Source organism: Urtica dioica, chromosome 5, assembly GCF_054948205.1.
Source record: "Urtica dioica subsp. dioica isolate 48M chromosome 5, U.dioica_male_clone48M_v1_H2, whole genome shotgun sequence".
Lineage (NCBI taxonomy): Eukaryota > Viridiplantae > Streptophyta > Magnoliopsida > Rosales > Urticaceae > Urtica > Urtica dioica.
This window is the reverse complement of record NC_142760.1, coordinates 27,726,940-27,871,118: the sequence shown is the minus strand read 5'-3', so window position 1 is coordinate 27,871,118 and position 144,179 is coordinate 27,726,940. Positions and strand designations below refer to the sequence as shown.

The following is a 144,179-nucleotide window of genomic DNA, read 5'->3' as shown; positions in this document are numbered from 1 at the left end:
CGGACATGATATACGTACTCGGCAAGGCGACACGCCACGAGACGGACATGATAGACGTACTCGGTGACATGTCACGAGACGGATAGGATAGACGTACTCGGCGAGACGACACGCCACGAGACGGCGTCCCCTACGGACCGCTCGGTGAGACGGATAAGCCCAACACATAAAATATAAACAGGAGAGACGGAATCGGCGAGGCGACGAGCCACGAGACGAGCGAGTCTCCGACGGACTACTCGACGAAGCGACGATGAGTCATTGTCCAGCTAGCTACTCGACCAAGCAGGACGTGTCACATCTCGTCACCCCTGGCGGGACGGGACGAGCCTCCTGACACCATCGCAGGACGAGTCAAGCCACCCGACCAAGCAAAACGCGTCACGTTACCCCCTGGCGGGACGGGACGAGCCTTCTGACCCCCTGGCAGGACGAGTCAGGCTTCCCGACCGCCAAGTAGGACCCCCCTGGCAGGACGAGGCAAGCTCTCCCGGCGGGACGAGACAAGCCTCATGACCCCCTGACAGGACAAGTCAAGCCTCTATACCGCCTAGCAGGACGTGCCACGTCTCGTCACCCCCTGGCAGGATGAGACGAGCTTCCAGACCCCCTGACAGGACGTGTGGCGGCTCCTGACCCTTCAATACGTCTCGTCCGCTCCCCTCCAAATAGGACTGTCCCTCTAATAACTGTCAAATGATGATACTACCCCGACCCTAACTCTCACCATCTCACTATAAATACCTGAGACAAACACTAGTCAAGGGTTGGCTTTTTCTCTCTCTAACTAGATTATACCAAATTCTCTACTCAGCTATTTCTCTCTCTAAAAACACCTTTGAGACCGAAATCAAGAACAAAGAGGATCAAAGCCACTTCATACATTCTTTTTCACACAAAATAGAGGAACAATCTACTTCCATTCTCTGAGTGGGAGAAGAGAAGCTTACTCTCTCTCTAAACCCAAGGCTCCAAGCCAAATTATATTCCCTCTACAAGAGTGTCCAAGACCTTGAGAAATCAATTCTCAAGTTCTTCACTTGATAAGAGGAATATTCCATAACTAATCTCACAGATTCGAAGACACGTGGCCAAGTCCGCTCACGTCACGAGTCCGTAAGTGTTAATCCAAAAAACGGCTTAACATTTTGGCGCTAGAAGGAGGGGATCCCGAGAACAACCACGGGCTCTCCACCAGCAACCATTTTTTCCTCCATGAGAAAAACTTCAACAAAAAACTAAAAAATTCCACTTAGCGCAATGAGGTCTCCTTCAGGTGTCAAACCGCTTAGTTGGGTGTCCGAAGGTGCCATCGCGAAGCAGGTGACCGGCGAGCCACGACCAGGTCTTAGAGGCACCACGAATTTGGGCGTCACCACAAAGCGAGCCTTTTGCTGGAAAGCCATGACGAGTACTTTGTCGGCTTGAGCACCGCGAAACACCATGCCACGATGAGCGCTTGGCAACGAGCCACGAGCGCAAGGTATATCGCCTAAATGCTCGACCACCTCTTGGCGACACGAGAGATCTCGCGAAGTGATGGCGAAGCTCTCGACAAGACGAGGAACCCCCACCCAAAAGCTCTAAGACGTCCACGTGACACAATAAGGGGCCTTTAGCGACGAAATCCTTACCAAGACAAAAGACTAAAAGAAGAGCTAAAGGGATAACAGTGACACTAAATAAAAAAAAACCATACTCGCCAAATGAGCATCGACACAATGCAAGCGAGACATAAGAAACAACATTCATACCAACTCAAACTCCGGCGAAAGTCGAAGGACATCTCACAAGGCGGGAGAGGCGAAGGCCCAAAAGAACGCGAAAGAGATAGTCAAACTCCGGCGAAAGCTGAAGGACATCTCACAAGGCGGGAGAGGCGAAGGCCCGAAAGAACGCCAGAGAGACAGTCAAAACTCGGCGAAATCCGAAGGACATATCACGACGCGGGAAAGGCTAAGGCCCAAAAGAACGCGAAAGAGATAGTCAAACTCCGGCGAAAGCCGAAGGACATCTCACAAGGCGGGAGAGGCGAAGACCCGAAAGAACGCCAGAGAGACCGTCAAAATCCGGCGAAAGCCGAATGACATCTCACGACGCGGGAGAGGCTAAGGCCCAAAAGAACGCGAAAGAGATAGTCAAACTCTGGCGAAAGCCGAAGGACATCTCATAAGGCGGGAGAGGCGAAGGCCCGAAAGAACGCCAGAGAGACAGTCAAAATCCGGCGAAATCCGAAGGACATCTCACGACGCGGGAGAGGCTAAGGCCCAAAAGAACGTGAAAGAGATAGTCAAACTCCGGCGAAAGCCGAAGAACATCTCACAAGGCGGGAGAGGCGAAGGCCCGAAAGAACGCCAGAGAGACAGTCAAAATCCGGCGAAAGCCGAAGGACATCTCACGACGCGGGAGAGGCTAATGCCCAAAAGAACGCGAGAGAGACAGTCAATGTCTGGCGAGAGCCGAATGACATCTCACAATGCGAGGATGTTAAAGCTCAACAGGACGCGAGAGGAACAGTCAAGGCCGGCGAGATCCAAAAGACATCTCGCGATGCACAATGAAGCATCGAGATAGGTGAAGCCCGGACTCTCAAAGGGAAATAGGAAGCTTAGCTCTCACTACTTGATCCCCAACTTCAAGTGACTTGGGTGAAATCATCACCAAGTAGCGTGACATCCCGTACCCAAAGTTGCGCGGGATAGTCCAAAGAAAGGCGAAACCCCATCCCAAGAGGTATGAGCGTGCTTAGCCTAAAGAGACATTATTCGTAGCCATAAACGGTTTAGGCTGTTGCGCTACTTGGAGTAAATTTCACCTAAACCTGAAGAAAATTGAGTAGGACTTGGTCTCGAAAAAAAAAAGTCATAAAGTTACAATGAGAAGTGAAGTAACCTAAAATCCCGAGAAGCTCGAGTTAGTCACAAAACAGGCAAAGCCCCAATCCCAAGAGGTACCAGCGAGCTTAGCCGAAAGGGTGACTAACTTGAGCTAAAAGAGGTTTAGGTTGCTGAACTACTCAAAGTATACTTCATCGGACATCAGAAAAATTGGGTCAAAGTCGAGTTCGATATCCCTCTCAAACCACATGCGTCTCATATCGTATCAGCTCCAACGATCGGAGACAACTCAACAAAAAAAAAACTTGAAGTTAGATCCTTCACGATCCAATGAGCGTTGCTTCAAGAAGCTCAAAGTTAGATCCCTCGCGATCCAGATGAGCACGGCCACGAAAAGCTCAAAGTCAGACCCCTCATGATCCGAACGACCACACACCAAGACCATTAACGAAAAAGTCAAAGAAAAGACTACTCCCAAAGCAATTTAATTTCTCGCACGACAAGTCGCACGAGAAACAGGGGGGGTTAATGTTATGTGTAATTTTGACAAGCCCAAAATCAGCGCATGGGCCATAAAAAGATAATATAAAACAAAAGCAAAAACTCTAGCTGGGGGGGGGGGGGAGGGATTCACACGGCAGCCACAGAAAAAAAAAAGAAAAAAAAGAAAAGAAGACCAGGTCACACAGGAAAGAAAAAAAAGAAAAGAAAAGAGAAGAGAAAAAGGAAAGAAGAAGAAGAAGAAGAAGAAGAAGGGAACGCGGAGAGAGAGAGAGAGATAGAGCGAGACTGAGAAGGAGAGCAACGTCGTCGAGCACCGCGAACCTCCGGTGAGCCCCACGAAGCCCTCGTGCCCACGAGCCACGACGAGGCCTCGGGCCAGCGAGCACCGTGAAGCCTCGGACCGGCAAGCCATGCGAAGTCTCGCGCCGGCGAACCACCATAGAGCCCCGTGCCGGTGAACCGCCATGAAGACCGGCGCCACGTCGACTCCCGCTTGGCGAACCACTGCGATGCGAAGCCTCTTATCGGAGAGCCAGAACGAAGCCCGCGCTGGAGATTGATGGCAAGCCTCCATGAAGCCCGTGACCGGTGTGTCACCGCCAGTGCAACGCCACCGAGACTCCATGAAGTGCGTGGCCGGCGAACCGACGCGAGTCCGAGATCGGTGAGCCTCCACGAGTCCGTGGTCGGAGAGCACCGCGGAGACGTGGTCGGAGACCACCATGAAGACGTGGTCGGCGAGCACTGCGAAGGTGTGGTCGGAGACCATTGCGATTCTGTGGCCGGCGAACCGGCGCGAGTCCGACGTGGTCGAAGAGCCGGGCAAAGACCCGTGCCGACGAGCACCGCAAAGACGTGGTCGGAGACAACCGCGAAGACCGGTCCGGAGAGCCGAGCAAAGACCCATGTCGGTGAGCACCGCAAAGACGTGGTCGGAGACCACCGCGAAGGCTGGTCCCGAGAACCGAGCGAAGACCCGTGCCGGTGAGCGCCGCAAAGACGCGATCGGAGACCACCGCGAAGACGTGGTCGGCGAGCATTGCGAAGATGTGGTCGGCGAGCACCGCGAAGACGTGGTCAGCGAGCACGACCACCGCGAAGACCTGTGTCGGTCGCGAGTTCAAAGTCAATGAGCCTCCTCGAAGCACAAAACCGGGAGTTCGAAGTCGACGAGCCCCGAGCAACGAGTTACGAGATGGCGCCCCCGACGAACCACTCGACGAGGCGAAGAGCCACGAGATGGCGTACCCGACGGACCACTCGACGAAGAGCCACGAGATAGCGTCCCCGACGGACCACTCGGCGAGGCGAAGAGCCACGAGATAGCGACCCCGACGGACCACTTGGCAAGACGACGTGCCACGAGACGGGCAAGTCTCCGATGGACTACGCGGCGAGGCGATGAGCTACGAGACGGACATGATAGACGTACTCGGCGAGGCGACGCGCCACGAGACGGACAAGATAGACATGCTCGGCGACACGTTACGAGACGGACAGGATAGACGTGCTCGGCGACACGCCACGAGACGGACAGGATAGACGTACTCGGCGAGGCGCCACGAGACGGACATGATAGACATACTCGGCGAGGCGCCATGAGACGGACAGGATAGACGTACCCGGCGAGGCGCCACGAGACGGACATGATAGACATACTCGGCGAGGCGCCACGAGATGGACAGGATGGACGTACTCGGCGACACGCCACGATACGGACAGGATGGACGTACTCGGCGACACGCCACGAGACGGTCAGGATAGACGTACTCGGCGAGGCGACACGTCACGAGACGACATGACATACGTACTCGACGGGGCGGCACGCCACAAGACGGACATGATATACGTACTCGGCGAGGCGACATGCCACGAGACGGACATGATAGACGTACTCGGTGACATGTCACGAGACGGATAGGATAGACGTACTCGGCGAGACGACACGCCACGAGACGGCGTCCCCTACGGACCGCTCGGTGAGACGGATAAGCCCAACACATAAAGTATAAACAGGAGAGACGGAATCGGCGAGGCGACGAGCCACGAGACGAGCGAGTCTCCGACGGACTACTCGACGAAGCGACGATGAGTCATTATCCAGCTAGCTACTCGACCAAGCAGGACGCGTCACATCTCGTCACCCCTGGCGGGACGGGACGAGCCTCCTGACACCATCGCAGGACGAGTCAAGCCACCCGACCAAGCAAAACGCGTCACGTTACCCCCTGGCGGGACGGGACAAGCCGTCTGACCCCCTGGCAGGACGAGTCAGGCTTCCCGACCGCCAAGTAGGACCCCCCTGGCAGGACGAGGCAAGCTCTCCCGGCGGGACGAGACAAGCCTCCTGACCCCTTGACAGGACAAGTCAAGCCTCTATACCGCCTAGCAGGACGCGCCACGTCTCGTCACCCTCTGGCAGGATGAGACGAACTTCCAGACCCCCTGGCAGGACGTGTGGCGGCTCCTGACCCTTCAATAGGTCTCGTCCGCTCCCCTCCAAACAGGACTGTCCCTCCAATAACTGTCAAATGATGATACTACCCCGACCCTAACTTTCACCATCTCACTATAAATACCTGAGACAAACACTAGTCAATGGCTCGCTTTTTCTCTCTCTAACTAGATTATACCAAATTCTCTACTCAGCTATTTCTCTCTCTAAAAACACCTTTGAGACCGAAATCAAGAACAAAGAGGATCAAAGCCACTTCATACATTCTTTTTCACACAAAATAGAGGAACAATCTACTTCCATTCTCTGAGTGGGAGAAGAGAAGTTTACTCTCTCTCTAAACCCAAGGCTCCAAGCCAAATTATATTCCCTCTACAAGAGTGTCCAAGACCTTGAGAAATCAATTCTCAAGTTCTTCACTTGATAAGAGGAATATTCCATAACTAATCTCACAGATTCGAAGACATGTGGCCAAGTCCGCTCACGTCACGTGTCCGTAAGTGTTAATCCAAAAAACGGCTTAACAATCGCCATCAGTCTAGAAAAGCACAGCGATCTTTGTCGACTCTATCTACTTGAATCTCTTTCCTCTTTGCTTCCAAATCCTCGAATTATTGTCCATGAATCTCGAGATCCCATTTTGCAGTGAAGAGAACAAAAATTGGTTGTGGATTTTAATTTAGAGCACCTCGTACGTTTTTAGGTTTTAAAATTTTGGACGAAGATAACTTAAGGGTATTAAGATAATTTAATCGAAAACGAACGAGAAAATTATCGGTTTAAATCATATAATTATAATTTGTTCGGTTATGAATTTAATTAATTAATTATATGATTGAGAACTTAGATGTAACAGGACCCATCTGAAATAAATTTTGCAGCTGGGGTTAGTAAGAGGCGGTGAGAAAAAATAAATAAATATGAGATTTTGGTTTTATATAAAATCGAAATCCCATTGTCTTTCTCCTCATCTCTTCTTCTTCAACCTTCTTCTTCTTCTTCTTCTTCCTTCGTCTTCATCTTCTTCGACCGCCATCAGCAAAAATAAAGAACACAAAGAAAAAAAAAATAAAGAAAATAAAACCATACTTCATCTTCTTCATCTCCAAGCTTCGCCGAACCTCCACGAACACAAACCTCCGCATCCTTTCCATCGCGAGCGGACCAGACCTCGCGCACGCTCCAACTGAGAAGAAAATCCGTCGTGAGCAAGCCAAGCACGTCGAACCGAGAAAAATCGCCGGAAAAAGAGAGAGAGAACACTAGAGAAACTCTGTTTCACGAAATCAGGTGAGAAATTGGTTTTTCCCCTAAATTTGAATCCGATATTAGGGTTTCGAATTTCTGAAAATTGGGGCTTTCTTCTCTGGTTGAATCCGTGTGGATATGGACTTGGATTTGTGTTGGTTTCGGTTGAAATTATGTTATAGAGACTGATTTGGTTTTTCTAGGTTTTTCAACCCGAAAATCAAATTTGTGGCTTAGTTGAGCTCGGTTTTGGTGGCTTATTTTTGTATGCTCGTGGCTAAATTTTTTAATTATTGTTGGTGATTATGCACTCAAATAACCATGCGGAAATAATTAACTACGCTACTTAGATAATTAATTAATGTTATATTACAAGATCTAGATTTACTTTAATTAATATAAGCATGAGAGCAATATCAAGCAACCGGATTAAACATAAGAGTCATTAGAAAAACTGACGGATTTCTCCTTAGCTTCATACACTTTTATCAAGTTCTTCAAGATCTCGTTATGAGCTCCAATAACTCGATCTTCTAGTTTTAGCTCCCACGATCAGATCTCCGGGAATTGCTTTAGTACTCTCATTGTATGGAACTCAGAAGATGACGCCGAAGTCTTCCGAAACGTAATCTCTGGACGAATAAGAAAAAAGTGTGGGCACACTCCGAATCTCAGTACGGCTCTGATTTATGATTTCAGATCGTACTGTGTTTATGAGAATGGAATCACGAAATTTCGAGAGAGAGGGAGAGAGAGAATTTCGTCCACACAGGTATGATGGACAAAAATTTTGTCTCTGCAATTGTGTGTATTGTGTTCTCCTTAACTCCTATTTATAGTGGTAGAAATGAGATATACTAGGAAGCTCCTAGAGATATTTAATTCTCCTCTATTCTTTCCATCGATTCGTTTAATCTTGGTCAAATACTCCACTATGTAAGCCAAGACTGAACTCTCTTTTATACTAGAATTATATTTACTCATCGTGATGAGTGTCCACTGATATAGTCAGTTCGTGATCAAGATCCTCCAGGTTCAACCCGTATCGAGAAATGTCAATTATTTCGTTATACATTTCTTGATACTTATATTCCCTAAGCACCGTTGCTTCTCCAGCGAAAGATTCTTCCGAACGTTACTTACTTCAGAAGTGCGCACAATCTATCGGTTCTGGAATCAACCCTTATTTGAGTGAGCATTTACCTTATTTTAGGAAGGCTGGATTCCATATCTATGAATCATTTTCCGCTCAGATAATTCCCGATTCCCCAGACATAAGTTTAATCAGCATCTCAGTAGCCTTTAACGAAATTGTCAAAGAACCCGACGATATGACCTAGAAGTCCACGATCACTTCAGGATTTAGATCAAGTCCCACTGTGACCATCATAGCGATCCTGGTGAGTGTGTCATAACAGTCCTTAAACAAAACATCAACAACCAAAGTCTGTCCGGGTCATACATTTACCACAAGTGCAGAGTGCTTTCACTAAGTGATCAACCTTCACTCATGGTTCGCATATATGATTTTAGATTAAACTATTCATACATGAACCAATCATCAACCATGTTTTAGTTCAGCGCCCGAACTCGGATGCCCAGCAGACGATTTAGTTTAATACGGAGACTACAGATTGATGAATGTTTGATAAATATTTTATAAGAAATAACCGCTTTCAATTCAAATAGTTAATGAATGTCGAACTTTATTTTATTAATAATTTAAACGAATTACAAATAAAATCTTCTCGTGGGCAAGAAGTCCTAACAGTTATGCAGCATGTTCTTGCTTTGTGATGATTTGAGTTGTAACATCGTTGTGGTTGTTTTTCTGTTTTCTGTCTTGGCCGAGCGTGACTGTTTGTCTCGTGCCATGATTGATGATGTAAACCGAATCTGAGAATGAAAGTTGCTATGTGTTTTGGTGTGTTTATTTCTGATTGTGGGTTATGTGGAATTGAATTCGAAATTGGATTTAAGTTTGGTATGGACGTGGTTTATTTCAATGATGATTCGAAGTTTTAACCCGTTTTGCTCCTAGTTTGGTTTGGCCGGGACTCTGATGGCGTTTTTAGGCTGAGAATTGACATGTGGATTTTTTTCTTGGCTGGATATTTGTTCGGTTTGAATTTGGCTGATTGTGTGTTTATGTTTAAACTGAGTATCGTGTGTCTCGGGTTGTCCAAAAGCTCAGTCAAACCATAAGGACTTTAGTCAAATGTGAGATCTGAATGTGTGTCGCATTACTATGTTCTATTTCGATACGGTGTTCGTGGATTTTTTTTCTTGGCCGGTTACTTGTGATGAAATATCGAGGTGTTTGTTGAGTCTCGAAAACTCTCGAGTCTCGACATGCGACCGAGTGATTGGATTTTAGGTTCCAGACTGAGTTGATATTTTGAGTTTGACTCGATATTTGTGTTTGAAATTCTCAGCGTGTTTGTGAACCGAGTCGGGATGAGAAGAAAGACGGCGTGATCGAGAGTATTGAGGCTGATGATAGAGAAGAATAGACCACGATTTAACTCCTGAGTATCGTCATTAGCTTATTAACGTGTAATACTCTCAAATTAGGTTGTAGGTCTAACTATTGAATTTTCTTTTAAGTAATTGTGGTTTATTTTCATAGACGTTCGGGAATTTAATTTCAGTCAATAATATGAAAATCTTGGGTTGTGAGATTTCAGATTATTTATTTAAGACTCGTTAAAAGTAAAATAATGAGATTTTGTTCCGTACTGGTTTTCGGTACGAAAGCTTACGCGTCTTAAATAAGGATTTATTTTCGAAAGATCGGAAATTAATAAATTAAATTCTCAATCCTCGAATCGACTTGTGACAAATCCCGACAATGAACCTCAAACTCTTCAACGTTCCCGAATAGAATAACTAACGGAATCTCAATTACGAATCCTAACTCTCTCGACATACTCCAGGACGTGTCAAGTAGTCTCGAGAAGTGTGCAAAGTGAAGCGACCACTCAAAACAAGCAAGTGTTGTTGCGAGACTATTTCGGGTAAGTGCGGAGACCTAAGTCAACTAGTTACTAAGGGAATAACCATGTTTACATGCATTTATGTGATAGTAAACAAGAGTAGGTAAAAGCCTTAAAAATGAATAAACTCAAATATTAAGGCTTCGGCCACTTTTCTTGAAAACTTAGTTTCGGGTTTTCAAGATAGGTTCAAATGTAGATAACTTGGAACCCAACCTCTGCTATGTGACATAATTATCCCTTAAGTTCTGCGTTTGACCCGTTAAAGTAGGGGAGACATGAGAGCATAAATCGACTTTCGGATTCGAATCGATAGTAGAAGTACCGGGAGTCGTATCCCCAGTCTTCAACTTAAAACACGTACACTAGTACAAAATTGTGAGACCCGACTTTTGTACACGTCAGCATCTGTAAAAAAATTTCTCTCATTAATAAATAAAGGAAATTTTCTTCTCTCTATATGTGAATGAATTATAAGAATTCACAATCTCTCGTTTCAGAATAACCAGAAATATTCTCCATATCTTTTTCTCGTTCCACGTTTTAGAGAGATTTTGGAATCTCAGAGGAAGTTTATAATGACATTTGGAAATCAAAATGGAAATTATGAACTTCGATAATCCGGATACAAGGGAATAGATTTGAATGGTGTTTTGTTGCACGAGACTCAATGAATTTAATTTTGAAACTCAATCCTGGACAATTAGATATCTTGACAAGGACGAGTCGAGAAATAAATGTAATCCTTTAAGTGAGAATATATCGATGGATTCGTATTTGAATTTTATTCAAATAAAGGATTGAAATTATTTTAGTCGAATGAGTTTTCGAAAATCATAATTCGTCAGGTTTAGCGTATTTATTTGGAAAATAAATACATGAGTACAAAGAGATGGGATTTATTGGATCAAATTGAGTTAGTAACCCAATATTGAGCTTTGTTGGATTTGTGGATCCGAGGCCCACCTCCGATCCTTCCTCATTAAGTAAAAGAAAGAAAAAACCCGACCACCCAAGTCTTTCTCTCGGCCGCTCAACCCCATCACCACCCTCACTCATCTTCGTTCTTCTTCTCCTTCCTTCGTCCTCTCCTCTTCCTCGCGCGCGCCATCAAGCCCAAGACCGAGCGCCGCCGCGCGCGACCGCCGCGAGCCGCTGAGCGCGCCGCCGACGAAGAGACACCGGAGAACAAGTGGAAGAGCACCGGAGAGTTCAATTCCTCCAGAAACGAGGTGAAATTCCTTTTACCCAAATTGAATTCAAGTTAGGGTTTATAAGGATTGATTTGGGGATTTCGAGTTGATGATGATTTTTGAGGAATTGAGGGTGATAAGTTGTTGTTTGAACTTGATTCTTGATGTTGAAACTTTGAATTGGAGGTTTGAGTTTGAAATCGTTTGGTTTGGTTGATTTTTGACCGTGTGGTTGTTATAGCCGTGAGCTTGGTTTTTGCTGTGTGTTTGTTGTGGCAGTGGGCTTGGTTTTGGCTGTGTGTGTCGGTCTGACTATGTTGTCATGATTTCTGAGCCTCAGATTGGTAATTGTGTGTGAACGTTTTCGTGGGTTAGCGTTTAGTTACTCGGTTTCGGGTCACGTTTACTTGAATTGATTCGGGTTTGGGATGTCGGGTTTTGGATTTTGGTATTGATAAGAATTGGAATTATGAATGTTGACTCGTTATCGGATTCGATGACTTGATTACAGATTTAGACAGACGAGCGGGAACCGGCAAAGTCAAAGGCAACGAAGCCGGAATTTGAAGTTTCGAGAAAAAGAGTTATCGATATTAAAGCTCGATTAACTCGTGAGTCTTTTAATCGCGTATAGCGTTTAAATACTCTTGGATTTGATTATGTGATGTATTTAAATAAATAATTTATGATTATTTATTTAACAACGTTTAAGAATTTGATTTGATTCGCTTTGGAATTCTTGGTTACTTTTTATTCCGATCAATTTATTTGAGACTCATAAGCATGTTATTGGATTTTATTTCGTATTATTCTTGATACGAAAATACGCGAGTCTTGAATAAGTTTGACTTCCGAAAAACCGGAGAATAATGAATTAAATTCTCGAATTCCGAACCGACTCGAATCTAATCCCGACAACAACCATTATCTTTTCAAGTAGTTCGATAACTAACGAAGTTTCAACTTCGGATTCTAGTTCTCTTGACGCTCCAGGACGTGCTAAAGGTCTCGGGAAGCGTGTAAAGCAAAGTGTCCTCTGGAATTCATCGAGTTCTCTGACGAACTATTCCGGGTAAGTGGGATTTAAGTTTGAGGCGCCAAAAGGGGAATGGTGCCTAGTAGAATAATTGTTTATGTTTATTTGTTTAATCCTAAAACAAAGAGAAACCCTCAGTTAGACAAGATGACCGAATAAGGCTTCGGCCACTAACTAATAAGATAATAAAATGGTAGGGTTAAACGATTAGCGGGTTAGGAACCTTGAAGCCTTTTAAACTATGTTAAGCTTCTGTTATAGGTTTTACCCCTTCGTCCTGATGAAAGGACAATAGGAGGAGGAAAGACAGTGTCCTTCGGATTCAATCCCGAGAGGAACTGTTCTAGGAGAAGGTCCAGCCTCACAGCTGTCGACAACTCCTTCTAAAATACTTAAAGAGCCATACAGTGAAATTAATAATGTTAATGACGGGCTTTATCCCGATAAGATCTCCTCATGTAATAAGATAGACAGGTAGGCTGTAGACAGCTCCTGTAAAACATAACGAACTCTTGTCGGCAATGTAGCGAGTGGCATTCCCGAAGGCCCTTTAATGGGAAGTCGATAGGTGGCTTCAGGTAAGTCGATGGGTGGCTTACCTGTCCTGAAGGAAATATGAACCCTGGATCGACCAGGGATTGGTGAGGGTTTGATTCCCTCTACCAAACGCGCGCTAAGGCCCTCCTACATGTGCTAGTGGATCCCAGACGTTAAAACTTCGGCCTTCTGAGGGCTAGGCTCAAGTTCTCAGAATGGTTTACTCATCTCTCATGAACGGCTGCGGACTGAAGTGTTGATTGGCCAGACCACTGATGTAAGGCGCCGATATGAGTGAGATGGATGAGTTTCTAGGAAGATGGTTGTTAGCCGGATTCCTATATGATTATGTGTTTGATTGTTTTAGAATGGGGTTTAAAACTGAATATGTCTCTGTTGATTGAATGAGATTTTTGTTATCCTGATTGAATAATGGAACTTCTTTATTCTTCTGAATCTATTATCTGCTGTCATCTGCATTTTATCATCTGCAACCATGCATCTCATGCAATGCTAGGTTAGATATCCTGCTTACTGAGTCGGTGTGACTCACCCCTTAAATCCCTCTCCTTGTAGATAAAGGAAAAGCTCAGGCGAAGCAGGAGTGCTAGTCAAGGTAGATCTCATGACGACCTGTGGCATAGGAAATGTTTTTTTGGGAAATGGGTATCAGGTTTTTGAAAACCGAGCTTATATGCTCGTGAAAGTTTTATATAGCTTTTGGAAGAACTTTTATTATATCATAACGTTTAGATAATCGGCCCGAACCTCTTTTTACGTTTTAAAACTCGGTTAGCACGATTATGGGCCTGTGCTTATGGATAGCAAGCTAGGGTAGTCCGCATTTTTGTAACCCTTTTAAAAGCGAAAAATTTTACCGGTTTTTAGCGGACTAGCTCTAGAAACCTTTGTTATTCCTTATATGTAAATTAAATTTATTTCCGCTATTGTTCAATAAACGTTTTGTAAATGACGTTTGAAAATGTTTTATGTTCATTTCGTTTGAAAATATAAATGGTTATGAAAATGTTACGAGAAAGGTCGCGATCCGAGGGCGGCGGGTGTCCTGCGGGTCGTGACAGAGTTTTTGGTATCAGAGCCACAGGTTTAGTCATTTCTGTAGACTGTGAGATCTATTAGTTCACTGAGCATCTTGTTTACGGTCTGAGTGTCTACATGTGTGACTTTTTTTTTATGGTTACTAGGAGTATGAGGGTATCAATGTGTCGGTGTGTTGTGTTTCCTATTTGGATTCGTTGAAGAATATGTATGATATCTTGAGCGTTCTGGCGTCGTTCAGTTTCTGACCTGGCTATTGTCATGTGATTCCTTTAGAATCTGGAAGTAATGGCGAAAGAAGGGGAAAGTCTTGACGCTCGTATCGCAAGGATAGAGCAATCGTTGGAACGACATGCTAGAGAAGCGCAGCAAAGGAATGAGCAAACGGAGAGACAGAATCGTTTGATGGCATTGCTGCTTGAGCGAATGGATCAGTAGGTTCAACCGGATCCTCCTCTAGCTGCCAAGAACCAACCTCAAGAACCTCTTCCAGCCTTACCGGTAGTGAGAGCGGAGGAGCTGAACTACCGTATTCCTGATGTAGCCCCTGTTATAGGAGAGCCAGTGTACGAACGATTCCGGAAGCAGAAGCCACCAGTGTTCGAAGGAGGTCCAGACCCTGTAACGGCTGAGAATTGGATCAAGAGGATCCAACAGATCGTGACAAAAATATAGCATCAGGTGCGACTTTTTTCGCACCTGAAAGTGCAAAAGTCGCACCTGATGACCTTTTCCGGTGCGACTTTAGATGTGACAAAATCGCATCTGAAAGTCCGCACCTGATGATTTTAGGTGCGACTTTCCGCACCTGAAAGTCATCACTATCAGGTGCGACATTTTAGGTGCGACTTCTCGCACCGAAAGTCGCACCTAAATTTACTCCAAAATAATATATTAAGGCGGGATACAATACAATCAGATGCGACTAGTCGCATCCAAAACCTTTGCGCGAAAAGTATCAGATGCGACTAGTCGCATCTGATTACCTTTAGTTTTTTTTAAAATGCTGATTTGAATAGAATCAGCATATAAAAAGATTCTATTATAATCAATTTTTTTGTAAAATTAATTAAATAATTTTAATAATAATTATTATATAATATTAATTAGAATAATAATTATATATATGTTGATTCATATAATAATTATATAAATCATTTAATAGAAATTCTAATATTAACAACATAAAATTTGATAATTTACGTTCAATAAATTAAAAAAATTACAACCTATTCCTTTCGCCAGATCTTCCTCGTGCGCCTTGGCGTCCTGGTGCGCTGCCGCTCGGACGATGCCGCTGAAACTCTACCGAATCTGGCTTATGAGCATTCGGCATTGAAGCTGGTGGCGGCGTCTGATTATTCGGCATTGAAGCAGATGGCGGCGTCTGAACATTCTGTTGGAATTGATCTAGGGTTAAGAAAAAGTTTAACGCTTCGAGCAAGCGGCGGAAATTAAAAATTTTCTTTAAAACGAGTTTACGAACCTAGACAAAGAGCAAGTACATGTAAATAAAAACTATTATGAGCATTAAAAATTTACTAACCTTTTTAGAAGCTTGAACATTGATGAGCCTTCGGAAGGTTGAAACGTTCGTCTCCCCTCGCAGCACGACTCTCTTCTTTCGTAGGCAACTCGAGCAACCACGAAAGTTTCTATCACTAAAATCACTCGAGAGAAAAGGAATTAGTGAGTGGGCACTTTTAAACACGACGACTCGAGAACAAGTCTCAAAGTCGAAGAGCTAAAATTACTAGGTCAAATGAGGACCTAGGTGCCAAAATAAAAACGAAAGAAAACTTAGAGGGAGAGAGAGAGAGAGAGAGAGCATGGGCGGCCACAATGTCTAGAGAGAGAAGCTCTCAATCTCTAACTTATGTGGAATGAATAAAATGAAGGGAATGAGGGTCTTATTTATAGGAGAAGGGTTGGCCTTGGAAAGAAGTAATTTCCTCTTATTTTCCAAGCCTTCATGAGCAATCTTTATTGCCCATTCCTTCCTCATTCACACAGCCAAGAGAGGGCTTCTAGAAGCCTTGGATTTGTTTCCTCTTTTGTTCTCTCTTGCTTGGTGGCTGAAATTCCTTTCCTCATGGAGGAAATTTGTTTCTTTTTTTTTCTTTTGGCATGTATCTTGATACATCAATGCACAAAATAAATCCCTCTTTCTCTCTATGGTATGCACGAAATTGGCCTTCTAGAACATGCTTCTAGATGTTTCTTTATTTGTTCATGACAATATAAGAAAAACCCATTAAGAATTTTCAAGTAAAATTTTATGAAATGAAATTAATCCTCAAGGCCCAATTACACTAATATGGCCGAGTAAAATTTATTTCATTTCTCATCATATAACAATGTCAAAATATTTATTGACATTCATTTCGTCCTATGTCCAAAAAGACAAAAATACCCTTTTGACAATTTTCGTAAAGCTTGTCTCGTTCTTGTTTTGACTTAGGTTCTAGTTTAACTATTCCTACTCGATATGATTTGTGACAGTGACCTTATGGATCCAAATGAACAAAGCTTGAGCTAAATACTTGGACTCAAAAGTTCACAAACCTTTTCCAAGTTTAGTTTAATGTCAACTAACTCCACTAAAGAGTTGACACTGAAAATCTCTCGGTTCAAATGAATTTATTTTCTACTCAAGAATTCAACCTAATTGTAATGAGTGGATCCATTGAATATTATCTATGTTTACCCTTCATGAATATCATCAGCTAGTCGGGATTTACGAAATTACCAGTTTACCCTTCTAGCTGTTATTTCCTCAACTCTTTTGTCGCTTGTGAATAAGTTAGAAACAATGTATTGACGAGGAGCTAACAAGTCACATTGTTTCATCCAAAAGAGTCAAGACTCAATTTGGACACTGGCCAGTTCATTTATTCACATTCCAAGGAACAAATCATGAGAAGATATACATTGCATTTCAGCAATCTTCTACATGAATTCCATATCTATCAGAACTTCACAAAGTTACTCATGACATCTTCACAACTTAGTACTTCACCAATAGGTCCTGTTCAGAATCATATAGTGAGTCCGAACCAGACATCATAGATTCTCTTAACAATCGTACTGAGGTCCATAGTCCTTTGACCCTTAGATGGCGAATATATCGTTTAAAGCAAACTACGAAGAGTTTGTTCATGCAAATCTACATTTGTTTCTTCGTAAGTTGTTAAGTTTGTTTATGGACTAAAGACTAAGGTTTTATCATAAAGCTTCAAACAAACAAGGAAGAATGAATGAACGTTTCAACTTTTTATTAATGAATAAGCAATTACAAGCAAGAGTCTTCGTGAGACTTTATTTCATCAAATGTACATAAACAGATACTACTACTCTTCTTGTGGGCACCATTGACAACACATTCGGCATTGAAGCTGATGGCGGCGTCATCCCAGGGTGCAACATCGCGGGGGGTGTCTGTATGGGAGACGGATGCTGCTGTGTGTAGGCAAAGAACTGTCGCTGAAAGGCCTCTTCCAATGCGACCTGTTGTGCGGCCAACGCTGCTTGTAGCTTGCTAACCACTGGATCTTGAACGCGCCTCGATGACGAACCTGATGGCGGGGTCTCGTCCTGAGCCTGAGCCAAGAGATGCGAGGATCTCGGGATCGAGGGATCTTTCGTGCCACTGCATCAGAAGCGACGTGTGTCGAGACGCGTACAACCGCTTCAATCGATCTTTTGCGGTATCATTTTCCCAGTTGGCTTCCATTTGCTCTCGTTGCATACTGGGCACATGTCGGCTTCCGCGAGATCTTTTCGACATAGGACACAGTCGTTAATGCACGCATCGATCATCTCGTATCCCATGCCAAAACGCTTCAGCTTCGCCTTTGCCTCGTAATGCTTCTCCGGAATTCGATTACCAGCTGGTTGAGACTTCCTCAAGAGCTGCAAGAGTTCTGTGAACGACTTGTTCGTCCAATGGTTCATGACTTTGAGGTGCATCAACGAAACCAAGAAGGACAAAGAAGAAAACTATTTGCATCCAGGGTACAATTCCGCTTCCAACTCGGCGAAGAGGTCTTCCACTTGCTCATCTGCATGCACCTCGCTCTGAGTCGGCTTCGTAGCATCGTCAAAATCCTCGTGATCCCTGATATCCTCCACAGCACCGTGCAATCCTCCTATTCCTCTCTGATCTGATTCTCCGATGGAATCTTCTTCATGAGGAAGGACGACACGCTCGAGCTCGCCGTGATGATACCATTTTGTGTAGCCTGGGGTAAACCCCTTGTTCATCAGATGATTCCTGACAACCCCAATGTCGTGCCATCTCACGTTGTTGCAAGGCTTGCAAGGACACCGATATTTATCATTTTGGTTAGGGAATCTTCTTGCAGCGCGAATAAACTCGTTAACCCCGGTTTTGTACTGCAATGTCACCCGATTATTCTCCGTGATCCAATCTCTACTTGGATTGGACATTTCGCTGAATGAGAGCGAAAAATGAAAGTTGTGAAGAGTTATTGATAAAGGACGGAGAACAAAATGAAAGAGAGATTATGAATTGTATGTTATTTTGAAGTCAGATTGAATAAGTTGGGAGTTTTTAGACTAATTGATTCGAAACTCTACCGAAATTTTGGCAGAGTTTCCCCTATTATACTGACAAACCAAAAACCTGCAAAATTATTTTAAAACATATACAAACCATCCAGAACTATCCTACAAATTAGCTCAGCCCTAAACCGAACCTCCGTGGTTCGGTCACAACATTTTATAAATGAAAAACCGAAATAAGCAAAATATCACAAACTATCAAAACATGTCACAAACTATTTTTCTTATTTAAAGTTACAATTTCATTTCATGTTAAATCAACTAAGCAAAACTAATCACAAATTCATTAACTTAATTTTAACCTAAACTTAATTTTATACTAAACATATCACAAATTATCAAAACATGTCACAAAACACAATTAAAACTTAGTTTTAATCTAAACTAATCAAATTATTAAACTTGTGATATTATCAATTATAATTACTAATCAATTTCAAAGTAGCATATTACAATTACAATTTTAATTTCATTAACTAATTTTAAACTAAACAACCTATTCATGTAATTATTAGACTAATTACAATTCCTAATTGATAAATTACAATAAATAAAAAATAATTAAAACAAAACAAATTTAAACTAAACACTAACCTATACTATATCACAAACTAGATCAAAACATGTAAAAAAAACAATGAAAACTTAATTTTTACCTAAACTAATCACATTATTAAACAATTGAAGATATCATATTAATACTAATTAAGTTACAATCAATTTAAACTTTTAACCTAAACTAATGGAATTATTAAACTTAACAAAATTACTAAACATGTAAAATTATCAAATTAATACTAATTAAGTTACACATATACAAATTAATTCCTAACACATATGAACTTAATCTAATTAAAATTACTTAACACCATATACAAATTAATTCCTAACACATAAAAACTAAACATACAATATACAACTAATTACACATATATACAATATACAATAAAATCTATACAATATATATATATATAGATACAATATATAAATACTTAAACAGAAAAGAAAAAAAAAAGTACTAACCTGGGACTCGAAGCGGAGACAGGGACTCGGGATAGCGGCCTGCGTTGGAGAGGAAGTACCCGAACGGAGCTCGGCCGAACAGGGCAGCGGGCTCCGGCTATTGGAAGGCCGCGGGAACGGGGCTCGGCCGAACAGGGCAGCGCCAGAGCTGTGGTCGGAGTCAAGAAAGTCGTCGTCTTCTACAAGGGCAAGCCTCCAAAGGGCCTCAAGGCCAAGGGGCTGAGCGCACGGCGATGTTCGGAGGGGCTCGGGACGTGGCTGTGAGGCAGAGAGAGAGAGAGAGAGACATTTGGAGTTTAAGCAACAACAATTTTAGTGAGTGAGAGAGAGAGAGAGAGAGAAATACAGGTGGAGGTCGCAGTAGGGCCGACGGAGGAGAAAATCCGGTGAAGAGGTCGCGCGGAGGTCGTGGTCTCAGTGAGGCAGAGAGAGAGAGAGAGAGAGAGAGAGAGAGAGAGAGAGAGAGAGAGAGAGAGAGAGAGAGAGAGAGAGCTGTAGGAGAGGTTGTGGGGTGGCCTTAATGGTTGTGGAGGTCGTCTGTGGTGGTGGAGAGGCCGGAGAATAGTAGAATCGCGAGAGAATTTAAAAAAAAAAAAAAACCGGCCGAACAACTGGAGAAGACGAAGTGCATAAGATTTGATTTTATACAAAAACCTAAATTACATGTGCGACTTTGTCGCATCCGATGGATCTTTCCGGTGCGAGTAGTCGCACCCGATGGATCTTTCTGGTGCGACTAGTCGCATCGGATGATATAAAAAAATTAATTAAGAAAGCCACGTCATAACTGAATGAAAAAGAAGGGGGAGAATTGGCCCGCTTAAAATTTTAAACAATCAGAGTCGCACCTAAAAGTATTTTTAACTGTCTGGTGCGACAAGTCGCAACTGATACTCAAAAGAAAAAACAATTTTAGCGAAATTTTTTGGACTTCTGGGTGACAGTCGCACCCGAAAATCATTTAGATGCGATATTTAGGTGCGACTAGTCGCATCTGATAGTCATGCGCATCAGAAAATCAAATTTGTAGTAGTGGTAACGAGCATAAAAGAGAAACGATAATTCTTCCGGGGTTTACCCCGAGTTGCTCTCCTGTAAGTAGTATATGTGTGTACTCTGAGTGCTGCAGTGTAACACCTACTCCAATTATTGATATTATTTATGTGCAATTACCTTTTTTTTTTATCTCTTTTCTTTTCTTTTTGTTCATGCATATTCATTATTATTAATATTAAGTTCACATACATGAATGAAACAACTTTTTCAACTGACAACATGTAACGACTTTTCTAGTGTTATAGGTCAACATTATCAAGCTATTTGTTTTCACATAGAATTATCATGTACAAACTCAATAACTTACTACTATAAATACATGCACACTCTTTTACAGTTTGTGCTATCTCCAATCTTCAAATATTTAACCTCATGATCATATCTAATCTTACACTTCCAATTACAAATACATTCTCCAGGTAAAACTCTTACCTTATTTTATTTGTTGTTTTCTTTTATATATATATATATATATATATATATATATATATATATATATATATATATATATATATATATACTGCTATCGATCACCGCTAGAAAACTAAGTAGTTCATCACTTTATCTGGTTCTCAATTTTTTTATGTTGATAACTATTTTTACGATCTATTGTATAGGGGTATATTTATCTACTTTCTCATCTCCTTAAGCTCACTCACACATGTATGTATTTTTATATATACAGTAAGATTTTTTTTTTTTTTCTATTCAATATTATCCTTTGTCTTTTTAACATATACCTATATAAACTCTAGTTATGACACTTTATAAGACATAAATATTATAAGTTCTCTAGTTCCATGTTTATATACATATACAAAAGTGAAATTCCTTCTATTCGTTTTTGCTACTCCTAATAGATGTTTGAAAATACACTGATTATAAATATATGGGGAATTGACACTAATAATAGTATCTCAATGTGACTTACCAAATGTAGCCAAAAACTCAAAAATTGACAAAAGTAGTATCACAAGTAGGTGAGAGAATTTATTTTTCCTGAACTACCTTCATGATCCATTAATGTGAAGACCTACTCATTTTGCTCTTTTTTTCTTCATAACTCAATCAGCTTTCAGTTCCTCAAACAAACCGTGTGAAAATAAAAACACGAACTCCTTCTCCGGTTGTGGGTCGTCGGAGGTTTCTTCACGAGGGTCGCCGGAGTGCTGGTCGCCGGAATCTTGCTCGCCGAAATCCAAAGGATGGTTTTTTTTTTTTCTTGCAAATCTAAGGTTTGAATCCTATACCCATTTCAAACCCATTTTTCAATAATCCTAAACCCATTTTTTCCTTCCTTCAAATCCAAAGACGGTTTGTTTCCTGCAAATCCAAGGTTATTCTTCTTCTTCTTCTTCTTCTTCTTGTGCTGAGGAGGTTTCCTGCAAATCCTAGATCCAAAACTTCTTCAAACATATTTTGGTAAGTTCTTCCTATTTTTAACATATAAGAACATGTTTAATTGTTTTGATTCATGTTGAAATAGGTTCCATTGTATTTGAGTGTGATTTGTTTGTCAAAAATGACGTTTTTTGTTGATTTTCCGATTTTTCCAGGGTGTCACGAAGTGAATCCAGTTCGTGACACTGGATTCACTTCGTGACACTAGTGCCACGAATTGGAAATGAGGAGTTTTGAGCTTTGAGATGATGAGGAATGAGGAATTTGTTTGAGTTTTGATTTGATGTATCTTGTGTTGAATTTTTTTGGGTGCTTCCTGGAAAAAGTATGTAAAGTTGGCATACATGATTTTGATTCGCTAGGAATGTTGGAGTTTCAACTTTTTTTCTTCTTCTTCTTCTTGATTCAGTGGATTTATTGTCTTCTAATATATATAACGTTTGTTCCCTTTTCACTCTGTAAGTTTTGCACTTTGAAAGAGGTTCATCAACATTCACGTTTCAAAGTAAGTGTGTGTGTGTGTGTGTGTGTGTGTGTGTGTGTGTGTGTGTGTGTGTGTGTGTGTGTGTGTGTGTGTGTGTGTGTGTGTGTGTGTGTGTGTGTATGTGTGTGTGTGTTACTGAGATTGTATGATGCTAGAAGCTTAAAAAGAGTTAGTGTTGTAAAGCTTGTTTGGAAATACAAATATGTCACAGAGTGAATTCACTTCGTGAAAGATGTGTCACAAAGTGTGCTTATTTAACTTGAATGCTTATTTTATGTTTTTGGCTCGTAATTTTTCTCTTATGGTAACACTGTTGGTGAATGGGTATTCCTTCTAATATTTCTCTTATGGTAACAGTGTTTCTGACTTGATTTGTTTTAGGTTTTATCTTTAATAATGAAGTCGAAAGAAGCCAAGGTAGAGGAGGTCTCAAAAAGTGTCCGACGAAGCCTTAGGATGGCTTCGAAAACGAAAATTATTTCGCCGTCCAAGAGTTCCGACGATGACGATGCGTTCATGGTCGCACCACCAAAGATAAAGAAGGTATAGAATAAAAACTAAGTGGTTTATTTAGAGTAATTTAAGGTGACGCCTTGGTTTGTTTTGTGCTTGATATAGACTAAAACCAAGGCCGAGTCCTCGGGCGTTACGGCGACCTCGGAGAGTCCTACCACTTTTATTTTCCGAAAGGTGAGTGTCACAAACCCATTTGGATCCTGGTTCATCACATATTGGTAGCAAACTGATTGAGTTCGTGACCGATGTGTCACGAACTCGCTGACTTCGTTAGAGATGTGTCACAGACTGACCCACTTCGTGACATATCTGTCACGGAGTGGGTGAGTCCGTGACACATCGGTCACGGAGTGGGCGAGTTCGTGACACATCGGTCGCGAACTCAACCAGTTCGGGCCACATAGTAGATGTAATTGAGTTTATGTAATGGTTTCACTAATTATGTCATTGACTCATATGTGTATGAGTGGAAACGGTGTATACCCGAGGCCAACATTGAAGGTTTTTCGTTTAACTTCCACGGGGGATTGGAAAATTTCCTCACTCTCTTACTCGGCTGCAGCGCTGAAACTCAAGCTGGCTTCGCCCAATCATGTTTTGGGCAGTTTGTGGGGCAACCAAAAATAGTGTAAGAAGGTGAAATATTTGTTGTTTTATGAACCTACAAACTTAACTATTTCAATGTGTAAAAATGCTGTGTAACTAAATTATATCTCCAAGCTTAGTTTATGTCAAACATGTTTTGGTACTTTATGATAATGCAGTTATATTATGAATATTCTTATATTATTGGCTTTCCTTAGTCTATTAGGTTTTGGTATTGAAGATTCATTAGCTTTATATTCTTCTTATTATTATGCCATATGAACAATTAATTCAATATCAAAATTCACATTACACAGGCGAGTCCAACAAAAGTCAAACCAAATCAAATGTAATTTCGTTTTTTTTAATCATTCAATACATCTTCGACTCATTTAAATAACAACACAATACCTATAAACGAAACAACAACCAGCATTTTAATCTTGAATAATTCAGATACAATCAGTTGTTCCAATTCATTGGCTTCAGTTGGTTCTTCGTGTTTGAAGTCTTCATCGATAAAAGATAGTATCTGGTTTTCCAATGAATTTATCTTCCTTAGCAGCCCTGTAATGATTTGAATTGATCTTGGGCACATAGGTGGGTCAATCCGTTCCAAAAACCCGCATCCACTGAATTTCTTTATCTGTTACAAGCATAAAACAAAGAATATTTATTTACAAAATCTTAAAAAGAATAGAAACATATGCGAACCTTATACTCGGGGCATCTCGATCGATCGGCCGTCACAACTGAATCCGTAATGATTTTCCTTATTCATAAGATTTCTAGACGGTTTTTAGGATAACAAGAAACATATGCAAACCTTATACTCGGTGCATCCATAGAATCGTCTTCCATGGTTATCCGCAGTCCAGAAGTTCATTCAACTCCATTTAGATCACACGAACATGAAGGAGGAGGTCGTCAACGCTCGATACCACCTCCTGTATTTCCAGAAACGCGCGGCTTCCGATGTGTTGATGAACTGCAATCATTCGACTCCGTCGTGATATTTAAAATCGACCGAAGAAATTGGGAAGAAAAGGAATCCTAACTCAACTATTTGGGGGCTTCCGATTTGAATCTGATAAATGAAAGACTTTTATAAGACAATAAACATTTAACTCTGAATTCATTACGAATTCTATTAAAAACGGTTATTAACATCGAAAAACATCCAGTTCGTGACACATGTGTCACAAAGTGAATCCAGTTCGTGACACATGTGTCACGAAGTGAATCCAGTTCGTCACACTTCTATCACGATGTGAATTAAGTTCGTGACACATGTGTCACGAAGTGAATCAAGTTCGTGACACATGTGTCACGAAGTGAATCCAGTTTGTAACACTTCTGTCACGAAGTGAATCCAGTTCGTGACACCCTGGAAAAATCGGAAAATCAAGAAAAAAAACGTCATTTTTGACAAACAAATCACACCTAAACACAATGGAACCTATTTCAACATGAATCAAAGAAATTAAACATGTTCTTATATGTTAAAAATAGGAAGAACTTACCAAAATATGTTTGAAGAAGTTTTGGATGTAGGATTTGTAGGAAACCTCCTTAGCACAAGAAGAAGAAGAAGAAGAAGAAGAACCTTGGATTTGCAGGAAACAAACTGTCATTTGGATTTGAATGAAAAAATGGGTTTAGGATTATTGAAAAATGAGTTTAAAATGGGTTTAGGATTCAAACCTTGGATTTGCAGGAAAAAACCATCCTCTAAATTTCTACGAGCAAGATTTCGGCAACCCGGACTCCGGCGACCCTCGTGAAGAAACCTCCGGCGACCCACAAGCGGAGAATGAATAGGAGAATGAATGAGTGTTTTTTTTCACACGGTCTAAGTGAGGAACTAAAGATGCTGGGTTCTGAAGAAAAAATAAACGCAAAATGGAGTTGGTTTATTCATTAATGGTCTTGAGGGTAGTTGAGGAAAAAATAAATTCTCTCACCTACTTGTAGTATTACTTTTGTCAATTTTTTAGTTTTAGGCTACATTTGGTAAGTGACATTGAAATGGTATTATTAGTGTCAATTCCGTTATACATACATATATATATATATATATACATATATATATATATATATATATATGTGGAAATTTCTTCTACTTATGAACTAGGATATGTAATGAATGAATATTACTACGATATGTAATATTTTGGAAGCTAATCTATATATGAATAAATATTCAGGTTCTTACTTTATTATTATTATTATTATTATTATTATTATTATTATTCTCTCATATGTTTACAATATATCTTTACAGCTAAATAAATAAGTAATGAATAATAACAATAGTATTCTCATATAGTGTGACAATTATAGGTTATTAGACACTTACGTTGTGAGCGGATAGAGGACTTTTCTTTGTCATAAATTTTTTCTTTACATTTGAAGTTCAGGTAAGTAAAACCTTATTTACTTGCATTAGTTAATAGGTTTAATTAATTTATGGTTGTGTTTGTGTAATTTATCTATTACATGCTTGATTGGTTGCTATATGTGTCATGTTAGATTACACATGAATTTATATTTCATGCATAACATGTCATGATAAAACGCTCAAGATATTTAAAACTCATGAATCCAAAGTTTTTAAGGAATAAAGTAATAAAACACTCGTAATGATATGCAAATGGTTCACACCGTAAATGGTGTGTGTTTATGTCTGGAGGGCGCAATGGCAAGGAGCGCGGAGGACCGGCGTACCCACCAACTGAAAATATTTTTAATTAAATGAATGACTATGCTGGGGAAGGTCCCTTATTTTCCTTTCGCGATGGGGACAATGAGCCCATTTCGGCGGGAGTATTAAGTGGTGTACGATTTCATGGTTTAATTCGTACTCTGCTACCTCTAGCGTAGAACAATGGATCCAATAAAGGTTTAAAAGGTTCTTTAACCACGGTCCATTGGTACCAAGAGCGTAGGCACACACTGACCGCTCGAATCAAAGAGAAAGATTTAAATAAAAGTAAATAACAACAAACATAAAACGAAACGAGTAAAAAAACAAAACTAGCAAGACAATATAACTAGTCACAAAATTACTCGAAATTCCTCAAACTTTAAAAACACGTTTTTCATTATAAAAAATTAAAAACGTTTAAAACTGATTCTAATGTGTTTTAATAACATCCCAAAGTCATAGAAAATAACCATGATTTTTAATTTAAAGGCAAGAACAATAATTCCATAGAGAACATAATTCCAAATCTATGAGATCTTCACAAAGTTACTCATGACATCTTCATAACTTAGTACTTCACCAATAGGTCCTATTCAGAACCACATAGTGAATCCGAACTCTAACTTTCTCAAATGAGCATACGTAAGATATGAAATGACATGTCTCATTTTAGGATTGAGGTAAGCATGATGCAATTCATACGTAGTGACTTCGAAACATAAGAGGTTAAATGAGTTGTTCTTATTCTGTCTCTAGAAGTGCACTGATCAATTCAGTATCTTCAGAAGATACCTAGAAGAACTATAGAGTCTCCAACTCTCTATGCACCATGACCAGACATCATACATGTTGGAATTGATCTAGGGTTAAGAAAAGATTTAACGCTTTGAGCAAGCGGCGGAATTTAAAAAATTTCTTTAAAACAAGTAAAACGTTTTTACTAACCTAGATAAAGAGCAAGTACATATAAATTAAAACTATTAATGAGCATTAAATGTTTACTAACCTTTGAGAAGCTTGATCGTTGAGAAGCCTTCGGAAGGTTGAAATGTTTGTCTCCCCTCGCAGCACGTCTATCTTCTTTCATCGGGAACTCGAGCAACCACGAAAGTTTCTATCACAATAATCACTCGAGAAAGAAAGGAATTAGTGTGTGGGCACTTTTAAACACGACGACTCGAGAACAAGTCTCAAAGTCGAAGAGCTAAAACACTAGGTCAAACGTGGACCTAGGTGCCAAAACAAAAACAAAAGAAAAACTTAGAGAGAGAGAGAGAGAGAGGAGATGGGCGACCAAGTCTTGAGAGAGAAGCTCTCAATCTCTATAACTTTGGAATGAATAAAATGTGAGAATGAGGCCTCTATTTATAGGAGAGGGATTACCTTCAACAAGGTAGTTTCCTCTTCTATAGAGCAAAATTTGCTCTTCCCCTAATATAGTCACACGGCCAAACCAATCCAAGCAAGTCCTTGAATTTGTTTCCTCTTTTATTTTGCTTCTCCTTAACTTGTGTATACCGCCCACTTCATTTCCCCTTAGAGGAAATTTGTTTCCTCTTTTTCTTTTGGCAAGTATCTTGATATATTAATGCACAAAATTGGTCTCGCTTTTCCTCTTATTTGGACGTCCACCTATCCTAGAAGGAGCTTCTAGAAGCTTCTTCATTTGTTCATGACAACATAAGAAAGATCCATTAAGAATTTTCAAGTAAAATTCTACAAAATGAAACTAATCCACAAGGCCCAATGAACTCATCATGGCCGAGTGATTTAAGTCATCATATGACCATGTCAAAAAAATTATTGACATTCATTTCATCCTATGTCCAAAAAAGACAAAAATAAACTTTTGACAATTTTCGTAAAACTTGTCTCGTTCTTGTTTTGACTTAACTTCTAGTTTAACTATTCCTACTCGATATGATTTGTGACAGTGACCTCATGGATCCAAATGAACAACGCTTGACCTAAAATACTTGGACTCAAAAGTTCACAAACATTTTCCAAGTTTAGCTTAATGTCAACTGACTCCACTAAAGAGTTGACACTAAGAATCTCGCGGTTCAAATGTATTTATTTTCTACTCAAGAATTCAACTAATTGTGATGAGTGGATCCACTAAATATTATCTATGTTTACCCTTCATGAATATCATCAGCTAGTCGGGATTTACAAAATTACCATTTTACCCTTCTAGCTGTTATTTCATCAACTCCTTTGTCGCTTGTGAATAAGTTATAAGCAATGTATTGACGAGGAGCTAACAAGTCACATTGTTTCATCCAAAAGAGTCAAGACTCAATTTGGACACTGGCCAGTTCATTTATTCAGATTCCAAGGAACAAAGCATGAAGTGATATACATTGCATTTCAGCAATCTTGTACATGAATTCTATATCTATGAGATCTTCACAAAGTTACTCATGACATCTTCATAACTTAGTACTTCACCAATAGGTCTTGTTAAGAATCACATAGTGAATCTGAACTCTGACTTTCTCAAATGAGAATACGTAAGCTATGAAGTGGCATGTCTCATTTCAGGATTGAGGTAAGCATGATGCAATTCATACGTAGTGACCTCGAGACATAAGAGGTTAAATGGTTTGTTCTTATCTTGTCTCTAGCAGTGCACTGGTCAATTCAGTACCTTCGGAAGATACCTAGAAGAACTATAGAGTCTCCAACTCTCAATGTCCCATAACCAGACATCATAGGTTCTCCGAACAATCGTACTAAGATAAATAGTCATTTGATCCTTAGATTGCGAATATATTGTTTTAAGCAAACCATGAAGAGTTTGTTCATGCAAATCTACATTTGTCTCTTCATATGTTGTTAGGTTTGTTTATGGACTAAAGACTAAGGTTTTATCAGAAAACTTTACACAAGGAATAATGAATGAACGTTTCAACTTTTTATTAATAAATAAGCAATCACAAGCAAGAGTCTTCGTGAGACTTTATTACATCAAATGTACAATATAAAGACTACAACTCTTCTTGTGGGCACCATTGACAACAAACTCCCACTTGACTCAAAGAAGATGTCTGTAGTCCTTCATGCCTAATCCCTCTCGATGTTGGTCGAAGACCTTGTTCGCTAGGGCCTTGGTGAATGGATCTGCTAGGTTGTCCACCGTTGAGATCTTCTTCACTTCCACGTCTCCGCGCTGCACGATCTCTCGAATCAAATGGTATTTCCTCTCAATATGTTTAGAGCGCTTATGGCTTCGAGGTTCCTTTGAATTACCGACAGCCCCACTATTATCACAATAAAGGGTCATGGGCTCGTCGACGTTTGGAACAACTTCCAAATACTTAAGGAATTTTCTAAGCCATACAGCCTCTTTGGATGCTTCACAAGTAGCTTCACAATCCTTCAACCGAAGGAGTACCACTGGAGCTTTCTAAAAATTAAGTTTTAGTTATCAAAATTAAAAAAAAAAAATTGCCTCCCTCTGCAATTCAACATAATCAGATTTTAGAGACATCTTTGAGTTCAAAAACGTGGGAATCAGAAACCCACCAGGTGTTCGACAAAACACCCCATAGAAAAAGAAAGAATGGGGAACTTCAGAGAAAGAATGGAAATCGAAACATGGACCAGATCTAATTTTTATTTTATTTTATTTCTTAAATTAAGAATATTGAGGAAAACCCAGCCTTCAAAACCCTAAGAAAGGAAAGGACGAGCAAGTGCTTCGTCTACGTCTTCTCTTTCCTAGTCCTCTATCTCACGGTCGTCCTTATCTTCTCCCTCGTCGCGCTCCGAGCGAAGCCGCCAGCTTTCAAGCTCAGAGCCGTCCACGTCACCCGGCTCCGCTACACCGCGAACTTCTTCAACCTCACTCTCATCGCCGAGGTCTCGATCCGAAACCCTAACTTCGGTCGGTTCCGGTACGAGGCGAACAACTCGGCGGCGGTGTTTTACGGCGGCGGAAAGGTCGGCGAGAGGAGACTCTCCGGCGGGAACGTGAAGGTGAGAGCGACGAAGACGGTGAACGTGACGATGGATCTCCGGTCGAGTCTGTTGCCGGAGGGGAAGAATTATCTGGAGAGGGATTTGGGGTCGGGGATGTTGAATCTCACGAGCTTTTCGAGGTTCAGTGGTAGGGTTCATATGATCGGGGCTTTCAAGACCCGGAAGACGACGGAGATGAGTTGTCAAATGACTTTGGTGCTCAAGACTAGGCAAATCAAGAATCTCAGATTTGCAATTAATAATTTATCTAAATATTAAACAATTTATTATTATTATTACTATTATTATTTTGATATTTGGTCTTAGATGTGTTAGTTTACCATATTACCCTCTATTTATGTCGCACATGTTTATCACATGACTTATAAATAGACAGAATGGTGAAAAGTTTGACGGAATGGGCATTTATGTAACAAAAGGAGAGTTCAGATACTGATTTTGTGGAAAATGAGAATTTAGGTGGTGAATTGTGATTCGACCAAGAGTTCAGGGGGAATTAATGTAAATTATCCTTTTATTAATAAATAAGCAATCACAAGCAAGAGTCTTCGTGAGACATTAGTACATCAAATGTACAAAAGTAAAGACTACAACTCTTCTTGTGGGCACCATTGACAACAATGCATTCTCCTAAGAATTGTACTGAGATCAATAGTCATTTGATCCTTAGATTGCAAATATATTCTTTTAAGCAAACCATGAAGAGTTTGTTCATGCAAATCGACATTTGTCTCTTCATACGTTGTTAGGTTTGTTTAAGGACTAAAGACTATAGATTATCATAAAGCTTCAAATAGACAAGGAAGAATGAATGAACGTTTCAACTTTTATTAATGATTCAGCAGTTACAAGCAAGAGTCTTCGTGAGACTTTATTACTTCAAAAGTACATAAATAAAGACTACTACTCTTCTTGTGGACACCATTGACAACATACAAGTTAATTATAAGATAATAAACATAATGTGAAAGATTAAAATATTTTAATTTTTGATAGTTTAATTGAAATTAAATTTTTACAAAACTAGTTTGAATTTTGAAAAACCGTTTTCGCTTGTCACCCAAACCAAATAAGTTTTCAAAATGTTTTCAAAACTATTTCTATATCACATATGTTCAAAATTTATATGCTCTTGAAAATTTGAGTGGGAGGTCTTTTCATAGACGAGCCGAAAAATAAAAGATGTATAATCTCAAACTTTCAAGTGTTCGAGTAAGTTGAAGTTCACACTTCTCTCATGCACTTTCCCGAATAGAAAATAGGAAAATGTCCGAGTATGTACCTTGTGCCTTTATGAACTAACACTGCTCTTCCTTGAACATGAAGATTTAGGATTCCTCTCTAGAAGTCCACTCTATCGCTCTATAACTAGGAAATTTGTTTCCGAACTTATAAGAGACGATGTGCCAACTCTAAAAACTAAGTGGGAGGGTTATACTTGTTGTTTGTAACCCACGATCCCCAACACTAATGAAAGAATCAATTAAACGTGAGACTAAGAGTCACTCTTGTGGCCATCTCTTCAATGAGAGTACTCTATGGCATTTTTGCTTCGATCATTGCTCAATGAGCTATGTCCGAGAATGAGACGATGAAGACAAGGCCTCCTCTTGGGGGATTATTTTTTCAAAGTTGATCTTTTGGACTAAGTGGTTGGTTGCACACTTAGACTCAATCCCTAGTAATCCTCTCTTGAGGCTCTGCAAAAAGATGTGAGTATCAAACCAATTTAAAAGGTGGCTAGTCAAAATTGGTGTATTGACATCTTGGCTAAGTATTAATGATGTGTCATTTACATATAAAAGGAGATTTTTTACGGCCTTCTCTTGAGGGAGTAGATTATCATTTCGTTTATAACACATTTGGATTTTATCAAATCTTAAAAAACTTAAATCATAAACCAAAGACTAATCATAAACTTGTTTCAACTCTTATAGGAAAAATGTCTCTCAACCATCTCTCAACCATTCTTTTCTTGAATAAACTCGAAGGCAAAAATTACGTCGACTGAAAACGTAACCTCGACATAGTCCTTATGGTCGACAAGCACAAATGGGTACTCACCACCCCCTGTCCTCAAACGAATGATGATTCGACACAAGAGGAAAAAGACGCCCTGACGGCCTGGCTCCGATCCGATGAGATTGCGAGATGCTATATTTTGGCATCTATGAACAATGTGTAGCAACAACAACATCGTGACATCGAGACTACCGATGATATGCTCTACAATCTCCATGAGATGTTTGGAGGGCAAGGACGTCAAGCAAGGCAACAAGCGGTCCGACAATTTATGAACTGTCGCATGAAGGTTGGAACTCCCGTTAGAGATCATATGATGTTGATCATTAGCTATCTAAACGAAATGGAGATCCTTGGATCTGAGATTGATGGGGAGACTAAAATAGACATGATCTTGGAAACTCTCCCCGAGTCTTTTGATACCTTCAAGCTGAACTACTTTATGAACGAGCTAGAGTACACTGTTACCGAGCTTATGAAAGAGCTTCACACCGTTGAGGGACTCACTAAGAAAAAGAGGACTCAATGAGAGGTACATGTTAATGCCTCCACCTCTGGATCTAAGAAGAGACCTCGCAAGGCCTAGAAGAAGAACCAACCTAAGGTTCAAAAGAAGAAGAAGACGCACTACAACAAATCTCACCATTACCGACGATTTTTTTCGTCGCTAATAACCCCATAATCGTCGCTAAATCTATTTAGCGACGATTTTTATCGTCGCTAAATGTCCGTGCCTAAATATATTTAGCGACGAATTAATCGTCGCTAAACATTTACCGACGATATTAGCGACGATTTTGTCGTCCCTAAATGTTTAAACGAGATTTTTTTTTTAATTCTTTAGCGACGACTTAATCGTCGCTAATTCCCGCGGGTGAATTTCGCGCGCGAATTAGCGACGATTAAGTCGTCGCTAATACGTTAATTTTTTAATAATTAGCGACGACTTTGTCGTCGCTAATTACAAACTTTTTTTTCGATTTTTAAAATTATTAATTTTTATCGTCGTTAATTATTTATTTTTTATTTTGTTTTTCGTTTATGAAATTCTAACATTAAAAATCAAATAAAAATCAAATTATATTATCGAAATGAACTTATATATAAAATACGGTTACGATTTCGATTATCGACAAATATGCAAATAAAAATCTACTATATACAAAATATGTAATAAAACACTAGTCGCGACCTTTGCTTCGTCGTCCCGCCACTCGTTTTCCCCCGCCTCGACGTGAAACGCTCTTCTGCTGGCACTGAAACTCTGCATGGTACGGCACAAAATCCTTGTCAAGACAAGTCACACAACCAAACACAAATCAAACTATAACTTGTCACAAAATCCTTAGACTTGTCATAAAAATTTCTAGACTTGTCATTAAAATTTTCTAACTCGTCATAAAATTTAAATTTCAACTTCAAGATTAACTAGCAAAAATCCGAGCCCGAACAAAAAAAAAATCAATCTCAAATCATTATTCATTGATTTCAAAACTCAACTGTCAAATCCATTTTCAAATTAATTCCTAATCCAATCACAACTTCAAAAATCGAACGCGAAACGGAATAATCACATTTCATCAATCTCATCAAAATCACAAACAAGCGAATCCTCATCAAAATCACCAAAATAAATAACCCGAGGCTCAGAATCACAAAACGCAATCGGTCAAGACAAGTCCTCGGCCAAAAATAACAACACGGCTAACTCAAATCCTCGGCCAAGATAACACATGGCAAAAACGAGCACTCGGCCAAGACAACAAACAAGTCTCAATAATTCGAAATTCACAACAATCATCACAGCCTCATAATCAACAGAATTTTAAATAGCATTCCAAACAAAACCTCAAAATTCACACGTCCAACACAATTCCAAACCAAAATTCGTCAAAAAAAATTCAACAAAAATTAAAACATGCCCTACAATCATCACCCAACCATTAAACACTCTCATAAACGTCTCATGATCACAAACAAGCCTTAAGAAATCAAAAAGCCCCAAAAATTAACAAATATTTATAAAACTAATTTCAATATTTATAAAATTTATAACAAATATATAATTCATTTATAACTAATTACTTCATTTATAATTTATAAAATTTATAACAAATATATAATTCTAAAAATATAAATTATGTAAATATAACTAATCAAAATAAATTTATAACTAATATATAACTAAAGTTATATATATAAATAACTAATATATATAACTACTATATTAATTCTATAACTAACTAATATATATATATATATATATATATATATATATATATAAAGTTTTTTAAAAAAAAAAACTTACCGATCCACGGTCAGAGGGAGAGCGCGCGGCCAGAGAGAAGGGGAAGCGGCCAAGGACGGCGTCGGCGGGGAAGCGGCTACGGCGTCGGCGGCGGAGCGGCGGAGTAGTGGCGGAGCACGGCGGAGGAGCTGCAATCGGAGAGAGAGAGGTAAGGAGAGAGCTGTGAGGAGAGAGAGAGAACTGAGGAGAGAGAGAGACATACCGGAGAGGATGACTTCGGCGTCGACGACGTCGGCGGCACACGGCGGAGGAGGGCGCACGGCGGACGAACGGCGGGAGTGGCGAAACTGAGAGAAAACTCGATTTAGGTCAAGGAAAAACGAAATGGGGAAACTGATTCGCGATCTGGTATTTAAAGACATTTAGCGACGATTAACTCGTCGCTAAATGATTAATATTCGTCGCTAAATCATTTCGTTGTAATTAAATGTGAGGAATTTTTCCCTCTTTAAAATTCGTCAAAATTCAAAAACATTTAGCAACGATTAAATCGTCGCTAAATGATTAAAATTCGTCGCTAAATCATTTCGTTGTAATTTAATGTGAGGGATTTTTCCCTCTTTAAAATTCATCAAAATTCAAAAACATTTAGCGACGATATTATCGTCGCTAATTGTATAGCGACGACAAAAAAACATTTAGCGACGATATTATCGTCGCTAATTATTTTCCCGGGAACTTAGCGACGACAAAAAAGAATTAGCGACGATAAATTCGTCACTAATTATCTTTGCCGCCAAACTTTAACATTTTTCGCACCAAAATATTAGCGACGATAAAATCGTCGCTAAAAGGGTGATTAGCGACGATTTATTAGCGACGATTAAGTCGTCGCTAATAGTTTCGTCGCTAAATGTGGTATTTCTTGTAGTGACGCCAAAGGTTCCGAAGGTGGACAAGTCTAATGACAAGTGCCACCACTGCAACGAGCCTGGTCACTGGCGTAGGAACTGTCCTGCCTACCTCAAAACTAAGCAAAAATGTATTGTACTTGTTACCGAAGTTTGCCTAGTAGCTGATAATGTATCATCGTGGATTATTGACTCCGCTACTACTAACCATATTAGCTGCTCCTTGACTGGTTTTAGGAAAAGCAAAAGCTTAGAGGAAGACGACTTCTACTTCAAGTGGGGTGATGGGAGCTTCGTGTCTACGAGGGCTGTGGGATCCGTGACGCTGTCTTTTGAAGACCGCACTTTAAATTTGAATAATGTTTAATATGTTCCTTCCTTTGGGAAACACTTAATATATGTTGCTCGTCTTTTAGAGCAAGATTATTGTTTAAAGTTTATAAAGAATGGAATTCGTATTTCTTTTTCAAATTCGTTTTTTCACTGATGCATGTATGAAGAATGCTCTTTTCTACATCTATCCCACTCAACCTTCTCTATTAGACACTTAAATAGATAAAGATCTAGTTAGAGAGCAAAAAAGGATCAAACTTTCTGTATCCTCCGATCTAATTAAATCAACATATCTCTGGCACTTAAGACTTGGTTGTTGGAATTGATCTAGGGTTTAAGAAAAAGTTTAACGCTTCGGTAAGCGGCGGAATTTTAAAAATTTTCTTTTTCAAGTAAAACGTTTTTACTAACCTAGACAAAGAGCAAGCACATGTAAATAAAAACTAATATGAGCATTAAAGATTACTAACCTTCTTAGAAGCTTGAACGTTGAAAAGCTTTTGGAAAATGTTGCAACGTTCATCTCCCCTCGCAGCACGTCTCTCTTCCTTCCTCGGCAACTCGAGCAACCACGAAAGTTTCTATCACTAAATCACTCGAGAGAAAAAGGAATTAGTGTGTGGACACTTTTAAACACGACAACGTAAGAACAAGTCTTGAAGTCGAAGAGCTAAAACACTAGGTCAAATGAGGACCTAGGTGCCAAAACCAAAAACAAAATTGACTAGAGAGAGAGAGAGAGGGGAGTCGGCCAAGTCTAGAGAGAGAAGCTCTCAATCTCTAAAACTTTTGATGAATGAAATGAGAAGAATAAGGCCTCTATTTATAGGGGAGGGATTACCTTCAATAAGGTAGTTTCCTCTTCTATAGAATATCACATATTCATGAGCCAAATTTGCCAATTAGCCCATAGAGTCACATGTCCAAGGAGCTTCTAGAAAGCCCTTGGATTTATTTCCTTTTATGTTTTCTTCTCCTTTGACTTGTCTTGGCCGAATTCCCCTTATGTCATGCATAGGAAATTTGTTTCCTCTTCTTCTTTTGGCAAGTATCTTGATACATTTATGCACAAAATATTCTCTCTTTCTCTTGGGTAGTGGGCGCCTAAACCATCTAGAAAAGGCTTCTAGAAGCTTTTCCATTTGTTCATGACAACATGAAAAAGGCCCATTAAGAATTTTCAATAAAATTCTTATGAAATGAAATTAATCCACAAGGCCCAATAAATCTAATTTTGGCCGAGTGATACATGTCATCAAATGACCATGTCAAAAAATTTATTGACATTCATTTCATACTATGTCTCAAAAGACAAAAATACCCTTTTGACAATTTTCGTAAAACTTGTCTCGTTCTTGTTTTGACTTAGCTTCTAGTTTAACTATTCCTACTCGATCTGATTCGTGACAGTGACCTCATGGATCCAAATGAACAAAGCTTCAGCTAAATACTTGGACTCAAAAGTTCACAAACCTTTTCCAAGTTTAGCTTAATGTCAATTGACTCCACTAAAGAGTTGACACTGAAAATCTCTCGGTTCAAATGAATTTATTTTCTACTCAACAATTCAACCAAATTATGATGAGCGGATCCACTGAATATTATCTATGTTTACCCTTCATGAATATCATCAGCTAGTCGGGATTTACGAAATTACCAGTTTACCCTTCTAGCTGTTATTTCCTCAACTCTTTTGTCGCTTGTGAATAAGTTAGAAACAATGTATTGACGAGGAGCTAACAAGTCACATTGTTTCATCCAAAAGAGTCGGGACTCAATTTGGACACTGGTCAGTTCATTTATTCACACTCCAAGGAACAAAGCATGAGGTGATATACATTGCATTTCAGCAATTTTGTACATGAATTCCATACCTATGAGTACTTCACAAAGTTACTCATGACATTCTCACAACTTAGTACTTCACCAATAGGCCCTGTTCGGAATCACATAGTGAGTCCGAACTCTGACTTTCTCAAATGAGAATACGTAAGCTGTGAAATGGCATGTTTCATTTCAGGATTAAGGTAAGCATGATGCAATTCATACGTAGTGACTTCGAGACATAAGAGGTTAAATGGTTTGTTCTTATCTTGTCTCTAGAAGTGCACTGGTCAATTCAGTACCTTCTGAAGATACCTAGAAGAACTATAGAGTCTCCAACTCTCAATGCCTCATAACCAGACATCATAGATTCTTCTAACAATCATACTGAGGTCAATAGTCCTTTGACCCTTAGATTGCGAATGTATCGTTTTAAGCAAACTACGAAGAGTTTGTTCATGCAAATCTACATTTGTCTCTTCGTAAGTTGTTAGGTTTGTTTATGGACTAAAGACTAATGTTTTATCATAAAGCTTCAAACACACAAGGAGGAATGAATGAACGTTTCAACTTTTTATTAATGAATAAGCAATTACAAGCAAGAGTCTTCATGAGACTTTATTACATCAAATGTACAATATAAAGACTACAACTCTTCTTATGGGCACCATTGACAACATTGGTCATATCAGTTTAGACATGATTAAGAGACTTGTGATGGATGGTTCACTCCAAGCCTCTGGAATAGGTTCACTACCTACTTGTGTCTATTCGTTGGATTTCCAAAGGAAACCAAAGGTTTCACATTCTATAGTCCCGAGGACGACAAAAATTTCGTTAGCACGAATGCTCGTTTCCTTGAGGAGGACTTTATGAAAGATGTAAAACCTAGAAGCAAAATTGTGCTTGAAGAAAAGTTGGGTGAGGAAGCGTCTACCTCATCTGTAAGAACTATTCTTACCCCAACTAAAACACAACCTAACTCATTAGAATCTCGTCAAGTAGTACTTTGATGTAATGGGAGGGCTTCTCAAAAGCCTGACAGGTACATGTCTTATGGAGAGACTCTCGTAGCCGTCTCTAACATGGATGATCATGTTTCCTGTAGCCAAGCGATGGCTTGTTCTGAATCAAACTTTTGGCTTGACACCATGAAAGTTGAAATGCACTCGATGTATCTCAAAAAAGTCTTGAAACTTGTAGACCTTCCCAAATGGATTTAACCCGTAGGATGTAAGTGGATATACAAGAAGAAAAGGGGTTCGGATGGGAACGTCGAGACGTTCAAAGCACGACTAGTGGCTAAGGGTTATACCCAAAAAGAAGAGATTGACTATGAAGAAACCTTCTCGCTAGTCGCGATGCTTAAATCCATCCGCATACTTCTATCCATAACTGCAGATCTCGATTATGAGATCTAGCAATGGATGTCAAGACTGCCTTCTTGAATGGCAATCTTGACGAGCGCATTTATATGGCTCAACCAGACGGTTTCGTGGAAGAAGGTCAAGAGACCAAGGTTTGTGAGTTGCTTAAGTCCATTTATGGATTAAAGCAAGCATCTAGGTCATGGAATATTAGATTCGATGAAACTGTGAAGATCTTCGACTTTGAGCAGTCAATAGATGAGCCATGTGTTTACAAGTTAATACACGAAGGCAAAGTTGTGTTTCTGGTACTGTATGTCGATGATATATTACTCATAGGTAATCATGTGGGTAAGTTATCTTAGGTTAAGGTCTGGCTAGCAAAGCAATTCGACATGAAGGATCTAGGAGAAGCCGCGTACATTCTAGGGATCCAAATCTTTCAAGATCGGAAGAACCGGACTCTTTCGCTCTCTCAAGCATCTTATATTGATAAGGTGATGGATCACTTTTCGATGCAAGACTCCAAGAAAGGCCAAACACCCTTTAGGCACGGAGTCTCACTCTCTAAGGATCAGTCTCCCAAGACTGCACAAGAGATTGAGGACATGAGAAAAATTCCTTATGCCTCAGCCGTAGGAAGTCTCATGTGTGCTATGCTTTGCACTAGGCCAAATATCTGCTTCGCAGTTGGCGTACTTAGCCGTTTTCAATCCAACCCTGGACCGAGCACTGGATTGTTGTTCAGCATGTTCTTAGGTATCTTCGAAGAACTAGGAACTTGATGCTTACATGTTCAAGTACTGACCTGACTATGACGGGATATACTGTCTTCGTGAGACTATATTACATCAAATGTACATAAGTAATGACTACTACTCTTCTAGAGGGCACCGTTGACAATAAACTCCCACTTGACTCTTGCTTATAAATGCTAAATCATTAATTAAAGTTGAAACGTTCGTTCATTCTTCCTTTTCAGTTTGAAGCTTTATGATAATCTATAGTCATTAGTCCTTAAACAAACCTCACAACATATGAAGAGACAAATGTAGATTTGCATGAACAAACTCTTTATGGTTTGCTTAAAACAATATATTCGCAATCTAAGGATCAAAAGACTATTGATCTCAGTACGATTATTAGGAGAATGTATGATGTCTGGTTATGGGGCATAGAGAGTTGGAGACTCTATAGTTCTTCTATGTATCTTCTGAAGGTACTGAATTGACCAGTGCACTTCTAGAGACAGAATAAGAACAAACCATTTAACCTCTTATGTCTCGAAGCCACTACATATGAATTGCATCATGCTTACCTCAATTCTGAAATGAGACATGTCATTTCATATCGTACGTATTCTCATTTGAGAAAGTCAGAGGGCCTATTTGTGAAGTACTAAGTTGTGAGAATGTCATGAGTAACTTTTTGAAGTTCTCATAGATATGGAACTCATGTATAAGATTGCTGAAATGCAATGTATATCACCTCATGCTTTGTTCCTTGGAGTCTGAATAAATGAACTGGCCAGTGTTCAAATTGAGTCTTGACTCTTTTAGATGAATCAATGTGACTTGTTAGCTCCTCGTCAATACATTATTTTTAACTTATTCACAAGCGAAAAAGGAGTTGAGGAAATAACAACTAGAAGGGTAAAATGGTAATTTTGTAAATCCTATCTAGTTGATGATATTCATGAAGGGTAAACATAGATAATAGTCAATGGATCCACTCATTTACAATTAAGTAGAAATCTTGACTAGAAAATATATTCATTTGAACCGAGAGATTCTCAGTGTCAACTATTTAGTGGAGTCAGTTGACATTAAGCTAAACTTGGAAAAGGTTTGTGAACTTTTGAGTCCAAGAATGTTAGCTCAAGCTTTGTTCATTTGGATTCATGAGGTCACTATCACAAGTCATTTCGAGTAGGATTAGTTAAACTAGAAGCTAAGTCAAAACAAGAACTAGACAAGTTTTACGAAAATTGTCTAAAAGGTATTTTTGTCTTTTTGGACATGGGATGAAATGAATGTCAATAAATAAGTTTTTTGACATTGTCATATGATGACAATGAATTGATCCGCACGGCCAACTTAAAGAATTTGGGCCTTGAGGATTAATTTCATTTCATGGAATTTTACTTGAAAATTTTTAATGGGCTTTTCTTATGTTGTCATGAACAAATGAAGAAAAATCTAGAAGCCCCTTCTAGAAGGTGTTGTACGTCCAAACCCAAGGAAAGAGAAACCAAATTTGTGCATTGATTTATGAAGATACTTGCCAAAAGAAAAAGAGGAAACAAATTTCCTCTATGAGGAAATGAAGTGGGCGGCCAAGGTAAGAGAGGAAGCAAAAGAGGAAACAAATCCAAGGCCTTCTAGAAGCCTCTTGGCCGTGTGACATAAGGAATGGAGAGCAAAATATTTGCTCATGAATATGTGATATTCTATAGATAAAAGGAAACTACCTTTTGAAGGTAATCCTTCTCCTATAAATAGAGCCATCATTCTCATTGTTTCTCATCCCAAAATTTTAGAGATTGAGAGCTTCTCTCTCTAGAGTTGGCCGCCCACTTCTCTCTCTCTCTCTCTCTCTCTCTCTCTCTCTCTCTCTCTCTCTCTCTCTCTCTCTCTCTCTCTCTCTTCCCTTTTCGTTTTTGTTTTGGCACCTAGGTCCACATTTGACCTAGCGTTTGTTTTAGCTCTTTGACTCTAAGACTTGTTCTTGAGTCGTTGTGTTTAAAAGTGCCCACACACTAATTCATTCTTACCTCGAGTGATTTATGTGATAGAAACTTCTGTGGTTACTCGAATTTCCGAAGAACGAAGACGAGCTGTGTGGGGAGACAAGCGATTCAACCTCTACAAGCTTCTCAACGATCAAGCTTCATAAAGGTTAGTAAATGTGTAATCGCTCTTAGATAGTTCTAATTTAAAAATAACATGTGCTTGCTCTTTGTCTAAGTTAGTAAAAATCGTTTTACTTGGTTAAATTATTTTTTTCCGCCGCTTGCTAGAAGCGTTAAATCTTTTCTTAATCCTAGATCTATTCCAACATTGTATCGAGGTCCATGCTGGTCCGAATGGCGCTGAGTACTCAAGTGGAGCTGTCATGAGTAGCCCGTTCCGCAATGGGAGTGCATCGCAAAACGCGAGCTCATTGTCGGGCTGGAAACTCAAACAGAGGCTACCTCGAGTGCCCCGTGCTGCAATGGGTGAAGATCACGAATCGTGAGCTCATTTCCGCAAGAGACCATCACGCGCCGACATCGCGATGAAGACGGTACCACTAGTGGATCCCAAACAAGTGATGAAACTCTTAGGCCGTTGGACGACTACTTCTCAAAGTCTAAGGCTGGTCTCTTGTCGTTCCGAAGGTTTTAGCAGGGGATGTGTGCAACCTTGCGGACGACAAGTACTAGTTAGAGTGTGCACACATTAGTCATGCTCTAAAACTAATTAGATCTGCATCACGGCAAGGGACGGTGTCATTTGCTCGCTATCGATGGATGAACGTAAGTTTTAATTACAATATAACTTATTCAACTTATTTAACAAGTATACTAATTCGTTATCTACATTTGCAGAGGCAGACGAAGGGTTTGATGCTCGGACCGCTCAGTGCGTGAGAGAAACTCCATTAATAAAAAAAATTCCGACATAGCTTTGATTTATCGGAAGATGAGCCCGAGTTCCGTAGTTGGAACAGGATCACTAGAACACGGTGTAACCACCTCCAAGACAGTATTGTTGAATTAGAGTAATTGAATTACGTCATTCATATCACAAGATCTATTCTATATATATATATATATATATATATATATATATATATATATATATATATATATATATATATATATATATATATATATATATATCCAAAACCACACAAAAAAAAAAGTCCAAAACCACCTAAATTTCACTTGATAAAAAAACAAGATTAGTTATACACATGGTCGTTGTCCCAGTATATTGAAAAGGGACTATACATAGAATTCCTTTACATAATGCTTTTCTTTTTCCTTTCAAAATAGCACAATCATCTAAAGCTATTGGTTTCAGACAATTCAACTAATAAAAGTGTAAATTATTGTAAAGACGTTTTACTTTTTCCTTTCTAAATAGCACAATCATCTAACGCTATTGGGTTCGGACAATTATTCAACTAATACGAGTGTAAATTGTTGTAATGACGTTTGTGTGTAAAAAAGTTCCCCTCACTAAACTAAACTAAAGTTGTGATTAAGATAATTACTTTTACTTTTCTTTTTATTTCTTTAAAAGAAAAATTGTACAAAATAACCATTTAAAATTTATTGATTAACATTATTTTTTCTATAGAATTGAAGAAGAATTATTTTTTTTTTCTCTCTCGTATTTCTTTTCACGAATAAAGTCTGAAATTATGCCACATTACATGTACTCTTAAAAAGTATCCAAAAACTTGAGAAATCAAATTCTCATGTTCTTCACTTAGTAAGAGGAGCATTCCATTATATATCACCCTTTCTGTCTTCTATTTCAGCTAAGGTAAAAGAAGATCACGGCAAACCACACCACCCACGTCGAGTTTCTGAAGGTTTCCACCACAGTCGTAACGCCACGAGATATCCCCGACCTGTTACGATCCATTCGGTGCCATAAGAGATCGATGCCTGCAACCCAAGATCGATACACGTTTCAAGCTCGTACCCCGACACGTATCTCATGAATGTTGATAAAAAAAACGCATTAACAGACATCATCACATGGACAAGAGCCAGCTATTTTACAATACATTCTTTATCCATTTACAATACATTCTTTATCCATTTAATTGTTGTAATTATCTCATTAGTTGTACATAAACCCTAGACGTCTCATTCCTTATACTATAAAAGGAAATGAATAGTAAGCAATAAAATCAAGCTGCTTTTATACCTTTCCATAGCCTGCTTTTATACCTTTCCAAAGCAATATTCTTTTCAACAATGACTCGTTTCTTCATTGTATAGGAACAGGGCCGGCCCGATCTCATCTGGAGTCCTAGGTGAATAAATATTTTGGGGTCTTTTGATAACAATAAAAAATTAAATATAAAACAAAAAATTATAATCAAGTTTTTCATTTATCAAAACATAACACACGTAGCACTTTTAGATGCAAAAGTATTAATCAAATTCGTATAATCAAGTTTCTCGACCATATCTTTTTCAATAGACAGAGTAGCTAAACCGCTCAATCTTTCTTGCGACATAGTTGAACGAAGATAAGACTTGATCAATTTTAACTTTGAGAAGCTTCTTTCTGCATGGGCAACTGTGACCGGTAAAGTTAGCATAATTTTGTAAGCGATCAACGCATTTGGATTAATGCAATCCAAGTCCTTTATGTAATTCAAAACATCGATTGCTTTGTTTATATCTTCCGGGACACTATGGCTCAACATTTCCAGTTCCTTGAAGAGATCATTCTTTTATAAATCTGAAATATCATTATGCTCCATCGATGATGCAAGATTGTTAAGTGTGTTTATCGGCGACCTTTAATTTCTTCAAATCAAATAAAAGCCCGAACTGTTTTTCAAAATCCTGAAACTGTACAAACCTATTGATAAAGATAATTAAGACAATAAATTATGAACAAAAATATTTGTTGATATAGTAAGTGTTGAATAATAAGATTAAATAATCTGACCTGCTAGGAATGACGATATAGCTTGATCAACAATGTAGAAAAAATAGTTAATTTTGAAGGACTCTTCCTCGGATTGTGAGAGCGCGTCATTAGCGTTGTCAATGTCATCAAATTGTCTTTTCCTTTGTACTCTTCGTTTTTCAATGAACACGGGCTCTATATCCATCTCAATTGATATCGTTGTAGCTTGCAATTTAGCTTGATCATATCAAATTTCCCTGTATTGCTTCAAAAGGCCAAGTAGAATTTCTAATTCTTTGATGGAAACATCCATTTGCATATCTTTAGTTTGGAGAAATTTGCTCACGTTGTTAACAACAAATAACAGATCATGCCAAATAATTAATGCCAACAAGAACTCATAATTCTGGATATTGTATACGGCTAAAGTCTCAGCATCACTTTTTGTCTAGGCATCTTCATTACTATTTGCCAAAAACATTAAAGCTTCTTTTATCTGCGGGGCTTGGTATCTTACTACTTTAACGCTATCAATGCGACTTTCCAACGTGTTTCCGACAATAGCTTGACAGTGAGACCTTTCACATGATCATTAAAGACTTTCCATCTCTTCGTAGAAGCTGAGAATAATGTGTATATTCATTGTATGACACCGAAAAATGACACAGCTTTGGGACAACAATTAGCCATATCACAAAGCATAAGATTTAGAGAATGATAAGCACAAGGTGAATAAAACATTAAGATGAAGAGCCTTTGTACACCTTTATTTTTTCCTTTCATGTTAGCACCGTTATCATATCCCTGCCCTCTTATGTCATCGAGATTAAGATGAAGAGCCTCCAAAACACGAAGAAGTTCATTAAAGAGTCCAAGTCCTGAAGTGTCATCTACCTTTATGAACTCTATAAAAAAAACTCTTCAACCACAATTGGATTTTTGAAAATATTCATACACCTCACTACTAGAGACATGTTCTTCATTGCTAACATCCGGCGTACAATCAAGTATAACCGAAATATATTTTGCTTCTTTGATTGTAGAAACAATTGAGAGATTCACCTCGTTTGCCATCAATTGAATCAATTCATTTTCAATTTTGTGACTCAAATAATGATAATTAATTTCCTTTTTCGAGATACGGCAAACATGTTCTTGCATCGTGGGATCAAACTCTGCAAGCAATTCTATCATCTGTAGAAAAAGCCCATTCCTCTCTTCATATATTTTTTAATTATCCACGTGAAATGCCAAATTATTTCTCCCAAGCCTTTTTACAATAGCAAGTATCCTTTGTAGAACCTGTTTCCAATGCTCCTTTTCTTTGTTGATATGTTCTTGTAAACTCGAATCAATGGTTGACACTTGTTTAAGCCTTTTTTCCAAATCCACCCAATTAGCAATAGCGTCAACGTGTAGCCTAATTCTCTCGTGGCTATAAAGTCGTGCAGAAATATTATGCCAATCATTTAAACCTCAATCACCTAAGAGGCCTACATTATGACGATTCATTGCAAATAACTTACAGCAAAAGGAAAAAACTTTATCGACTGATGTTGAATACACCAACCACCTCTTGTCTTATCTCTCTCCATTCGATAAAACTTGCCAATAATGACTTGAAGAGAAACTTCTATCAGACTCATCTTTAGGAAATCTCATATCACTGTTTCTTTTAGGACCTCTTTCAACAAGAAAATCGATAAGACTTTGATTTATTTGCTTCAAATTCGCCGGATCATCCTCGTCAAAACAAATGGAACCTATTTCGCCGGATCATCCTCGTCAAAACAAATGGAACCTATTGCTTGCTCAAACTCAGCGGAAAATCAAATACCTACCTAATTGCTTGCTCAAACTCAGCGGAAAATCAAACCAGAAATTTCAAATTCCTCACCTTGATTCGAATCGAATCCCTTTTCTAATTCGTCACCTTGATTTGAATCGAATCCCTTCTCAGAAATTTTGGCTCGGTACAGGCTCGATCGGACTCGGATACTCGGTGATGCGGTGCTCACTTCACTTGACGCGCGCGCGGAGGAGATGCCGCGGAGGAGAGGCTAGTTTGGGTCACGACGGATGCGGAGGATAGGCTCGTTTGGGAGGCGGAGGAGAGGCTCGTTCATTTGGGTCGCGCGGAGGCGGAGGATAAGCTCGTTCGTTTGGGTGGCATCGTTAGCCGAGGAGAGGCTCGTTGCCTTGCTCATTCATTAAATAGGAAAAAAAAAATTGGGGCCCATCCAAATATGGAGCCCTAGGCCTAGGCCTAGCCCACCTTAGCGCAAAGCCCTGTACAGGAACATAGAAAACCATGCAATATATAGATTCAAATCAATCACGTCAAAATCAAAATGGGCGGTGTAATTGTTTAGATATATTTATGCTATAAAAGGGAGTATGTGGAAATGTAGAAAAGTTTGATGATGTTTAGAACACTACCTTAAAATAAGCAATTTACAAAATGCAAGACATCTAACAATAGTAATCGACAGTGAGAATAAATATTCTTCTTTCAAAAATAAGAGTATCAGTTGCATTAAAGCTGTCAATTGGGTCTGGTCGGGCCGGGCTGGCCCAAAAAATGAGGCCCTTAGCAAGCCCGGGCCTAGGCCCCACCCGGCCCAATAATGAAGGGGCCCGGATCGGCCCAACCCAAAGTAGAGAATCATCAGGACCAGCCCGGGCCCAGGCACAAGGTCCTCTAGTTCACGGGCCAGGCCTAGTCATGGGCCAGGTTTTGGCTTTGTCCTGGGCTTGGTCTTGGGCCTTGTTTGGGGTTTATTTTGGGTCTGTTTTGAGCCGTTTTGAGCTTTTATTAAAGGTCTTGTTTTGAGCTATTTGTTTTTTTAATTGTTTTGGCTACGTAAGGGGCTATTTTGATATTGAGATTGATTTGTATTTCTTTTGTATATAAACACTGATAAATTGTGTAAAAAAAAAACAAAAAAATACCTATAAATTGTAAAAAAAAAATATTCCCAAAAAAAAAATTTATTTCATAAATATATAAAATTACAATACTTAACCGTATTCATTAAAAACTTTTCTAAGTATAACCTGGAGGATCGAGATAAAAACATAGTGAAAGAAAAGAGTACGGTTTGAATAAATAAAAAATTACATGTGACTAATTAAAAAACAGAAGTCGCAATCGAGTCTTCATCACTGTTTTGTTTTCGCCTTCTTGCATCCTCCCAATATTTTAAAACAAAGTAGGCCTTCTAGAATATCTGATTTCATTGTTGATCTTCTATCGTCGAGAACATGGTTGCTTGCACTAAATTCTTGCTCTGACGCAACACTTGATACCGGAGCGGCAAGAATGTCTCGAGCAATTAAGGACAATGTCGGAAAACACCCATGTTTGTTTTTCCACCATTCTAGAATATCCAATTCGTCTGAATTATTAGTGTAAAATTCAGTTTTCAAATATTTCACAAGCTCGAAAGATGATGTTTGACAAGATGACGACGATGAATGATGTCTCGAATTATGAATCAGGTAATACTTCCAAATAAAGTTGTACCCAAAAAAATGAGGCCCTTAGCAAGCTCGGGCCTAGACCCAACCCGGCCCAATAATGAAGGGGCCCGGGTCGGCCCAACCCAAAGTAGAGAATCTTCAGGACCAGCCCGGGCCCAAGCACAAGGCCCTCTAGTTCAGGGGCCGGGCCTGGTCCTGGGCTGGGTTTTGGCTTGGTCTTGGGCTTGGTCTTGAGCCTTGTTTGGGGTTTATATTGGGCTTGTTTTGAGCCATTTTGGGCATTTTTTAAATATGTTGTTTTGGGCTATTTGTTTTTTTTAATTGTTTTAGCTACTTAAGGGGCTATTTTGATATTGAGATTGATTTTAATTTCTTCTGTATATAATATACCTATAAATTGTATAAAAAAAATCCCCAAAAAAAATTTATTTCATAAATATTAAAAAATTACAATATTTAACCGCATTCATTAAAAACTTTTCTAAGTAAAACCTGGAGGATCGAGATAAAAACTTAGTGAAGAAAAAGATTACGGTTTGAATAAATAAAAAATTACGTTTGACTAATTAAAGAAGCAGAAGCTTCATTCTCTAATATTGTAAAGTACGTCGCAATCGAGTCTCCATCACTATTTTGTTTTCGCCATCTTGCATCCTCCCAATATTTTAAAACACAGTAGGCCTTCTAGAATATCCGAACTCATTGTTGATCTTTTGTCGTCGAGAACATGGTTGCTTGCACTAAATTCTTGCTCTGACGCAACACTTGATACCAAAGTAGCAAGAATGTCTCGGGCAATTAATGACAATGTTGGAAAACACCCTTGTTTATTTTTCCACCATTCTAGAATATCCAATTCGTCTAGATTCTCTGTGTAAAATTTAGTTTTCAAATATTTCACAAGCTCGAAAGATGATGTTTGAGAAGATGACAACGATGAATGATGCCTCGAATTATGAATTAGATAATACTTCCAAATAGTATACACCTGATAATACTTTTGTGCCTTTGCAAAATACTTCCAAAAATCCATGGAAGTAATAAATCAGATCTCACTCGTAGTTTTCAATTTGAGAAATAAAGATGTACAACAGTATCAAATAAATCTCTTGACTTTATATAGAGAATATTACATACAAAATGAACGATTTAGAGAATTAAACACCAGGAGCAAGAATATTATATATTTTTTCGATTTTTTTTAAACAAGTGTAAGTGTTATTGATAATATTATATATATATATATATATATATATATATATATATATATATATATATATACACACACACATATATTTAGAGAATAAAAAAAATTTGGCCTCATATGGGCTAATTGTGTGTGACGACCCGACTTTTCAGTCCGTCCTAATTATCTTACTTTTTAAAAACTTAAGAAAATTTGAGGTAAATTTTTTTTTTAAACATAACTTGGAATATAAAGTTTGAAAATTCATGACCTAAAAATAAATTTGTCATTTAAAAACTTGATTAACGAAAACAACCAAAAATCAAAGTTGCGTGATCAAAATATAAAACAAAAAATATCATTGTAAATAAATACCATAAATAAAGTCGTAACCTTTAACGAAATTAAAAAGCATAACTTAAACCATGAAAAATAAAACATTGGGTTTGGATTATTGACAAAAAAAACTGAAAGTAAAGCGGAAGTCTTTTATTTTCGAAATCGGCAACCATAACCCAACGCTCTCGCCATCGTCGCCGCTGATCCTCCCTCCTCACTTGCTCATAGGTTGTTTACCTACAACACGGACGGATATACATAGGTGAGCTAACGCTCATCGAGAACAACTATACTCACAAAACAAGACCAATAAATATGCATAACCAGTTATTAGTATTTCACTTGCTAAGTGGTGACACATGATATCAAAAAGTAAAGGCTGACATATTTTAATTCGGGGTCCCCTAGAGTAGTCGTACCAATTTCAGTGTACACTTTGGTAACGAACTATAGGGCTGCAACCTCCCATAGAACGTCCCATCTGTCTGATAAACTTGTGAGGAAATTCTCTATATGAGCCCTTGATTCGGCTCGAGAAGATCTCTAGTTACCTCCTAGGATCGAGGCGGTACGACCCTCTTATTTACTTGCTAATCTTATTACTTGATTACGTCAAATGCAAGAATAACATACGTTATTGACATACTTGATAACATGCTTAGAATAAGAACATATTGTAGATAACATGCCTAATTGAATCATAACATATCATAAACACATGAACCACAACATATCATCAAGTCACACATATCAAAACAATCAATCATATAAAGTCACATGACACAACTAAAACAGATCACGTAATCGCTAATTTTATTTTTGAACAAAACCGTGTTGTAGTGAGATTATTCTCACCTGGATAACGGAAGTTACGATCGTAAACCGTCGAAGGAATTGGACGCTCTAAAAGACTTGGAACCTAAACGGAATAAAAGACTTCCGGGATCAGCTGAGAAAAGGATTCAAGACATACTTTTCGTTCTGGAAATTTTCATAAACGACTTTCAAAGTGAAATTACCTAAATACCCTTGGTTATTAAGGTTTCGGTGAAAAATTAAAACTCTGAGAAAACTTTTGTAAAAATTCCAGTACGTATAAAACATAATTTTGATCACTTTTTGTAAAGGTACCACGGCCAAAATCATTTTTTTAACTATTTATTAAAAATAAAAGAAGTGATAAAAATCTAACTTTAAAATTTTTGTCAAAAATTGCATCTGCATCGTTTTTAAAATAATCATAAAATAATATATATGTTATAAAAATATTATTCGATTGCTGATTTAGAAAGAAAACATGTAAAATTAGCGTGTTAAAAAAGAATCAACGCAAAATAAAAATTATTGAAGCCATATTAAGAGTTTTAAGATCTGAAAAACGAAATTAGGTCAAAACATTGAAACTGGTCTGCTCATCGATTTGAAAATAATCAGAAAATATTCTGTATTAACTGAAAATATTTTCCGATTTCTCATTTAGATAGAAGACATGTAAAACTAACTTTTTCAAAAAGAATCGACGAAAAATAATTCTTTTTGAAACCACGGTAAGCATATTAAAATTAGGGTTTGAATACATCCGAATAAAAAACCTTCTTTTAAAAAGTTGTTGTTCATATAAATGTTAAAGAAAACCATAAATTTTCATATAAACTAGAGAGCTATACGAAATTACCTTGATTAGGGATGAAGAAAAAAAAACACTTCTTAAAAGCTTTACACTCTAAACAAGATGTATCTAATTAGTTTTTGGTGGCTATTGTTTTTAGGAAAAGAAGAGATAGGGAAAAAAAAGATAGGCAGGGGAGAGTGTGAGAGATAAACAGCATGAGGAGAGATGAAAAAGAGTTTCTCACTTTCCTTAAAGTGTTTATTTAGGCATTTATTCTAACCCTAAAACAAATCGATACACGTTTGTTTGTTTGATTTTTTTTTTTTTTGGAAGCATACAACTACGTACGCGGCTTCTATGCTGCTTATAAAAACTGTCAAGGTTTTATATTAGCCGCACATAATAATTAGTTGCAACACAAATAATATCTAATTGTATCATAGATATTTCCAATTATATGTGCTGTCAATTTTTTTTTTCTTTCTCGTGAAGTAGCATCTTTATATACACTATAATATATAATATTATGTATAGAGATTTAATTGTATGCGAGTAAACAAAAATACAAACCAAACACATACATGTTTATATAGGATTACTATACAGATTCTTATTGCGATTGTATATATCACTATTATATGAATAAAATAATATTTATTCTCTTATGCACACACACACATATATATATATATATATATATATATATATCAAATAATTGGCTGCGTAAGCCACTCAATGTCTAGCAATTTAAAATTGGCCAACGTTTTGTTAATAATCCGTAAATAGCCTAGATGATGACGTGGCAGCTCATTTAATAAGGTTTTTTTACTTATTCGCCCTTGTTTGAACGATTTTGGAAGTTTTTTTTGTAGGCAGTTTTTTTGTTTGAATTTTGAAAAAAATTCGGCAAGTTTCAATTATTCAATATTCAAAATGGCAAGTTTTAATTTCAGCAAGGTTTAATTATTCAATATTCAAAATTTCGGCAAGTTTTTAGGAAGTTTTTTTGTTTGAATTTTGAAAAAAATTTCGGCAAGTTTTAATTATTCAATATTAAAAAATGGCGAAATTATTGAAGAAGTGGCTGCAGTTCAATATTCATAGTTTCCAGATTTTTCGTGCTCAAAATATTTCCAGAATTTTTATTTCAGTTCAAACATACTGTAAATATACTGTAAATAAGCTTCTTATTTACAATGAATATACTGTAAATATGTTTGTTTTTACAATGAATATACTGTAAATATGCTTCTTATTTACACGAATATACTGTAAATATGTTTTCTATGAACAGCAACAAAAAAAAAAAAAAAAAAAAAAAAACTGTTCTTATTTAATCATGTCTGTCTCTTCCTACGCGGACGGCAGCGATGGTGACGTGACCGCCATCAAAATGGACCGGCGATGGTGACTCGTTCGCGGCTTGGATCTTGGATCGGCTCGTGGTCGCTCAACAACGCTCGTGGACGATCGGATCTGCGCTTCACAGCCATCGCCGGTCGCGATCTCCTTCGCGCGTCGCTCGCGGCTTGGATCTTGGATCGGCTTGTGGTTGCTCAACGACGCTCCTGGACGCTCGGATCTGCGCTTCCCAGCCATCGCCGGTCGCGATCTCCTTCGCGCGTCGCTCGCGGCTTGGATCTTGGATCGGCTTGTGGTTGCTCAACAACGCTCCTGGACGCTCGGATCTGCGCTTCCCAGCCATCGCCGGTCGCGATCTCCTTCGCCCGCGCTCTCCGACGGTCCGACGCGACTCGATCTCCGCCGTCGTCGGTCGCGGCTTCCCTCGCGTGCGTCGCCAGCCACTGCAGCTTGACCCGGTTGAGGATCTCCTTCTCAGGCGCGGCTCGAGCATGACGAGTTCTGCAGAAATCGCTGCAACAAATGCGTGAGAGGATATTATCGTTTGGCCTCCTTTTTCTTCTTTTTTTTTATGGAAATTAATGTGGGCGGTTGTGTGTGAACGCATATACACGGTTTTAAATGCTTCCTAGATTTTCGCCAGCATTAGTATCGAAATTTTGTGCTGATTAATAACGAATCTGGGCGGGAAAATGAAAAGGGTAGTCTAGTCAAATTTTGGCTGTTAATAAATCATCCGGGCTATTTACCACTTATTTACAGAACGTTGGCTAAAAATAAATTGGCTATTTTCAGGAGGCTACTTAGCTTAATTACCCTATATATATTTGTTTATAACTTTTAATTTTTGGAAAATTAACCCTACATTATTTTGTTTTCTTGAAAAACAAATAAAACAAGATGTATACACATCTATACACATCTACGCATTGTCTATATAATTATAACATATAAATTTACATAAAAATTATATATATATATATATATATATATATATATATATATATATCAAGAAACTCCGTATAATCTTCTTTTGACATAATTCCAATTGAAAAATTAGAGAAAACTCTATATGAACGTGGCTAATATATTCTACACATCTCGAAATTAAAATTTCAATTCTAAGTGTGAAAATTTTATAACATAGATTTTTGGGGTTTCCATTTATGCCTTGGCCGTGTCCGGTCCGTACCGGTTCTGTGCCTGGACCGTGTCGATTTTGTGTTTTTCAAGGGTTTTGGGCTGGGCTCAAATTTTGGGCTTAAAGCAAAAACCCAAAACAGGACTAATTTAAAAACTGGGCCGGCCCGTCCCTTCTTTAATCCGGGCTGGGTTGGTCCAAAACCAATTAAAATAAGGGTCGGGTCAGGTGACCCGCGGGCGGCCCGGCCCAATTGACAGCTCTATGTTGTATACACAAAGCTAAAATCACTATCATTATTATTTTCAATTAATTTTAAATTGTTGAATAATCAAAGTTCAAAGTCGTCCATGTTTTGTATAACCATTCAAGACGAAAAGCTACTATCGTCTCATTTATTATAAAATAAGGTATATATATATATATATATATATATATATATATATATATATATATATATATATATCCACTCTAATCACATCAAAACTCAATAACACTATGTACTATAACCATTTACGATTAATTATTTAGCAAAATAGCTATAATTTCAAATCTTTAATAAAATAATCAAAGTTACGTTGTCAAATTTTTTTAACACCAAGATTAAATTCTTTTGATGATTACTATATGTAATTTTTACCTTGAAAAATAAAATAATCATCAATTCTATTTTTCTTAAACTTGATTATTGCACATTATTTTGATTACTTCACTAATTTTAGACAAACTTTGGCTATTTTACAAATTCATTATTTTAAATTATCTATTTAACTAAATGTATATATATATATATATCCACAATATATATTTATATGTATATATATTTTGCATAAAAAGAAATAGCTCACGTTATGGTACACCATAATTTAAACATCGTCATGGCTGTTTGCACCAAAAAAGATGGCCACAAAAATACACGTTAGTAAATTTAATTATTTAAAGTACATATCACATTCTCAATTTTGCTATATGTTTCATAAATTTTGAATTTTTTCCTTTCCCCACCTGGTTCATAACGCATGTAAAATGTAATTATTTATCGGGCTTAATTGCTTGAATGGCATGTACCCTAATTTAGCATACAAAATGCCTCAAAGGTTTTTCTTCTAGAGCAGGTAAAATCACTCTATTAATACAAGCCTGAATTTTTTCAAGTTTCAACTAGAATTGCCAAAGAAAAAAAAAACTTTAAGTTCGATTTTGCTATATGTTTAAGAAAAATACACGTCAAACAATTTAACTATTTTAAGTACATATCACATTCTCAATTTTGCTATATGTTTCATAAATTTTGAATTTTTTAACTTTCCAGCTGGTTCATAACCCATGTAAAATGTAATTATTTATCGGGCTTAACGCATGTACCCTAATTTAGTATACAAAATGCCTCAAAGATTTTTCTTAGGTAGAATCACTCTATAAATACAAGTCTAAATTTTATCAAGTTTCAACTCGAACTGCCAAAGAAAAAAAAAACTTAGTGAATGAAAAGAGTAAGGTTTGAATAAATAAAAAATTACATGTAACTAATTAAAGAAGCAGAAGTTTCATTCTCTAATATTGTAAAGTACGTCGCAATCGAGACTTCTTCACTGTTTTGTTTTCGCCTTCTTACATCCTCCCAATCTTTTAAAACACAGTAGGCCTTCTAGAATATCCGAACTCATTGTTGATCTTCTGTCGTCGAGAACATGGTTGCTTGAACTAAATTCTTGCTTTGACGCAACACTTGATACCAAAGTAGCAAGAATGTCTTGGACAATTACGTACAATGTCGGAAAATACCCTTATTTGTTTTTCCACCCTTCTAGAATATCCAATTCGTTTGGATTCTCTGTATAAAATTCAGTTTTCAAATATTTCACAAGCTCGAAAGATGATGTTTGAGAAGATGACGACGATGAATGATGTCTCGAATTATGAATTAGATAATACTTCCAAATAAAGCTGTTGGGCCGGGCCGGCTCAAAAAAATGAGGCCCTTAGCAAGCCCGGGCCTAGGCCCGACCCGGCCCAATAATGAAGGGGCCCGGGTCGGCCCAACCCAAAGTAGAGATTCATTAGGATCAGCCCGGGACCAGGCACAAGGCCCTATAGTTTACGGGCCGGGTTTGGTCCTGGGCCAGGTTTTGGCTTGGTCCTGGGCTTCGTCATGGCCCTTGTTTGGGGTTTATTTTGGGCATTTTTAAAAGGTCTTGTTTTGGGCTATTTGTTTTTTTTTTAATTGTTTTGGCTACTTATGGGGCTATTTTGATATAGAGATTGATTTTTATTTCTTTTGTATATAAAATACCTATAAATTGTAAAAAAAAAATATTCCCAAAAAAAAATTTATTTCATAAATATATAAAATTACAATACTTAACCGTATTCATTAAAAACTTTTCTAAGTATAACCTGAAGGATCGAGATAAAAACATAGTGAAAGAAAAGAGTACGGTTTGAATAAATAAAAAATTACATGTGACTAACTAAAAAAGCAGAAGTCGCAATCGAGTCTTCATCACTGTTTTGTTTTCGCCTTCTTGCATCCTCTCAATATTTTAAAACAAAGTAGGCCTTCTAGAATATCCGATTTAATTGTTGATCTTCTATCGTCGAGAACATGGTTGCTTGCACTAAATTCTTGCTCTGACGCAACACTTGATACCGGAGCGGCAAGAATGTCTCGGGCAATTAATGACAATGTCGGAAAGCAGCCATGTTTGTTTTTCCACCATTCTAGAATATCCAATTCATCTGGATTATTAGTGTAAAATTCAGTTTTCAAATATTTCATATGCTCGAAAGATGATGTTTGACAAGATGACGACGATGAATGATGTCTCGAATTATGAATCAGGTAATACTTCCAAATAGTATGTGACGACCCGACTTTTCGGACCGTCTTACTTCTACTTGCTTTTTAAAATTTAGAAAATTGTTTATAGAAAAATTGGAGGAATTTTTTTTTTTTTACAACACATCGAATCAAGGCGAACTAAAATTTTAAAGATTTTAAAAAGAAACAAAGGGATTTAAGAAAAATATGAAGATTGCATATTGAACACTTCATGAGAAGTACTTAACCAAAATTGAAAATACGAACTTAAAACCAAACATAGCAGCAAAAATATTAAAACATAATCCATAATCTAAATCTCAACCAAATTAGAAAACTCTTTGAAATTTCGAAGTAAATAAAAATAAAAACCTTTAAAAATTATTTCTTAAAACTCGTAGCGGAAGACTTATTTCTTAATAACGAAAACAAAACTTTAAACCTTATTTCTTAATAACTTATAGCGGAAGACTTAATTCGTGAATGGAAACCATGACCCAACCCTCTCGCTATCGACGCCGCTAGTCCGCCCTGCTCAGTTCCTTGTAAGATATTTACCTACAACACAGACGTATATTTTTTTCGAAGAGATGAGCTTACGCTCAGCGAGAATAATATAAAGCTCACAAAATAAAAAGAGTAATGCAATGCATGAACCGGTTATTAGTATTTTAAAATTAAACGGTGACTTGATCTTTCTTTTCTTGATTCTATCAACTTTTAATTCGGGGTGCCCCTAGGGTAGTCGTACCCATTTCAGTGCACACTTTAGAGACGAAGATATGGGGTTGCAAGGTCCCACACTTCGCTCTATCTTATAAACTTATTAGGGCCTCGGCCCGAGAAATTTCTCCATTTGGGCCCGTAAGTCGGCTCGAGAAATTCTCCTTAAGACCTCCGTAGCTCGAGGCGGTACGACTCCCTTGCTTATCTTTATCTTTTCACTTTTTTTTTCGTTACATGCACGAATGACGTATGACATACAATAAACATGATAACATGACTAGAAAAAGTACATGATATAGGTATTCTATTTTATAACATATCATCACATAACATATCATACCATATCATATCATCACATAGCATACGGCCATATCATATCATAAACTCGGCATATCATAACATATCGTTCATATCATACCGTACCATATCATATCATATCATTACATAACATACTATACCATATCATATCATAAACTCCATATACATAACATATCATTCATAATTTATCATATCATACCATACAACACATATGTCAACAATCAAACAATAACAATTTCAAAAAAAAATATTATGAACTCATTCAGATCATATAATACTTAATATATTTTTGAACTAATCTGTGTTGCAGTGAGATTATTCTCACCTGGATATCGAAGGTTACGATCGTAGATCGTCGAAGGAAAAGGACGCTCAAAACGACTCGGAACCTAATTGGGATAAAAAGCTACCGGGGATCAGCTAAGCAAAGGATTCAAGACATATTGTAGGTTCTGGAAGTTTTCACAAACGACATTCAACGTGAAATTACAAAAATACCCTTGGTTATTAGGGTTTCGGTGAAAAATTAAAACTCTGAGAAAACTTCTGTAAAACTTCCACCACGTATAAAACATAATTTGGATCACTTTTTGTAAAGGCATCACGGCCAAAATAACATTTTAACTATTTATTAAAAATAAAAGAAGTGCTAAAATCTAACTTTCAAATTTTTGTCAAAAACTGTCTGCGCACCGTTTTGGAAATAATCAGAAAATATTCTGTATTTTATAAAAATATTTTTCGATTAAAGGGTTAGATAGAATACATTTAAACCTAACATTTCTAAAAAGAATCAACGCAAAACCAAATTTGTTGAATCCACAGTAAGCGTTTAAAGTATGAAAATCGGGAATAGGTCTCAGGTCTGAGCACTGATTTGAAAATCATCGGAAAATATTCTGTATTTCATAAAAATATTTTTCGATTAAAGATTTAGATAGAAGAAACATAAACCTAACTGTTCCAAAAAAAATCAACGCAAAAACAATTTTTTTGGAACCAAGGCAAGCGTTTTAAGAAACCGTTTTCAAAGAATCCGAACCAGAGAGAAAAGAAAGCATACCTAATTCGAGCTACGAATTTTTCAAACCAAGAGAGGGATGGGGGAGAGAGAGCAGAGAAGAAGCGTTAAAAGAAGAGGAGGTGATGTTTAAATATGACTTAAAAAAACCCTAAAAGTCCAAACCCTAAAAGCCCAAACTCTAATCCTACTTATATTCTTAATATATTAATTATTATTATTATTATTATTATAATAAAATATACACATGCTGCTGCACTATCACGTTATATCATATTATATATATATATATATATATATATATATATATATATATTATATTATATTATATGATATAAAATTACGTAGTAATATACATATTAGTTACAATAAATTATAATATATATATATATATATATATATATATATATATATATATTACATAATAAGTTTACATATATATATATATTATGTGTTAGGTTATGTGTATATATATATTACTTAGCTACGCACATATGTATATATATATGATCTTTAATTTATAACTATAATATATATATATATATATATATATATATATATATATGTAAAACAATATATGTAAAGTATGTGTATTTAACACACATGATTTATGTAAACAATATATGTAATATACACACATGATTTATTTATAACATATATAACTTATATATATATTATTCATATTTTGTAATCTAAAGAGTATATTAATTAAAAAAAAATACCCTAAAACATACATAAAAGAAAAACTTCAAAAACTACCATATAAACAAAAAGCATTCACTATTACTTTATTAAAAAAAAGTAACGTCACTCGAACACCAAAAATTTTAGCTTTTTAATTAAGCAAAAAATTTGGGATTTCACATAGTATACACCTGATAATACTTTTGTGCCTTTGCAAAATACTTCCAAATATCCATGGAAGTAATAAATCTGATCTCTCTTGTAGTTTTCAATTTGAGAAATAAAGATGTACAACAGTATCAAATAAATCTCTTGACTTTATATAAAGAATATTACATACAAAATGAACGATTTAGAGAATTAAACACCAGGAGCAAGAATATTATATATTTTTCGACTTTATTTTAAACAAGTGTAAGTCTTATTGATAATATTATATATATATATATATATATATATATATATATATATATATATATATATACACATATATTTAGAGAATAAAAAATATTTGGCCTCATATGGGCTTGTGTGTGACGACCCGACTTTTCAGTCCGTCCTAATTATCTTACTTTTTAAAAACTTAAGAAAATTTGAGGTAATTTTTTTTTAAACATAACTTGGAATATAAAGTTTGAAAATTCATGACCTAAAAATAAATTTGTCATTTAAAAACTTGATTAACGAAAACAACCAAAAATCAAAGTTGCGTGATCAAAATATAAAACAAAAAATATCATTGTAAATAAATACCATAAATAAAGTCGTAACCTTTAACAAAATTAAAAAGCATAACTTAAACCATGAAAAATAAAACATTGGGTTTGGATTATTGACAAAAAAAACTGAAAGTAAAGCGGAAGTCTTTTATTTTCGAAATCGGCAACCATAACCCAACGCTCTCGCCATCGTCGCCGCTGATCCTCACTCCTCACTTGCTCATAGGTTGTTTACCTGCAACACGGACGGATATACATAGGTGAGCTAACGCTCATCGAGAACAACTATACTCACAAAACAAGACCAATAAATATGCATAACCAGTTATTAGTATTTCACTTGCTAAGTGGTGACACATGATATCAAAAAGTAAAGGCTGCCATATTTTAATTCGGGGTCCCTTAGAGTAGTCGTACCAATTTCAGTGTACACTTTGGTAACGAACTATAGGGCTGCAACCTCCCATAGAACGTCCCATCTGTCTGATAAACTTGTGAGGAAATTCTCTATATGAGCCCTTGATTCGGCTCGAGAAGATCTCTAGTTACCTCCTAGGATCGAGGCGGTACGACCCTCTTATTTACTTGCTAATCTTATTACTTGATTACGTCAAATGCAAGAATAACATACGTTATTGACATACTTGATAACATGCTTAGAATAAGAACATATTGTAGATAACATGCCTAATTGAATCATAACATATCATAAACACATGAACCACAACATATCATCAAGTCACACATATCAAAACAATCAATCATATAAAGTCACATGACACAACTAAAACAGATCACGTAATCGCTAATTTTATTTTTGAACAAAACCGTGTTGTAGTGAGATTATTCTCACCTGGATAACGGAAGTTACGATCGTAAACCGTCGAAGGAATTGGACGCTCTAAAAGACTTGGAACCTAAACGGAATAAAAGACTTCCGGGATCAGCTGAGAAAAGGATTCAAGACATACTTTTCGTTCTGGAAATTTTCATAAACGACTTTCAAAGTGAAATTACCTAAATACCCTTGGTTATTAAGGTTTCGGTGAAAAATTAAAACTCTGAGAAAACTTTTGTAAAAATTCCAGTACGTATAAAACATAATTTTGATCACTTTTTGTAAAGGTACCACGGCCAAAATCATTTTTTTAACTATTTATTAAAAATAAAAGAAGTGATAAAAATCTAACTTTAAAATTTTTGTCAAAAATTGCATCTGCATCGTTTTTAAAATAATCATAAAATAATATATATGTTATAAAAATATTATTCGATTGCTGATTTAGAAAGAAAACATGTAAAATTAGCGTGTTAAAAAAGAATCAACGCAAAATAAAAATTATTGAAGCCATATTAAGAGTTTTAAGATCTGAAAAACGAAATTAGGTCAAAACATTGAAACTGGTCTGCTCATCGATTTGAAAATAATCAGAAAATATTCTGTATTAACTGAAAATATTTTCCGATTTCTCATTTAGATAGAAGACATGTAAAACTAATTTTTTCAAAAAGAATCGACGAAAAATAATTCTTTTTGAAACCACGGTAAGCATATTAAAATTAGGGTTTGAATACATCCGAATAAAAAACCTTCTTTTAAAAAGTTGTTGTTCATATAAATGTTAAAGAAAACCATAAATTTTCATATAAACTAGAGAGCTATACGAAATTACCTTGATTAGGGATGAAGAAAAAAAAACACTTCTTAAAAGCTTTACACTCTAAACAAGATGTATCTAATTAGTTTTTGGTGGCTATTGTTTTTAGGAAAAGAAGAGATAGGGAAAAAAAAGATAGGCAGGGGAGAGTGTGAGAGATAAACAGCATGAGGAGAGATGAAAAAGAGTTTCTCACATTCCTTTAAGTGTTTATATAGGCATTTATTCTAACCCTAAAACAAATCAATACACGTTTGTTTGTTTGTTTTTTTTTTTTTTTTGGGAAGCATACAACTACGTACGCAGCTTCTATGCTTCTTATAAAAACTGTCAAGGTTTTATATTAGCCGCACATAATAATTAGTTGCAACACAAATAATATCTAATTGTATCATAGATATTTCCAATTATATGTGCTGTCAATTCTTTTTTTTTTTTTTCTTTCTCGTGAAGTAGCATCTTTATATACACTAATATATATATTATTATGTATAGAGATTTAATTGTATGCGAGTAAACAAAAATACAAACCAAACACATACATGTTTATATAGGATTACTATACAGATTCTTATTGCGATTGTATATATCACTATTATATGAATAAAATAATATTTATTCTCTTATGCACATTATTTTGATCACTTCACTAATTTTAGACAAACTTTGGCTATTTTGCAAATTCATTATTTTAAATTATCTATTTAACTAAATATATATATATATATATATATATATATATATATATATATCCACAATATATATTTATATGTATATATATTTTGCATAAAAAGAAATAGCTCACGTTATGGTTCACCATAATTTAAACATCGTCATGGCTGTTTGCACCAAAAAAGATGGCCACAAAAATACACGTCAATAAATTTAATTATTTAAAGTACATATCACATTCTCAATTTTGCTATATGTTTCATAAATTTTGAATTTTTTCCTTTCCCCACTTGGTTCATAACGCATGTAAAATGTAATTATTTATCGGGCTTAATTGCTTGAATGGCATGTACCCTAATTTAGCATACAAAATGCCTCAAAGGTTTTTCTTCTAGAGCAGGTAGAATCACTCCTTAATACAAGCCTAATTTTTTTCAAGTTTCAAATAGAATTGCCAAAGAAAAAAAAAACTTTAAGATCAATTTTGCTATATGTTTAAGAAAAATACACGTCAAACAATTTAACTATTTTAAGTACATATCACATTCTCAATTTTGCTATATGTTTCATAAATTTTGAAATTTTTAACTTTCCAGCTGGTTCATAACGCATGTAAAATGTAATTATTTATCGGGCTTAATTGCTTGAATGGCTCAAAATGTAATTATTTATCGGGCTTAACGCATGTACCCTAATTTAGTATACAAAATGCCTCAAAGATTTTTCTTAGGTAGAATCACTCTATAAATACAAGTCTAAATTTTATCAAGTTTCAACTCGAACTGCCAAAGAAAAAAAAACTTTAAGTTCAAACTTCTTTCAATCATCATGGTTGGGCAAAGAATTTCCCCGACTAAGCTCTTTCTTGTACTTGTATCTCTTACTTTGAGCTTTGGTACTTGTTGTCGGTCGTTTTCAGAAAATCCGGAACGCCGAGAAGACACGCCGTTCAAAGGGCCGATGGTCAGGCCGGAGGTCCTGAAGAGCGGCAAGCCTCCCGTCACGAGTCGACTAACAAGTCCTTGTGTCGAAACTTTCAACTCCTCGAGTCGAGCAATCTTCCTCTTCGAGTCGAGATAACTCATCGAGTAGAATCACGTGTCTGCGAATCGATTAACAAATCATCATGTCAACCATGATAGCTTGAGTAGAGACTTTATGTTTCACGCGACTTGCGTGAAATCCCGAATCTTGAAGGCCCGACGGGCCGGGTCATCAAGGGCCTCTAAGGCCCACAAACGGCTGACGAGACGGGCCATATGCCCCACGAGAAGGGCACGCGCGCGCTCCTTAAAAAAGGACGCGCGCGAGCAAGCCGCGCGCCACGAAGGGGTGGCGCGTGCCGTGCCGGGGGGCTGCACGCTGTGCCAGAAGCTCTAGGCACCGCGCACCCCCAGGGTTAGCGCGCGTGCACGCCGTCCGAAAAGCATGCCACACACGCACAGCGCGGGGTGCGCCGCGTAGAGGCTTCTGCGCGCTGCGCACCCTGCGCCGCTCCTCCTTTCGAGGAGAGCGCACTCTCCAGTCTGACATGGACGAAATACAAGCCTCTTAAGGCCCTCCAACCACTATAAATACCCCTTCTAGTTGAGGGAAAATGGAGCCCATTCAATCCCATTCATTCTTAAGAAACTTGAGACTCCTCTCTGCTTCTCATGATGCCATCCTTGGCCTGAAGCAGATTCTCCTCGATTTCTCGTTCTCAGAGATTCTGAAGCGCTCCAGGGGACTCCCGACCGCCGCCTCTCTCGATCGAATGACTAATCCTGAGCCCACGAGTGCTCCTGCGATTTTTGACTGAAAATCGCCTACGCGTCTAGCACACCTATTCACACGGGTACGTAGGCAGCCTACACAAAAGGCACTGTCACTCCCCCTATTCACCCATTCTCTCCTCCGAGAAGCCCTCCGATTGGAGGAAACCCAGCTCGAGACTTTCGAGTTCACACCTTTGGCTCGGGTGCAGAAACTTGGTCTGGCCTTGGGTCGAACCGCCCAAAGCTTTTAATAATTGTTCATTTTTGTGCGACAACATTTTTGGCGCTAAAAGGAGGGCGCGACCGACTTATACAGCCCAAAATCTCTTATGTCCATCTTATTATTTTCTTTTGAAAACTCGACTTTTTCAAACTCGAGAAAAGATGAATAATCAACCACCCATACATTCTGAGGGCGCTAATAACCCCGATAACGCTACTGGGACCAAAAAATATTTATTGCGCTCCCGAGCGCATGGTGATGAAGAGTCGCTCCCTGAAGCTCGACTTGTTCACCATCTCCATCTCCAGATAGCAGGGACAACCGCATCATGGAGTTGGAGGAGAATATCCGCAAACTAAAGGCGAAGAATGCAAGGTATCACAGCCGACTGGCTGCAAAACAACCTATGAATAACTCGATGATTCCCAACGGGGATCCTGAGAACCTCAATGAGGAAAGTCACGACTGCGATCCATATTACGAGGGCGCTGATGATTCGGAGGATATTGAGACTTCTCTCACAAAGGACGGGGGACTCCCCGCTGTGAATGAAGTCGGTCCTTCGGACCCCTCACCCGAGACAGGGAATGCACCTGCAGCCTCCCAAGAGGGGAACTCCCGACGTTCGACCCTCGACCAACTTGGCCATAGGGAGAATGATGCGGAAATTCAGGGCACGTGGAGAGCGCACCGTCTTAGACAAAGCCTGTGCCTCCGTGCGGCAAGCCCCGATCTCATGGATCATCTTACTGCTCAACGCAATGAGCGTGGCAATAACCTAAGAGAGCGACTAAGCTCTCGGCCAAACGTCCCCCTGGCAGCCCCAACTAACAGGAACCACCACACGGGTCAAGGGTCCAATGAGAGGCGGCATGTGACTCCTCCCGAACAGGGAGTTACTCCGACTACCGGTCTCGATGTGGTCACCATGATACACAATCTTCGAAACGAAGTACGAGATCTCCGAAAATATGGAATAGGTGGAAGTGCCTATGGGGTCGTTGAGGAGAATTCCTCACCTTTCACGGCTCAGATATTGGCCGAGGTATGTACGGGAAATTTCAAACTCCCGAACCTCCCCCCATATGATGGAAAAGCGGATCCCACTTACCACATCCAGCATTATGAAACTTGGATGACGATGCAGGGTGTCGCTCCCGGCGCCATGTACCAAGCTTTTAGTCTTACCCTCGCCGGACCCGGCTTCGAGTGGTTCAAGAACTTAAGGCAGGGAAGAATCTACTCGTTCAAAGACCTGAAGGATATGTTCCTGGCTCAATCGGGCAAGAGAGTCGCGAGTCTCTTAGACGATACCTCGCCCGATTCACCGAAGAATCGAATAAGGTCGATCGCTTTTGACGATAGTGACACAAATACCGCCATCATTGAAGGCTTGTGCATGAGTGACTTCCTCAAGTCCATCTCGGCCGTGTCCCTTCTACTATGGACGAGTTAATGACTCGAGCCAAGACCTTCATGGGAGCCGATGATTACCTCGACGGCCGCAAGAGGGACAATCAAAGCTCTCGCCGCCAAGACGAACCTAGCAACGAGCAAGGCGACTTCCGTAAAAGGCGAAACAGAAGGGGTCAGGCTTCCATAGCCAACCTCCGATGTTGCATAAGCCGCGACTTGCGGAAGACTTTGAGGGCTACTCATCGTTCACACCGTTGACCACGATGCCGGATCAAATCTTAGATTTGTCGTGTGACAAGTTCATCACCCTGGCTCTAATGAGAAAAGACAAGTTCATCACCGGTCTAGATATTGCGAGTTCCATCAGGAATACGGGTACCTGACCTCCGAGTGCCACAATCTCAAAAGGCAAATCGAGACTCTGATCCAACGGGGTGAGCTGAAAGAGTTCGTGTTGCGCATGATTAGCATTGCGGGCCCTACCTCAAGCAGACTAGAGTCTAGCAAGGGAGGAGGAGCAACTGCTACTGCCGACCGAACCACAGGAACTGCTGCCACCAATCCACAGCTCCACGTTGTAACCACCATACTGGGTGATCCACAAGGTGAAGACTCAGCCCGACAAAGGAAGAAATTTCTAAGGGCCGCATCCCAAGAAGACACCGCTATGCACACCAACCTCACCTACGAGGAACCTCCGTCCGTGCCCCACGAGACGATGTACTTCACCAACGAAGAGACCAAGCGAGTTGTGCATCCGTACAATGACGCGATAGTTCTTAAAGCCCAAGTGACTAATAACCTGGTGAAAAAGGTTCTCATCGACAACGGCAGTGCTGCCGACATAATTTTCAAGACCACCCTAGAGCGCATGAAGCTCGGTAGGCTACCCTCAACTCCGACCCACACGCCCTTTTTTGGGTTCACTGGGGAGAGAGTCATGACCGAAGGTGTCATCAATCTGCCGGTCACCTTCGGAACTCCCGGAGGCATTGAAGTCGTTCACATAGTCTCATTCCTAATGGTTGATCAGGAGTCGTCCTACGATGTAATCATTGGATGACCCACGCTGAACCGACTAAGGGCTATTAGTTCTACATACCACCTACAGGTGAAGTTCCCTACCGATGAAGGAATCGGCATCATGGCTGGAGATCAATTCCAAGCCAGAATATGCTACATCCAAGGAATCGATGGAAAACCCGCTAGAAAGGTGATTAAACTGATCTCCCAACTTAGAGATAGCGTCAAGTCGACCAAGGTCCTCCTCGAAATCCACGAAGACATCTGCATGACACCCAAGTGCAAGGTGCCAGCATCCTCGTCCCAAACTGGGAGGAACCCTACAGAGTCCGCCAAGTCATACATGACGCGACCTACTACATCGAATACACGGACGAGACTCCGATCTGTCACCCGTGGAATGCGGAACACTTGAGGCAGTACTACCTGTAGCAAGTGCTTCCCCCATTTTACTGCTTTGCTTTGCTTTCCAACATTGAATAAGGCCTACGAGCCAATATTTTAGGATTTCAAATTTTTTGCAATATTAATAAAGTTCGCGGTTTTTCTTTCAAAATCCGCTTTATCAAAGTTTTCGGCCATCAAGATAATGCGTGTAAACCCAAAAACTTGGGGGCTAGTGACATAGGCAACGGTATGTACGCTCGAAGTCCTCGAGAAAGTACGCTCTACCAAAACAAAACACCCGAACATAAATGGGAACAAGCGTGCTCTAAAGACGCCTCTGCGGCACGCCATAAGACATCCAAGAGATGCAGGCTAAAGATGCCTCTGCGGCGCGCCAGAAGAGATCCAACTGATGCAGGCTAAAGACGCCTCTGCGGCGCGCCATAAGACATCCAAGAGATGCAGGCTAAAGATGCCTACGCGGCGCGCCATAAGACATCGAAGAGATGCATGCTAAAGATGCCTACGCGGCGCGCCATAAGATATCCAAGAGATGCAGGCTAAAGATGCCTCCGCGGTGCACCATAAGACATCCATGAGATGCAGGCTAAAGACGCCTCCACGGCGCGCCATAAGACATCCAAGAGATGCAGGCTAAAGATGCCTACGCGGCGCGCCATAAGACATCCAAGAGATGCAGGCTAAAGACGCCTCCGCAGCGCGCCATAAGACATCCAAGAGATGCAGGCTAAAGACGCCTCCGCATTGCGCCATAAGACATCCAAGAGATGCAGGCTCAAGACGCCTCTGTGGCGCGCCATAAGACATCCAAGAGATGCAGGCTAAAGACGCCTCCGCGACGCGCCATAAGACATCCAAAAGATGCAGACCTAAGACGCCTACATGGCGCACTAAGTCGTCCTTCGCGACGCACCTAAGACGCCTACATGGTGCACGTAAGATGCCTACATGGCGCACCTAAGCCGCCTACATGGCGCACAGAAGACGCCTACATGGCGCAGCTAAGCCGCCTACATGGCGCACTTGAGACGCCTACATGGATCATCTAAGACGCCCACGTGGCGCACGTAAGACACCTGTGTGATGCACTTAAGACGCTTACATGGCGCAGTTCATGACCATCTCACACGATGCATCCACGTCATCGCCGCCACGACGGACTTGTCCCAACCCGGAGAAAGCGACACGATCGCTCGGGAACAAGGACGTGGACCATACAATAGTTCGCACGTCTAAGGCCGAACCCCCAAAAGGCAACAAGCCAAGTTGCTATGGGAAGGAAAGCCAAATCATGCCAAGGCAGAAGACTTATCGAAACTATCGAGAAACACGCGCATCTAGTAGTGCCAAGGAAGAGGGTCGCTTCAAAGAAGTGCGGGGACCGCTCTTTACCGAACCTTCAATATCATACTTCTCTTTACCGTTCCGCGCCGTGATCTTAGAACAAGTCTCTGCCAAGGACTTCGAGTCTTGAGAAGACCTCACCAAACGCGCATGAAGCCTCGCCCTAGCCGAGCAAGCTGCAAAGATAACAAAAGTCGTGACTCTGACTAAAAAAGAGACTCAAGCTACGAAGCCAAAGGCGACAGTACCTGGAAGACCGACGCTCGAGGGAGACACCGCGGTGCGAGGGACTTCCTCTGCTTGCTCGACGTCTCTGCGAACGGGAAGGAAAGACAGTAGCCACCCAAACGACGCCATCAACCCGGATGAGCGGAATCGCTCGCCATCTATCCAAGCCTCTGACATGCTTTGGATCACCTTCACAAACTCGAGACTATCTGCCCTCACATCGGTAGAAAAGTCGGCCAGAATCGGAGCGGCACTGTTCCAAAGGCCTCAACAGAGATTCGCACTCACGTCTGGGGAATAAGGGTCGATCTTACAAACGCAGATGGAGAAGCACCACCAAAGTCGGAATGGCGAATGCCTCCATGAGATCGACTTATGCTCGATGCGTGATCCAACTTCTAGCGTCGATCCCCGAGCAGTCGAAGCCCTCCGGAGCAGCAGAGCCTTCCACCAGATACCACTCCGTCTTCTCGAAGCATCAGCCCGCAGCATCAACCCTTGTCTCCGAGACCTCGGGATGAGCACGCATTTGCGAAACGCAAAAGTACAGTCGCCTTCCACGCTGGACGAGACAGACGCCATGATCTTCCCCTAACATGTCATAATTAGACAATAATCGCTATGCTAGTCATCGACGAGTCCCACAGACTCTGGCTTGAAGATATCATCAAGTAAGACTCCATCGAAGAAAGACTTGAGCGGGGCTCCACCCAAAGATTTACAAGGCGCGACACATAGGTCCGCCTCCGCACATGCGCCCGCCCTGCTTGCGCGCGCACGTCCCCTTGCTTCGAGGATAGAGCGACGGATGCAATCGCATCCGCCTCGCCCACGTCGAGCTGCATCTCATATCCGATTGGATCCTCCTCCACTGTTGATCACACACTCGTGTCGAGAGAGAATGGAAAGCGAGAAAGAGCACATGCAATTGTGAGAACAGTATTTGTAATCACAAAGACTTCGCGACGGCGACACTCTGGGAAATAAATTTTTCTCAAACACCCGGCTGAAACAACTAAAAGTTCACCGCCCGGAGCCTCCCGAGAGACGAACTTGGGGGGCTATTGTTGTCGGTCGTTTTCAAAAAACCTGGAACGCCGAGGAGATACGTCATTCAAAGGGCCAATGGTCATGCCGGAGGTCCTGAAGAGCGGCAACCCTGCTGTCACGAGTTGATTGGCAAGCCCTCGTGCCGAAACTTTCAGCTCATCGAGTCGAGTCACTCTCCTCGAGTCGAGCCATCTTCCTCCTCGAGTCGAGATAACTCCTCGAGTAGAATCACGCGTCTGCCTTATGCCCCACGAGAAGGGAACGCGCGCACACCTTAAAAACGGACGCGCGCGAGCAAGCCGCGCGCCACGAAGGGGTAGCGCGTGCCGCGCTGGAGGGCTGCGTGCCGCGCCAGAAGCTCTACGCACCGCGCACCCCCAGGGTTAGCGCCCGCGCGCCGTCCGAAAAGCATGCCATATGCGCGCAGCGCGGGGTGCACCGCGCAAAGCATCCTGTGCGTCGCGCACCCCTCGCCGATCCTCCTTCCGAGGAGAGCGCGCTCTTCCTTGAGGGGAGCACGCTCTCCAGTTCGACATGGATGAAATACAAGCCTCTTAAGGCCCCCCAACCACTATAAATACCCCTTCTAGTTGAGGGGAAATGGAGCCCATTCAATCTCTTTCATTCTCAAGAAACTTGAGACTTCTCTCTGGTTCTCTTGATGTCATCCTTGGCCTGAAGCAGTTTCTCCTCGATTTCTCATTCTCAGAGATTTCAAAGCGCTCCCAGAGACTCCCGAGCGCCGCCTCTCTCGATCGAACGACTAATCCCGAGACCACGAGTGCTCATGCGATTTTTTGATTGAAAATCGCCTACGCGTCTAGCACACTATACGCGTCCACCATTTCCGACAGGAAATCCGTACGCGTCCTGCATTTCCGACTGGAAATCCCCAATGCATCTGGAATGCCTGCCACGATAAGGAACTCTCGACTGAGAGTCTCCCACACCTCCAAAAGAGAGAAAACACACATTCTCTCTCGGGTCACTCGATCTCAGAGTTCTGAGACGTCGCCGAGGATTCCTCCACGCTCCGTCTCCTATGTCAAGCACACCCTCCAGACTCCGCGTCTCATACTGCGTTACATACGCCTTGAACTACGTTCTAACATGATCCCTATTCACACGGGTACGTAGGCAACCTACACAAAAGGCACGGTTACTCCCCCTATTCACCTCTTCTCTCCTCTAGGAAGCCCTCCCACTGGAGGAAACCCAGCTCGAGACTTTCGAGTTCACACCTTTGGCTCGGGTACGGCCACTTGGTCTGGTCTTGGGTCGAACCACCCGAAGCTTTTAATAGATATTCATTTTCGTGCGACAACAGTACTAAATGTCACATTCTTAATTTTTTTATTGAATTCATTTTTCAATGAAAGTATTATAGTCTTGAATTTGACATCGACCTTAATGCTATTTCTAGCAGAAAACTCGGAAGCAGCAACACTGTGGGTAGGAAACAAAAAAAACCTAACAAATTTTTTTTGTAAAATAAATTATCTTATTATTTTTCAGACTTGGTGCGTGGCAAAACATCGGTGAGCGATGATCTGCTGAACATGAACCTAGAGTACGCATGCAACAACATGGATGTCGAAAAATGCAACCCAATCAGGGAAGGGGCAAGTAGTCTGTGCTTCAACCCGAACACCGTAAGGCAACATGCCTCTTTTGCAATGAACACTGTCTACCACAGTAGGGCCCACCAAAGGGATTGTGGGTTCGAAAACTCTGGCGTCATCTCCATTACAAACCCAAGTAAACTATAGTGCGAGGCTACTAGTGCAAATCAGAAAACTCAAAACATTTCGATTTTGTTTAAACTTGGAGTGAAAGTCTGACTAGTCACAAAGACAAGATGTCGCACATATTGTGTTAACAATGTGTACGACAACTTGCTTGAACACAGATAATGGATAATCAACAAACAGTGTGATAAATAAACGACACATGTTGTCGGTCGTTTTCAGAAAACCCGGAACGCCGAGAAGACGGGCCGCTCAAAGGGCCGATGGTCAGACCGGAGGTCCTGAAGAGTGGCGAGCCTTCCGTCACAAGTCGTCGGCAAGCCCTCGCGCCGAGATTCTCAATCCTTCGAGTCGAGCTTTGCTCCTCGAGTCGAGCTTCGCTCCTCGAGTCTAGTCGTTCTCCTCAAATTGAGCCTCGTTCCTCGAACTGAACCTCGGGACATTTTCTTTGAGTTACGCTCCTCGAGTCAAATCTCACTCGTCAAATAGATACTTTCGTGTTTCGCGCGACAAGCGCAATATACTTTCAATGACTCTTTGAACCAATCAAGATTAGAAATATTTGAAGAAGAACTTGCACTACTTAGTTAGATTAATGGGTAGACTGGACTTAAAGGTGAAGATTGATGAGATATGAAGCCTAATGCAGACTATCGAAGGCCCAAGTCCACTAAGCGGGATTGACAGGGCGACAATCTACTCTATCGAAGAAGCAATCATATGACTTCACTAATGTTATGTTGAGAGGAAATTGTCATCGTTAGATCATGCCTCATTCCGCGGCTCTCAAAATATATGATTGATGGTGTATAAAAGGCATGTTACACTTTGTAAAACACATTATTATCATCTCTCTATGCTAGGTTTTTTTATTTTTTATTGATGTCGAGGAATCTTCTCAAGATTCTACCATTCGCCCACGTCACCGCACTTCCTCCTTGTTTCTCATTTTGATCAAGAATGAGATTAAGATCACCCACCAACAACCAAGGCCTCCCCGATTTAGGAATAGTATCACCTAGCATCTCCCAAAAGTCTTGTTTCGCGTATTCATAAGGAGGCCCGTAAACTCCAAAGAGATCCCAATCCTCACTCCTTTTCTTTCCTCGGATCACCGCCCAAATCATGTTCTTCGTCAAATTCCAAATGTCCAACACTACCCCTTTCCTCCACCAAATACAAATACCCCCGGCTAAGCCATTCGCCGAGACCGCCTCTCCTCCCCAAAAACCAAAAAGACTTCTAAAACGTTGCATCCTCTCGTAACTCATCTTCGTTTCCAACAACACTAGAACATCCGGGTTATTTCTCCTCACGAGCCCCCGGAGAGCATCGCGAGCCGAGTCTCTATTGAGACCCCGACAATTCCAAGAGATCACTAACATTGGGGGGATGGGGGACAAGGATTGACCCGTCTCCTCGGTCTTTGTCTTATACGCTTTCTTGGGCTTGTTGGTTCCAACTCTTACAGCGTTGGAAGCCCTCATCTCATAAATCTTCAAAGCTTTTTTCGATTTATGCCCAGCTCCCTCATGAAAATTCCCGGGCTCGAAAGCCAATTTGAATTTAGAAGCCAAGACCGAAATATCTCCTTTTTTCTCCACTACATTAGTCCTCGGCCTCTCGGAGCTTTCTTCTGTTTTCCTTTTGCTCCAGGAAGACTCGGCAATATCCACTTCATGATCTCCTCCAATTTTCCTCTTTTGCCCACTCCCCTGTTGGATTCCTGGGCTAGCAAGCAGATCCAATCTTAGCAGGTCTTCCTGGGTCACCTCTTCTGCCACATCAACTTGTTCCTCTAGGCCCACCTGCTGAGTGCACTCCCTCGGGCCCGACCCAAACTTCCCTATATTTCTCTTTGGATTTTCGCCAAAAGAAAATCCCGCATTTTCCTTCCCTTGCATTTCCAGCTGTCCTCTAACAGCTCTTTCCACTGTTACGTTAGTCAGACTGGACCCACCATCCACATCATCCACAGGATAAAGCCTTTGTCTCATATCCTCTTCATCTGTAACGTTGTATTTCATCGAAAGAGCCTCTGACATTCCATCTTTTTCGCTCGGCTCAACTGACAATTCCTCAACAGCTCCCTGGCATTTTCCTTTGTCCACCCTCGAAACCTGGAAACTCTGATCTTTGTACCCGAAACTCCCGATTGACCCTAGCAAGGATTGGGATTTGTGAACCTCCATGACCGCCATGTTTCTCTTGTCCTGAGCAGCCGGACCAGGACCGGCGAGCTCTTGGTCGGCGACCCTCCTGCTCTCCTCCTGGTTCTTTCCACGCCCCACAAACCTCTCCAACCCGGCATAGCAAGACTTTATCAGAGATTCCTCGTACAACCAATCTCCGAACATCTGAACTTCCGGTGAGTGTTCGACAGAGACCATGGCGAAACTCCTTCTCGTGCACTCCTCCGAATCATGTCCCAGGTGTCCACACTTAAAGCAAATCTTACCGAGATTTTCAAACTTACATTGTATCCACAGGGGTAACAACTTTTCTCGGTCTAGGAAAAAACCGGCAAAAATTGCGTTGTCAACCCTTATTTCTACACGTATTTTCAGGTCTATTCCCCTTCTCCCCGAATATCCCAAAAACTTCCCGATCATCGGCGCCAACTCTTTAGCGCTACCGATGTTGTGAAAGCCCGGGGGTAGCCCACAGAGCCTCACCCACACTGGCGTCGACGAAAAATCAAGTTCATCTTCGGTTAGTTGAGCCGGCCAATGTTTGAGGATCAGCTGATACCCCTTCAGCGTCCAAGGGCGGCCGTTCATCACTTTCATCATATCCTCCCGATCCTCAAACCTGAACTGGTACAAGCCAGGTTTAATCTCCTTTACCATCCAAGGTTTTTTACTCCTCCACACACCATTGAAAACTTCTTTTATCCTTCTTGCCCCGAAGAAGAAGGGCGAAAGAATTTTCCCTCCCAGAAATAGAGGGTCTTCTCGTTCCCCGTCGCCATCGATTCTCTCCGTAACCATAAGTTTTTTCGCTAAGAATGAGGTTGTTTTAATAACCTCCTCATCTTCCTCCAACTCTCCACTCATGTTGATCCCTGGTTTACCCTCACAATACTCTGATACTGAGTATTTCACTCTTCCCTCAAGTGTTTCCCACCCTAGCTGTCTGATTGTCTTGCCTCAAGTGTTTCCCACCCAAACTCACCCTAACTCGCGACCACAACCCCCTTCGTCACTCCCCAAACACTCCCCGAGCACAACCTACACCACTCTTTTTCTCTTTGTACGGAGAGAAAAAGGCACTTCTAGTACACGTAGTAAGTTACGTAACATGAAGTGAACCCTTCACATAAGTAGCTCTTGCACTATATCGATTAGTATTTCCTCACACACAGAATCACTCACCAATAAATACATGCCCATATAAATTTGGGTGGTTGTTGTAGAGAAATTCATAACCAATTTCTCATACGGAATTACTCACCGATCACTACAAATCTATATAAATTCGACTGTTCTAAAAGAGAAACCTGTAACCAATTTATCACACGTCTCACTGAACCAATCAAATGTTTGATATAGAGAAATTATAAAAAACCGGAGGTTTGGAGTTGCGAGCTAGAAGTATACGTGGTCGAATGGGAGGGAATCAGGGCATAGAATTCGAGAGAAGTTGCATAGAGCCATAGCTTGTTCGGATTGGTTGTGTTTCTTTCCTAAAGCGGGAGCACGAGTTATCCCGACTCTCGAGTCGGATCACAACCCGATTTTGGTGGATTGCTTCTTGGACGACAATAAGGGGAAGAAACCGTTTCGGTTTTATGAAGTGTGGGCAGACGATCCGAGTTGTATTGCCATCGTGGAAGAATGTTGGAGCTAACCGGAGCATGGTCCTAATAATTCGGAATTCGTAAGGAAAAGCAAAGAGATTGGCAAGAAGCTTCAAAAGTGGCAAGCGGAGACGTGGGGAGAGGTGAAAAAAAGAATCAAGGAGTACGAAGAGGAACTCCTCCGGATCCAAGACGCCGTGGCCTCGGTGAGGAATATAGAGGAGGAGGAGAAAGTTAGAAGGAAGCTTTCCCTCCTTCAAGAAAAGGAGGAAAGAGTGTGGAGACAAAAGTCTAGAGAAGAGTGGCTCAAGCATGGAGACGGCAACAATCGTTTTTTCCATACGGCTACGGTGATTAGAAGGAAGCGCAATTTTATCGGGAAACTTGTCCGAGAAGATGGAAGGAGTCTCTACACGCAAAAGCAAATTGGAGACCACCTAAATTGTAAGTTCCTCGAAATTTTTAAATCTTCTAACCCTTGTTCGCCGGATGATCTTGAGGGGATAATTGAGTCGGTCCTAGATGAGATTGATAATATAGGGCTTGAACGTACACCCTCGGATGAAGAGATTAGGAGGACGGTGTGGGAGATGCCCGGCTTAAAGGCGCCGGGACCCGATGGTCTTCAAGGAGTGTTTTATAAAAAATTTTGGAAGATAGTAGGAGGATCGTTGTGTGAGATGGTTAAAAATTTCTTCGATGGGAGAGGTCTAGATAAAGAGGTGTGTCTTGCTCATGTAATCCTCATCCCAAAGGTTGTGGATGCGGATTCGGTGGATAGTTTTAGACCTATAAGTCTTTGTAATTTTAGCTTCAAAGTGATTACAAGGATCATCACGGCAAGGCTTCGGGTGGTTTTGGATAAGATGGTGTCGCCTTTCCAATCGGCCTTCATCCCGGGTAGATGGATTGCTGAGAATACGATTTTAGCCCGGGAGGTTATAGAGAAGATGAAGAGAAAAAGAGGTAAAGAAGGGATCCTCGGCATCAAAATTGACATGAGCAAAGCTTACGACCGGATGGAATGGGGGTTTATTGTGAAGGTCCTTCGAAATTTCGGAATGTCGAAAAAGATGGTCAATCTCATAAAAGAGTATATGTGTTCGGCAGCGAGCACGATACTTCTTAATGGGAGCCCTCTTGAGAAGTTGAATCTAGAAAGAGGTCTCAAACAAGGTGACCCATTATCTTCGTTCTTGTATGTCATAGCCTCGGAGGTCCTTAGTCGGCTCTTAGTGAGGGAAGAGAAGAGAGGTGAATTCCACGGAGTGAAAATCGGTAGGAATGCTCATAGTATCTCACACCTTATATTCGCCGATGACACCATTTTGTTTTGTAAAGCGGAGGAGAAGGAAATTGGAGTCATTTGGAAGTGTGTGGAGAAATATCTTGCTTGGTCCGGACAAGTGGTTAATAATCTCAAATCCGGACTTATTTTCTCTAACAATTGCTCGAAAGAGAGGAAGATGGAAGTGAGTGCCATTTTGAGGATCCAAGAATGCCATGATGACGTGTTTCACTTGGGAAATCCCCTCTTGTTGGGCAAGAATAAGTCTAAAAGCTTTGGTTTCCTCAAAAAGAAAATGTTAGATAAACTTGAAGGGTGGATGGCTCGTACGATCTCCAAGGCCGGGAGGACCACGTTGATTAAGTCGGTTATCCAAAGTCTTCCCGTCTATACGATGTCGACTTATAAGCTCCCGAAGACCTTTTGTCATTCTCTCGACAAAATCACGAGGAAATTTTGGTGGAAAGAGGCGAACGAGGGGAACCGGTTTGTGGCCTCGGTGAGTTGGGACGTCTTGTGTAAACCTAAGTATGCGGGGGGATTGGGGTTTCGAAGATTCGAAGATGTGAATAAAGCCCTCCTTGCAAAGCTTGGGTGGCACATGACGGTTAAATCTAAGGCAAAGTGGGTTGATATACTATCGTCGAAATATTGTGTTCAATCTAATTTTCTTGAGGCGAAACTGAAAAGTCATTTCTCGAGATGTTGGCATGATATTTGTACCTCTAGAGATCTTTTAAAAGAAAATTCGTGCTACCTTATAGGGGATGAGAATGAAGCTTGTATCTTTAAGGATCAGTGGCGTATTGAGGGGTTAGAGAGATTGGGTATTAGCCTCGGCGTGAGTGAATATTTTAAAGTCAAGTACTTATTCAAACCCAATAGCCGGGAATGAGATCCTGGGATCATTTCAGACGTTCTGGGTGAGGATTTTGTTGAGCCGATAATGAAGATTCGTACACTCCTAGAACCGAGACCGGATTTGCTTGTGTGGAAGGCCAATCGTGATGGGGAGTTCTCGGTTAAATCAGCTTTGAAATGTATCCTAGGGGTACGAGATCGTCATCCGACGACGGTGTGGTCCCAGTTATGGCGGCTTAAAATTCACGAGAGAGCGAAATTGTTTCTCTGGCGAATCGGTAATGAAGGATTTTTTAATGGCCCTCTGCTGCTTCGGAGAGGAATGAGCGGAGACGATCGGTGTCGGATTCGTTGGTCGGAAAAAGAATCCTTAGCGCATACTTTCTTCCGATGCGCTCCGGTGAGATTGTTTTGGGGCTTGGAAGGATTAGGGAAACAGTGGAATTTTCCCCTAGACGTCGGAGGTCGAGAGATTTTGACGGCGGTCATGGAGGCTAATTTTGAGGTGGCGGCGAGGGGCGGAGGTTGTGTCGAGTTCGTGATACGGACTTGGTGCATCTGCGAAGAAATCTGGAATTGCAGGAACATAATTATTTTCTCAGGAGAGCTGGTAGATGTGGCCAATTCGATTCGCAGAATCAAGAGAAGCATATGCGATCATCTGAATATGCAGGGGTGGAGGACGGCCAGCGGGGAAAGAGGCTTCGATCGGAGGGAGACCAATCCCTTCAGGATAAGGAGTGACTCGGTTATAATTCATTCCGATGCTGCTTTCAGGTCTGATGGTGCGGCGGTGGGTCTGGTGGCGCGAACACGGCCCGGGCTGGTGAAGTGGCTCTGGCGTGGGCAAGTCAGAGCAGAATCGGCAGAAGAATCGGAGTTGAAGGGTGTTTTAATTGCTGTTCGTATTGCTAAAATGTTGAATTTTGAGAATGTTGTTATTGTTAATGATAACAAACAGTTAATGGATAGTCTAGGTTTGAATAGAGCGTGTCCTAGGTGGGAGCTGCTCCCGTTGTTCCAGGAGGTACTGAGTTTATTTAGCAGTTTTACTACTTTAGATTTTGTTTGGGTCAGTCGGGCTGAGAATGGCCCAACTCATAGCCTTAGTCAATGGTCGGTGAGATCCCGGGGTTCGGGTTTTTGCGGTGTTGGGGATTCTCCGCCCCCTGTGCGGAGAGCCTTGTTGGAGAACTCTGTTAAGTTTAATGAAGTTTTTGGCCTCTTTCCCTCTACATCTCTTCCTTCCCAGGAATGAGTGAGAGGTTTAATGGGCTAGTTATTAAAAAAGAAAAAAGAGCTGCTTATGTGAAGCTCAACATAACATGGAAGGAATGGTGAAATATGATAAAAGCTTAGTTTTCAGTTATTTGTTTTTATAGAATTCGTACGACAATCTAGTCGCAAATCAAAAACATATTAAATATTTTTATTATTTTTATGCACTTGAATAAATAATTATAATTAAACTTTGAATTGCAAAATAACAAAAACTACGACTATAAGCTAGCTGTTGTTCACATGCTAAAATTATAATGCATTGAATTATCTATACATATACTAAAGAGATTTGAGCCTGGTGAAATCACGTGACAGTTGTTTAATGAAAAAGTAAAATGTTTAAAGGAAACTGTAAAATGTTTACAATTGTAGGACACAATGACCACCTTGCACAATGACCACATATTTAATCATTCTTTGAAAGCAACTTTATTTTTATTTTTAACATGTCAAGGGGCAAATCCCAAGAAAATATATATTTTTTTCCTTCCCTCTAATCACACATTTCTTTCCCTTTTTCTATTTTTATTTTTTCTTTATTTTTTTTATTATTCACTCACCTATTTCAAATTCTATTTTTCTGAAAATAAAAGAGACAAATATGCCGGTAGTCCAATAGCGCGTCTTTTTTGAAAAAATAGTCAAAATTTTATTTTATTATGAAAATAACTTACCGACGCAATAAATTAATTAACTAGAGAGTAAATTAAATTAATTTAAAGCGCAAATTAAATTTACTCTTTGATTAAGTAATTTACTGAAGATTTGATAGACTATTTTTTTGATAAAATGAAAATTTGGTTAGAATTTTGATAGAAGCTAAGATATTAACTATTCGCAACAAATTCTTCAAAATAAAATCAAATATAAACACTTAGCCAAAATTATTTTTTATTAACCTATTGTATATCTATACCAATATGTTTTTATAACTTAGCTTTGGAGTTCTTATAACATTTTGAATATTAATAATTCACGTTTTCTGCGACCTTCTCCCAAAAAATTAATGAAATAGCCATTTCGATTAAGAATCCACTTATTTTAGACAAAATGCTTAAAAAATATGAAATGTGCATTGAATTATATATATATATATATATATATATATATATATATATGTATATACATGCGCGCCATGTTCCCGATCCACACAAAACAAAACTAGTAACGGAAAGTAGTGGAGTCTTAATCAGAGTCGGCTCAACAATTTATGAGGCTTAAGGCAAAAATTCATTTAAGGGCCCCAATTTTTTTTTAAATAGTTTTATTAATTATCATATAAATTATTAATAAATACAAATCTTTAGTTTATTTAATTGCACTTGTAATTATAACTGTAAATTAAGACTACAGATTATAACAATATAATAATATTGTAACTATAAATTAACTATGAATGAAGTTATATAATAATTTTGTATGTATAAATATATCTATTAAAAAAATGAGTTTTATGGTCCACTTGCCTTGAAGAGAGCCGGCCTGATCTTAATATTTTTAGTTCAATTAAAAAAAGTGACATGAATAATTAATAATGAAAAGATGGGGCCAACTCTTTTGGTTCCTTGAAGAAATATGTTTAGTCTCCGCGAAATTAATTTACTAAAAAAAATTATAATATGATTACGGTTTGTTTAGAACAATAAGATTATAAAAAAGGACATGAAAATTGACAGAGAACTTCAAACTTCAAAGAACGTAAAGTGGGTCCAGCACTATTGAAAAAAGAGGACATTTGTCTCTAAGGTCCACGCCCCAATTAAACTGTTGCTTTCTTTTACCAGCTGGTCTTATTTGTAATTGGCCTTTGTGTGAGGGTGCGCTTCGAAATTTGAGAAAAACAAAGGAGCGAAAAACAATTTAAGGAATTAATATTAAATATTATTGAAAAATATCTGTCTGAAACTGAACCTCTCTCTCTCTCCCCCTCTTGATTGTCTCTCCCGGTTTCTCGGCAGAGAGATCAAACTGTCTCTGCGAGCTCGGCGGCAATGGAATCGGCGTCGATGAGCAGTGCGTCGTCGGAGAGAGAGGGACCAGAACGCAGTTCTATCGATGAGAGAGGACTGTTTGAGTACTTCGGATGGGTTTACCACATAGGAGTCAATACGATTGGCCACGAATTTTGCCATCTTCGATTTCTGATCATCAGAGGCAAGTCTGTCATCATGTACAAGCGGGACCCACAAGAAAATCCCGGCATTGTAAGTACTTTTTAGTTTTTTTTTTTTGGAATCTTTCGCTGTTTGTTTTTAGCTGATTTTGATGGTTTACTTCGATCACTAGTGGATTAAAAATAACACCATATTTACTGTTGCTCGGCGATAGATTTCATAAGCGGTTTAGTACTTATGTTTGGGGAGAGATTTAGCTCAGCTTTTGGAAATTATTTTTTTACAGAATTGTCTTGGGTTTTGCAAATAATTTGTTAAATTATTGAGCGGAAAATTGATATGTTAAAGTTTTTGATCAGCAACCTATCAGGAAAGGTGTCGTTGGGCCCACACTTATGGTGGAAGAGCTTGGGCGTAAAAAGGTCAATGGTGGTGTAAGTGACCTTTCTTTATTGTGATATAAAATTTTCTCATTCTTTCCCGAAAAAAAAATAAAATGTCTTAATTTCCGTAAGGAATGTAATTAAGCTATTTTTTTACTCCAAGTTTCCTACACTAATGGCATTCAATAAGTGCAGTCTAATTCAGAATACAAATCAAAGTTGGTAGTAGAAGCTAATTTTGTTCTTTTTTTTATTTTTTTATTTTTTATTTTTTTTTTGGTAGGAGGTTTATGTCCTACGGTTTTATAATCGCTTGGATGAGTCAAAGAAAGGCGAGGTATGTTGTTTAAAACCGCTAAAACATGAATGTTATGTTATCTTATGTATCATGTGTTGCTTTGTGTGTTTTTTTAGAAGTTGGGTTGTTATCTGCTTGTCAAAATGCAGAAAGAATACGAAGTGTTCCAAAGTGAAGCCCAAAGAGAGATTTTACGTTTTACTTTATTGTATTTTTCTATCGTAGATTGCTTGCGCTACGGCTGGTGAAACTCGAAAGTGGATAGAAGCATTTGACCAGGCCAAGCAACAGGTACAAAAATAACTATCCCAAAAGAATCGAAATGAAAAGCACAAAATCAATTGTGTTATTTCCAAACTTTTGTCTTCAAACATCTGCTGCGTGAAAGAACTCGATTATCTTCTGCGTAAAATAAAAAGAAAATAGAAGTATATTTATGTGGCCCTTGTATTATGTGTTTGATAAAGAACGTCATTCCTAAGTTTTGAGATAAAGAGTTGGGATATTAATAAATAAAGGATAACGTGACGATCCGAAGTGCTTATTACAAACTTTCATGGTTTTAAAAATGTGCTTGGAATTTCTTTTTGCAGGCTGAGTATGAGCTGACTAGAGGAGCGAGTTCTCGAAACAAACTGAGCATACCGGACGAGTATGCTTATAATTATTGTTCTAATATCCTACTCTCTGTCATGTTTATCTGATATCTCCCTTAGCTTTTGTTCACTAGTAGAGAAGAGAACACTGTGAAGTCTGAGTTTTGCAGCGGTCACTTGTTTAATTCCCAACTTGTTGAATTTTTCCTTGCACCTGGTGATTGGGTGTGTAATGTTTAAATTAAAATAGAGGGACAAATTTAGCGATATCGTCTTGGTGGGAAGGAATTGAATCACATTATAGGCGACGCTAAACTCTATCACCATTCATATTTTATGTCACCCTTCGTGTTTGTAAAATATATATATTTGTTTTTCTGTTCATGTATTTGTTTGTCTTCATTGTGTTTTGTGTGGCAATTTTCCTTCATTTGATTTAAGTTTGTGTTGTTGAAGGATCAATCTGGAAGGACATCGGCCTAGGGTTCGGAGGTATGCAAATGAGTTAAAAAAGCTTATAAAAATTGGTCAAGGTCCAGAGAAACTATTGCGGCAATCATCGGGCTTAGCTGCCGAGACAAGTACAGAGAGGTACTTTGGAGGTGATGTCGAAGGTGATGCAATCGAGAGACACCGATGGAAATTTGTTCGGACAATTAATGGTAATCTCATCTTAACTCGAAAGCATATCTGATATATTAGACCGAGACAGGCGCGCTCTATCTTTCTTGATTGGCGCTTAAGTCTACTTTTGGCTACTAAAATATCTTGCAATCTGCAGCTTAATCTGATTTTAAGTGATAAGAAATGTATTTATTTTGAATTTTTACATCTGTTTAACTTTATACTTTCAGGAGTTAGAGTTTTTGAAGATATTTCCGACTCCCCGGTAAATTCCACTAATGTGTTATCCTTACACCCAAGCTTATGAAAGAATAAATTTCATGATTTTCTTCCCAAACTGGGTCATTAATTTAGATTGGATAATTTATTTATTATTATTATTAATTTTTTTTTTTTTTTTTGTAGAATGGTGAAAATGTTATTGTCAAGGCAGCGGCTGTTGTTGATGCAAGTGTTGACACCGCCTTTGAAGTGATTTTAAGTCTCGATCGCCATAAGAGATATGAGTATGTCAATCTTCTGATATGATACAGATTTTCGAACAACCTTCGTCTAATGATGTTTTCTTCACAGGTGGGATCTGCTGACTGGTGATTTGGAGTTGATAGATTCGCAGGATGGGCATTATGATATTGTCTATGGGACATTCGATCCAAGATATCTTACGCGGTAATGCTAACAAGCGCAGTTCATTAATTTCTGTCATGTTTACAGGTTTTCTCTATGAAAATAAAAAATGTTAACCATGAACTATTAGTTGTGCGAACCCGTTGCCGCATAATCTGTTCAATATTAGAGACTGATGATGCTCTTCTGTACATTAGTTTCCGGTTCTGGACTTTTCATTTTTTATTTTTTTATTTTTTAAGAAGAAGGTAAATTACAAACAAGTATGCCAATATCACCTCTCACTCGTGTTACTCTCAACCAATCTCTAACTAACCTGGCAAAACAAAATGGCTGATTCAGTACATGTGATCATACCTTTGCGTTGGAAATTATCATAAAAAATAGGGTTCAGGCACAAACGGAATCGATCCAACAAGAAGCACACAATCAGCAGAGGTCGTTGTGAAAACAACACAAGTCCTAGCTATTTTATTGATAAACCACAGACAGTAGAACAAAGCAATATACATGGTTGTATTGAGGTACTTGGTACTCTCAGCATTCTCTAACAAACTCTTCCCTTGCCTCCTAATAATATGTCAGACTTGTTGTTTACCTTTCCCACTTAAGCCTGTATAACCTATTTCGCGGTCTAACAATCAAAAGCAAACAATATCTTTATATGGTGGAAGAGTCGCATATTTGAGCTGTTACTTCTCTTTGTGCATAATCTCTTTGCTCTCTATGACATTAATTTTTTTCCATTGCAACTTAGAATATTGACATATTATGCTATTTTGCAGGTGGCAGTCCAAAAAAGATTTTATTTTCTCTAGGCAATGGTTTCGTGGACAAGATGGAACATACAGTAAGAGAATGCAACAAATTATGTTTCATCTTAATTGATTTGATGTTCATGATTCATATCGTAGTTCCTTAGCTCCTTAGCTGTATGATGCGGTGGAAACATATCTTCGTGCACTATTTTTGTTGTCGGAAACGTGTTGATTGCCTTGGGATTTGGTTGAAATGTTGTATGCAATGTTTATCTTTTGTAAGGACTTTTTCGTGATTCGAACCCACTGACCTTCCTTTTGTTGTCGTGTACTGTTGATGCAGCAATCTGGCAACTTCCAGCCGTAAATAAGAAGAAGCCTCCGAGGCACGGGTATCGTCGTACAAAACTTAATCGTAAGAGTTCGGAAAATATTTGCACTAAATGAATTCCCGAACCAAAGTCATGAGCACGTATTTGTCCTACTTTCGTAGTTAATTTATTTCTTTTCTTTATTTACTATTGGTTTATAGCGTCAACTTGGGAACTCAGAGAACTGAATACAGCAATGGGAGCAAATTCACCTAAGTGTCTTGTGATGCAAATGTTAGAGATACGTTCTTCAGGCTGGTTTAAATGGAAGAGAAGTCACTCCACAAAATTTGAAAAGAGTATACCTTACGCATTATTGTCCCAAGTGGCAGGTTAGAAACATTCTTTGTTTTAACTGAATTTTTTTTCGCTTAATTTTCTCAAACTATCCATCAAAATTAGGGTATTGCCGAGGTCTCAATCACTATTAGCAGTGTAATTCTGTTATTATAAGTATCAAACAAGCATCATAAGTAATTATCTTTTGGACCTATACAATATAAAGAGCAAAAGATAATCTCAAAATATAGTTGAAGACTGAGAGAGCCTGCTCAGTTAACTTTACCTCGCTAGACATCATAATCCTTAGAAGTATTATTGAAATTCTCAAACTCATCTGTATCATAGCATGCAATAACGAAACTGGCATGCCATGCTTAGTTGCTTATTGTTAATTTCGTAAAAGTTCAAGTTTCAAGCTCTACTTATCAGAGGCTGAAATTCTGCAACTTATCCACAAAACAAACAGTCATGTTTAGCTGGTTGTAAAATTCAGGTCTGAAGGAATATATTAATGCAAATCCTGCACTTGTATTGGAATCAACCACTACATTTGTCAAATCCAAAATCGCTCATGTCTCCATTCCAAATGGAGAGCAAGAGGAGCCGGTGGCCGAAGATGAGTTCTATGATGCAATTGCAGGTGACTCAACATCCTCCTCTGAAGACGAAAGTGACAGCGATGAAGAAGATCGCCATAAGGTTTTTCACTTTAATTCTGCTTAGATCATCATGTATTGTTAAGCAATTAGCAAGATGAAATGTTGCGTAACTTATCTTCTCCTAAATTCACCAGGACGCAAAGGTGAAGCTGAGAAATGTTTCGTGGGCATTGTCAGGGTTAACTAAAAAGAAAAAAAGTTCAGGTCTTGCTTGTACAGTAAAAATTTATTGCTGTTCTGTGCTTTACATTAGTAATCAGCAGTTTTGCTTATTAATTTTACATTTTTTTCCTTTCCAGCTCTAGATGTAAATAGGGAGCTAGACCCAGATGTAGTCCCTTCCATCGTTGATATGAGCCAATTTAGTGGTTCCTTGCACAAAGAAAAAGGTGACAGTGACACAAATTGTTGGAAATCGCCGGGTGGATCGGGATTTATGATAAGAGGAAAGACATACTTAAAAGATAACTCCAAGGTGCATATGAACTTCCCTGTACCGATTAATCCATATCCATACATGACGTTTGATTCATTCTTAGTTTTTTTTTATTATATTTTCTGGATTGTTTATTTAATTTGTAAGTGCATAAAATAAATCAAATGTGAAATTCTTGAGTAGTCTACCTCACTTCGAATGACGAATCCCCTTACTTAATTAAAGTAATAAAAAAAGTAAAGAAGTTACTTAGAATTCAATCTTTTAGGTAGATCTCTACTTTCCCTCGTTGGTTATGTCATGATGTCCTTTAAATCAAGGGCCTTGCTTGTAAATTAATTTATCGAATTGCATCTATTATGTTTTATTTTTCTTTTCTTTTTCATTTTAAGTGAAATAGTATAAGCACCATGTCTGACACTAATTTATTAAGTTGTCTGACAAGTTAAGAATTCAAATATGCCTTGAGCTAATATTAGTTCAGAGGTAGGGAAATGAATCAGTGAATTCTGAGTATGGCATGGATCACGTTCCTGGGAGTAGAAATTCATTTTCTTTATTCTTAAATAGAGTGTTGGGATTCATGGGAATTTTAAAATGAAACTTAAATATTTTATTACTCAAATATACAAACATATACAAGAAATTTAATCTTTTATTTGTAGAAGTGAGTTTGTAGTATCCTTCATACACAGTCGGCAACCTTAATAAAGTGAATAAGCCAATTTTTGGGGAGAAGTTACTTGTACATGTGATTGGCAGAGTTTAGTTGTTTCCCTAAAAAATTTCGTTCATCTTCCTGGGTTCATCGCTAATCCTGTGGCGCGGCCTATTTATAGATCTATCTGGTTAACTGGTAAAAAGATTGCTTATATAATTGCTTCCATTATATGGCATATCCTTACATATATTTAAAAGCCACGGTATCTTACTTTGGTTTGTCCAGAAAATTTTATGTTTACCATGCATTGATTTTTAATTATAAGTTGTGCCAGTAATTCGTATGGTATTCCACGGAAGCTAACAAATTCATTGTCATTTTCAGGTAATGGGAGGGGCGCCACTTCTCACGCTCATAGCCGTTGATTGGTTCACAGTGGATAAAAGTGTAGATAACATTGCACAGCATCCAAAGTCTCTTCTTCAGGTAGATATGCTTAATATTTAGATTACATTATTTTCATATAATGGGATATAGTAATGACTGAAATTTGAACCCCAAGGAGTTAGTCTAGTGGTGAGGTCGAATGTTGAGATGCGTGGATAGGCGCACGGTCCCAAGTTCGATTCCCCATAAACTCAAAAACTTGGGGCCACTTTCCTGGTCAAACTGCAAGGGCCTGGAAAATCCCGGTACCCACGGTTATAAAATAATAGAAGTAATAAAACTATAGACTGCAATATGAATCATCTGTGTACTTGAAACCTTTCCACAGAGCCCAAAAGGGTGGATAGTTTTTCCACATATTTTTAAGCTTATTGTGACTTGGGATTTTACTATTTTTTGTTCTTGTTGAACGGCTTAGTGTTTTAATTATTATTTAAATAATTCGAGTAGGATTAGTTATGCTCGAGTTCTCAGTTTTACATATTTAAGTTATCCAACATTAAGTTTGTCTCCTAGACTTGATGATCAGATTTTCGGTCCTATAACCGGGATCCTAATTTTCACAATGTTAATTAGAGACGTAATATTGAGAAACCCTAAATATCTACAGTTAATTCTGAAAGTTAATTTATTATTTGCTCTCACTTTCAGTCAGAAGCCGGGAAAAAGCTTCCTTTCGTACTCGTCGTCAATCTCCAGGTATGTGTGTGAATGTATGTATAATGTTCTATACATGTTAAGAGTTAGGTTTATACACCACGCTCATGTTTTAGAAGAGCTTATACACCAGGCTCTTAAGATCTCTTATCACAACTTGATAACCTGATTGTTCTTTAAACGCAAAATTAGAACAAAATAAAGGTTGATAAGGTGATTGTATCCATTAAAATAAAACACAAGTATATACTCTTGCAAATTCTGTTGTTGCACTGCTACAAGAGCTTGATGTTCAATGACCATTTAGCTTATTTTAGAAGATATCTTCTAAGCCAGGTTTGCTGCTTAGTTTTTTTTTTTTTTTTTCTACTTCTGGATAATTTGCATGTGAATGGGACCAATATCTAACTTTTCGTAAATTCGTCGATGTAAATCTTTATGTCAGGTTCCAGCCAAACCAAATTACAGTCTGGTACTTTACTATGCTTCTGAAAGGCCTCCACGGAAGAATTCCTTGTTGGCTAAATTCGCCAATGGTAATGACTTGTTCCGAGATGCAAGGTTCAAACTGATTCCAAGCATTGTAGAGGTATTTTTTTTTTTAAATAAAGTAAATATTTATAGATAAGAGCTAGACAGGAATGTCCGGACTCGGAGTTACAACTCTGATCCCTAGAAATGTCTAAAACACAGGTTGATATAAGACATTTCTACGGATATGAAATAACGTATACATCTTAAAGGATCTGTGCTTTAGACCTATTGTCTGATTAGCGAACATCACGTTTCTGTTTATGATGAATCTTAGGGATATTGGCTGGTCAAGCGTGCCGTCGGAACAAAAGCTTGTTTGCTGGGAAAAGCTGTGACATGCAAATACTTTAGGCAGGACAATTATTTGGAGGTATGTCATTTATGATAACAATAATTCCTGCCAGGTGTCCCGAGTACATCCCAAAATATTGACACTAATTTACATGGTGTCACACATGGAAATCTGTTGCCTCCTAAATTTTATGCCGAAAGTTTCATTAAACCATATAAGTAATGATAGCTTAGTTGATACCAGAGCTGGGTTTAGGGATTACTGTTAGATTTAAGTTTAAGTTGTGAATTTGTGTATTCTTGGCTGAATACATTACTTTGATTTTGATATTACTGTCTTGATTTGCTTCCTTCAATGCTCTTCTGAATCAGCTTTCAACCTTTCAAAGTAGTTCATTTAGTTGTTTTTCTCTATTCAACATTGCTGTCGAGTTATTCATTGGACTTTTTGTTTAATAGTTCACAGATGCTTTAAAAAAACTATAATTTGTTGCAACTAGCCAATTATCTAGTTTCATTTAAGATTAGCCGAAGTTTCATTTTATTAAAAAAATAGCCCACCAGACTGAAGTAAATTAAATTAATCTAATCAGTCAATATAGTTTGGCTTAGTTGACTATTTTCTTAATAAAATGAAACTTTTGACTATTTTTAAAGTAGGATGAACTATTGAGCTATTGACCTATTTACCCTGTAAAAAAAACCCTAAATATATAATTGTAAAATGGAATTTTATGTTTCTTTTTGTAGGGGATCATAGTGAAATTAATAGTGTATGCTTCATTGTCATTTTTATCATACAGACTTTCTTCGAGAATAGAACTTTAGAAACTAAGTTTTTGTTCATCACATGTTCTTATTACATGCTGACGATTTTTCTGTTGTGCTATGGATAAATAATAAAATATGACTAAATGACACGTCAAATACTCGTCACTCGGATTATAATTCATAACTTCGTCTTTTCATTTTTCTCAAATTGTTTGTTGACCCGCCATATCTTGTATGACTATTTTGTATCGACCTTCTCTGAACGAATAGACACATTTCCAGACTTCTGGGATTAAACCATGAATTCCAAGACTATTAGAATTACCGGCACATCATTAACCTCAATCAATTTTGCAGATCGATGTTGACATTGGATCATCGTCAGTGGCAAGGAGTGTTATTGGATTAGTTCTTGGATATGTCACAAGCCTAGTGGTTGACCTTGCCATTTTGATAGAGGTATTTGTGTAGCTTATGAAGTTTGCTTATTCCGTTAATTCTTCGAACCTAGGAAATATAAATTTTTGAACATATTTAAATCTCAAGTCCCCGTAGATTAACTCTGGATAGAAAATTAGAGAAATAAAGGATATATAAATTTAAAAGAAAAAATAAAAAACAAACACCTGGTGATCAATTTAGTAAATTTGGAGGCTTGGTAACACCTGGAAAGTCCAAGGGAAAGAAAATAGAACCCCTCCAATTTTATATCCTTTGTTTGGATCTAAGAACATTGCAAAAATCTAAACCGCTGGAAATATTCGTTTTCATCCTTTCCATATTATTTTCATTCAGCTTATCTTTTAACTTCTAAACACTAAAAAAATTAATTTTATTCATAATATCTTCCTTGTATTTTTTTATTTTCCTTGAAACTTTCTATTCCCTACTAAAATGCAATTTTGATTCTTGTGAAAATTCAGGCCAAGGAAGAGGATGAATTACCTGAATATATTCTCGGAACAGTTCGGCTAAATCGTATTAAGCCCGAATCTGCTGTTCATTTAGAAGCTTGAGGCCATTTCGACATCACTTGAACATCTTCTCTACATTTGAGGGTATATATATACCGTTTTTTTTTATTTTTTTTTATTTTTATTTTTTATTATTATCTTATCCTGAGAGTTTGTGTATTATGGCTGTAAAGTTAATAATAAATTGGATATTATTGATGATAAGTTTATGAATGAAATTTCTATATATATACTGTGATATCAAACCAAAATATTCTTCGGCCCGATTGGCTTTCTTCCTAAAAAGCTGTGATTTCTCTTCTCACCGCATGGTCATTTTGGTTGGTGAGACCGGGATAATTTGTATACTAAATTGATGCTGTTGTCAAATCAAACACTGATTTCATCTTTAATCTACAACATAAAATTTCAAAATAAAAAATATTTTCATTTTATATTTTTCAATATTACTTCATATCAATTGCATATTAACCCCTTTATTAATTTACTATATCAATAATAATCTAATAAAATATTATATTATTTTTCTATGTCAAAAATATCAAATTAGTTTATAATAAGGGCCGGCTAAACAACTAGCCAAAACAACACCCCTACTTTAAAATTATAGTCCAACTATTAATATATTTAGGAAAATAGCTAATTTATCATGACAACATTCCAATATTCCAATACTACCCTTAGGTTAATATTATTAACTATCATAGTAAATAATATCGTCCATAACAAAAAAATTAGTAAATCTAATTAAAACTACAGTAAATCTTATTTTCCGTAACAAGAACGACAGTAAATCTTATTTATCGTAACAAAAAAAAAATCGTAAATCTTATTTACCGTAACAAGAACAAAAGTAAATCTTATTTACCGTAACAAGAATAAAAGTAAATCTTATTTACCGTAACAAGAACGGCAGTAAATCTTATTTACCGTAACAGGGAAAGTATCAGAGATGATAATTAGTTAATCTATTAGTAAATCGTAACAAGAACGGCAGTAAATCTTATATACTGTAACAGAGAAAGTATCAGAGATGAGAATTAGTTAATCTAACTGTAAATACGATTTACTAATTATTTCTGTGAACAATCGAGGACAATAAATATAACTAGTAAAAGTATCAGAGATGAGGATTAGTTAATCCGACAATAAATCATATTAACCATTGACAGTTAATAGTATTAAGTGTTTCAAATTCTTTGAGTTTCATTTGCAAGTTAATAGTATTTTTTCGTTGTAAATATTATTTATATTAACAGTTAGTAATATTAAGTGTCAATGTATATAATATAAACTATTAATATTTCACAGTTAAAACATCTTTTAACCCCAAAACCCAATACGACAAACATGGCCGCTCGTTTGCCTCTCTTTCTCTGCTAATTCCATCCCCAATCTCGCAACCGACGTTCTCACCATCTCCTTCCCGCGCTCACCACCGCCACCAAGGTAAGCTCTCAACACCACTTCCAATTCGCCGTACTCTAGTATCGTTTCACTCCTTCTCTGCGTTTCAGATGGAAGGGATTCAAGCGAGCGAGATCACCGAGGACTCGAACCAGAGGAAAATCTTCGTCGCCGGCACTACGGGAAGCACCGTCAAAAGAATCGTCGACCAGCTTCTCGCAAAAGGCTCCGCCCAAATCACCCAAATCGACCTCCACAACCTTCGGCGAAGCTTCTCCGCTGGGAATTTTTGCCTCCTCCGGTGGGTTCATCACAGGCGCCGGCGAGCTCGCTCGTATCGCGGACCTGAAAAGCCCGATTCGACTCGGCGTCAAGACCAAGTTATCGACGCTCTTCTTCTTCGACGCGGTCCGAGTCAACTCGTTGGATCTCGACGAGGTCTGCGAGTCAGAGGATTTCGTGGCCGCCGAGAGGCTGAACGACAGCCTGGCGGCGGTGGACGCCGAGAGAGCCTCGCTCGCGGCGGCCCTGAGATATGCCGAGGCCGACTGATATGCTGTCGAGGCCTGGCTGGAGGCCGCCTTGGCCACACATATCGCCGGCACGAATGGGGCGCTGGTGGCGGTGAAGGCGGCGTCCTTGTCGACGGAGCTTTTGGTCCCACCTCGCACAGCGGAGATTAGCCGTGCTCATTCTGAGTCGCGTAGGTCTTCTCGAACCGATTCTTGAAGGCGTAGCAGAGGAGAAGAGAGAATCTCCGACGAGGTTTGTGGAGGTCGGAACTAATTTGGGTGAATTGATTTTTGACGAGGGTTATGGGGGCATTTTGGGTAACCGAATTTCATGTTGGCTATTGTTTTAAATAAATGAATAGATTGGCTATAATTTTAAATCACACTGTCTAAATAGGCTAATCGTTAACAAATCTCTTATAATAATATTAAATATTATGTTAATACTTAATACTACAAAATTAATATATAAAAAAATCACTCTAAAAAAATAAACATATTTTGAGATAACATTTATAAAACAAAGATTACATAAACATTATATTTCATAGGTAAAATTAAATACTTCAAATGAATTAAAAAAAAATGCACAACAAAAACATACAAAAAAGTTGATACTCGCTACTTGATACCATTAGTATACTCCTCTCATAAATGATCAATTAACGCATTACGGCTATGTGAGCATCTTTATCTTTGATTTTTCCTATGTCGATCAAGAAATTGTTGAAACTTCTCAACAATCACAAGACCAGTTTCAACAAGAATGTTATGGAAATTTCGGCCAATACTTCAATAACATCAGAGCACCCACCCAACTCTAATATGTCAGACTACTCAATAATAGTTTTTTTTTTCAAGTAATTTGTGTTTTTATTTGATTATGCATGCACTTGTATTATTATGTTGTGTGTGGTAAATTTAATTTTGATTGAGATTGTACTTTTTATTATTTTTATTATAATTTGTGTGTATTTTAATTGGTACGTAATTTGTTTAATTAATGTTATGTATTTTATTAATGTTGTCTTACTTACTCTTTTTTTTAAAATTATTGATAAGTAATTTATTTTTATAAATTATTTAAATAGGATCAAAATTGTAAATTATTTTTTGTTTGGGATGAATTTACAATTAAAGTTTTTGGTGCACCAAAATGGTGTGGGTAAATAGTGTTACACCAAATTTGGTGATACACTACTCATCGCTCTATTTTGATGCAAAAAATAATTTGAGTTGGAGTAAAATTCACACAATATGTGTCACTCCCACACTAAAATGGTGGTGTGAGTTAGAGATAATCCTGGCTTAACGGTAGCGGGACGGGACGGAATCCCCGCTACCGTTAGGCACCGTAACGGGAGCGGTGGTCCCGTTACCGCTGACGGACGGGACTCCCGTCCCGTTACTTTGGCTAACGGGATCCGGTGATCCCGTTAGTCCCGCAATTTTTTTTTTTTTAAATCTCGGCCGTTGGATCTTTGATCCAACGGCCCAAAAAAAAGAGCCGTTTTTTTTTTTACCGTTTAAATATAGCCGTTGTTGGATATTTCGGCCGAATTTTTAATTTTTTTTTTTTACCCACTTATTTCTAAAATCTATAAATACCCCTCCATTTCATTCATTTTCTTCACACATTTCCTTCAAACTCTCTCAAACTCTCTCAAATTCTCTCAATCTCAAATTCTCTCACACTCTCTCGATTTTAATCTCAAATTCTCTCTAACGCTTTTATTTTTTCATGGCCTCCTCATCCCGCAACCAAGGAGGTCGAAGGGGAAGAGCTTCCCGAGGTCAACAAATGCACCGTTTTGAAGAAAATTGGTTGCACTTATCTCAAAACACCCCCGACCCAAACACCCAATACTCATTCGATCCAAATTATGTTGCTCCTACTTTCAACCATTCGGAATTCACCGAAATTCCAAACACCCAAGTGCCATACTACCCTCAAATGGATCCCGAGCAAGCCTATCAAGCTCAAATTCCGCCATCCGAAGTGGCTTTTCAAGAATTTCAAGTATTCGAGCAACATTATCGTGAATCCCAAAATCCAAATGAAGAAGAAGATGACGATGAAACCCAAAATCCAAATGAAGAAGAGGAGGAGGAGGAGGAGGAAGAAGAAGAAGAAGAAGACCTACCACCACCACCACCACCACCTCAACCTCGAAGTCAAGTTCCACGACCTCGACAACGTGAACAACAAGAGGAGACCCGACAACGACGACAACGATGAGCACGACAAGAACAACAACAACAACGTGAAGCACCTCAACAACAACAACCACCTCAACAACAACAACCACCACGACGTCGTGCTAGGTCCGTTGTGTGGATCTTCTTTGAAGAGGTGATTGCGAATGGCGAAAAAACCGGAAAATGTCACAATTGTGGCAAAATATTCAGCGCTCACAACACAAGAGTCGGGACGTCGCTATTGTGGAGTCATCACAGGCACTGCCAGGGGACACCATCTGGAGCCTCGTCAAGCCAGGTAAGTCACATCGATCCCGTAAGTTTTAGACGTGATTTAGTAGAATATTTTGTTTCCACCGATCAATCTTTTAGTCATATCGAATCTCAAGGCTTCGTTAGATTCATTAGTTCTATAATTCCAAATGTTCAAATTATGTCTAGGAAAGCCTTGAGATCCGATATCCTAAAATGGTTTTGAGGAGAAAAGGAACAAATGAAAGACACAATATCATCTGGTAGATATAGCGTTGCCTTAACCTCGGATATATGGACTGGTCAATCTAAGATGGATTTCATGAGCGTTGTAGTGCACAATATAGACGACGATTGGAACCTAAAAAAACGTATCATTGCCTTTAGGAGGATAGAAGGTTCTCACACTGGTGAAAACATCTTAGACATCATAGTTAGTGTTATAGGTGAGTGGGGTTTGACCAATAGGATTATATCTGTAACCTTAGATAATGCCACCAGCAACAACGCCATGATTAGGGAGTAAAAGGAGAAACTTAACGTTGATGATACCATTTTGCATAAACGTTGTGCTACCCATATCATAAGCCTCATAGTTCAAGCCGGAGCCGCTAGTTATGACCCTTCGATCAACAAGATTAGGAATTACATTAGTTGGATAAATAGTTCAACCTCTAGAGTAGATGAGCTTAAGAGACGCCTTAGACTAAACGGTCTCTAAGAACGCACCTTTCACCTAGATAAGAAAATTAGGTGGAATTCTACCTTTCTCATGTTGACCAACTTCTTATCCGAGCATTACGTCAATGTTATTGTTTCTTACATTAACAGCGAACATGGGGAAAACGCTATATCCGAATACGATATTAGGATGGTTGAATTATTTGTTTCTTTTCTCGACATTTTTTTACAAAGAAACTTGTTATCTCTCTGCTGTTTACACTCCTACTTCTTTTCTCGGTCTTCATACTATGACCGCAATTGCTGTGCATCTTGATAAATATAAAAACGAAACAATTTTTCAAGATTCTATTCAAGCAATGACAGCCAAGTTTTTAAAATATTGTGGGGCTGGAAAGGTTCCATTATTATACGGTTTTGGAGCCATTCTAGACGTCCGATGTAAAATTGGTGGTTTAAAAAAATTTCTGAAGTACATTAGAAACCATTTCGTGGACCAAGATTACGTTGCACTTGATCTCCCGAGGATCGTTCAAGCTTTTTTTGATCTTTTCAAGGTGTACGAGGCGAAACTCCTACCGCAATACCGAGCACAACCATCTCAATCACAGACGCAGTATCCGAGAAGACACCAATACACGAATGTCTTCGTCAACGCGCCCGCTTACAGCCCATCGCCTCAACAACAAGAAGCTGGGACAAGTCAGACGAGGTCGAGCGCAACCGACACACGGTCCCATCCGGAGATCCAAGAGTACGATCGGAACGATTGGGTCAGGTCGGATGACGAAGCCATCGACCTCTTGGTTTGGTGGAGACAGAATGCGAGGAGGTTCCCGGTCTTGTCACCTATGGCACAAGACATCCTCACCATCCATGTTTCAACCGTGTCATCTGAGGCGGCTTTTAGTAGCGCGGGCCGCATCATCGACGATAGAAGATGTAGCTTGAAACCGGAGATGGTCGAAGCATTGACGTGCGGTAAGGATTGGATTCAACATAGAAATCGAGCACAAGAAACATTCATGTGCTTCGATATTCTTGACGATTTTGAAGTTGATTTCGCAAATGTAAACATAAATGGTTAGATTAACTTGTATAACTAAGGGATATCCCGGCCCTTGTCCGGGATAAATTTTCAAATAATTAACGAGGAAAGGGGTGCTCTTTTTCCTCGCCGTCGCACCTTTTTAGGGGTCGGTGAGATTTTTTAGGAGACCCATTTATAATTTCACATTTTTTTTATTAATTTTTCTACCCATTTACTTCACAATCTTTTCAATTAAGTCCTTGTATATAATTATTTAACTTCATTTAAATCTTCATTTCTACCCACTTAATTTAAATTTCTTACAATTACATCCTTCTATTTAATTATTTAAATTCTTTTAGAAAGTTATTTTTTTTTTATTTATTTTTTTTTATGCCTAACGGGGTCCCGAATTCCCGTTAGGCCGAATCCCGCTCCCGTCCCACTACATAACGGGACGGGACTTCCGTTTGGCCAATTAACGGGAGGGGACGGATGGCGGTAGCGGGAGACGCGGGAGATCCCGCTAGGCAAAAAAAGTTAGAGATGGTGTGATGTCTTTTTTTTTTTTATTTAATCATTGGTGATGTCCTTTTCTTACTTTCTTTTGACAGTGAATACTTCCTTTACAAAAAAAAATAAAAAAAAAAATAAAATAAAAAAAATGATGCTGATGAATCACGGAAAAAAACCAAGAACTATAAACTATAAATATTCCTCTACATTTAAATTAATCTACAATATAATATATTTATTATTTACAAGTACGAGCATTTAATTATAGACCCCACATTGACTAGGTGGCGATAGGATCAGACTATAAAAAACCCCTTTAATTGCATATGTAAGAACATATCCAATCTACATCATCAAAACGAAAACTTTTGCATTAAAATGGTGCAACTTTTGCACCAAATAATTTTATCTTCAATCAGCAACATCATTTTCCACACTAATTTTTTTTTTTTCTCTTTTTATATTTTATAATATTACATCCTAACATTTTAATATAAACTTTTCTATAGTTTTATGTCAATAATAATCCTATAAATATTATATTAGTCTCTATAATAATAGTAAATATTACATTTATACACGCTAATCATATTTTTATATATTAAACATTGCATAACATAGGTAAACTTTATTATTACATTCGAGACACTTGTATTTTATTAAATATGTATTGCGATTTAATTCATGTAGTATATTATATATTTTATTATTGTTATATTCTTTTACTATTTTTTTAGTTAATGATATGCAATTATTTTTTATAAAATAATTAAAATAAGTCAAAATTATAAGGCATATTTTTTGGGGAATTATTTTGCAAATAAATAATTGTTACACTAAAATGGTGTGAGTGAATAGTGAAATTTGGTAATACACTATTCACCAACTATTTTTTTCCATTATTTTGGTGCAAAAAATAGTGTGAGTTGGAGCAAAATCCACACTAAAATCGGTTGGAAATGGTCTTATGATATTAAATTGCAAACTACGAATATGGCGCCACCAAAAGATCAAATTATCACGAGAGCTCTGTAAATGAACAATCTGAAAAGCTTTTATACGAAAAAAAACAATGATACAAAAAAAGTATTTTCTCGTGATGAATAACCCAAAATAAATTTAATGCATGCCAGTATTTCACGTAGATCAAGACCAAGGTCAGTGTAAGAGTGTGTGTGTGAATAGTGTAGTGTACTGTGTAGTTGATAATGTTATATACCTTGGTCATTGTTTTTCGCTAAAGCCAGGAAACAAAATGTTGAGCTAAACATACAAGCGAATTTTCTCTCATGGCTTTTTACTTAAAATGGCCATGTGTAGATCCAATTTACTGGTGGTTACCTAGTTTGGTCTACCACCACCCCTAAAATAGAGGTCGCGAATTTAGTCCACATTAATTTATTAGTTTGAAAGCTCATATATATCCAATCCAGAGTCTTTAAATTTGATCAGATCTTTTTTAAAAGTTTGAAAAACTTGAGACAAAACTAGGTCATTTAAGAAATTAAACTAAATTGGAACAAACCGTTAGACTGACTCGGTCCGGTTTAGACCGGTTTAAACCGTATTAAATAATTTTTTTTTTTTTTTTACAAATATAATAAGAGATTAGCTATAAAAGTAGCATTTCTAAAGAAATATTAACGTAATCATTCTATTGAGTAAGATTTTAAACCAGAATTAGTAGGTTTTAATGCTTGAATATATATATATATATATATATATATATATATATATATATATATATATATATATATAAATTAAAACTTTAGGACCAGTCATATCTAGTCTAAACCGCAGTTTCAAATTTTGAAATCGGACTAGAAAAAATCGAACAGACCAATTAAGACAAAAATTGTTTTAAAACGTGCTAGAGATTCAATAACCTGTAGTACAAAAAGAGAAATTTCATTAATAGTCTCACACTAGTCACACTCTTACTTGTTATTTTTGAAGTTACATAAATATATTTTACTTTTGATTTCAGACTAAAATACTGTCAATTAATTAATAACATTCAAGTCTCACCTAACAATTTTACTAATTCCACGTCAAAGATTTTATCCACATGTCCTATAAGTAATTGGATGAGTCACAATCTTTCTTCTCGTATTTTTTCACTGGAGTTAGGGTTAAAAAATAGGCATCGTCAACCAAATATATTCTTTGGGGCTGGTGTAGGCATTGGCCTCGGCCACTTGTTGTCGTGCTTCCAGTTGTTGGGGAGGAAAAATAAACAAAGATTTTACAATAGTGGTCTATTTTGTGTGGCCGTAGGAAGAGTGACAACGACAAAGTGTGACCATAGAAGTGCGGCAGCCAAAACAACGTTTCGACAAGGCGCATTGACGACACGATGACAATGGGCGAATGAGTGTCGTAGTGGTGGTGCTATAGGTGTGGGTCATCATTGATGGTGGTATGGCATGGGTCATTAACTGTGATGGTGTGGCATTTTTTGTCGACGATCGTGCGGCGTTAATCGTTGGTGATAATGGTGTGGGGCACACGGTGGTGTGGCGTTACTCGTTGGTGGTGGTGTGGCGCTACTTGTCGGCGTTGTGGACCTTCGTTGACGGAAGAAGGGGTCAACGAGCAACGTTTAAATCGATGGTGTGGCAATGTCAAGACCCATAGTGTGGCACATTTCATTTTTCCCTTCATCGGTGGCAGTTTTGCATATGTGGGTTTGGGATTTGCATGTGACGTGGGCAGAGCCTACGAGGGTGAAAAAATCTCGTTATCGCCATGGTCTCGTCGACTTTGTGGTGACTTATGACATTGTCTATCATTCTCTAATGACAAGTGTTGAAGTTTAGAGAGAGAAGATAAAGAAAGAGAGAATCGGAGAAGAGAGATAGTGTTCCGAGACTTTGAATATTTCTTATATTTAATATTAATTTGTATCACCTATTTATACATAAGGTGGGTACAAGAGAGAGTGTAATAAATACATGTGTAAAAACTACTTCTAGGAAAAAGAGAATAATAAATATACACAGAGAGCAAGACATCGGAAATAACATGAGAAATAAATGTGACAATTTCCCATGAGGAATGAGTTCCAAGGAGAGGACTTCCGAGGCAAGCTCGACGCGAAAGGCGAGCTGACGAGCTCGACGCGGAAGGGCGAGCTGACGAGTTCGACGCGGAAGGGCGAGCTGACGAGCTCGATTTCAACACTCCCCCTCAAGCTTGACTGTATATGTTGAGGAGGTCAAGCTTGCTACATAGCTCGGAAAAGGTTGCTCGCGGAAGGGCTTTGGTGAGAATGTCGGCGAGCTGATGACCTGACGGAATGTATTCCATATCGATTATTTTTCCTTCAATCTTTTCACTGATGAAGTATCGGTCGATCTCGATATGTTTTGTTCTGTCATGATGGACTGGATTTTTGGCTATGCTGAGAGCAGCTTGATTATCGCAAAAGAGCTTGATTGGACCTTCGGTGATGATCTTGAGGTCGTCGAGAACTCTCTTCAGCCAGATGCCTTCACATATTCCACTTGCTAAGGACCTGAGCTCGGCTTCAGCAATACTTCTTGAGACAACAGACTGCTTCTTGCTTCTCCAGGTAACAAGATTTCCCCAGACGTATGTGCACATGCCTGATGTTGATCGTCTGTCTGGAACATATCCGGCCCAGTCTGCATCTGTGAATACTTCGACACCTCGACTTCGTCTTTTCTTGAAGGAGAGACCAGTCCCTGGGGCAGATTTGAGGTATTGGAGAATCCTCATGACTGTGTCCATGTGAGTTTCTGAGGGATTACTCATGAATCGACTTACCATACTCACTGCGAATCCAATATCTTGTCTCGTGTGAGTTAGGTAGATGAGTTTTCCTACGAGCTGCTGAAATCTTTCTTTGTCGGTGGCGGCCTCGTTGGTGCGAGCTAGAAGTTTCACATTGGCATCCATCAGAGTGTCAACTGGTTTGTAGCCAAGCATGCCAGTTTCTTTGAGGATATCCAACGTGTACTTGCGCTGGGAAACAGAGATGCCCTTTTCTGATCGAGATACCTCCATGCCGAGGAAGTATCGTAGGCTGCCGAGGTCCTTGACTTCGAACTTAGATGACAAACTTTGCTTCAGCCTCCTGATCTCTTCCAGGTCGTCTCCGGTGATGACTATATCGTCCACATACACACTAAGAATGGTGTGCTTGCCTTGTGTGGAGATTTTTGAGAAGAGTGTTGGATCAGCTTGACTCTGCTCGTAGTCACAACGTTTGAGCACGTTGGTGAATTTTCCGAACCATGCTCGAGGGGACTGTTTTAGTCCATATAGTGACTTCTTGAGTTTGCAAACTTTATTGGCTCCTTGATCTTTGTCAAATCCTGGTGGGAGTTGCATGTAGACTTCCTCTTCCAGTTCGCCGTTTAGAAAAGCATTCTTTACATCGAGCTGGATGAGAGGCCAATCTAAGTTGGCTGCTAGTGAAAGGAGGATTCTGATGGTATTGAACTTTGCAACTGGAGCGAATGTTTCTTGATAGTCAATGCCATACGCCTGCGTGTACCCTTTTGCGACAAGTCGGGCTTTGTATCTCTCCACTGTCCCATCTGGATTGTGTTTGATGGTGAAGAGCCATCTACATCCAACAGTTCGCTTGCCTGGTGGTAGCTCGACGATATCCCACGTATCATTCTTTTCGATGGCTTGGATCTCAGCATGACTTGCGTCTCGCCACTCGGAACTTTGAAGGGCTTCCCCGATGGAGTTTGGCACTTTTCCTTCATCTAACTTCGCCACATAGGCTTGGTAGCTCGTAGATAAATTCTCATAGTACACGTAATCTGCCATCCTGTATTGAGCACACGACCGAGGAGGTTTTCTCAATGCAATGGGTAAGTCTGGAGATTTGATATTACCTTGTTCAATAGTGTCGTGGTTCAGGTTCGGAGAGACATCTTGGTCGCGAGCTTGTACCGGACTCTGGGTGGTATTCAGTTCGCATGGAGAGGGTTCAGAGGCTTGCGAGCTGGGAATTTCTTGAACAGGTGAGGTCGGCGAGCTAGGAATTTCTGGAACATGTGAGGTCGGATTTTGAGGCGAGCTGGGCGAGCTGGGAATTTCTGGAACAGGTGAAGTCGGATTTTGAGGCGAGCTGAATTCTGGGTTTATGATGAGCCAATTTGGGAAGTCATTTTCGTCATTCTCCCCCTGACGAGCTGAATTGGCGAAGTAAGGACTGAACTCATGAAAAGATACATCCATTGAGACTATGAATTTTTGTGATCGGGGTTCATAGCATTTGTAGCCTTTCTGGGTTGCTGAATAGCCAAGGAAGATGCATTTGAGCGATTTTGGTTCAAGTTTTCCTTGGCCATAAGAATGGGTGAAGACTGAATAGCCGAACACTTTCGCAGGTAGGGTTGAGATGAGTCGACAGTGAGGGTATGTCTCTAGAAGGACTTGAGATGGGATTTTATAGCCAAGGACACGAGATGGCATTCTGTTTATGAGGTAGGTGGCTGTGAGAACAGCTTCTCCCCAAAAATGAGATGAGACGTTTGAGGAGAACATGATGGCTCGAGCGACCTCGAGAATGTGTCGATTTTTCCGCTCGGCTACCCCATTTTGTTGCGGGGTATGAACGCACGAGCTGGAGTGAATTATGCCATGTGTTTTGAAGAAATCGCCGAGCTCAGAATTAAAGTAATCTCGAGCGTTGTCAGTGTGGATAATTTGAATGGATGTGTCGAACTGTGTTTGGATCATTTTGTGAAAGGTTTTGAATAGATTGGATGTTTCAGATTTTTGTTTCATCATGTATATCCAACTGAGTCTAGTGTGGTCGTCAACAAAGAGAAGGAACCATCGAACTCCAGTGATATTGGGAACTTTTGAGGGCCCCATATATCACTGTGAATTGTGGCAAAAGGACGAGATGGTTTGTACGAGGTGGGGTGATACGAGCTTCGAGAATGTTTGGCGAACTCACACATGTCACACTGAATGGAATTGATATTTTTATTGATAAACAAAGAAGGAAACATTCGTTTGAGATACATGAAATTTGGATGCCCTAGTCTAAGGTGATTGAGCATGATCTCTTTGTACTGGGGTGAATGTTGGGCGAGCTGGCACATGGCGGGCTGATCTGGCTTGATGACATAGAGTCCGGTACTCAGCTCGGCATTACCAATCTGTCTCCCCGTGGCCTGTTCCTGAAACACACATGAACTTCCATAAAAAATAGTTCGGCACTTAGAGTCTTGGTTGATCTTATGCATATATAAGAGATTGCATTGTAGTTGAGGCACAAAGAACACCGAGTCTAGCCTCATGGACTTCGTCAAGACAACGGTGCCAATACCAGTGACTTGAGTTTTGGCTCCGTTGGCGATGGTGACTGATATGCTTTTATTGCAAGCGGAGTAAGTTGTGAATAGATTTCGATTACCAGTCATGTGATCAGTGGCACTGGAGTCGACAATCCATGCTGTGGGATTCTCTGAGCTTACATTGAGGGCTCTAGGAGAGTTACCTAGAGGGCCAATGCCCGAGTGTTTTCCACTGAGTTGGACTTGTTGAAGAAGCTTTTGGAGAATAACGAGCTGGTCGTTGCTGAAGGGAGAAGAGTCTGAGGTCGAGGTCGAGGCAGCGGACGAGGTGGATACTAAGTTTCCGACTGAGTTAGGATCCTTAGTATCTTGGGTAGACTTCGAGCTCGGTGGTTTCCCATGCAGTTTCCAGCAGGTTTCTCGGAGGTGTCCAGGTCGTCTGCAATGATCGCAGTAGGGGCGAGGTTTGCGAGGTTTCTCTGTTGAGACGCGGGCTGCAAGAACTTCGTCTCCATGTGTGGTGAGGGCGGACGAGTCTGAGGATGAGCCCGGAAGTGAGCTCGATTTGATAACTCCCAGCATGAGTTTCCTCCTGCTTTCCTTGTGTTTGACCGCGGAGAAGGCTTCACGGAGAGATGGTAGTGGTTTTGTACTAAGTATCCGACCTCTGACCTCATCAAGGTCTTGGTTGAGGCCGGATAGTAGTTTAAACACACGTTTGGTCTCCACTATCCTGCGGTAGATTTTTGAGTCTTCGGAGCTGGTCCACTGGTGCTGTTCGTAGATGTCGATCTTCTGCCATAGATGTGTGAGCGAGCTGAAGAACTGAGTAACAGACATCTCTCCTTGACGTAGGTCGTGGAGAGTGTTCTCAGTTTCAAACAGTTCGGACATATCTGCTGAGTTGGAGAAGATTTCTCTAGCTGCTTGCCAGATTTCTGCTGCCGTTCGGTAAAGGAGGAAGGTTTCTCCGATTTCGGGGAGCATAGAGTTTATGAGCCAGGACATCACCATGCTGTTTTCGGCCTTCCAACTCTTGAACGTCGGATCTTCGATCATAGGAGATGTGGCCACGCCTGTGAGGTAGTCATCTTTACCTCGTCCCGATATGAACATGAGCACAGATTCAGACCACTGTAGGAAGTTGTGGCCATTGAGTTTGTGGCTCGTGATATGTTGGGAGAAGGATTCAGATTGCGACTGAGTGGGCGTGGTCTGAGTGGTGTTCATGATGGTTGATTTTCCCTGCTCTGATACCATGTTGAAGTTTAGAGAGAGAAGATAAAGAAAGAGAGAATCGGAGAAGAGAGAGAGTGTTCCGAGACTTTGAATATTTCTTATATTTAATATTAATTTGTATCACCTATTTATACATAAGGTGGGTACAAGAGAGAGTGTAATAAATACATGTGTAAAAACTACTTCTAGGAAAAAGAGAATAATAAATATACACAGAGAGCAAGACATCGGAAATAACATGAGAAATAAATGTGACAATTCCCCATGAGGACTGAGTTCCAAGGAGAGGACTTCCGAGGCAAGCTCGACGCGAAAGGCGAGCTGACGAGCTCGACGCGGAAGGGCGAGCTGACGAGCTCGACGCGGAAGGGCGAGCTGACGAGCTCGACGCGGAAGGGCGAGCTGACGAGCTCGACGCGGAAGGGCGAGCTGACGAGTTCGACGCGGAAGGGCGAGCTGACGAGCTCGATTTCAACAATAAGATTTTATTTAACTTTTTTTTTTCCAGAGCTTTATGTTGCTTGTGAACATTTTATTTTGTTGGTTGTTGTGTGTTGCTTAGTTTGTAATGCGTTGGAGACAGATCAAATAATGGAGTATACAAGATCAAGGCTTTTCTACTCACTAGAGAGCCATCTACATACAAAGAAGCTCTCTTACATGAGGAGTGAAAAACTGCCATGACAGATGAGTACCTGGCATTTATGAGAAACAACACTTGGAGGCTCGTTGATTTACTAACATATAGACGTCCAATCGGCGGCAAGTGGGTGTATAAGATCATAGAAAATCTGGATGGTTCCATAAACAGGTGCAAGGCCAGGTTGGTAGCTAAAGGTTTTTACTAAGTAGCTGGCTTTGGCTACTGTGAAACCTTCAGTCCTATGGTCAAACCTTCCACAATCAGAATTGTCATCTTTATAACCATCAATAAAGATTGGAGTGTCCATCAATTAAATGTGAACAATACCTTTCTCAGGGGAGTCCTCTCAAAGAGGAAGTGTACATGACGTAACCATTCATGATAAAGTCATTTTACGAGTTTCAGATTGATAAAGTCACTCTACGAGCTTCAGATTGATAAAGTCAAGGCCTCAAGCATTGTGTGTTGATGCGATTTTTCACATCACATTTGCGACACTCGTATCGCGAAGAGGTTTGAGCACGTGTGCCGTTAGGTGGATGGACGGTAGACTTTTCTTTGGTCTCGAATGAGATATCACTTATGGGATTTTACCCCGATAATGATGAAAACTCCTAAGATTCCTCAGGAACGGTTGACCGCGAGAGTGTGGTGGATTCTTAGGCCAAACGAGCGTGATCTTCGGAGTTGGTTCCTAGGCCAAATGAGTGTGCGCGGCCACCAAATAATGAATTACTCCATGAAAGCCGTGTTTCTCAAGGAGCCTCGGGATGGAACCTACTTCTTGGGTGGTGAATCTTCCAAGGGTCTTCTGGGTTGGTCTCCGAGATCAGTTACTAGGTCAAATGAGTGTGCGCGGTCACCGAGTAATGAATTACTCGGTGAAAATTGTGCTTTTCAAGCAGCCTCGGGATGTAACCGTCTTCTTGGGTGGTGAATCTTCTAAGGGTCTCCGGGGTTGATCTCTGGGATCGATTCCTAGGGAAAATGAGTGTCTGCGGTCACCGAGTAATGAATTACTCAGTGGTAACTGTGGTTTTCAAGGGGCCTTGAGATGAAACCGTCTTCTTAGGTGGTGAATCTTCCAAGGGTATTCGGGGGTTATCTCCGGGATCGGTTCCTACGCCAAATGAGTGTACGCAGTCACCGAGTAATGGATCACTCGTTGGAAATCGTGGTTCTCAAGGGGCGTTGGAGTGGAACCTTCTTCTTTGAGGGTGACTTCTCCAAGGATGTTGATCGGTGCCTTCTATACTAAGTCAAAGATGTTAGAGGAGAGGAAAAATATATGTGTGTCTTAGTAGATGAGGAACAAAGGAATGGGTTTCCACAAGCTCTTAGTCATCATGATAGAACATTGGTATGATATTGAGCCTATGTAAATAAATGGAAATGTGTGGAAAAGATGGATTTTGAGAGTGATCTTCCTCATATTCTAGCGAGAAAGGAAAGAAGATGCTTCTCTATATACGCTAGTGAGATGAGAGAGAGTTGTAGGGGTGATGGTAGTCAAAATGGGGTTGGGGCAATCCATTTAGACGTGTAGTATGGTGATGGTGATTATGGAAGAAATGTGCTAGGAATGAGTTATGTGAAAGAAACTGTTTCGGGATTGATGAAGGTTGTACTTTTAGAATGTCCTTTCAAGGATGTTCTTTTGGGAATGGTATTGAGGTTGAGAGAAAGTGGTGAGATATGAATTTCTTTAGAGGTTTTTTCTAGAGATTTCGGGGCCCCTTTTAGGTTGTGATGTGAATGGTTTTTATAGGATTTTCAAGGTGTTGGGTGAGGAAGGGATGATTAAGTTGCTTGGAAGGTGCCTTGAAGGGTTAGAATAAGCTTTGGGGCTGAATTGGTGAGGTGGTAAAGGTTGGACGTATGGAAATAAGGGGAAAAAAGAAGAGGGGGTGAAGTAGGGTGACCGTACGGCCTGTTTGGTTCAAGAGGTGGCCATACAGCCGATTCACGTGGCCGTACGGCCATGTTGAAGTCATGGGACAGTCATACGACACTTCATGTGGCCGTACGACAAGTTTAAAGGCGGAAATGTGTCGCTAAGACTTGTTTGGTGTGAAGGGGTGGCCGTACGGCCATGTTGGAGTCATGGGACGACCGTACGGCACTTCATATGGCGGCATAACAAGTTTGAAGACGGGGAGATGCCATCGACACCTTTGGGTATCATGTATTGCCGTACGTCACCTTTGGGTGGCCTTACGGAAAGGCATGAACGGGAAAGTTCCGTACGACAATTTTGGCTGGTCATACACAAGGTGTGACATGGGAAGGTGCCATACGACACCTTTGGGTGGCCGTATAGCAGGGCGTGAGCAAGAAGGTATCGTACGACACTTTGGGTGGCCGTACAGCAAGGCGTGAGGCGGGAAATGGCCCTACGGCATACCGAGGGATTTATTTTTGCGTGTGTCATGTCTTGGTGGCTGTACGGTCATGGTCACTCCGTGGCGGGCACGTCGAGCTTTTGGCGAGGTGTGTCGAGCTTCTGGCGAGGTGAGTCACGTCCAGTCCATGGTGAGGCATGTCAAGTCTATGGCAAGACGCATCAAGTTTATGGCGAGGCGAGGTGAGTCATGGCGTGACACGACGAGGAAAAGTGAGTCATAGCGTGACATGATGAGGGAAAGGCGAGTGAAGGTGTGGCACGATGAGGGCAAGGTGAGTCTTGGCGTGGCATGGCGAGGGAAAGAAGAATCAAGTTGGGGCACAGTGAGGGCAAGCCGTGTTAGAGCGTGGCACAGGGAGGACAAACCAAGTCAAACCGTGGCACGATGAGGGCAAGGTGAATCGAGTCGTGGCACGGCGAGGACAAGCCGTGTCAGGGCGTAGAACGGTGGGGGCAACCCAAGTCAAGTCGTGGCATGACGAGGGCAATGTGAATTGAACCGTGCACAACAAGGGATATGAGATTTGAGGCGTGTCACAGCGAGGGAAGGTGAGTCGAGTTGTGGCACGGTGAGGGCACGCCGTGTCAGGGCATGGCACAGTGAGGGCAAGCCAAGTCAAGCCGTGAAATGATGAAGACAAGCCAAGTCTTGCCGTGGCACGACGATGGCAAGGAGATTCAAGACGTGACATGGCGAGGACAAGCCAAGTCAAGGTGTGGTATGGCCATTGTGGTATTACGGATTATCAATGTGCATAGGAGGTGCATATTGATAAGCTTCATCATGCCCTTCTACAACAAGGGTTTCAATATGTAAAATCTGATCACTCACTGTTTGTGCTCCACACAACCAAGCTCAACGTCTTTATCCTTCGTTTATGTAGATGATATTTTCATAAGGGGATTGATGATGTCGCAATATAGAAGATAATCAAGGAGCTTAATCACCATTTCTCACTCAAGGACCTTGGAGAGATTAACTATACCATTGGCGTAGAGGTCAAAAAAACTACAAAGGGCTTGCTCATGTGCCAAACAAAGTACATCAAGGATCTCCTCACTCGGTCCAAGATGTTCAATGAAAAATCGGCCAAAGCCCCTCCCACTTATGGCATAAAATTTTGAATCATGGAAGTAAACCAATCGAAGATGTACACCTATATCGCAACACAATGGGAGTTCTACAATATGTGACAATTACTAGACCTGAGCTCGTATACAATGTCAACGAGGTCTGCCAGTTCATGCATTATAAACTCGAGGATCACTAGAAGTCAGTCAAATGCATCTTGAGAAGTGGAACTCTCGAGCATGGTATTCACTTTGCCGAACACAGTGATCAAACTCAGGCTTTAAATCTCACAAAGTTTTGTGACGTAGACTGGGCCTCAGATGTTATAGATAGAAGGTCAACATCAGGGCACTGCCATTACTTGGGCAACAATCCAATCTTGTGACATTCTAAGAAGTAGCACACGATGTCCATGTCATCAACGAAAGTTGATTACATAAGCCTGGCATCTCTTATTGCAGAAGTGAGCTGGACTCATAACCTATTGACTGAACTTCATGTTCAAAGCTCAAAAGTGCCTACTCTATCTTGACAATTTGAGCGCAGTCTACCTTGCTGCAAATCCAGTTCTCCACACATGCACCAAACACATTGAGTTTGATCTTTACTTCATCAGAGAAAAGGCAAGAATCTCATGAAAGTTCAACACATACCTGAGGTGGACCAGGTTGTTGACATTTTCACCAAAGCTGTCTCCAACTCAACTTTCCCTGCAATGACGTCTAAGCTCAAGGTTCTCGACTAATGAGAAAGTATCGTCATTTTGGTCTATCTTCAATCTCATCCTCTTTATATACTCCTCTCTAATTCTATCATTATTCCTATATGCTTTATCTGGGATTGAAGGAGCATTTGAGAAAAAAGTGGCTGAATGGTCTTCATGATTCGTAATATAAGGGTGTCATTGATACTATTTCAATGTCTGAAAACTTGGCCTCGCACACCAAAACGAGCTTAGTTCGGAAGGTTCCTTGTGGCGAGCTAGGCTGAAAATGGCTTAGCTCGCTATGGCGCGGTCGGAGTTTGAAATAACTTAACTCGTTACTTGTGATAGGCTAAGCCATAAATGACTTACCTCATCATTTGTACGTTGATGGGCTAAGCCGAAAATGACATAGCTTGTTACGAGGTGTCCTGGACTATGTGGGTTAGACCTCTAGATTACTCTTTGGATCCGGACCTACGCTCTTCATAGGACCAAGAAGTCTTTTCTGATGAAGGATGGAGTCCAAAACCAACAATTTATTAATTTTATGCATTCACTCTTAATTTTGACGGTGTTTTGTTGGCAAATAGTTAAGATTTGACGAAAGGGGTTTAACAGGTTTGATCCAGTCATTTTTTTCCTTCTTATTTGGTCCGGTCCGTCTTAATTTTTTTAAAACTGTTTAGATCGTTTCGATTTGGTTTTTGGCCGGTTCTATACCGGATTGGATCGTGCAAACCTCTAAAAAATTGTGAATAAAAAGTAGAGGGGCAAAATGAGAAAACAGGGGAGAGCAGGTATTAAGAAGCTACGCCATTGTTCCCTTTTCTAGATTGAACGATTTCAATAATTGATAAGGATTTCACATAATTATTTAAACAACGCTATGGATGCTCTTTCTTGTTTATAGCACGGAAGAGTAAACTCTAAACAAGTGTATAATAAAAGGTAGCATAAAATCATAAATAATAGATAAACCTTTCCTGTTTCTTTTCTCCACTTGACTACATTGTCTATTGTTCAAAAACAGAATTAGGAGAGTTTATGAGGCGATTGAGGAGAAAAAACATTGATTGCATCTAAATTGTACTAGTGTCTGCCAATTTGAGGATTAAATTCACAAAACTCAACATACATGTACTCAACGGGGCTTAAAGCAATCAAGTCTTTTTTATTTTTCTTTAATTTTTTTTAAAGCCGCAGGGGTACAAACCCTAGAGCTTGGAAACCTCCTCAAGTATGTACAATTAATTTTTTTTTTTTTTTTTTTTTTTTAAGTGATGACATCAAATTTGGCCAAAATCCTATTAAGAATCGTAACATTAGCAGTGTGTGCCCGGTCAAGTTTAAAATTGATCTTCAAATTGAACCACATTATTTAAAATGGTTTGAAAACATTTAGACCGGATTGAACCGTTTTTTAAAATAAATCAAACTAGACCAACAATTCAAGACCGGTTCCATTTAGATTGGTTAAAACCGTTATGGAGTTTCATGTTAAAATTTGACAATGGTTTACGAACTAGCCCGATTTACGATTTTTGTATTCGTATTAAAAAGTTTAATTCTTGATATAGAAAAAAATATACATACATGTACCCGTATATAAGAGAGATAAGTAAGATGAAACAAACATGCATGTTATTATTACACATAACACAATTTCACCCATAAGCTCGAAAAAGATTTTTCAATATGGTGTTTTAGCTAGATAATCAATTGAAATAAATGGATATGCAAAATACCTAAACTTTGTCTAAAATTAGTGAAATAGTTAAAATGTGCAAATATCAGGTTTCAATAATTATTTGAGCTTATAATTAGATTTTTTAAAAGTGACAAATTACTTACATAAATCGTCAAAATATTTAATCACAGTGTCATTTTTTTTATAATACAACTTTGACTATTTTACTAAAAATGTAAACTTTTAGCTATTTTACTAATCAATTGATTTCGAATAAGCACTTTATATTATTTTTTCTTTTTGATATAATGAAAGAGAAATTTCATTTTCTAAACCCTAAAGTAATGAAAATATCTCAATTAGACCCACTAGTTAAGAAATATCCAAAATTGGACTTTTGTACTAATTTCGAACAAAAATACCATCAGTTCAAATATACCCTCTCTCTCACACTTCATCTCTTTCACTTTCACTTTCACTTTCTCTCTCTTTCCCTCCCCAAATCCGACCGAACAAACCCAAATCCTACCGAGACAAGAAAATTCGACCTTCTTCATCAAAATCCGACCGACCCAACTTCCAAATCCGACCGTCTCCTTCCGGCATTGGTGGTTGTCAAGCTCTCAAAGTGCCATAACTCAAAATGACAAAAAATGTTGGAATTTTTTTTTATTTTTATTTTATTTTATTTTTATTTTTTTTCATGGTTTGATTAGTGTAGGATTGATAGGATACATGATTTTAGTGCTTATTAGTGATTTTAGGTTGATTTGAATGAGATTTTGACGAAAAAATAGCTTTTAGGGTTCTTAAAAATTATGGAAATTTTTTTATGAATATCATCGAATTCCATCGGATTCGGTCGGATTTTATCGGATTTGGTCGGAATGGTCGGATTTGGTCGGAATGGTCGAATTTGGTCAGATTTGGTCGGATTTGGTCGGATTTGTATAGTGAATGAACTTTTGTCAAAATAGGTTTTATGGTCTTACAAGGGTATTTCTGTCCGAAATTGATACAAAAGTCTAATTTTATATATTTTTAAATTAATGGGTGTAATTGAGATATTTTCATAATTATTAGGTTTAGAAAATGAAATTTCTCTAATGAAACTTGAGTAAAGTTGTATTAAGAAACTTCATTCATTGGAGTATGAAACTAAGAAACATTGGAGTATTAAGAAACTTCATTCATTGGAGTATAAATTTTTTTTTCTTTCGTTCTCACTTAGAGAGTCACTGGCAGTGGCAGTGACTCACTGCTACAGTCAAAATATATATATATATATATATATATATATATATAGTCACTGGCAGTGGCAGTGACTCACTGCTACAGTCAAAATATGGGCTAATCTTTGAAGTCCTTCAATGAAGCAAAAGAAGACTAGAAAAAGGTAAGCTCTATTTTATCACCGCACTCTCTCTTTGTCTTTTCATCATTTACCTTTTTTTTTTCTTTCTTTTTTTTTAATCGGATTTTTATCATTTACCTTCTCTGCACTCTCTTCTCCTTCTGTCACATGAAAAGCTTCACACGCAATAACAATACACAACAACCGATATATCCTTGTCTTTTATGCCATTATCTTCAACACAAAACCAACTCTCTTTTTGACTCCTTAATCCACTCTTCACTCTTCGCTATTTAATGCCCTAAAACGGCCTTATTTTGACCTTAAATTAAACTAGTCAATGTATTACCAAGTATCATTTAAAAAAAAATGTATTACCAAGTATCAACCACTCCAAATCTTTTTGCCTTTAGTCACCAAGACATAATAATAATTATAACAGGATAAATAAATAGTATTTAACCAAGTTTAACTTTTAACTCACTTATTTCCCCTCGTGCACTATTGACTTTATTACAAGTTTTATAGCCGTTTTACATTCCTGTTTGGGTTTTAATTTTATTATCATTTTTTTTTCACAGAATCCTAATCATGTTCCATGGTTTTCTTTCACTGATACGGCCTAAGCTAGGCTGCAATGAATGCCTTTATGGTTAAAACAAACTTAGAAGACTGAGACTGTTTGTTGCATATAAAAGACATGAAGATATAGAAAAAAAAAAAAAAAAAAAAAAGTATACGGCTATAATGTGTATACGTGCATATATTTGTGACGAAATAACCTGCTGCGAAATTCAGCAATTTCCCTCAGCATATCAATCCAAAACGAATCAAAACAAAACAACTTTTTCCTATTTATCTCATTTTTAAAACAAAATCAAAGATGATTTTGGTTAGTATGTCCCACAGTGTTCAAATCCCAATTCGAAATTCGGCCACTGTATAAAACTTATTGGATACTCTCAAATCTCTTTTTTATCATAAAGTAAAAATAAATTAATTAATAAAGCAAGAAAAAGAAATGCCCTCTGAAATGAAAGGAACTTTTATATATATCCCCTAATATGAAAATACAAAAACATAAAGGTCCCATTCTGGTTTTTATAAAGTAACCCAATAATATTCTCGGCTCAAACTAATCATTTACTCATTTCTTTTCTTCCCTCTATTTCCCATGCAAAAAAAAAAAAAAAAAACTTATTCAAATCTGACACATTTTTGGTTCATTCCTTTAATCGTGCCTTTGTCTCTAGATTTGTTGTTTTTGTTTGCCTGATTCTCTCGTCACTGCAATTTCCAATGGAGATTTCCCATAATCTCATCGCTCTTGCTTCACTGTTCTTCTTCTTCGTAGCATTTTCAAAGGCTGATGATATGTTATACTCAGAAGCTCTTCTGAGATTGAAATCCGAGCTCACAGACGAGTACGATAGTCTCGGTGACTGGTCTCGGAAAACCCCCACGTGCTCTTGGTCCGGTGTCACGTGCGACACGAATTCAACCACAGTGCTCTCTCTGGACCTCTCTGCGAAGGGCCTACGTGGCACAATCTCCGGCGAGCAGTTCAAAGTCTTCACTGATCTCGTTAACCTAAACCTGAGCTTCAACTCGTTCTCCGGCGGCTTTCCGGCTGCGATCTTCAACCTCACCGGACTCGAGAGCCTGGATATCAACAGGAACAATTTCTCCGGCCGATTTCCCGCCGGCATCTCGAAACTCCGGCGACTCGCCGTGCTCGACGCTTTCAGCAACAGCTTTTCCGGTGAATTGCCGCCGGAAGTTTCGAAGCTCGACGGACTTGAGATCCTCAACTTCGCCGGGAGCTACTTCCGGGGGAACATTCCACCGGAGTACGGCTCGTTCAAGCGGATCAAGTTTATTCATCTCGCCGGGAACTTCCTCGGCGGAGAAATTCCGGCGGAGTTGGGGAAGCTTAAGACCGTGACGCACATGGAGATCGGATATAACTCTTACACCGGAGAGATTCCGAGGGAGTTCGGGAACATGAGCGGTCTTCAGTACCTCGACATCGCCGGAGCGAATCTCTCCGGAGAAATCCCAAAGGAGCTCGGAAACCTAACGAGGCTCGAGTCACTCTTCCTCTTCAGGAACCGCCTCGCCGGACCAGTCCCGAAGGAGCTCGCCGGGGCATCGAAGCTCGTCAGCCTCGACCTCTCAGACAACTTCCTCACCGGCTCGATCCCGCAGAGATTCTCGGAGCTGAAGAGCTTGAAGCTCCTCAGCGTGATGTACAACACGATGAGCGGAGAGATTCCAGAAGAGATCGGCGATCTTCCGTCGCTCGAGACGCTCATGATCTGGGACAACGCGTTCCACGGGACGCTCCCGCGGGGACTCGGACGGAGCTCGAGGCTCCGGTGGCTCGACGCCTCGACCAACGGGTTCAACGGGACGGTCCCGCCGGGGATCTGTGAGAACGGAGAGCTCGAGAAGCTCATGCTGTTCTCAAACCACTTCTCCGGCGATCTCTCTCCGTCGCTCTCCAACTGCTCTTCGCTCGTCCGCGTCCGCCTCGAGAACAACTCGTTCTCCGGCGAGATTCCGTTTAGCTTCGCTCGCCTCAAACGGATTGCCTACGTTGATATCTCCGGGAACGACTTCACCGGAGGGATTCCGAGGGACTTGCCCCGAGCGATCCGGCTCGAATACTTCAACGTCTCGAATAATCCGCGGCTCGGCGGCTCAGTTCCTCCTGAGAAATGGGTTTCCCCGAATAGTCTCCAAAACTTCTCCGCTTCTTCGTGTGGAATCTCCGGCGACGTTCCTTCGTTCCGAGGCTGCGATTCGCTTATCGTCGTCGAACTCAGCGCGAACAACTTGTCCGGTCAAATACCCGACGATCTCGCTGACCATCCTCGCCTCTCCATCGTCGACTTTTCGCGGAACGCCTTGACCGGGGAAATCCCTTCGAACCTCGCTCGCTCTTCGAGCCTGCAGCTTCTAAACGTGTCGTCCAACGATATCTCCGGCTCCGTCCCATCGGGAAAACCGTTCCGAACGATGGATCGAAGCGCGCTCTCTGGAAACCCGAGGCTCTGCGGAGCGCCGCTGCGAAGATGCTCTCGCAAATCCGTCTGGATCGTCGTCCTGGCGGCGATCTGCGCGGCGGTTCTGATCGGGATTTCAGCAGTGGCGCTTATTTTCCTTCGCCGCGCGAGCAATAAACAGCAATGGAAGATGGTCTCCTTCACGGGACTCCCACACTTCACGGCCAACGACGTCCTGAGGAGCTTCGACTCCGCCGAGTCCACGTCCAAGGCGGTTTTGCCGACCGGGATAACAGTTTCGGTGAAGAAGGTCGAGCTAGGGAAGGGATCGAAGATCGAATCTTCGGCCCGGGCGATCGGGAAAGCGAGGCACGAGAACCTCGCGAGGCTGCTCGGGCTCTGCCACAGTAATCACACGGCTTACCTCTTGTACGATTACTTCCCGAACGGAAGTCTTACCGAGAAGCTCGGCCTCGAAAGAGAATGGCCGGCCAAGTACCGAATCGCGGTCGGAATCGCGAGAGGGCTGCGATTCCTTCACCACGAATGCTCTCCCGCGATCCCCCACGGAGATTTGAATTCGAGGAATGTGGTGTTTGACGAGAATATGGAGCCCCGTTTGACGGAATTCGGAATCAAGAGTCTTCAAGATTCGGACAGAGAAACGGGTATGTGTAACAACTACGGATTTAGGCACTGTGTTTGAACTTTGTACTGATGTTTTTTTTTACGCAGGTGAATTTGGCGGCGGCACAGTGAAGGAAGCGCTTTACGCGGATATATACTCCTTTGGGGAGATTTTGCTGGAGATTTTGACCAACGGTCGGTTGACCAATGCGCAGAACAAGAGGCGGGAAGTTTTGCTGACGGAGATTCTCGCAGAGAATGAGGTCGGTCTGAAGAGTTCGATCCAAGAGGAGGTCAAACTCGTTCTCGAGCTTGCTCTGCTCTGCACCAAGACTCGGCCGACTGACAGGCCAACCATGGAAGAGGCGTTGAAGCTTCTATTGGGATCGCAGTCTCAGAGAAAATAGGGAGTAATTACTTGAATGGTTTTGAATTCAAACATGAAAGGAATGGTTTTATTTATTTTTATTTTTGGTTGGATTGTTTGTTTCCCTTACACCTATACATGTATTGAGAGTGCCTTGGATATATTTATAAGTTCTGTTTTCAGTTCTATGGAGTAAGAGCCGATATTTTAAAATCTACCCTAATCCTCAGCAAAAGGAACACAGATTTGGCTTATAAAGTTACCTTTTGATCATTGTAGAAAGAGCAAATTTTGTACATAAAAGAGGGGAAAAGTGTTTACACATTTATAAGAATCACTCCACACATACAATTAGAAGAAAAATATGGTGATAGCTCCCAAACCTCTCGCCGGAATAATGTCGTTTTCACTTTGAGTGGAGGGAAATATATGATTTAAATCGCCATATGAACAGAATTTGCAATTTTTGCTTCACATAAAACAGCATTTGCAATTTAGTTCCTAGGTACAAAATTCTTGCAAATCTTAATATGTACAAAATGCTTTGGACACTGATATTTAACCATCAAATTACATTAAACAGCATTGATTTAATCATACGGGCGCTCGTCTGAAATCATCTAAAGCACTAGTCATCGATCTTCATCACGGGATAGAGTAAAATCAGGCACTTCATCAATTTCCTCTGCAGGCTTTAATTAATGGACACAACATAAATTACATGACTAGAAATAAGAGTACTTGAACGAAAAATTTAGAAACGTGGCTACATAATTGAACTTACATGCCATAGTTCCAATAGACGCCATAAGAGATAGTCGATGATCATAACCAAGCAAAAGAGCTTTCCCGCCCACACTCCGCATGAAAGGTACCTACACGATTAGTCAAAAATATTTATTTTAAATGAACAAGCTCTTTTCGGGTATTTTGGGTTTATTTTTTAATCCAAGGAAAAACAAGTTATCCGAGGTTAACAGGTTTTTTTTTTTTTTTTTTTTTGGATTTCGGTTAAGGTGAACCGATATCCTAAGAACTAGTTTTGATAATATAATAAAACATATGATAGTTACGAAACGGAAAATTTCGAGATCGTACCGGGAGAGTCGTTCAGTAAGACTTTGATTAGGGCAATTTAGTGCCCGGTCGTACACGATCTCTGTCCTTCTCGCAACGTCATGCCAGTCATAGAGTTTCTTAATCTGAAAGCAGTTGCGGATAAGAGGAAAAAAAAACTGCGTTTCACAACCTTTTCAAGTGATCACTGATCACAAAAGACAATGCTAGTTTGGTAAAAGAAACACACGTACGCGGTTGTGCATTGCATGCGGATCGATAGTTGGAAGCATATCTATAGCCTTTTCTATTGCTCGAATCATATCGCCGGGGTCTGGGGCAGCAAGTACTATCATGTCATCTGGCAAAACCTATAGCCAAGTTTAGTAATTTGACACGTTTTTCCGTCTCATGCTATTTTTCTTGGTTCGATATAGATAGAAAACGCTTATAATATAACGCGTGTATAAAAACCAGCAATCAATTGGTGGATTGCTCTGTGGCTTTACACCAAGAGATTGTACTCCAATCTTAGTGTAATGCGGGTTTTTTTTTTTTCTGATGATTTTTCCTTCATGCTTTCTTAATAGCTATGTAGCATCACTTCACAATACTAATTTCTTTTTCCTCTAAAAAAAAGTAATTTGCTTACTGATAAATTTAAGACAATTGAATAATAGATGAAAAAATAAATATATATATATATATATATATTTTTTTTTGCGAAGAAGTTAATTGGTAAATGTACCTCGGGAACGCCTCCGACGCGTGTACTAACGGTCAATAACCCACAACTAGCAGCCTCTAGTATGGCAATACAAAACGCCTCGGTTAACGAACTGCCATAAAGGAATGAAGCCATACATACATACATATACATTAAATGGATTAACAAAGAACAAAGTAAATTTATGGTTCTTTCTTTGACAAAGTAAGAAATGAAGACAGCTAACAAAATACCTGTTTAAGAAGATATGGCCGGATATTAGAACGGAGCGAACTCGAGCGTGTGGAACAGCACCCAACATTTCAACTCGATCTTGAAGGGCGTGCTTTTCCCTCATTTCTTCCAACCGCACGCGTTTTGGTCCGTCTCCTCCGATGATGAAACGAACCTTTTTCATCACATGTTTTGAAAGGAATTTAGCATTTCAATAATCACACTTTAAAAACAAGATCACCAACAGAGGGAACAAAGACAGCAATCCAAAACTGGACTAGGAGTATAAGGGATTTCAACCAACTGAAAAACCTAGCTGCTAGAAATCATGAAACGAACTAACTTTGAACATACAAATAAGTAGTTCGACATACAAAAATTCTGTCAAACAATGCAGATTCGTTTCTAAAATAATTAAAATGCTGTCATAGAAAAAGAACAAAAGACACTTAACAAGAGCTATCATTTTAAAAAAATGCGAAAGGAACCTACGAAATATAACGACAACCATCATCCCGACAGAAAAAACACAATCTTCAAACCGCAAATACCCGAAAGGAACATAGTCTACATAGTATGCATAACTCGGTAACTAACAAATTATATTTAAAATATATTAGTAGTCAACCTAGAAAATATTTAAGGGATAACTTCATCGAACAGCACAATGATACAATAACATCCATTCACCCGGAGAAAAAAAAATGAGACAGAAAGCAGAACTTCCATCTGATCATAGTATAGTTAGTCGATAAGTAGCGAAACAACTCACAGAAGTAATCTAGTATGTATAACTCAGTGACTAGACTAGCATTAAGTTTGACTAGTTTCTAATAAGATGATCTCCACGAACTGAACAAACAACACATAAGTAGTTTGAATCAATGGTCATTATGAAATATCCATTCCCCACCCAAAAGAAAAGAAGTACCGACGGTGATAACTTCGAATCATAGTATTATAGTTAGTCGATAAGCAGCGAAACAACTCACAGAAGGAAACAAACGGCAGACTTCGGGGATGACTTCGACGAGAAGATCGGCGCCTTTTCTGTACACCAAGCGGCTCACGACGACAATGACGATCTCGCCCCCGCCGGGCCTCTCGTCGGCGGGCTTGAACATGGCGGTGTCGACGGCGTTGGGGACCATGAAGACCCTGTCGGGCGGGAGACCCGAGCGCAGAACGGTGTTCTCTCGGCTCGTATGGGAGACGCATATGGCGTGGCTGACGTCGGCCAGCGTGAACTGCAGAACCTTGTTCATGTGGATGCTCCCGACGTCGGCGAAGCCGTAGAGCGAGTGGTCCGTGAAGACGGCCTTGTAGCCCATCGTGCGGCCGTGCATCACCGCCTCGTGGCACAGCGTAGAGAACGCCTGGTGCCCGTGGACCACCGATATCCTCTCTCGCACCAGGATGGCTCTCATGATTGGGAGAGTTGCGTAGAACGTCGGAAGTGTGTTTTGCATTAAGAAAGGCTTCCATGGGATGTAGTACACTTTTAGGCCTCCGGTCATGTATCTCACTCCCGACCGGTTACCGTAAGCGTGGGTTAGTACGACTACCTAGACACAATCCCCGAAAGGAAAAAAAAAAAAAAAGATAACATCAGAGATTGGTTTTTGGCTAATTAATGTCTTTTGCTTCGGCTTATCCAAGGCTTTCTTTTTCTTGATTTATTTGAGTAAGCAGCTTTGTTTCTATGCTAACAGCATCGTATTTCAGCCCATGAAATACCAATTACTCCAAAATCTTGAAGATCTAATAGCTTTGTTTCTATGCTGCTCTTAAACTTATCCAAGGCTTTCTTCCTAGAGTTTCTTTGTTTCTTTTCTTTTATTTTTCTTTAGAGTTTGGTATAAAAGAAAGCAATGACTACTAAGTTTGGGACTTTTGAGTTTGAGGGGGATTTTCACATTTTCTGGGATTCTGTCCACTACTAAATGCAATGTAAAACACGATAGAAATACATGAAAATTCAAACAAGAAATGTATTAGATAATCTGTGAAGCAAACGAGGTTATCTGACCTTGTGACCAAGCTTGAGCAGGCATTGCGAGAGATAGTAAATGTGGCTTTCAACGCCACCGAAATTAGGGTAGAAAAAATCGGAGACCATCAAGACCCTGTGCTTTTGTTTCAGCCCATCCATTGTTCTGTATCCTAATAGCTCGGCAACAGAGCTCGGTTATGTTGGAACGGCCACACCAATAACGGGAATACTTCAGTCAGACAATTCGTCGAACACCAACGCGTCTAAACCCATTTACAGTCAACAATCACATCGGGCATCTAATACAATTTCGAAGAAAGATTCAAAATCTAAGAGACATCGAAGAACAACTCTAGGGACAACACACTTACATGAATCCGATCTCCAGTTGGTGTAGTAAAGCACAAGGAACATAAAATCCTTTATGAAATGACTAAGGCTAGACTGACATCGGGAATCCATGAAAGACGTCCATGCGAGCTGTGAAGCCTTCGCGATCTTCGACAAGTAATGCTATTATTTGGGCCAGATAATAATGGTTGAAATCTGTATTATGGATTCGTAGCTCATACGTAAGAGAAGAAGCTGGGAGAAGCAACAGTGTTTTCTAAATTAGTGTTAAACGATCTGATCGGTTTTTTTTTTTTTGAATAAACGGATTTTCCATTAAAATTGGGTAAAAAATCCATCAATACAGGAGAATAACACCTTAGTACATGGAACACCAAGACCTAAGTCGAAGTGAATCTAACACTAAGATCCGGTAAAAGTACGATACGTGCATACTTCCGACAACGGGAAGAATTACAAGCACTAATAGAGCACACAAGAGGCTCGTTCAAAAACCCAAAGATTGGCGGTGGAAAAATCCAACCAACCTCGGTCCGATGGCCACGAAAAAGATGGCTCTTCAACCTGCATAGATCAAAACCTAACAGGAAATCCACTACGGGAACGGAGACTACGGCTAATCCGGCTCCGAAACAAGTAAAAAAAACCAAACCACAACAATTAAAAGACAGGTTCACTACAATACCAGAAAAAACAACTGAAATAAACATAAAACAAACGCCCAAAAACTGAGAACTCATCCTCACCCAGCGCTCCAACCAAGCCCAAGAAAACAGCCTCACTGCCGTCGACTTTGGGGGGGAAGATGCCGGGTAGAAAAACTCACCCACGAGGGCCCGATCTTCGCCGAATAAATCCCGACTCCGAGGATGACGAACCACGCCGAGGCAAAGCCGCCGAAACCGAGGAGAGAGAACTGAGCTCCCACCAACGCCGTGGGAGGAGGACGGCGCCGGGATAAAATCTCTACCGAGGTCGCTCTCCGCCGAAGCCGGGACCGGTGCCGAGAAGAGACGCCGACGAGAGGAAAGAAATTCGGATGGTTTTATTGGAAACAGGGGGCTAAAAAATGAAAACGGGAAGGAGAAGGACCACCGGCGTCGTCTCCTCCAGCGATGCCTCCCCCCCGGGCCGGAGCCACACCGGGCGCCCAGATCCCAGGAGGGAGAAGAGCAGCGGCGGCTAGGGTTTTTGTCTTCCCTGCAGATGGGCTTTCACGAGAGAGAGTTAAAAGTAGAGCAGCGGCGGCTAGGGTTTTCAATAACGATCTGATCAGTTTAGATTGGACTTATTCTCATTTTTTTTTACTAATTTTTTTTTATCTGTATTATAATTTTTCCTTGAACATGTAAAAATTAAAAGCAATTAATCAGAGAGATTTTTTCGAGTAAACATTTTTTAGAATTTGATATTTCGACTAGCCGCACGTAAAATTGAGGAGTCAATGTTAAAGCGTCATTTTTCGACACCAAAAAATAATCTTCAAAAGATAGAAAGGGCACGTGACAGAGGTTTTAACCCTTTTCCTTTCATGTACTTCTCTGAATGTATCACCGTGCGTTTTGTCGTGTGCATCGTCGTGCGTCTTGCCGTGTGCGTTGCTATGCGCTTTGTCATATACTTCATCGTGCAACTTGCCATACGTACTGCCGGTTATTGTTCCTGTTACAGTAATAAATCACTCTTATTTTGTTGTATGTATGATGTGGCGTTTTTTCTTCTTCTTTTTATTGTGAAATAATGTATATGTTATATTAATCATATATATATATATATATATATATATATATATATATATTCATATTTACTCTGAAAATCTAAGATACAACTTTGTTCGTAGTTCATTTGATGAAAGTCACTAATTTGTTGAGTAATTCTTCATTGATTATCATATGATTTTTTTATTTATGTATAACGGTCCCTTTTACCTTTGAAGAACTTGTTGTAACTAGGGAATTTTTTAGGTTTTTTTTTTTTAAAATATTTTATTCAAAGTTTCATTTTATTAGGAAAATTTATTAGGTCGAACTAAATTAAATTAATTAAAATAATTAATTTAATTTACTTCGATCAGGCTGAAATAAAATAAATTAAATGTAATAGTTAATTTAATTTATTTCAGCCTGATGGACTATTTTCTTGATAGAATGAAACTGTAGCTATTTTTTTAAAAAAATGGGGTAGACTATTAGGTTACTGGTCTGATTGTCCCTATAATTTATTATTATTATTGTATATATATATATTGAGAAGGCTTAATATATATATATACACACACACACACAAGTATTTGTTGTAAGTAGTCAATTCTCTACTTCTTTTTAATGATCTAGCTCAAATTTCAATTTTTTTTTAGGAAAATAGTCCACCAGGTCAAAGTAAATTAATTAACCTAACGAGCTTAATTAATTTACTTTGGTCTGGAAGACTATTTTTCGAAGTAAATTAAATTAACCTAACCAGTTAATTAATTTACTTCGGGCTAGTGGGTTATTTTATTAATAAAATAAAACTTTGACTATTTTTTTTTAAAAAGGGTGAGTTATTTGGCTACTAGCCTAATTGCTTATATTATATGAAACATCACGTTTTGGATATAGCTAATATTTTGAAACTTCTAAACACATAGATGAGTTGACATTTGAATTTGTTTTAAAAATACCATACATAACCTTCAATATTATTAATTAATATCCGAATATATACTTCTCTCTCTCTCTCTCTCTCTCTCTCTCTCTCTCGTGTGCGCTTTTAGCTCACACTTTCTCTCACTTCTCTCTCCCTCTCAGTTTTTCGTTCTTTTATTATTAATTAATATCCGAATATATAACTGCTCTCTCTCTCTCTCTCTCTCTCTCTCTCTCTCTCTCTCCCCCTCTCAGTTTTTCGTTCCTTTTTCCTTTAAAAATTTCATATCTTCATTATATGAATTCGAAATTGAGTAATTTCAAGTCCTATGGATTCGTGGAGACGAGATCTTCATAAATATACCATTGTGCTGGATGAAAGTTGCAGTTTACTGCTGCTGTGGAATTCCACCGGAGATGTGACGACCCGACTTTTCAGACCGTCTTACTTATCTTACCTTTTAAAATGTTAGAAAATTTGAGGTAAATTATTTTAAAATATATATTGGAATATAAAGTTTGAAAACTCATGACCAAAAAGTAAATTTTCATTTAAAAACTTGATGAACGAAAACAACCAAAAAATATAAGTTGCATAATCAAAATTTAAAACAAAAAAATTCGATTGTAGATTGTACCATAAATAAAGTAATAACATGTAACGATACTGAAATAAAACCACGAAAAATAAAACCACGGGTTTGGATTATTTAAAAACTGAAAGCAGAGCGAAAGTCTTTTATTTTCATAAACGGCAACCATAACCCAACCCTCTCGCTATCGCCGCCACGGATCCACCCTCCTCACTTGGTCATATGTTGTTTACCTACAACGTAGACATATATACACAGATGAGCTAACGCTCAGCAAGAATAACTATAACGCACGAAAGATAAGCAGAAAAATGCATGAACCAGTTATTAGTATATTAAATTAAACCGTGACACAATATACTTTATTAAAAGTCTATTGTATTTTAATTCATGGGTCCCCTAGAGTAGGTATACCGATTTCAGTGTACACTTTGAAAACGAACCATGGGGTTAGAACTCTCTTTCATATAACATAGACATATGAGAAACTCTCTATATGAGCCCACAATACGGCTCGAGAAATTTCTCTAATTACCTTCGTAGCTCGGGGCAATACGATTCTCTTGTTTACATAACTTATTATTCGTACTCATTACGTTAAAAGCATGAACGACATAAGATATAAACATACATGATAACATACCTAGAAGAATAAGGCATGCTATAAATATTCAATATATAGCATAATATAACATAAACTCACATATCATCATATCGTAATATATCGAACACATTCCAAACAATCACACAGAAAAATCACATAACACACAAATACTTCAGATCACATAACCATTAAACTTAATTTTGAATTAATTCGTGTTGTAGTGATAGTATTCTCACCTTGTTTTGGAAAGATCGTTGGTCATGATGGCTCGGGAAAGCTAAGCGGCTCATAACCTAATCGATGGAAAAGATTCTTAAGCCTCTGTCAAAGAAGTTCTGAAGACAACTCAGGTTCTGGAAATTTCAGAAATTCGGCTGAAGGTGTAAAATTACTAAAATACCCTTACGTTCGAGAAAAAATTAACATCTGAGAAAAATCTATACAAACTCCAGTAATTTGAAAATAAAGTTTTGAACAAAAAGTTATAAAACGACAGAGTCTGAATCAATTTTGAAAATTGCCCTGCTCATTGATTTTGAAACGACTCTTTAATCAAACTTATTCATAAAAAAATGTCAAAATTAGTGTTTTGAACAGAAGACATACATAAATATTTTTGGGTTATTAAGTTAAATAGCCACACGGTTATAGTGAATTGGGATATAACCCACCTTTTGTTAATTACTTGTAAATAGCCAAGTTAACTTATTAACAGATTAGTAAAAGACTTATTTAATCCAGCCAAACGTGTAAAAATGGTAGTTAATAAGCTGCCACGTATGCAAGTTGGCTATTTACAAAGTATTTACAAAAGGTTGGCTAATTTACAATTCATATAGTTTAGGTGATTTATGTAGCCAATTTTTTGAATATTTTTGGCAAAAAGAATGAAATTAAAACGATTAACATAGCCAAAGCACTAAAAGTTTCAAAATACAAAAAATTGGAAACAGGTCAACCAGGAAACAGTCTATACATCTGATTTGTTATATTTGTCAAATATTTTTCCGAAATCATAAAATTGTAAAAATAAAACGATTTTATAGCTAACACCATGAAATTATAAACTAAAAAAATATCTTTCTAAAATAATAAACCAAGACTCCAGAATAAGCCTTTTTACAAAAGGATTTTAAAAGACAAATCACGAGAAAAATATTTTGTAAGAAAAGAAAAACAATGTAATGAGAAAATATCTTGATGATGAAGAGAGAAACTCGATTTTTAATTTATTTAGACTCTGAAAGATGATAGATCTTAGGGTATTGGGTGACTATGTTGTTTTATTTATGTATTTGGGAGAGAAGTTTCCCCAACTACCATCAACACTCATATCTCATCTCAAACACATCTTTTTTCTTCCCCCTCTGCAAACTTCTTTGACATTTTTTTTTTCAACTTCTTCTTCCTCTTGTGCTCAACTGGAGAATGACCGAGTGAAGCTTCTTGGGTCGCTGGAATCTTCATCTCTTGAGTCGCCGGAATCTTCTTGCTCGCCGAGGGTAAGTTTCTTAAACCCATTTTAAACCCATTTTGCAATAATGCTAAACCCATCTAAAACCATTTTGCAATCCAAGGTTGTTCATCAAAACTTCAAGATTCAAGTTTGTTTTATGCAAATCAAAGGTTGTTCATAAAAACTTCAAGATCCAAGCTTCTTCTTCCTTCAAATCCATGATCCAAAACTTCTTCAAACATATTTTGGTAAGTTCTTCCTATTTTTAAAATATAAGAACATGTTTAATTGTTTTGATTCATGTTGAAATAGGTTCCATTGCGTTTGGGTGTGACTTGTTTGTCAAAAATGATGTTGTTTGTTGATTTTCCGATTTTTCCAGGGTGTCACGAACTGGATTCGCTTCGTGACACATGTGTCACGAACTGGATGTTGTTTTTCGATGTTAATAACTGTTTTTTAATTACTCATGTCTAATGTGACCGAACGTATACAACTATGGCGGAAATATGTGTATATGCTAAGCATAGCAGGAAGTAGGTACAACCGGGCGTATATCAAGAGGGTGGTACTCTTACACTTTTACTTCCTACCAATTGGAATTACCCAAGTTTGATGCAAACATTGTACGCTCGGTTGAACGTGACCCCTGCAACGCATTCAATCAACGTCAAACAAGAAGCTGACGGGCTCATACCGCCAACCATAGACGACAACGAAAGTTTGCGATGTTATTTGTACTTGAGGAAGAACGAACCGTTTTTTGTTCGACACATTTGTTGTTTATGTTTTCTTGTTTATCATTCAATGTTTAGAACTTCCTTAGTGTTTTGGTATGTATTACATTTTGAATGTTTTGAACTTTATTGGTATTGGGTTTATTGTTAAGAATGGTTCATAATTCAACAAATATTTAACCTCATTTTGTGACTATGTGTCACAGACTGACCTCATTTAGTGACAGATGTGTCACGGACTGAGATCACTTTGTGACACATGTGTCACGGCTGGCACATCTGTCACAAAGTGATCTCAGTCCGTGACACATCTGTCACGAAGTGATCTCAGTCCGTGACACATTTGTTACGAAATGAGGTGACTTTGTGACAAATAAATTGATTTCGAAACAATATATAAAATTCTAAACTAATTAATTGATTTCAAGACAATACATAAAGTTCTAAACACATACATAAAGGTCTTAACACATACGTACAATCAAACACCCGGGTGTATAGCTATAAACACATACGTACAATCATAAACACATGTATACAGTCATAATCACATACGTACAATTATACAAACATAATTTTAAGTAGCCTCAACGTTGACATTTCTACGTGTCTGTAGTTTTAGCGCTCTGTGTCGGTATTATACGGTGGTCATCTTCTGTCGGTACATGCTCATGTCCTCCTGTTTCAATTCAGACAAGGGAAGGTCGTGCGCCAAAAACTCGGCAGTCTTGATCATAAACATGCCACAATCATTTCTGAAGGAACAAAAAAAAAACATGCTTAAAGTGGGTCAGTCTATGACACATCTGTCACGGAGTCAGCGAGTTCGTGACACATCGGTCACGAACTCAATCAGTTCGTTACCAATATGTCACTAACCAGGATCCAAATGAGTTTGTGACACTCAACTTTACGGATATAAAAGTGGTAGGACTCTCCGAGGCCGCCACAACGCCTGAGGACTCAGCCTTGTTTTTAGCCTATATCAAACACAAAACAAACCAAGACATCAACTTAAATTACTCTAAATAAGCCACTTAGTTTTTATTCTATACCGTCTTTATCTTTGGTGGTGCGACCATGAATGCGTCGTCATCGTCAGAACTCTTGGACGAAGAAATAATTTTCCTTTTCGACTTCGTCATTGAAGATAAAACCTAAAACAAATCAAGTCAGAAACACTGTTACCATAAGAGAAAAATTAGTAGGAACACCCATTCACCAACAGTGTTATCATAAGAGAAAAATTACCAGCCAAAAACATAAAATGATAAAAAGAACTATAAAATGTGAGAACCACAACAATTATGGTGAAATACATCATAAATTCCCTCTAAATAGGTAAAATATGAGAACCACAACAATTATGTTGAAATACCGGGTCCTATTCTGACCCAATTTTTTTTTCTATTCAAGTTAGATAAACACATTTCATGACAGATGTGTCGCGGAGTGAATTCACTCCGTGACAGATTTGTATTTCCAAACAAGCTTTACAAAACTAACCCTTTTTAAGCTTGTAGCATCATACAATCTCAGTAACACACACACACAAACACATAGAGATAAAGGAACAACATGTCATGCAATCTCTGCTCTACAATATCTAAACTCTTGAAAATACAATTAAAATCTAACATTTTGTATACATCTAAGACCACAAATTGATCCCTGATGAACATACTGCATGATTTATTCCCACAAACAAAAGGAAAACAAAACCCAGTTACTTATAAGTTTGATGCCACTAAAATATCTACAAAGTAACATAACTAAATTCATTGTGAAGAGGAACATTCGGAGAATTAATAGCAACAATCGCAACAACAACAAAAAAAAAGAAGATTATCCTTATTTGAGCATTTTCTCAAAGGTCCATTTAGTCTTGAAGTAATAAATCACCTAATAAAATAACACCAAATACTTCTACAACAAATTCTCTGACAAGTTTCTGAACTTGTTAATGAAACAACACTTCTATGGGAGAAATAAAAAATATTTAGAAGTTTACCTCCTTTTCTAGCATAGCTGATATTGCTTCTGATTTGGTACAGAGAGCAGAGATGCCTTCTCAAGAGCTTCCCTTTGCAGTCTCCCAAGAGCTTATACACTTTTCAAACAGAGCATAAATAGATGATGTTTTTTGTTGACTTGGAATTCACGACTTCATAATTTTATGATCAAGGATGGTAAATAACTTTTCTTTCAATCTTATATTTGAAACCTTGTTAACCTTGTTATGTAAACTCATGTTTCAATAAATCTCAAAAGTACGCAATGCATGGTCCGGTCATTATTGGAGGAACAAGAAAGTTGCAACAGGAGTTTCTGGCATTATCACAACCATCTGTGTATTGTTCGAATTGGCCGAGTAGCACTTGCTCTCTCCTCTTTGGCATTGTCATTTGGCATTTGTCCAAAAAAGTGATCATTTAGTCTACGAAACGTCAACACTTTAGTCATGTACTGTTTTTTGTCTTCTTCTTATGTTCTAAATCGTAAAATCTACTAATTTTACGCTATTTAATAAAATTATTTTTCTCAAACATACTTGCATAAACGTAACAAAAAAAAAAAAAAGATACTATCAACTCCACTAGCCACCTCATACTTGTAGTGAAAAAAATCTACTTTTGATGTGATAATCGTTCATATTCACCAAATCTGTTTACTAGCCACCTCATACTTGCAGTGAAAATAATCTACTTTTGAACGAATAAAATTTAAACAGCAAAAACCAGGCTTACCTTATGCTTAAGTCTGAACTATAGATAACGATTCATTTAATGAAGACACGTTTCAATTGTAATGATTATAGTAACTCACATATGTTATAAAACCTATCCCTCGCTCACGATTTCTCAAACCCCGTTTGAATTCCTTTTTATTAGAATGGAACTCAAAGATAGTACAACACAAGAAAAAAGGTATTTCATTTTCTTAATCAACTCGTTTGAATTTTTATTCTCGCTCACTGAATCTCTAACCCCGTTTGAATTCCTTTTTATCAGAATGGAGCTCAAAGAAAGTACAACACAAGAAAAAAGGTATTTCGTTTTCCTAATCAACTCGTTTGAATTTTTGTTCGTGTGAATCTTTCATGGTTACAGGAAACATTATGACTGTATTCTTCACAATTATGCAATATTCTAAACTCTTTTCTTTAGTATGAATTATTCTTATCTATATAAATCACATGTATTTCTATTATATCATTTTGTTTATTTCAGAACATGCTTTAGGAACAAAATCAATAATCATAACAAATCACGTAGCCAATCATTTTAACATCAAAGGTCTTCAATTTAAACAGCAAAAACTAGGCTTACCTTATGCTTAAGTCTGAACTATAGATAACGATTCATTTAGTTAAGACACGTTTCAATTGTAATGATTATAGTAGCTCACCTATGTTATAAAACCTATCCCTCGCTCACTATTTCTCAAACCCCGTTTGAATTCCTTTTTATCAGAATGGAGCTCAAAGAAAGTACAACACAAGAAAAAAGGTATTTCATTTTCTTAATCAACTCGTTTGAATTTTTGTTCTCGCTCACTGAATCTCTAACCCCGTTTGAATTCCTTTTTATCAGATAGGAGCTCAAAGAAAGTACAACACAAGAAAAAATGTATTTCATTTTCCTAATCAACTCATTTGAATTTTTGTTCTTGTGAATCTTTCATGGTTACAGGAAACATTATGACTGTATTATTCACAGTTATATCATTTTGTTTATTTCAGAACATGCTTTAGGAACAAAATCAATAACCTGAAATTATATCTTTCATAACAAATCACGTAGCCAATCATTGCAACATCAAAGGTCTTCAATTTTGAATTTTTTACACGTAAATTATGTGTCTTTTTAGAATTCAAAATTAAGCTAATTACTTATCCAAGTATTAGATGTCACCATTCATAATTGATTTTCTTTTCACATAAATGACGTTAAAAACGAAAAATGCAGATCCGTGTCCAAACATGTCAGGAACATCAAGGATATTGATAAGGCTACAAAGAACTGGACCTCAAAAATATTTGTGGCTGAAAAAACCATTCCGAGGAAAGCACGCAGTAGTTCAGCAAGATATCAAAAGCTTATGCTCATCGACACAGAGATTTGATATTTTAAGCTAATGATATTTCCCCCATCTTAAGACACTTTTTTTAAACATGTATAGGGTACAAAAATCCAAGCTTCTATCTTAAACCATGACATTGAGTTATTTGAAGACACTTTGAAGCCGCTACACTATTATCACATATCCAATGCCGATGTCAGAGTCGTTAAACCTCAATATCGAGTTGTAGATAACAACTTTGAATGGATGATCAACGAAATGACAATGATCGAGGATGCTGTCAATGATCCTGAAACCACCTATCCTTACACATACAACTTGGTCAAATTTGATGATCTTCCTTGTCATTTAGGTTCTGAATGTCTTGGTAAGTTATTCGATGTTTTTTTGTTGTCTATTTTATTCAGTTACCACTAATGTTATTAAGATAACTTTCATATAGTGAACACCATGGGAGGAGTTATTGGTATTAGAGATATCAAGCAAATACCAACGCAATGTGGGTCAACCTAAATCCAGGAGTTAATACTGACTGATCAACTGTAAGGACGATTTTTTTTTAAATTCTTATATTCCTTATGCAGTAAATCAGCTTTGTTATCTAATCATTTTTACCGCGATGACAAAATTTAATAGATTAAAATCAATTCTACTTACAATGTGGGAGAAATTCGTTGAAAATGAATGCGCAATGATTGCTGATATAATTTCATCGTACCCGATCATCGTGGCGTTACATTTGAAAGTAACTCGCTTCAACAGTACTTTTTGTAATCCATGTTTCAATTAAATTAGTTGCATGCTTTTTTCTAGACTATCCAGGTTTTAACAAAAAAAAGTGCAGGTATGTCTCTATCATCAAAACCAACCAGTATTTTCTGGATCAATCCGAAAACTGAATCTGCCAAAGAACTTCAATCATGGTTAGTGCCTATTTTACTTTAAACACGACATTTAAAATTTAATTTAAATGCTAACATTCTCGAACTTAAATACCACAGGGTTATGGAGAACAAAGCCACGCTTCAAAATTTAGATATTGAGAGTACATCATCTTCATCAACTCAAGCCATGGTTGCACATATAGATCAAATTATTTTGATCAATGACATACCAAATATGACAGAGAGTGTAATTTTCTAATATTACCTATTCCTTTAATTATTTTCATCATCCAAATCTTTAGCATATTGTTTTATACATTATTGTTCAAATTTAAACATTTTTCAGGAAAACAAGTTTTGGATTAAAGCATCAGTTTCAAGTTATAAACCTGCGGCAAAGATTTTGGTACACAACATGTTCTCAATGTCACAAATCATTGGACGGTGAATGTGATCACATATCCACTTGCTCACACTGTCAGTCGTCTACAAAAGCTATACCTAGGTACATAATTTTTTATTTTAAAGACTAACTAAAATATAGAAGTAGAACATAGAAAATCAAACCCATATAATTCTTGTTAGTCATCATATAACTGTTACTCATCAATAGATGTCGTATAGAAGCTGAACTTCATGACTCCTCGGGAAGTTTATTAGCTACTCTTTTTGCCGAGAATGCTGAACATGTCCTAAATTGCTCTGCAGAGCAACTAATGCAAAATACAATTGAAGTAAGTACTACTACCTATTATGATCAACAAACATATAAATAGAAATACATTTTAGCTATTTATTTATACGATCCTTTTTTTTTTCTTCAGGGAAGTGTTAGAAATTTACGTAAAATAGCGACATTGAGCAGCAAAATAGAATACATGATACAAGTAAAAATTACAAAATCAGAATATCAAAGCACCACACAGTTCAAATATGTTGTACAATCTCTTTGTGATGTGCCTGGTGTAGAGCCATCGTCCGAGTGATAAGAAAGAACGACACTTCTTCGTACTGCTCTATCGTAGTGTATAACAAAAATAATGTCTTTATTTTGCTTGCAACTTAAATACTAAGTAATGTATATTTATTTTGGCTACTGTAATCAACTACAAGATCACATTGTAATCTATAGTGATCAGTTGGTTGTGTTTTATTATATTACCTTATTTTGGGTACTCTGTAACCAGGTGCAAGATCACACTACAAAATTTGGTTGTGTTTTTTTTAATACCCTTCTATTGATTTGCAAAACTAAGAAGATTTAAGTAACGATGGTACTTGATAATTGAGGACGTCTGAGGCTTCAACCTTTTGTAGCCCTGGTGGTCGAGATGAAACTGTGCTATTGCTTTCATTTTGAATTATATACACAATTTAAACTACTATTTAAATTTATGAATGTCAATTGCTTCATTTTGAATTATTGCTTTTTCCAATCGGTAGACACTATGAAGTATGAATCTTAAAATATATTATTATATACATTTATATATAATTTTTCTTTTAGTTCGACCCATATGAATCTTAAAATATATTATCATATACATGTATATCTCATTAAACTATATACTGAAATAACTTTTTCTTTTTCGCTTTTCATACGTTTTTGTTAATTTTTTATTAAATAAGAATTTCAGAAAAATTTAAACCTGCAAAGAGCAAGTTTGGCTGTTGAACTACAATTGGAATATTTTGCACGTGCTAACATGCCTAGTATATATATATACATAATATCTCTGTCAAGAGGAGATCAAGAAAACAAAAAGCACTTGCAAGATTTTGGTACCTGAAATTATTAGTTGTTTATTGTGCTCGTTCTTTCTATGCACAATTTGTGTTCATCGCTCGGAGAAAATTGAAGGAATTATTTAGATTATCGACAGACATATGGCTAGTAGCGAGTACAGAGAAGCGTTGTTGAAGGAAGAAGAGAGAGATTTTCATGGCGAGAATTGTCCAGGCTGTGAAGTCGAGAAGCTTAAACAATCTAATCATGGCGTTCCTTACAAGCACTTGTTCTACGTTTTCGTTACTGCTCTAGCTGCTGGTATATTATTTTATTTTATTAGAATTTAAATTCTCTTAGTTCAATTCACTCTCTCGCTAGGCCGTGTTATTTATTTATTTTTTTTTATTTGTTATATTCTTTTGGGTTTGTTAATGACTATGTTGTTCTTCGTGGACTCATGTGGACTTAAAAGGTGATTAAAGTGACACTTTTTTTTTATAATTAATATTTAACACTATACTAGCCTATTTTATTTTATTTTTATAATTAGGAAATGGTCTTCTTTATGCGTTATTTTATTTTGTGGGAGAAATTGCCTAGTGGGATGTTTGTTGCCTAGACTTTGGCATCTCTCGTATAGAAAAAAGTGAGATTTTGTTTTCTTTTTATATCCTATACATACCTTAAAAGAGCGGATGGCCAAAGTTTTGTGCTCTTGCCACGTGTCCACGTCTCTTTCATTTTGCCAAAGTTTTGTGCTCTTGCCACGTGTCAACGTCTCTTTCATTTTTCTTTATTTTGCAAATTGTTGCTTTGTTTGCTTTCCTCTTTTCTATCGTTCTTTTTCTTGGGTTTTTTTCTAAAGGAAGTTTTCTGATTGAAGAAAAACTAAAAGAAAATACGTTTGTTGGTTGCAGGGTAAGTCACTCAGCCCTGTTATCTTGTACTCAAAATTGGAAGGGCTAACTCTAACCCTCAGGTTCTTGAGAGATCTCTTGGCCTGTTAAAAGAGGCATGTGCGTGTATTGATTCTGTTCGATTGAGTCGTTGTCCAGAGGTTCGTAGTGATTATTTTTATTTGAAGGATTATACTTGTTTGCTATTCTAATTAGCTGAAAACGACTTGTATAATTAAAAAAAAAAAGTGAACTTCGTTTCTACAATTGTGTTCCTTACAATTCCGAGATCACTTTAGAAGAAACGTTCCTGTGTGGAACAACCCCCCTCAAGCTTGATTTGGTATGATGAAGAAATCGAGCTTGGATTGCACAGGTCGAAGAGGCTCGTCACTTGGATAGTCATTGATGGTGAGATGAGCTGACGAACTGATGGTGAGATGAGTTGACGTCAGCTCGTCTCATCGTCACTTGGATAGTCATTGATGGTGAGATGAGCTGACGAACTGATGGTGAGATGAGTTGACGACCTGATGATGAGACGAGCTGACGTGATGATGGTGAGACTAGCTGACGTGATGATGGTGAGACGAGCTGACGAACTGATGGTGAGACGAGCTGACGTGCTGATGGTGAGATGAGTTGACGAACTGATGATGAGACGAGCTGACGTGATGATGGTGAGACGAGCTGACGAACTGAGACGAGTTGACGTCTTGATGGTGAGACAAGCTGACGTGATGATGGTGAGACGAGATGACGTGATGATGGTGAGACGAGCTGACGTGCTGATGGTGAGATGAGCTGATGAACTGATGGTGAGATGAGTTGACGAACTGATGATGAGACGAGCTGGCGTGATGATGGTGAGACGAGCTGACGAACTGATGGTGAGATGAGCTGACGAACTGACGGTGAGATGAGTTGACGAACTGATGATGAGACGAGCTGACGTGATGATGGTGAGATGAGCTGACGAACTGATGATGAGACGAGCTGAGCAACTGATGGTGAGACGAGCTGACGAACTGAGACTAGCTGACGAATTGATTTTCTACACCCCCTCAAGCTTGATTTGGTATGATGAAGAAATCGAGCTTGGATTACACAGTTCGAAGAGGCTCGTCACTTGGATAGTCGTTGATGGTGAGATGAGTTGACGAACTGATGGTGAGACGAGCTGGCGTGATGATGGTGAGACGAGCTGACGTGATGATGGTGAGACGAGCTGACGAACTGATGGTGAGATGAGCTGATGAACTGATGGTGAGATGAGTTGACGAACTGATGATGAGAGGAGCTGACGTGATGATGGTGAGATGAGCTGACGAACTGATGATGAGACGAGCTGACCAACTGATGGTGAGACGAACTGACGAACTAAGACTAGCTGACGAACTAATTTTCTACACCACCTTAAGCTTGATTTGGTATGATGAAGAAATCGAGCTTGGATTGCACAGTTCGAAGAGGCTCGTCACTTGGATAGTCGTTGATGGTGAGACGAGCTGACGTGATGATGGTGAGACGAGCTGACGTGATGATGGTGAGATGAGCTGACGTGATTATGGTGAGACGAGCTGACGAACTGATGGTGAGACGAGCTGATGAATTGATCGTGAGACGAGCTGACGTGATGGTGAGCCGAGCTGACGTGCTGATGGTGAGACGAGCTGACGAATTGATGGTGAGACGAGCTGACGTGCTGATGGTGAGACGAGCTGACGTGATGATGGTGAGACGAGCTGACGAACTGATGGTGACGAGCTGACGAACTGAGACTAGCTGACGAACTGATTTTCTACACTCCCCCTCAAGCTTGATTTGGTATGATGAAGAAATCGAGCTTGGATTGCACAGTTCGAAGAGACCCGTCACTTGGATAGTCATTGATGGTGAGATGAGCTGACGAACTGATGATTAGATGATCAGCTGACGTGATGATGGCGAGACGAGCTGACGTGATGATTGTGAGACGAGCTGACGAACTGATGGTGAGATGAGCTGACGAACTGATGGTGAGATGACTTGACGAATTGATGGTGAGACGAGCTGACGAACTGATGGTGTGATGATGGTGAAACGAGCTGACGAACTGATGGTGAAACGAGCTGACGAATTGATGGTGAGCCGAGCTGATGTGCTGATGGTGAGACAAGCTGACGAATTAATGGTGAGACGAGCTGACGTGTTGATGGTGATGACGTGCTGATGGTGAAACGAGCTGACGTGATGATGGTGAGACGAGCTGACGTGATGATGGTGAGACGAGCTGACGTGATGATGGTGAGACGAGCTGACGTGATGATGGTGAGACGAGCTGACGATCTGATGGTGAGACGAGCTGACGAATTGATGGTGAGACGAGCTGACGTGATGGTGAGCCGAGCTGACGTGCTGATGGTGAGCCGAGCTGACGTGCTGATGGTGAGACGAGCTGACGAATTGATTGTGAGACGAGCTGACGTGTAGATGGTGAGACAAGCTGACGTGATGATGGTGAGACGAGCTGACGTGATGATGGTGAGACGAGCTGACGAACTGATGGTGAGACGAGCTGACCAACTAAGACTAGCTGACGAACTGATAGATTTTATAAATGAATAATACATCAATCAAAACATTTTAATTTAATTAGGGATTATTATCTCTATTACCTCACAGCATCTTCCTTGAGGACTTTTGTTGGAACCCTTTATAACGACAAAAAGCCTGTATGCCACTATAAGGTGAATATTATTTTCTGAAAGTCGTGATTGAATTTAAATGTGATACATTATCATTTTACACTCACATAAAAAATCTAAATTGGGCGTTTAGCAGAGCATTTCCACATTGTTTAATGGCATTATGAAGATCCTTTAAGTGACCGTACTTTGGTTGTCTGATCAAACCTATTACACGAGCGAGACGAAAAGCCACTTAGTCAAAATCAAACTCGAAAATCTACGAAAAAAGAATTTAAATCAGTTGACTGTCTTACCATATTCGTCGATCGAAGCATCGTAGTCGTAGCAGGTCGTTATAAAGGGTTCCAACAAAAAGTCCTCAAGGAAGATGCTGTGAGGTAATAGAGATAATAATCCCTAATTAAATTAAAATGTTTTGTCTATATTTTTGCACATGTCATCTCTGTGTCCGAATGTCTAAGGAAATACTGAACTGTCAAACTTTTCTTGTACTTGCTTAGTGAATTAGCTGGTTCAATCTACTAGGAAATTTCAGAGAATGTGAAATCAGATCACAAAATTCCACCATTTATAATATTAAATAAACCACCATTTATAATATTAAATAAAACCAAAGCTGTGCCACGGACACCGCTTACAAACTAGTAACTTATAAAGTACGTTGTGTTATCATGCATTCACACCATTGACAATCATTTTATTAGGAATTTCGTGTAATTGAGTTTTGTACTTTGAATTAATCTTGATCACAGTTTTTGTTAGAAGTATTCAAGGAATTTGATAAGGCTTTAGGCAGTAAAATGATTAGTTAAATTATTAATTTTTTTTCCAAAATCTGTTTTTCCATGTGAGTTAATTGGTCTTGTTACTGTTTTGCAGCTTTGCCGATATCCTCTCTTTTCCCCTGGTAAGCACTAAGAATGTTTTATTAATTCAAAGTATTTGTAGCTGTACATGGCTTAGTTGTTCGTGAGATGTTGATGCTTGGCTTGGATGGCTCCTTCTTATTCGATAGTTCTTGTATGAGTTCATTTTTTTTCTTTGAATCGTCTATAGATATCTGTTAATTATCATTGATTAATGATGTTTTCCATTCTTTCTGCTCAGGGCCACGCGACTCAAAGATTTCAAGCACTCTCTTTGAAGAACTTGAAAACTCTGGAATTTTGTAAGAAATAATTGAAAACTTCCGGAAATTTTCTAGAAATAACTGGAACTCTCCTGCACATGTAGTTCATTTTATTATCATAACCTGCTTCATAATGAAAAAAAAAAAAAATTCGAATGCAAGCATAATGTGTATAAAAGTAAATAGAATAAAAAGAATTGCACTTTCTTTTGAACAAAAACCAGTTTAACTTATTTCCTCCAATCTATTAAAAAAATTGCACTTTCTTTTGATAAGATATAGAAACCCCTAATGACGTGACTGACTTTCCTTTTTCGCAGAGAGAGAGAGCGAGAAAATAGTTATTGATAGAGAAATTTTAGGAATTCAAAAATTAATAATGTCCAAATGTTAGCGTGTTTAATGTTTATTACTTGATTTACGGTGCTCATTACACGCAATAAATGTTTTTTTTTTAATAATTACGCTCGAATTTACTGTTTGTTAAAGGGTAAAACATGAACAAAATGATTTTATCTTTGGGTATGTGGCTAGATTTCATTGTTTTTTCAAATATTGGCTACATTCAGAATATTTAGTTTGGTTTGGGCTATCAATCTAGAGCGCCCTAAACAAAATTATGTCATATAATTTTATATGATGCAATGTATATATATATATATATATATATATATACACACACAATGCGTATATATATGATGCAATGTGTATATATATATACACACACACCCCGAGGTCCGTCGCAGCTAGACAAATCCGGCAACCACCTATCTCTCGTAGTTCTTTCTATGCCTTTCTCCTTTTAATTTATTCCGGCCACCACCTCTCTCTCTCTCACCGATCTCTGCCATCACCCCGCTCCTTCTCCAACCGACCACCACAGCCACAACACACTGTCCTAACGTGTTGCCCCGACCTCTCTCTAACTCTCTTTTTCTATTCTTAGACCTGCTGCTGCCTCTTGTCCATCGCGCCTCTCGACCCTTTAGAGCATCTCCAACCCACACCAAATTTGGTGTGTGGGAAGTGACATATTAGGTGTGTGTTTGCTCCAACCCATCCCCAATTTCGCATTAAATTTGGTGTAGGTAAATAGTTACATACCAAAATTGGTATGAGACTATTCATCTATATCAAACTTGGTATAACACTATTTTTAATTGCAAATTTACCCCTAATACAATTAATTTATTATTTTGACTCTAATTTAAATAATTATATAAAAATACATATCATCAATTCAAATAAAGAGTAAATAAGATAAAATTAATAAAATACATAACAATGATTAAGAACAGCAAATAAAATGCACGCCATTTTTTTTTATTGAGAGGTAAAGGAGTAAATCCTTTCTACGAGATAAAGTTTTTTATCGGAATGGCACATAAAGCAACCCCGAGGGACCCTTAACAATTAAGGGGTTAATAGAATGAATGAATATATCAATAATATTAAAAATATTATATCAATAAAAATTAAACTTACGACACACGACATTATTAAAAAAAAAATACAAAGGCATGCATAACAAAATAAAAACACAAATTATTTGAACAAAGCCTTTAATAGTCTGGCATGACATAATGATTGCATGCATTATTATGCACAATATGATAAGAGAAGAGGTACATGATCTTAATGCCCCAATTCAAAAGATTCCCGAGACAAACACACAAGAATCAAAATATTGAAATGTAGTCAGATGAGGGTGTAAGATTTCAACAATGTCTTGATCGACATAGATAAATCAAGGATAAAGATGCTCACACAGCCCTTCGTAATGCTTTAATTGATCATTTATGGAAGAAGTATATTAATGGTACCGAGTAGCGAGTATCAACGTTTTTCGTGTGCTTTATTTTTTTTATGTGCGTGTTTTTTTCCCTCTAATTTATTATATGTATTTAATTTTACCTATGAAATGCAATATTTATGTAATCTTCAATTCTATGAATGTTATCCAAAAAAATGTTTGATAGAACCTATGAATGTTATCCAATATTTATGTGTTTTATTAATATTAATTTTGTAGTATTAACATAATTTTTAATATTAATATTAATATTAATTAATTGATATTGTTGATATAGAAAAATAATATAATATTTAAGAAAATTATTATTGACATAACAACTTATAGAGGGGTTAATATGTAATTGATATGAAGTTATATTGAAAAATATAAAAAGAGAATATTCTTTTTGGTATGAGATTTGGTGTTGTGGATTGGAGTGAAAACACTAAATTATTTGGTGTAAAATTGTTGCCGTGCGTTGGAGATGGACTTACTACCTCGCCTTGATTAGAAGGTGAGTGTAATTTGAATTTTTATAAGTAGTTACATATATGTTTAGTTAGTGACATATAGTTAATTGTTAGAAGTTATAATTTAATATTATTTGAAATCGAAATGAAAGTTTGAAATTCAAATTAATTTTATTTAGTGTAGTTGTTAATACGCTAAGTTGGTGAATATGTTAAGTTCGTCAACATATATATATATATATATATATATATATATATATATATATATATATATATATATATATATATATATATTACTGAATATATTACGTTATTGGATATGCTAAGTTAAGTTAGTGAATGAATATGTTATGTTAAGTTAATTTTTGTAATTTAAAATTGAATATCTTAAGGTAAGAATTTGTTAACTAGTTTGATGTGAATTTAAGTTTATTTTGTTAATTAGTAAAGTTTTGTTAATTTTTGTTAGGTAGTTTAATATGTTAACTTAATTTTGTAAGTGGATTTAATTAACGAAAAATTATGTAAATAACCAATTAAACGTTTTGAATTGCTATATAACCAACATTTTGTAAATATTAAGTAAATAGCCATAAAGATGATGCAGTCTAATAAATGGAAGTAACTATTTACTTAAGATTTACGTCTGTAAATATATAAAAGTTGCTATTTATCTAAAATTTACGAAACGTTGGCTATTTTAACAATGTGAAACTGTAAATGTGACTATTTACCTAATGGACCATTTAATTAATATGTTATATTTATTAAAAAACTTGACTTGATATTATATTGTTAATAATTAGAACAATTGGTTTGATAGATTACTTGTTAACTTATTGAGATTTGTAACTGATTAAGCCTATTCAAACTTAAGAATTTAATTTTGTCTTACGTTTCAGATTTTTTTGATTTATAGCCATTCTGCTTATGTGGCACATTGTTTATACCATTTTTACCCTTATTAATTAGTTAATATAATTTATTTTCGAAATTAATAAAATATAATTTATTATTCAAAATCCCTAATTATTAGGATCTCATACATCTCTCTCTCTCTCTCTCTCTCTATTTTCATGTTCACTCTTTCTCTCTCTCGTTACAGTTTTTTGCCATGGACAAAGGTCAAAAACATTAAAAAAAACGCAGTTAATAGTCGTTAATAACTGTTAATAGCTAGGTTTCTGCTTCAACTAATAGTCGGTAATAACTGTTAATAGGTTTCTACCGGAAACCTATTAACAGTTATTACCGACTAGTAACTGCGATGCCGTTTTTTTTCAACTTTCGTTATGGCTAAAAATGTAACGGAGAGAGAGAGAGAGAGAGAGAGAGAGAGAGAGAGAGAGAGAGAGAGAGAGAGAGAGAGAGAGAGAGAGAGAGAGAGAGAGAGAGAGGTATAGATAAACTATTTTCATTTAATTTATTTTTGGCAAAGAGTAAGGGGAAAAAATAAGGGTAATTATGTCTTATTACATCAAAGATTGACTAATTATCAAATATTACTAAAACGATGGCTATTTCACAATTCTAAGTTTTAAAAAGGCTACTAAGCTAGAGCGCCCTAACTTATTTTGGTATGATATATTGATTTTAATTGTTAAATTGTTTTGACCAAACCATAAATGCTCTATTTAGGGTTAGTTGATCATTACGATAACTATGGCTGGTTTATATATTTTTATATTTGAAATTGCAGATTTTTAATTTGTCCATATTATATAGAGAAAAATCAGTCAAGATTTTGATAAAATATCTAATCACGTAGTCCAAAATATCTTATTTTCTCAATCATCACAATTTTTCAACATCAAACTTTAGAATAATGTCACATATATCTCTCTCTCTCTCTCTCGATATATATATATATATATATATATATATATATATATATATATTTCAAAGTTCACTCATTTAATTTTTCCTTTGTTCAGCGTTATGGCAATTTAAATAAAGATTTAATATTTGAGACTGATATGAATGAGTTTATTTGTCTGACACGTTTCCAAACGAATAGAAATGGTATAGTCAAGCGTCTTTGTCGTCATGCAATAGCGTGAGATACCAACAAATTGGAGTTGTTAGGGTGCATCTCTTATTTAAGGGATTTACTTCGTATTACACACCATATAAACGTCACGGAGAGGCAACCTTTCAAACTGAGTGAGGTGTAGGTGATTGCAAACTAACGAGTTAAAGGCTGAGTCTTCATCATATAAGGCGGAGCAGCAAGAGGGCGAGATGTCCTTTTCACGGAGTGCAGTGATGGATCTAGCTAGAGCATTCGTCATATCTCAGTTTGGGGCTAGCATCGACCCGAGACTTCACGAGAGGTTGACCTAGATTGCGACACACTCGACCAGAGGTTCACAACCACCGAACATCCCTCGCAGCTCCCACCGCACATCCAAGACACAGACCCGACCCGAGGATCCTTCGTCGCCATCGGTCTCCCATCAAAAGAAACCGTCTTAACTCCAGCCACGATCTCTTAGCAGCAGCAATCGGGAGGAGGATATCCCGGTTCGAAGGGCGAGAGCATATTTTGATCGAGAAACTTTGTCATTTTGTAGCATTTTTCTACTTTGGACTATGTATATAATTTTATACACTTAAACTGGATATTTACCATTATATATATATATATATATATATATATATATTTATAGTATTTGTAAATGAATGAAATTTTTGTTAATTTTATGTTATTGAATTAAATATAATATGCAAATAACAATAATCAGCAATTATAAAAATATACAAAAAACAATAGCATAAAGGCCACATTAGAAGCGGCAGTGGCGTGTTCCTTCTAAAATTATTCCTACTATATGTCACTTCTAAACAATTTCTTGTAAAATAGCAGGAAAACTTTCCCGTGTCACTGTCGAGGATTTAGAAGCGACATGTTGTTTCAAAATGTTGCTTCTAATTTTTAGAATCGATAAATGTCGCTATTAAAGTCACTTCTAATAAATTTTTAGAAGCGAAATTCTGATTTTTAGAAGCAGCTCGCTTCTAAAAGTGATTTTCTCCTCTAAAATATTGATAAAGAGCTTGGTGTGAGTATTGTTTCTGAATGTGTTTTGCTCAGTTGTTGAAGCTGTATATTCTCAGTTGTACTTCTCGGTGTTAGAGAATAATGTTGGACCATTCGTGAACGCGATGAATATATAATATTTGTATGAGCTTATTCTTTTGTTTGGCGAGGAGTTGAGGACGTACCTGAATTATTGGTGAACCTCGACGAAATATAATGCATCATTAGAGTTCTATTTATATAATCGTTAAGTGTGCTTGATCACCGTTTGTTTTCTTTGAGTACATGTTCAAATACAAAATCATAACATGTGACTAATAAGTTAATCATCACAATTAGCTGCTTATTTGATTTTAAGAGATTTTTCTTATTTTTTTTTTATAATCGAATGAGTCAGTTGAGATTAATTAATAGCCGAATTAAACCTATACAATTTGTTTAATTATTTTTTTTTCCAGTTTTCGTTTGGGGTTATATAGTTGTTCCGTGAGGAGCTGAAATATTTTCAAAGGCAATAAACAAGAAAATTAACTTCGACTATAATAAGCTCTTGTATACATAATGATTATGAAATCAAATCTACTATTATATCACTACCACTCGACATATAAGGACGTGTACTTCTTCCTTCCAATGGAACTTTGATGGGACACGTTTGAATTTTCTTGTTGGTATACAATACGGCTCTCTCTTTCTCATATGTTTTTTGGATGATAGTAGATGAAACTGAGTTATATGAGGTGGTATTTTTATGTATATATTATATATGTATTAAACTAAAATGAATGTTGGATTACAACACCTCTTTGTATTACAATAAATCATATCTTTTAATATTACACGCATATTTTCTTATAAAACAGTTTAGCTGATTTAGACGACTTAATGTAACCACTCGTTGAAAATGTC

General features: G+C 38.6%; 5 protein-coding genes across 7 annotated transcripts; 4 read left to right on the top strand and 1 right to left on the bottom strand.

Annotated features, from left to right (window-relative positions):
• Positions 1 to 24,425: 24,425 nt before the first annotated feature.
• Positions 24,426 to 30,463, top strand: LOC149397717 (late embryogenesis abundant protein At1g64065-like). Its single transcript, XM_089614322.1, has 2 exons — positions 24,426 to 24,491; positions 29,867 to 30,463. Exons 1-2 carry the CDS (start codon positions 24,426 to 24,428, stop codon positions 30,461 to 30,463), a joined length of 663 nt encoding a protein of 220 aa, XP_089470448.1.
• A 47,061-nt stretch (positions 30,464 to 77,524) lies between these two features.
• Positions 77,525 to 78,697, top strand: LOC149397716 (uncharacterized). Its single transcript, XM_089614321.1, has one exon. It carries the CDS (start codon positions 77,525 to 77,527, stop codon positions 78,695 to 78,697), a length of 1,173 nt encoding a protein of 390 aa, XP_089470447.1.
• A 1,913-nt stretch (positions 78,698 to 80,610) lies between these two features.
• On the top strand, positions 80,611 to 90,373 carry LOC149397715 (ENHANCED DISEASE RESISTANCE protein (DUF1336)). The gene is made up of 21 exons (XM_089615083.1): positions 80,611 to 80,924; positions 81,194 to 81,268; positions 81,501 to 81,554; positions 81,741 to 81,806; positions 82,109 to 82,167; positions 82,568 to 82,773; positions 82,966 to 83,000; positions 83,141 to 83,241; positions 83,309 to 83,404; positions 84,148 to 84,212; positions 84,464 to 84,535; positions 84,653 to 84,823; positions 85,267 to 85,472; positions 85,567 to 85,636; positions 85,732 to 85,907; positions 86,914 to 87,015; positions 87,628 to 87,675; positions 88,079 to 88,222; positions 88,442 to 88,537; positions 89,587 to 89,688; positions 90,153 to 90,373. The coding sequence occupies exons 1-21, from the start codon at positions 80,712 to 80,714 to the stop codon at positions 90,243 to 90,245; spliced, it is 2,250 nt and encodes a 749-aa protein (XP_089471209.1). The 5' UTR covers positions 80,611 to 80,711; the 3' UTR covers positions 90,246 to 90,373.
• A 22,931-nt stretch (positions 90,374 to 113,304) lies between these two features.
• Positions 113,305 to 116,383, top strand: MOL1 (Leucine-rich repeat transmembrane protein kinase family protein). Its single transcript, XM_089614757.1, has 2 exons — positions 113,305 to 115,871; positions 115,939 to 116,383. The coding sequence occupies exons 1-2, from the start codon at positions 113,495 to 113,497 to the stop codon at positions 116,235 to 116,237; spliced, it is 2,676 nt and encodes an 891-aa protein (XP_089470883.1). The 5' UTR covers positions 113,305 to 113,494; the 3' UTR covers positions 116,238 to 116,383.
• A 50-nt stretch (positions 116,384 to 116,433) lies between these two features.
• Positions 116,434 to 120,832, bottom strand: SETH2 (UDP-Glycosyltransferase superfamily protein). 3 transcript variants are annotated; one of them, XM_089614761.1, is made up of 9 exons: positions 120,558 to 120,832; positions 120,223 to 120,485; positions 119,186 to 119,758; positions 118,214 to 118,368; positions 118,002 to 118,092; positions 117,508 to 117,624; positions 117,296 to 117,399; positions 116,982 to 117,072; positions 116,434 to 116,882 (listed from the first exon to the last, which is right to left on the bottom strand). In XM_089614761.1, exons 2-9 carry the CDS (start codon positions 120,343 to 120,345, stop codon positions 116,826 to 116,828), a joined length of 1,311 nt encoding a protein of 436 aa, XP_089470887.1. In that variant the 5' UTR covers positions 120,346 to 120,485; positions 120,558 to 120,832; the 3' UTR covers positions 116,434 to 116,825. The 3 variants fall into 3 exon arrangements, with proteins under 3 accessions (XP_089470887.1, XP_089470885.1, XP_089470886.1); XM_089614759.1 differs by having other exon boundaries at positions 116,445 to 116,889; XM_089614760.1 differs by having other exon boundaries at positions 116,445 to 116,889; positions 120,223 to 120,449.
• Between the last annotated feature and the right edge of the window lie 23,347 nt (positions 120,833 to 144,179).

Excerpts from the sequence above, each read along its gene's own strand:
- LOC149397717 (XM_089614322.1), top strand. The coding sequence starts at position 24,426 with ATGAAGGAGGAGGTCGTCAACGCTCGATACCACCTCCTGTATTTCCAG. Across the intron at positions 24,492-29,866 it reads AGAAACGCGCGGCTTCCGAT|AATATTGAGGAAAACCCAGC; the intron begins GTGTTGATGAAC and ends TCTTAAATTAAG.
- MOL1 (XM_089614757.1), top strand. The coding sequence starts at position 113,495 with ATGGAGATTTCCCATAATCTCATCGCTCTTGCTTCACTGTTCTTCTTC. Across the intron at positions 115,872-115,938 it reads AGATTCGGACAGAGAAACGG|GTGAATTTGGCGGCGGCACA; the intron begins GTATGTGTAACA and ends TTTTTTACGCAG.
- LOC149397716 (XM_089614321.1), top strand. The coding sequence starts at position 77,525 with ATGAAGATTCGTACACTCCTAGAACCGAGACCGGATTTGCTTGTGTGG.
- LOC149397715 (XM_089615083.1), top strand. The coding sequence starts at position 80,712 with ATGGAATCGGCGTCGATGAGCAGTGCGTCGTCGGAGAGAGAGGGACCA. Across the intron at positions 81,269-81,500 it reads GTAAAAAGGTCAATGGTGGT|GAGGTTTATGTCCTACGGTT; the intron begins GTAAGTGACCTT and ends TTTTTTTGGTAG. Across the intron at positions 82,774-82,965 it reads ATTTGTTCGGACAATTAATG|GAGTTAGAGTTTTTGAAGAT; the intron begins GTAATCTCATCT and ends TTATACTTTCAG.
- SETH2 (XM_089614759.1), bottom strand. The coding sequence starts at position 120,345 with ATGGATGGGCTGAAACAAAAGCACAGGGTCTTGATGGTCTCCGATTTT. Across the intron at positions 118,369-119,185 it reads TCTGCCGTTTGTTTCCTTCT|GTTCGTTTCATCATCGGAGG; the intron begins GTGAGTTGTTTC and ends GTGATGAAAAAG. Across the intron at positions 117,400-117,507 it reads CGCATGCAATGCACAACCGC|ATTAAGAAACTCTATGACTG; the intron begins GTACGTGTGTTT and ends AACTGCTTTCAG.